Source organism: Periplaneta americana, chromosome 15, assembly GCF_040183065.1.
Source record: "Periplaneta americana isolate PAMFEO1 chromosome 15, P.americana_PAMFEO1_priV1, whole genome shotgun sequence".
Classification (NCBI taxonomy): domain Eukaryota; kingdom Metazoa; phylum Arthropoda; class Insecta; order Blattodea; family Blattidae; genus Periplaneta; species Periplaneta americana.
The window spans coordinates 67,944,596-68,074,973 of record NC_091131.1 but is presented as its reverse complement, the minus strand read 5'-3'; the positions used below and the strand labels follow the sequence as shown (position 1 = coordinate 68,074,973).

General features: G+C 35.1%; 2 protein-coding genes across 2 annotated transcripts; one reads left to right on the top strand and one right to left on the bottom strand.

The window, feature by feature from the left end:
• Positions 1-7,546: 7,546 nt before the first annotated feature.
• On the bottom strand, positions 7,547-18,486 carry LOC138715094 (chymotrypsin-2-like). The gene is made up of 7 exons (XM_069847609.1): positions 18,398-18,486; positions 15,371-15,444; positions 13,057-13,145; positions 12,718-12,859; positions 10,748-10,861; positions 9,756-9,899; positions 7,547-7,823 (listed from the first exon to the last, which is right to left on the bottom strand). Exons 1-7 carry the CDS (start codon positions 18,447-18,449, stop codon positions 7,683-7,685), a joined length of 756 nt encoding a protein of 251 aa, XP_069703710.1. The 5' UTR covers positions 18,450-18,486; the 3' UTR covers positions 7,547-7,682.
• An 18,572-nt stretch (positions 18,487-37,058) lies between these two features.
• On the top strand, positions 37,059-126,041 carry LOC138715093 (G-protein coupled receptor Mth2-like). Its single transcript, XM_069847608.1, has 5 exons — positions 37,059-38,527; positions 89,951-90,029; positions 113,847-114,031; positions 122,524-122,692; positions 125,136-126,041. The coding sequence occupies exons 1-5, from the start codon at positions 37,156-37,158 to the stop codon at positions 125,488-125,490; spliced, it is 2,160 nt and encodes a 719-aa protein (XP_069703709.1). The 5' UTR covers positions 37,059-37,155; the 3' UTR covers positions 125,491-126,041.
• Positions 126,042-130,378: the final 4,337 nt, after the last annotated feature.

The window sequence follows — 130,378 nt, the reverse complement described above, 5'->3', positions numbered from 1 at the left end:
GCAAAAGGGTGAGCAAGGAATAATATTAAATGGGCACTAAGCTCATCAAAGTTCTCCCCATTGATGACGTCATCCCTAAAGAGACCGACATTATTTTAACACTACAAAAAATTATTGTCCACGACAATAGACGCATGCTTATGTATTTAAGATTACGTGGGGAAGGGAGAACTAGCAACAGGACGGTTGCACACTCACAAAATTTGTCAGAAAATTCATAATTCCCAATGCTCGAATTGTTGTCATTTAAACCATCAGCACTATCTTCAACGACTCAAGTAATGCGATGCACAAAAAAGAAGAGCAAGATCAGCCAATCTATTTTCACTGACAGCGTGAGAAACCTATACTTAATCAGGGCTGAAACTTATGGCGCTTTGATTAAACTACGTTCTTCATGGGGGTCGATATTGAAACGAGGAGAGCGATTAGAATGTGTAGTAGCTGTTTAATGCACAATGATTATTTTGTTGAATAAATAACATTAATTTTCTTCTTGTTAAAAGTGCGTGATTTTAGTTTATTTAGTCTAGGAACATGAAAAATAATTTTACTTTCCATTATACCAAGACGTATAAAGAGAAAGTATTGTGATGACTATTACACTTTTACTACGTCACACTATTTTCGACCAATAAAACGGTACGAAAGGACGTCTTTCAACCAATAATGGCCGCTTATCGCACAATTTTATCGCGTCCCTAGCATTTGTTTAATTTTATCGCGTCCCTAGCATTTGTTTATTTTTATCACTACCCTAGCATTTGTTTCTTTGTTTGCCAACATTTCAAACTGCACTGGTCTGGCCGTCAAAAAACAGAAAATTACAAACCACTCCAGTCGATGCACATCACTTTCAAATATGACTCGCATTTTGGCATTCAAGAACAAGAATTAATAAAGATCACTGGTCATATATGAAGAGCACTATTCGGAAATCCTGAATGAGTTGAGGGCTACACCATGTACACCAACGAGTTCACTTCTTTTACGCACACGTCCAATATAACATCAACTGAACCACCAACCACTAAAACATTCAAATTTCAAAATTGTACTTTCAATAATTGTTTCTTTTAAAATCATCCATGTTTATTTTTTATTTCATCATCGTTAATTGAAACGTTTCTTGTTTATTTCATCATCCCTAATTAAAACTTTTCTAACACTTGTTTATATTATTTAGGTTATGTTTGTTATAGCTTCTGCTATATATTATGGATAGTCACGTAACAGAGATTGTTTAATACTAAGATTTATTGAAAATCATCTGTCAAGTGACGTTGATTACTGGGATCCGGATGATTGAAATGGAATGCAAATGTTTTAATAAAAATGAAACTGAATCAACAAAGCCTTCTTGACTAGTAACAGTCCACAGAGTTCAATTTGATGATTCCATAGTTGGCACAACTGATATCGTTAACAAGAAAACATCATCATAAAACACTACTGCCATCTAGCGTAATGTTGAGATGGTACAATAATACATTTGAAGACAGTTGTATTTTCGTAAGCCAATTAATATTTTATTGTAACTTTGTTACTTCTAATCTTTATATAACCTACTTTCTTCTAATCGTATAATAGTCAATTAAATCCCACTCGAGTTTTGATTTTCTCTAGATAAATCTGCTCGTGTTCCACTCGCAGATTTATCGATAAAATCAAAACCTCTAGTGAGATTACTGTTGATAAAAAAATCGAGATTTTCGCGGAAATATGCTCTTCCAGTACAATATCTAATACGGGAAAAGAGTCATCCAAATCGCTTCGTAGGGTAGTGGTAAACGCAGGGCAGGCTTTCACCTAGTAATAATGTTAATAATAAAATTATAGTAAACAAACCACAGCTTTTACGTTAAATTTCTTGTCAAAGAAAACAACATTATCTCAGTTTATAGTAAATCTAAAACTTCATAGACAACATAAGCGTACCTAGCAAACAAGCACATTTTAGTGAAAATTTAACGTTAACAAATGAATACATAAATTTCATACACGCCAACATTTTTTAAAATCAGAACACAAAATAATAAATATATCTTATATACTTACTTACTTACTTACTTACTTACTCACTTCCTTACTTACTTACTTACTTACTTACTTACTTACTTACTTACTTACTTACTTACTTACTTACTTACTTACTTACTTACTTACTTACTTACTTACTTACTTACGGCTTTTAAGGAACCAGGAGGTTCATTGCCGCCCTTATAAATATATATTATTGCCAAAAAAGAAAAACAGATTTACAAAGATCTTAGATTTGTTTTTCTCTTCTCCTTTTTTTATTTTCCTGCAAATTTTCATTATCTTAAAAAATTTGTTAATTCTTTGGGACACAAAAAATACTACTTTAATCATGCAAGTTTTAAACAAGTCAACTGCTTGAAATGATTTTAGAGATTTTCATATTTGCCATAATACAATGTAAGTAGTACAGTAAGTCTTATTTTTCTGCCATATTTGGTGCAGGAAGATCAATATGAAGATCATGCTAATTCCGCAGATTAATAAGTTCTTTTGCCCGATCTAAACCTAGCCTCATGAAACGACAGGTATTGTATTGTATTTATTAACATTCCATGGTATTCATACATTGCTTTACAGCTAGAATATGGAACAAGTCAAAAAACGTAATACTATTATAAAGTCTTAATTTATAGTAACAATCTAGATGAAATATATATAGACGAGGTTTACAATATACAGTAGTCTACTAGTACAACACAAAGTTTTAGTATTAATTTCATGAAGCGTTATTGAATGTCATGAATTCACCTACAGAATAGAAGGCGTGAGAAATTAGGTACTTCTTTAATTTGGCCCTAAATAATCTTATGTTTTGAGTTTCATTTCTTATATCGATAGGGAGGCTATTAAAAATGTTTACTGCCATATAGCGCACTCCTTTTTGATAGCACGATAGACTTGCCGATGGAGTATGAAAGTCATTTCTTTGAGGTGTATTTATGCTATGAATTGTTGAATTAATTACGAAGTTTTCACGATTACTTATGAGGAAGATTATTAATGAAAAAATATACTGACAAGCCATGGGCATAATTTGTAGTTTTTGAAAATAGTCCTAAACGATTCCCTAGATTTGGCACCTACTATTATTCAAATTACTCCTTTTTGTAATAGGAATATACTGCTACTATTTGTGGAATTTCCCCAGAATATTATTCCAAAACTCATTAACTAGTGGAAGTATGCAAAGTATGCAAGTAGCCTAATTATACAATATACTATAATAATAATAATAATAATAATAATAATAATAATAATAATAATAATAATAATAATAATAATAATAATAATAGTAATAATAATAATAATAATAATAATAATAATAATAATAATAATAATAATAATAATAATATCAACCAAATTTAATGTTTCTTTTCATTCGAAATAAAATTAAGTAATTGCCCATGTCACGGAATATTTTACTATTTCGAACGTTCACTGAAGGTAGCTAATATATACAGTATATATATATAGTGTGGGCGGAAAGTAACTAGGTATTATTATTATTATTATTGTTATTATTATTATTATTATTATTATTATTATTATTATTATTATTATTATTATTATTATTATTTGGCTGTAGAGTTTTTAATATCGATGGAATGATAATGAAAATAGTGTGTACATATAGGTAATTAAATAGGAATTAAACTTTCGCTCATCGATAGTACCCTAGCTAGACCATATTATATTATATATGATCTAGGATAGTACAGACGGTGGCCGTGGGAGAAAGTACGCGCAACAGTAGCATAGAGTCCGTGAATACCCAGAGTAGCGCAATCGGCCGCATTGTTACTCCATTTCAACACTCTTGGGATATGAACATTTAAAGTAAAACTCAATTTAAGCCAGTGTTAGTGGCCCTTAAAATTAAAAATATTTTACTCTAATTTAGGCTACGTTAGCTACATTTATAAGCTGTATAGCGCGCGCTGAAATAACAATGGCTGATTTGTCGGCATTTCCGGAGCAAAGGATTGCGGTACTCTGGATATCCACGGATCTGCAATAGCGAAGATGGCCGATCGCCTGTCTTTTCGCGAACGAACGCAGATTGCTGCATGCTACGAAGTGTAGAATTCCATTGTTCTTGTACAGATATGGTGGCATACGGTGAAGGGAAGGATTGCCACAATCCGTCCAGAGACAATAAAGAATTAAGCTAATTACCACAGTTTCGGTTAAGAATGCAGGAAGAACTCCCGTGCCTTCCATCCACGTGTCGGTCGAGGAGAATATGGCGATTGTGCGGGAAATGTTCAATCGTAGTCCGGCTAAATCAACACGTCAGGCAGTTCGCCTGGTACGCGGTACGTCAGGTGTTGTAGAAAGAATTGAATTATCGCCTATGGAAACCCCATTACGTGCAGCAGCTAACACTAGAAAGCTGCGATCGCAGAACGGAGTACGGGGAATTGATGATGGGTTGGCACGAGGATTGGCCTCAACTGTTTCAAAACATTCTCTGGAGTGACGAGGCCGTATTTCATGTGGGAGGTTTCGTCAATCGACACAATTGTCATTGTTGGGCGGCACAAGATCTTGGTATGACCACAGTCTACTATATAGTCACGAAGCTTGAGTTTTGAGGGTGCTAGAAACAATAGACTGTGACGGTTCTATTTTGCATTGTCTGTAATGAGGCGATATTAGCGATCCTAGTGGTGAGCAACTATCTGTTTGCATATTTACTACGTATTGAGCTTCGCGACTGTGTATACTAGACTGTGGTATGACGGTGGAGAAGATGCTGTCTCGTCCAAAAGTGACAGTGTGATGTGGAATTACGGCCATAAATGTAATCGGTCAATATCTCTTGCGTGACGCCATGAACGCGGAACGCTACCATGAGATGCTTGAAGATTATGTTTGGCCTTCGGTATCTGGATGGGAAAACATCAACGACATTATCTTCATGCAGGACGGTTCACCATCTCACTTTGCAAATGTCGTGCGTACGTAGTTGGATGAGAAGTTTCCGGAGCGTTGGTTGGATATTTAACTACAACGTCTTTGGCTGGAGCGATGGGGACCTCACGAATGGCCTGCAAGAAGTTCTGACCTTAAACCCTGTGATTTTTTTATGAGGCTGGACAAAAGATGAGGTGTACCGGACGAAACTTCGCACTCTGGAAGAATTGGACGCACAGATTCGGGGGATTATCACCAATATTCCACGCAACTTTCTCCAGAAGACTAAAGACACTTGAGGAAATTGGTCGCTGCCACAGGTGCCTACGTTGAATTTTGAGGTATGCATCCGTATTCTCATTTAATAATGTACACATAAAATTAATTACAATAAATTAGCGTTGTAAATGTAGCTTTTATACGACTTTCTTAATACCTAGTTACTTCCCGCCCACTCTGTATATTCATCAGTTTTTGCAGAAGCGTAAGTCTAGTTGTTACAAAGCTACTTAAGGTAAAGCCATTATAAAATTACCGTTGTATAAATTTTGCAATTCGATATAGGCCTATAGTCTATATTTTGTTAAGCTACTTTTTAAACGAAGTGCAAGACGGAGAAATTAATTCTACTAATCTAATTCTCTTTTAGATGAGGTATAGTTGCCATGCGTCCACCTCTGCTTCGGCATGTGGGCGTGAGGCCAGCAGCCGGCTGGTCGGTCTAGGCCCTTCACGGGCTGTAGCGCCACGGGTTATTATTATTATTATTATTATTATTATTATTATTATTATTATTATTATTATTATTATAGTTGCCATGGGTTTTTATTTTAAGGACCTGCTAATTCCCACTTTTCACTTCTTTTCTTTTCCTTTTTTTCGATTTAGCCGAGAGGGAATGTAATTTTGTCTTTTCCTAACAGGATTCTGCCACAGCACGAGTCAACTTTTTGATGAAAGGAATTCAAGTGTCATAGTCTGGCCCCTTCGATTCTCGACTTACCCGTCTGTAACATTTATTTCTAGAAAACTTTAAAAGGCAACATATACAAAGCGAATTGGCATAATCTGAACAAAATGGAAAATAACATTTGTCAAAATATCGGCTTCATTTCTTGCGTGAATTTCAGGAATGATGTATAATTCCATAAGCAGATGTCAAGAATACACATGTTCAGCTTCACCGTCCTTTATTAATGTGGTTATGGTATTTCCTGTCCGATAAATATGTGATTTTCATTTATATAGGTGGTTGGATGGGCTCTGATGAAATGAAAAAAAAAAATCTCTGATTTTAAATCTGGCACTGAATCGTCAGAGTCAATAACCGAACTAAAATAATAAATCCAATAACATTTATAGTAACACCTCATAAACTATTAAAGTAATATAATATCTTAAAAATCATGTTCTTTAATTATTAATAATTTTTCATACTTAGTAGTATTAGTAGTTGTAACAGTAATAACAGTAATGGTAATAGCAGCAGAATGTTATAGGAACGATTCTTCCAAGATATTCAGCGCAGAAATTCAACTTGTGCGAGATATGGTAGATAGTAATAGGATTCTTTTACGTGTCATAAATCTACAACACAAGATCCATTATTCTATTTTCCGGAGAAAGCCTAGCTAATGATAAACATTTCTTAATCTTATTAATGAGAACATAACACTTTCATTTTCTTCTATCTTGGACGTAACAGTATTAGGATTTGAATAAAATTCTACAAAACTATATAGCAATGGAATAACGTCAACTAAGCACAAGATTTTAAGCTACTTTCATTTTGGGCACAAACATTGCTTCCAACAGCCACTACGAACGATAAAACCATACCTACGATTATGTAAACAGAGTCCTTAATAATTACTAGTTTTGTTTGACGTTATGGTAGCAGGAAATCATTTCAGTGTTACAGATATGATATAATATGATTTATTGTCACTCAACCGTTTGGTCCTGCTATACTTTCATATTCCTGTATTCGGGCCAGCATTCCCATTCTTACAATACTTACATAAATTTTAAACTTAGTGGACGACTCATTCACATATCTTCCTTTATTCAATGCTGTGCCCATTTTTTTACAATCACTTCATCTGTTTTACACTTTATTCTTCTGACAGTATAGATCATTTATATCGCTCTAAAACCTATCTAAAACTAATTTCCCTATCCCTTCCATTACGTTTACTATTTATTTCAGACCATTTTCACTATACATACTTTTCATTACCGTTTCTATCTCTTACTTGATATAATCATATTACATAAAAAATCTTTTTTCGTGTTCTCTATCCCACCTGATTGTATCATGGTTAATTCATACCCCTCGCTTACTTGGCTATTTACATCACTTCACTAACTAATATTTACTACCTTTACACTATATTCTTACGCTTTCCATAATTTGAACGACTCGTGCACTTACCTTCCATTGTTCTACACTATGTCCTTTTTCTTCTCTTATCACTTCGTCTATTTCGTACTTTACTTGTCCTACACTATTTATCGCTCAAAACATTTTTAAATCTAAATGTTACAGATATGTAACATTTTGTCAGGAAAGAAGAGAAAGCACTCATTTTAATGTAAATAACTTGTTTATTTTTAATGATATTACTGACATTTTTTTAAATATTTGTGAGATATAAAAAGATATAGTTTATTTATTTAAACAGGTTCTTATTAACTTTATGTTGTTGTACGCTAACAGATAATTAGACGGCATTTTGGTTAATCCAGGTTATGTATTCAGACACTCTGGTGTAAACATCAGGCACTCCTGTAGCACATGGTCTGCCCCAAGAGACAATACCGATTTGCTTTCCGTTAGAAGTAAGAGGACCACCAGAGTCACCCTGAAACAAGGACAATAAAATTGCTAAGAGCGAGAGGATTTATGGTGAAAGCTTCCCTACGAATTGTGAAACTCACAATTGAAAATAAAAAGTCCGTTTCAGCTCTTCAGAAGCAGCGAGATGAAAATAAAAAGAAACAAAATAACATTTTTTAAGAAATTGCGCGTTAAATACCATATATGTACCGCAATAACATACATGGCATGAAAATAGAGTTTCAGATAAAATTAATAAATTTCGCATGGTTTGCGATTTTATTAACACAAAAAAAGACAAAGGGCAGACTATCAGATACCGCTACACACACTGAAATACAGTGCGTTCGTAGCTCGGCCGGACCGTTCCGCGGCGGCCTTGGACTGGGTGAAGATTGGCCCGCCTGCCGCCAGAGTAGTGCTGTAGCTACCGCTGACGCTGAGTTGGATCTGTCGTGAGGGAAAGACGTCTGTGCGCGTGTTGTGAGTAAAACTGTGTTGTCTCGTGGTGATAAAGTTTCTATTGATAATGGTTGAGTACACTTTAGAACAACGTATTTTTCTCTATGATGCATATGTGAAATACTCTTCTGCAAGAAGATGTCGAAGAGAATTTGAACATCGGTTTGCAGGTGTTCGAATTCCTAGCAGGTCAACTATTCATGACCTTGTCAATAAAGTCAGACATACAGGATATTTTTGAACAAGAAACGTATTCAACAACACCGTGTACTGACAGAAGAGATGCCCGGTTAGAGCACTCACCCCGCAAATCACTGCGACGTTTAGCACAAGAGGTTAACATTTCCAAGACGTCAGCTTTTGTGGCAATGAAACTTCTGAAACTTAAGCCGTACAGAGTAACTGTAGTTCATGCTTTACAACCACAAGATCCTGTAAGTAGGATTAATTATTGCAATTGGTTTTTGCAGTCCGTTCATAATGGCTACGTGGACCCACTTTTATCGTTCTTCACTGATGAAGCGTGGTTTCATCTTCACGGTCACGTTTCTACTCAGAACAATAGATACTGGGCTACCGAAAATCCCCATATTATTCATGAAGTTCCTCACCACGCTGCAAAGTTTGGGGTTTGGTGTGCAGTGAGTGCGAGTAGAATTATCGGTCCCATATTTTTCGACACACCAGTTGATTGACACGTTTATGTAACTTCAATTTTAAATAATTTTTTTCCACAACTAACAAGAAATGAACGATTGAGTGGCTAGTTTCAGCAGGATTCAGCTACAGCGCACATCGCTGCGAATTCTATGCATGAATTGTGAGGTGTGTTTGGTGACAGAATAATTAGTCGAGGATTGTGGCCACCTCGTTCCCCTGACCTATCTCCATGCGATTTTTATTTATGTGGAACTTTAAAGAATAAAGTTTACTCATCAAATCCGCACACGTCACGGGAATTGAAGGACAACATCACGAGAGAAATACAGGCAATTAGTCAACATGAACTTTTGCGAGTGAACCAGAATTGTTTTCGGAGATATAGGGAATGTGTTCGAGTTGAAGGTCATCACTTTCAACATCTGTTGTGATGCAGGTAAGCCTAATGTTAGTAGAGTAGTTAGTATTCCGTACCCATGACTTGCCGGTCGTTTACGTGTCTCTGGCAACAAGCGCGGAACGGTCCGGCCGAGGTACATACGCATTGTATATGACTATTGATGATGATGATGATGATGATGATGATGATGAAGACGAAGGCGGCGATATGGTGGTGGAAACAGTGGCGTAATGATGAAGATGGCAGCAACATCAGCAGTGGTGATGATGTTGGAAAAAGTTATGCATTGTTCATATTATGACATGCACTACATTGCACATACAGTATTTCAAAACCAAACGCGTTAGTAACATCACACGAAATTGATTAAAGGTATAAATATATTGTTTAAGCAAAGAGAATAGGCCTACTTTAAATCTACGTTAGAGATCTTACATTACAAACTCCTTTGCCTGCTCCGGCACTGGCACAGATACTAGTGGAGAAGATGGTTCCAGTGTGGGAAGCTTGGCAGTCGGCATTGGAAATCACAGACAGTGACACCTTCTGCAGATTGTTAGGCAGTCCCACACCAGGATACTGAAACACAGTATTGCCAAATTGGTGTTGCCATTTTGTATTTGAATATTGTAATTTTCACAGTAAATAATGTTCATGACGCAGTTTTTTTAAATAAATACATTAAAATACATTAATTTGCTTGTATCTCAAATTAAGAAATTATCAACAGATTCTGTTTTTAGTCAAGTACTGCGGGTTTCGAATACTTTTTAACAAAATGTTTTACACAACACTTACTTACTTATAGCTTTTAGGAACCCGGAGGTTCATTGCCGCCCTCACATAAGCCCGTCATCGGTCTCTATCCTGAGCAACATTAATCCAGTCTCTACAATCATGTCCCACCTCCCTCAAATCCATTTTAATATTATCCTCCCATCTACGTCTCGGCTTCCCCAAAGGTCTTTTTCTCTCTGACCTCCCAACTAGCACTCTATATGCACTTCTGGATTCGCCTATATGTGCTACATGCCCTGCCCATCTCAAACGTCTGGATTTAATGTTTCTAATTATGTCAGGTGAAGAATAAAATAGGTGCAGTTCTGTGTTGTGTAACTTTCATCACTCTCCTGTAACTTTATCCCTCTTAGTCCCAAGCACCTTATTCTCAAGCACTTCTGTTCCTCTCTCAAAGTGAGAGTCCAAGTTTCACAACCATACAGAACAACCGGTAATGTAACTGTTTTATAAATTCTAACTTTCAGCTTTTTTTGAGAACAGACTGGATGATAAAAGCTTCTCAATCGAATAATAACTGGCGTTTCCTACATTTATTCTGCATGATTACAAAAACAGCAACCAAGAGGCATTACGATTAATGAATTCGTTTCCTGCATTCACTTCCTGAATGTTTAAACTTCACTTACCGAAGTGTATCCCCAGCCACTAGCAATGCAAGCTGTTCCTGCACCAGCGTTCTCTCCTTGTGCTGGCAGAGTTACAGCAGATTGAAGGGACGTAAAAGCAATTGGCACCGAGAGCTGTAGCAAACAAATTATAAATTATAATACAACCACGGAGATTCCTAATTACAACATAATAAACTAAGTATGCATGTTCAATTATGCTTGAAAATCCTTACGTCCATCAAATTTTATCGAGGTTCGATAACTGTTGAACTTATTGTAATCATCAGGTCTGTTTCCATAATTATAACAGTGGAAATGTTTACTTTTAGGAATAATAATGAGCGATGAGATAGGAATGACGATGTTATACCATAAAATACGGAAATATCCTGAATAGAACATAATCTTTGTCCATTACATATTTCAATGGATTTTTCAGAATTTTAACCGAGTCTCCAGCGTTTTTGTGCATTATAAATTCCAATAGATTTATTTATCATTTTCCATTAAAAATTCCACTGGACTTAGAATTTTAATTCTGGTCTTCACCGTCTTTGTCCATTACAAATCCCAAAGTATAATCGAATTCTAACTGAGGTTAGGTTCAAATATTTAATCTTTGGGAGAAATAACACTAAATGTTTTGAGAGATTCATTGCATATAGTAAATTATTATTCGTACAATCACAGAAATTAATAATAAAAAAAGACCCCATTAGGGATAACTGCTCTTTTAATTTATAGTCACTTGGATTAAATAAATAAATAAATTAATTAATTAATAATAATAATAATAATAATAATAATAGTCATTAATATTCAGAGAGAAAAAAACACTCTTTATTTAAGAAACTAAATTGTATTTTTATTGATTGATCAGTAGGCTGAACCTTTAAAAAAAGGGCAGCTATCCAAGATTTTAGGATCTCCCCCCTAATCATTACAAATTCCGATAGACTTATTAGAATTTTAACCATGATCTTCAGAATTGAAAACTGACAAACGAGCTCTGAAAATGCTTTACATCGAATAACAAGGCAACGCTAAATATTTGTACTAATATTAAAGTCTGCAATTTAATGACATAGAACGTTGTACAAAGTGTATTTCGAATTTATAAGTTTCAAATTTCTGAAGAAATAAAATTTATTTATTTATTTATTTATTTATTTATTTATTTATTTATTTATTCACTCACTCACTCACTCACTCACTCACTCACTCACTCACTCATTTACTCACTCACTCATTCATTCATTCATTCATTCATTCATTCATTCATTCATTCATTCATTTTTGCTTTTTCTTGTATTCTTTAAGTGTGCGATGTTAAAACAGAGGTAACCTGAAAGTGTCTGTTAATGAATTTAGGAGCCCTACAAGATGGCCATGGGAAAGATTTTGAAATTTTTTGGCATGATACTAATCTTGTGCATTACCGTATTTCTGGAAACAACGTTTCTAATGTTACAATTAGTTCTGGTGATAATTATACGTTTGCCTGTTTTTATAAAATAACATTTATGGCTATGAATTAATAATAATTACACGCTTTTAAATGGACAATATAGTGGTAAGCACAAATAAAAACAATAATTAAGGAGTAGAGTACAATGGTTAAAATATATTAAGTAGCAGTGAGATGAAGATCGGAGCCTTTGTGTCGTTCAGTAATATGACTCTTAAATATTTGTAGGTGCAGCGTATAATATCAGTCAGAATAACAAAATGAAAGAATATATGAAAAGAAGAAGAGAGAAAGAAAGAAAGGGTAACAGAAAGAGAGGAGAAAAATATGAAAGAAGGATAATATAACAAAAGAAAGAAAGGCACAAAGGAAACAAGTACGCTAAGAAGTGAAATCCAAGAGACTTAGAGGTACAGAAGCTTGAAGTTTTTACGTAGACTTCCTAATCCACAAACCTACATTAATGATTTAGCACAAATTACAAACTATGGCTATCTAAGGAAAAGAAAATTAAACATACCTTGAGGAGAGCAATATCATTCCTCCAGCTGTTAGCCGCACTGTAGCCGCTGTGAACAGTAATACTTGATACTTCGTGTGATGAGCCGCCCGCATTGAGGGTATTCGTGCCAGTCACTACGGTCACTGAGGAAGGACTTGCACTGTAAGTGGATGAAACAATGTCAAAATACAGATAGCCTATATTGGATTTATGCTATACCACGTAGTCCTTGTATGCTATTTAAATACTTTCAAATAATTATAGTGAGATTCTCCAGCATGAAAACGAATGTTCTAATTATTTGACTAAGAGTGCGCCTAACCTCATATTTGAACTTCACTGATCTTCCACACTCACCCAATAACACAATGTGCAGCAGTAAGAATGTAGTCATTGCTGATTATGGAACCTCCACAGAAATGGCTGTTACTTCTCCTCAGTGAAACCTATATCAGAAATGACAAGTTTTGTGAGGTACATTTAGGATTCATAGTAAATGGCAATGCTATTAAACTACCAGACAAAAAAAAATTGTCATACCTCCGCGATAAAAATAGGTGATTCTTAACGAAAAAGTTGCGCTGATTTTGGAAATCGCCATAGAAATCTCCCATCACGTCAGGTTAAAAAGATGTAAACACATTTACAATCTCACATACGCAGTTTCAGATAAAATATTATGTTAGGTTAATTATTATGATATAATGATATATGATAATAATGCTAGGTTAAGATTAATTCACAAATGTGGTTTTATGTGCGTGCAATAACATTTGGGACATATTTCAAGGGAACCTGCCTGCAAATTTGTTTAAAAGTGTTTGGTAGTAGCTATGTGATTTTCCCATGTACTCTTGCCTGCTCTCCCTCACAAGAAACCAATAGTAATCCCCCATCATTTTTTATTTTAGTAGGTTATTTTACGACGCTTTATCAACATCTTAGGTTATTTAGCGTCTGAATAAGATGGTAATAATGCCGGTGAAATGAATCAGGGGTTCAGCACCGGTAGTTACCCAGCATTTGCTCATATTGGGTTGAGGGAGAACCCCGAAAAAACCTCAACCAAGTAACTTACCCCAACCGGAAATCGAATCCGGGCCACCTGGTTTCGCTGCCAGACGCGCTAACCGTTACTCCACAGGTGTGGACCTTCCCCCATCATTACTGTATCCTTACTATCGTGGTACCCTTCTCCATGATGGAAATATTTTGATGACACCGTTCTCCTTGTTCATCACTAACATCAACCAGATTTTCCGGAAAAAAAAAAGTTTGGATGTGAATGAAGAAAATGGATTTTCAAAGACATTCGACAACCCATGTTTTTGTAGCATTTCAACAAATTTGACACCAAAGTTTTATAGTTTTCTTCTTTTGTATTTCCGAGAAAACCACGCAGAACTCTTTCAAATGATTGCCAAGTTGCTAATTCAACCGTTTGTAAATTTTTCTCAAACATTTCGTCCTCCATGAGTTTTCGGATTTGAGGTTCATAAAAATCCCTCCTTTCAATTTTGCGTAAGTTAATTGTAGAAACTTGCCTTGTAAATATGCAAATCCACTACCGTCCTTGTTGGGTGCCTTAACAAAATTCTTCATCAGCCAAGTTTTATGTCTAAGGGAGGAAGAAGAATCTTATAAGGCTGAACCAGTGGTGTTTCTTCTACATTACTCTCCCCAGGAACATATTCCTGCCGCTTGTCCCACTGTTGTACAACATAATGTTTTTCTGTAGCACGGCTGTCCCATAAACACAAAAAAAAACAACATTTTGTGAAGCCCCCTTGCAAACCAAGCAGCAAACCAATTACTTTAAGGTCACCACATATCTTCCAACAATGAGCCTCATATTTTAAAAATCGCACAATCTTAGCCATACTTTCATAACTTTCTTTATGACCAAAAGAATGGAAAACAGGAACAGATGGAAATTCATCACAATTATGAAATATAAGGGGACGACATTCGATTATTTTGCGAGTTAAATAGGGCGTGGGTAGGGGCATCGTCCCCCTCATGACTGCTACCTTGACGTGGTTGGAGGGCTTGCATGCCCCTTTGATCTTGAATGGCTCAAAGAGACCAGACTAAAGGCAGTCAGATAGGAAAGATAATCGGAGACAGTTGGAAGTTAAAAGAAGAAAGAATTCTTAGAAGATGAAACACAAATATAAGTTAATACAAGCATTAGTATAATTTAGTCTTAAACTAAATGTTGTTGTTGTATTTTTCAAAGATATTATCGTGGTCAGCCACTGCATCCATTTCTTGGTTTGAGTTGCACAATGGGCAGTTAGGGGACTGATATATTCCAATTCTATGCAGGTGTTTGACCAAACAGGCATGGCCTGTTGCCAATCTAAATGCAGCTACAGACGATTTTCCTTAAACTAAATGTATGTCATATGTATTGTTCTATTGTTTTTCAAGTAGGCCTAGTAGATAGTTTACATAGCTATGGAAACAAAGTAATTCGCTAATATTACTTAAGTGTTCTCAAAATCTGCCTAGGACTTGACAATAAGGGACAAATAATCCTATTATTAAAGCAAGAGTGTGATGACAAAATTTGTCTTATGGAGTTAGCCGATATACACCTGTGTCCACGCACTTTTGCTAGTTTATTTCGAATGTAATCTTAAGATACCGTTTCCAATTGCTTACTCACCATGAACGGAAATTCCCCTGTTGCTGCATTACTGCCACCAATGACTCTCGATTCCCAATCGGGGAGACTGCCTCCTGAAAATAAAAAAAGTGTGTTTGTGACGTCATGAAAAATAGTGTAACTTGACAGGTATTAGTTTATTTTAAACGCTGTTTATTACCATGAGGAACTATGAGTACGCTTCACCTTTGACTTATCTTCATTATTAGGCTCTATTTTTGATCTAGTCATATGTTTCACATTCTCAACGTATTCCCTCGGCTCTAAATTTTCTTGAGGAATTATAAACTTGTCTCTCTTTTTCTGAATTTATAATTTTTCACTAACGTTTTATTAAATTAATAAAATTATCTTATAAGAAACCTCCACCACGAGGATAACTAGGCCTGTCAGATTCTTAACGCTGTCAGTTTGCATAATGTGAGGCGATTTCAGTAGGTTATTATAGCTCAAGCTTTCTTCTGTCATGAAAAAATTAAAGATACGCTGATTGCTAAGCTACTGGATGTTTTTTGTTCATGAATAGCAGTTAATAAATGAAGTCTAAAATGGTAATATTAGCCCTAATTTGTGAGAAAGGCCCGTAAGAAAGCGCATCTTCCGTCTCTTCCACTAACGCTATAGCTCTGGTCTAGACTCATGACCTTAACTGCAGAGAGTTTTTGGGCACATTACTATTAGCTATTAAACATTATAGAAATTGCAAGTTGTATATAAATATAAACATGTAATAAACTGAATGTGTTTGCTTATCGACGCTGATTTCTTAATTAGTTCATCCTTAGTTCCTTTCCATAAAGAAATTACTTGTTTCTGCGTTTCTCACAATGAAATAGCTTCGACTATTACACTTTTACTACGTCATATTACTTTTGACCAATAAAACGGTACGAAAGGACGTTTTTCCTCCAATCATGGCTGCTTATCGCACAATTTTATCGCTTCCCTAGCATGTGTTTAATTTTATCGCTTTCCTAGCATTTGTTTGTTTTTATCACTACCCCAGCATTTGTTTCTTTGTTTGCCAACATTTCAAACTGCAAATTCTTTACGGTACTATAAAAGATGCTTTGCTATCGTAATTTGTTTCCTGCATAGATAGTCGACTGAAAATGGCGGCTCCGTCAAACGTTTTGGTGAAGATAACATTAGTGAAATAGAATTTTAGTAAGTCAATTAATATCTATTTTATTGTATTAGAGTACTTTATTTCTTCTAATCTTTATATACTTTCCTCTATTTTTATCACCTATCATTTGTTATTTTGTTTGCTAACATTTCAAACTGCAAATTCTTTACGGTAGGGCCTACTATAAAACATGCTTTGCGATCGTCATTTGTTTACAGCAAAGACAGTTAACTGAAAATGGCGGCTCCGTTCAAACGTTTTGGTGAAGCTAACATTAGTGAAATAGAATTTCAGTAAGTCAATTAATATTTTATTGTATTAGAGTACTTTATTTCTTCTAATCTTTATATACTTTCTTCTAATCGTGTAATAGTCAATTAAATCCCACTTTTCTCTAGATAAATCAAAACCTCTAGTGAGATTCCTGTTGATCAATCTATCAGCAAAGTATACGTATGCTCAGCGTCTTTAAACTGATCTATTTAATTAATAACTGATTAGGTTTAGAGAGATTGAAACAAGCTTTAATGTCAAGTTAGAAGGAAACTGATTAACTACTTTGGAGTTATCATGGATACAATATGTCGTCGATGGCTATATATGCAATATATTTTCTGCTTATCCTATTTAGCGTATGCTCTCTGGCATTTCTTCAAAAGTTCGTATTTTGAAAGCGAGTTTTATTTCTGTTAATTCTTTAGACAAATTTAAAGCGACACCATTAAGATGAAAAACTATTCCTCACAGGGCAATCCAACTTATTTATAAATAATCGTAATCGTCATGTTAGGGATGTATTTAATCGATGTCACGAGTATGTAAGAAATTCCGGTCACCTCTCATTATCCTTTTAATGATCTACAAAAAAAAATTGTGAAATTATGTAAATACATTATAGTTCTTTGCTAATATTATATTACTGCGCAGTTTCATGTACAATTTTATATCTTACGGTATTCATATACAATATCTTACAAATAATGGGCATTCATGTAAGCTTTCTATTATATAAACGACATTCTCTGAAGCTTTATACTGTGATTTAAATTCGAAAGTGAGAGAACGAGGTTATACTAAGTAAACACTAAATTTAATTAATTCTGGTAATGCGAAAGAAGGATTAAATGAAAAGTAAAAATTCCAGTCTATACTACATTCTGTGATTTTATTGTACAAGCAGGATGTACCTGCACACAGATATATTATATACAGAGTGAACTTACGTAATGTAATTAATTTCAGAGCGTTAATCTTTGAGATATTTCAAACGAAACAGTTTAATACAATTTTGCTCGTTTTTTCTTGCTTTTCGAGATGAAAATTGTTTTATGTCAAACATTTCATTGCGTGTTTTGGGAAAGCCATTGATTAAATTGTCAATATGTTCAGTCACTTTAAGAGAGCAGTGTATTATGATAAATGTTTGAAATAATTTTAGTTCTGTCCTTTCAATGTACAGAAATTTGATTCAAACAAATGTAACATTTTAAAATTTCTTTGCAGGACGAAAAGTTACATTTGTTCGGATCAAATTCCTGCACATTTAAAGGAAATAACTAATATTCGTTCAATCATTTATTATCATAATACACTGCTCTCTTAATTGACTGACCATATTTGGAGTTAAATTAATGGTTTTCCCGAAACACACTATGAAATATTTGACATAAAACAATTTTTTTGTCGAAAAAAAAAAGCAAAAAACGAGCAGAATTGTATTAAACTTTTCTGTTTGAAATATCTCAAAGAATAACCCCTTGAAATTAATGACATTATTTACCATTTACCCTGTATATACTTCTTGTTATTTCTTGTGCAAGTACCAAGTAAATTGATTCTATAGAATTTTACAGGCCACTACAGCGGAATAATCGAACATTGTGGTTAGGCCTACTCACCAAAGGCACACGCCACCAGAGCAGCCAATACTACGACTGTGAATTCCTGCATGATCCTACACTGACCATAATAACATCTTTTCCGATATTTATATATGAAACAAACCGATAAAATTTTGGCTATTTTCTTTTTTGTGACTGATAAATGATACAAAGATAAGATATAATTGTGTCGTCAGTATACTGTAAAAAGCCCATTTTCAAATCTGACAATGAGAGATCGTTTATTAAATACAGTTAAGTTTAAACCCTTTGCCAAGTGACAGATAAAATCCCACTTATCCTTAAATGAACTCGAGATTATTGTGTGCAGTTTTTGTCCTTTGTAATAACATTTGAAGTTCAATTTCCTAAGAAATATGATCTTTCGCCAATAATATCAATTTTTGTACGTCACGATGCAGACAGAAAAAAACAGACCTGTTATCATTCACTTCAAAGTGATACAATGAGAAACAAGTGTCAGTTTTTATAGTAATAAGTTATATATTTTAGGACACTTGAAAACCTCGAAAAATCATAGAGAATTCTTCGTTCGATAAATTACATCCTGTTTCAGTTTTTTTCGAAGGTTAAGTACTTCTTCAGAAGTGCGTTCGAAAAATACCATACAGTACAGGGCAGTAGTAATTCAATTTCTAATTCCGGAAAAATTCCACACTCAATCATCCACATTAATAATCGTACTGTGAAGAACTATCTGCTGGTCAAGGATTGTAAGAAATTAAAGCGGTGAGATCAATAACCATTCAAGTCCACTTCTGGTCATTCATTTTTTGCAATTTTAAACTAAAATTTTGGATATTTTCACAAGCGTTACGACTTTAAAAGTTGGTATACTACTTTGTCTTGATCTCTAAAATAACCAGAAATATTACGTGCAAAAAGTAATAATTACGTAAGAAATAAAAAAAAAAGTTTTTTGCATTTTTCTCGAAACTTGTGTAAATGGACTTGAATGGTTATTGATCTCACCGCTTCAATTTTAGTTTTGAATCTGAGAACTCGTACTTTTCCTAAGAGCCGATATTGTATAGTTCTTCCTTGATTAGGCCTATAACACTGAAAAACGACAAAGTTTACTGAAACATTAATTATAATGATTACACTGGTCGATAAGGTTTTTATAACACGGTTGAAAATAGTCATTTTAAGTCAATTTCCATGTGCTATTAACGAATATGTGTGTGAAAATGTTTCATGACCCTTAATTTTTTTAAATAATCATAATATCATCATCATCATCATCATCATCAATAACTTCAAGGTTTAGGCCGATGGTCTGTTCCGCCTCCAGAATTTTATCTGTCAAACTGGTCTCTCCAACGTCTCTTTGGTCTTCCCACTCGTCTTCTTCGTGTGGATCTGTAACACCATGTTCTAAAAGGTATCCTATCGTTGGGCATTCTTGTTATATCGTCGAACCAATTATTTCTATATTTTTCAATTATAGTTATTATACTCTCGATATTCAGTTCTTGACGTATATCTTCGTTTCTCTTATGGTCCTGTAGTCTAAATTCTGCTAGTGGCCTTAAGAGTCTTATCTCAGAGGCCTCAATTCTTCTCTTTTGGGCTCTAGTCAGAATCCACGTTTCTGAACCATATGACAATGTAGGAATTGCCAGTGTCTTGTAAAATTTGAGCACAGTTTGTCTGTCGACTTTATTTAAGAGTGTACGTTTAATTGTACCAGTAAATCTTAAAAATTTATTTAACTTGTTTTCTACGTCTGTGGAGGATATGTAAGAGAGATCACATGCAAGGTAAGTAAAATAATTTACTTGTTCAATCATCTTATTCTCTACTACAATTTTAGTTCTTAATATATTCTTAGGTATGAGCCCAATTCGTGGGGGCTTTAAAATACTGGGACACCCTCTCTCCAGGGGACACAAATATGGAGGGCCCAAGCCCAGGATTAGAGGTGAAAACCTCAACGATGGAGTGGAATTTTCCAAATACAGCGGAAGAGGCAACCTCCCTATAGGGGTTAATACACAGGGGAGCTGGGATGGAAGCTCTGAGATGGCAGCACCCATAACGTGGCCAGGGGACATTAGTTTACTGAGAACCCCCAGAATGATTTTTTTTAAATCATGAACATATATTAAATAGAGGGAAAATTATCAAAAAAATATGGGTTGCTGTATATTGGAGTTCTTCAAAGCATCCATAAAAATATTTTTGCACACAGTTTTACTTATATTTAATTCTTGAAAATCTGAAATAGCTCTGAGTCATTAGCTTAATGCCGTATTTGTAAGTTTGCTAAAATATAGGGTGTATGTTCCTTTCATTACTTTATTACTCTAAGGCTCTAAGCACCACGCCGACAGTCTATTACTAAGAGGGTAGCATTTCAATGGAAGAATTGATATTTTAGTTTCAGTTTAGATTTGGTTTTGCCGGTGATGAGTGGTTGTAAGTGAGTGTGAAGTTCTCTTTTCTTGTAATAGAGAAATTCTGCTACGCGTGTGAATTTCATCAAACAGTTTCTGTTATAATATCTGGGCAGTTTACAGTGAAAAACCACCGTCGATCCTTAACAGAAAAAGTAAAAGAAGCTTATTACAAGTATTTTCAATGCCGAGCAGGTGAAGGAGACAAGCTGTGAGTTCTTCAACAGTTCTTCTGCTGCATAACGTGTTATTCTACCCTTATTCGGTGAAAGTGCGCATTTTCAGTGTCCCTGATACTTAAGAAGAGCATTTTGGCACGCCGTTTGCCCGTTTGTTTGTCTGTCTGTCTGTTTATCAGTCTGTCTGTCTGTCTGTCTGTCTATGTATAGCGATTTCTTTTCATCTATTCCATGGATTTTATTTACATTCAGTTACTACGAGTCAATTTATTCGAGAATGATGCAGATCAAATATCTGATAAGTTTTGATAAAAAATTAACAAATATTTATGTGTTTATTTATTTGCTCACTCACTCAATCACTTATTTATTTATTCATTTATTTATTTATTTATTTACTTATTTGTTTATTTACTTATTTATTTACTTACTTACGTACTTTATTTATTTACTTACGTACTTTATTTATTTATTTATTTATTTATTTATTTATTTATTTATTTATTTATTTATTTATTTATTTATCATCAAAAATACACAATGAGTCCAACTTAAAGAATCACCACACGATTTTTCTTTTTGTAGTACGCAGAGAAACATTTTTCTATGTGATGTGATTTTATTTTGGAAATTTGAAAAATTAATGTTATTAATTTAATTTTTAATTATGTATTTTGCAGACTTGCAGTTACCATGATATGGTGAGAATAAAAAGTGGCATAACTGATTGTTACTTTTTCGTTTAATATGCAATACTTTCATGTCCGACAGTTTATATTAATTTCTTTTACTTTGTATTGTCCACATTAACTAGAATGTTACTTAGGAAATAATGTTTATTCCATATCATATTTTCTTAATTTGTGGTGCAACAGCCATGAAGAGCTAAGGTCGACCAGTCGAATGCTAATCTCATGCCTACATGCCTCAGTAGAGGTAAACGATCATTCAACCAGAACGGAGGTATCGTGCGATGAGCACGATGATCTCTTCGGCCGTTATAGTTGGTTTTCAAAATCGGTTTTCGCTACCTACCTATCGTAGCTACCACAATTCATCACGATGCTGGTTGGCATCTGTATATACACTGACTGAAATTTCATGAGAAAGTTCCTTCTCCACGAGGGCTCGAACCAACGCTCATTCCGTAACGTGAGTCCTAGGCAGGATTCTTAGACCACGATGCTATGGAGCGAGACCGTTATAACATTGAAAGATTCATAGGGCAATCATAATGTAATATTATACGGCCCTCAGAATAGGCTATCTAAAAAAAAAAGTGACTCAGTAAGATAAAACTGATGTGTTATTCGAATTCAGAAGTCATATTACCCCTCAATAACACAATTTCAGGTCTGACAGAGAAATAAAGTTAAAATGTGTAGACTATTATTGCTTCAGAGATAGTTTTCCAACACTTGACATTTTAATGCCTTAAAACACTGTGCTGCTGTGTTATAATACTTCTTACAACAAATACTGGCGATTCTACAATGTTCAATATTGAATTTCTCGACTAGTCAGATCTGAGAATTTGGCCACACCGTACTACCACAGTCTAGTATATACAGTCACGAAGCTCAATACGTAGTAAATATGAATCCATAGATAGTTGCTAACCACTAGGATCGCTACTATTGCCTCATTACAGACAATGCGAATAGTATCTGCATAGTCTATTGCTCCAAGTACCCTCATAAACTCGAGCTTCGTGACTGTATATACTAGACTGTGGTACTACGTGAAGGGAGTTATGAATGCTATAGGTGAGACCACACCGGAAGAAAGAACTACGCGACGGACTGTAGATATTTTGCTTTGCAAGTTGGAAAATACATAGAGGATAACTGAATCGTGCCCTTGGAGTTCTTAACATTCAGTGTTATCGGTAAGCGGGCGTTTGAACTTGGATAAACCACGTTATTCCCGAGGTCAGTGCTTTGTGGATACAGCATAAATTTAGCTTCATTTAAATTCAATATTATCTAAACACTTGACATTGTAATTGACATTAAGTACACTCTGGATTAATTGCGAAATTAACAAAATAGATTTAGCATTTCATGAATTACCATCAATCGATCACTGCTTGCTACTCAGTTTATCTTAATGACGACATAGTCATCGCAAACAACATCTGATTTTTAGATACGCATATCGATGAAGGAAAATGATAATGCGAAATTAGCATTTCGTGAACTACGATCGATCAAAGAGAGCTTCACTGCTTGCTACTCAGATGGCGAGATTTTTAGATACTCATATGCTATCGAAGAAGGAAAATGAAAATGCGAGAACCATACGTAATTGTCCATGATAGGGAGTTATACATTTCACATGCATGCACAGCAAAGCACGAAACAACTACAATATGTCTTATCAGTCAAATCTGGGCGCAACATATCTTGTATTACTTTCATCCATTCCAAAGCTACTTTCATCCATTTCAAATCTCAAGTCTCCGTTGTGCACATTTAAATCTGCTACTCCTTAAGAAAGTTGAAGCAACAATACGCTCAAAAAAATAAACGATTACTCATTACACTGGTTAATGATTAAATTAGTATTTCTGTAAAGAGTGGAAGAAAACTTACTATTTTCGCCTTTAGGCGTGGATTCTTAAAGCCAGAGGAACCAGGATGTTTAGCAATATTTTTCTTTTTTCTTTTTTCGTGAACAGTTTTGTTTACAAGTCACAATTGTTGTTAAATAATTTTTAATGAATTTTTCAGGAACAGAAATTAATTTTTACTACGTCTCCTTCAGGAATATGTAGAATAATTTTATTTATAACAATTAGACACTAATTTCTTCACCAAACATAAGATTTCAAAGTAATTTCATCCGAAATAATAGAAAAATTAACTGCTTGGAGTGGGGGGGGGGAACTGGCAACTTCGTAAAGGATTTTAGTAGCGCAATATTAAATAAGTATAACCGTAAGAAATGACTGTTACTTATCCGATGTTTACAGTCCTAAATTTACCTGCTTATCATTAATTGTAATTGCCATAGTTTGCGTTGTGATTATTGGTCTTTAACAGTTTCCTAGAAGCTTTTAAGTTTTAAAAAATTGCTTAATTTTATAATTTTAACTTACATAAAAAAACACATAGTCACGTAGTAAAATTGGTTTTCATTTAGTTATCGAAGTATTTAAGATGCAATTATCCACATTTGAGCACGAGTATGCATAATTCGGTATGTAACATTTTAGAAATTATTTATTTGTTCTTCACGTTAACAAAAAATAAAATGTTAACAAATTTAATGTAAATAAATGATGTAAAATTGAAGCTTATGTAAAGAATTTTGTAGATTTTTCTCGGATTAGTTGACATATGTGTGAGTAGTTTTATTTACATTTACTCCTGAATTAAAATTATTGATAAAATTCATAGTAAACATAGAGAAATCGTCGACTTCATCAAGACTCATTTCGGAAGGAATGCAGATTTTGTATGTAAACTTCTACATCAGGCATGCCCACCAACTTACACCATCTTAGAGATAGTCAAAATTCTTGAATAAAAGGGGCTAAAATTCTTGGTTAGAAAGGATAAAAATTCTTGAGTGAAAACGAAAATCTCTTGAGTAAACCTGAAATTTTCACCCTGTTTTATTAAATTATTGTGTTGCTTAAGACAATTGACAATTATAATTTATATTCAAAGTTTTACGTTGACAACAATTCTAAGATACTTAACATTATTTAACATTCAAAGTTGTATGCAGACAACAGTTCTAAGTTTGTCATTGTAAGGTTTGTTCTTCTATTTGTTAGCACGAGAACTGTGAAAAAAAACGTTCACAGTCATTCACAGTCAACATTAGTATCTGGAACTCATATAGCTTGGAGTGTTCCATCCACAAAATCACTGTGATCTTCACGTAACAACAGCAAACCTTCTCATACTGAAAGCCCAGGACTATTTTTAACTATGTCCTTCAGTTCACTATATGCATGTACTGCTACATCAGGTGGTAGATTCTTTAAGGTTGGCACCTGATCAAAGAGAGATTCCAAACTCCTTTCAGTTGCATCAGTGCTTAACAAATTCTGTTTGTAAAACAGTTCTGATACCGGTTGAAGAAGTTTACGAGCAGGATCTCCTAGCATTAATTTGTCTAGTTTAATCTCCATTTGACTTCCAGCACTCTTCATTTCAATGACCGCCCTCTCTTTGTGTTGGCTTTTCAGCTTACTTAAGTTCTGATTTAGCACATCAATGAAAGTACCCTCCGAAACCACTGCTAGTCGTTTCTTAAAGTTTTTCAGCTTAGGGTAAACTTCCCCAGCGATTGGCTTAGAGTTTGTCTCAAAATCAGTGAGCATTGGCTTGAGGAGAGAACACAGTGACCAAGAGGACTTATATATACAGTCCTCTTGACAGTGACTTAAAAAAATAGCCTCTGCATGAATGATTTTCCGCTCATCTTCATTCAAGCTATAGATGTGCGCAGAAGCAGCAGTGAAAGATTCCCCTTGTCTGATTGAAGGAATTCGAAGAGAACTTTCCAGTTGTCTGCCAACCATTCTACTGATTCCAGCCAAGAGTACCACCTAGTTGGAACAGGGAGAGGGAATAGATCTGCCTTGGAGTCTTTCAGCTGCAGAAAGTGCTGAAAAGAATGATTCTTCGTTCTTATTAATTGCTGAAAAATTGAGTCTTTTCGCGAATAACGACAGAAAATATGCTAAATTCGCGAGTCATGGGATTTTTGCGATTTTTCGCGATTGTTTCGCGAGTTTAAACGTGTAATTATATGATATTTTTTATGTGAACCATGGTTTAAACTATATTTGAATAATTGATTAAATGGCGATCTTACTCGTGTTAATTATGTAAGCATGTGCGGCTTACAGCTGTTTCGGTGCTACTTGACACCATCCTCAGAGCCTTCTGTGTCTCGGGGCCATCTCAACTTCGCTGCGTGTTGTGTGGGTGCGTTCGTGTGATGAAGAGTTGTGTCAAATAGTGTGTGTGTTTGAAATAAAATAGAAGAGAATAGCATACAGAACAGAAAACACACTACAAAGACATCTCAACACACAAACAACACAAACAAATAAATACAACCACACAGGCGTATACAAACTCACATGCAATAGTTGCGACCGTTTCTACATTGGACAGACAGGCAGATCATTCCAAACTCGATACAAAGAACGCATTAAAGCAATAACCACAGGACACAATACATCTACATATGCCGAACACATAACTAATGCTAACCACATATACAATAACATAAATACAGACATGGAAATCCTACACATACAAGCCAAAAACCAAAAACTCAACACACTAGAACAATATGAAATATACAGACATACTAAAACACATCCTAATCAAATTCTCAACATACAGATCGATTTCAGAACACACACACTATTTGACACAACTCTTCATCACACGAACGCACCCACACAACAGGCAGCGAAGTTGAGATGGCGCCGAGATACAGAAGGCTCTGAGGATGGTGTCAAGTAGCACTGAAACAGCAGTAAGCCGCACATGCTTACGTAATTAACACGAGCAAGATCACCATTTAATCAATTATTTATATTTAAGTGTTAAAAATAGTGTACGAAAGATTCAACATGGAATATTTATTTGGTTTTTAGGTTTTTCGCGATTTCGCGAGTCACGAATTTTGACTGTCTCTAACCATGCTCCATGCCCCAGATGAAGGGTGGGTGTAACAGCTGAAGAGAGAGTAATATCACTGTCGCACAGGCTATGTTTGTTCCAACGTAACAACCGTGGCGCTTCGATTATAACAGTGAACTAAATTAGAATGTGGAGAAATAGAACATTTTATTAACACAATTATTATTACACGATTATATCATATACCACTTAATTTCAATTATTCATTTCCAAACACTTTTTTATGTACCGGTATGTTTTCAGTATGTTTATATTAATTATATTATAAATATGGTACATCACAACATTGCATTTTATTGTGAGCAGTCGGATAACTACGTTTTGATCTCACATTTCTGAAGCTATGTCCTCCACTCCGTATCTAAAATGCAATGGTTGGTGAAGGCTGAATTACAAGTGAAAATGAGACAAATTCACGTGAACTTAGTGCAATCATATGGACACATTATGTTTCCTCCAGAGTTAAATTTGAGGTGTACTATGAATGCCCTGTGAATATGTCCAGTAACAGGGTTATTGTACATGCCATAAATCAATGACACGAACGTCCTAACTTTACTTTCTTTCCGAAGGGAGCCACGCTAGGACTTAATAGCTCTTAAAAATCTATGGTTTCGGTTCCACGAACTTCGGATTCAGTGACAAGTATCGTAACCACTAGACCACCTCGTGTAAAATTGGATAGCTGATCGAAGGATGGAGTTTAATTTTGACGTAGGTGATGAATGACAGGTGAATTTTGCCTGGAGTCTTCTTATTCATGGACACGATTCTCGTCATTGTTTTCCATTGGTAGACTGGTTAATATCGTCCAAATTGACTATCGTAAATTTAAGAAATCCTGGTTATTAACACTCACACTCAGTCACTCCATAGCTCTGTAGTATAAGAATTGTACTGGCTTCGCAAAAATGTCCTTTTTACAGAGTGAGATCGTTAGCTAACCCACAACCTGGAGAACAAGGGAATTTTATCAGGATTGCCCGGATATTTGAAAATGTGAGAAGTTTGTCTTGTCCTGGAAAGCAAATACCAAAATATCGACCTCTCTCTACGGAACGGTTAACGTCATTTACATAAAGTCCAATATCGTGTGACGTGGAAAAAAGCTTTCCATGATATAGCCTATCTTGGCGGAATTTGCTCTAATTGTCCATGTAAAGTAGTGGCAAAAAAACCGGACAGACCCTTGTAGCTGATTTCAGACCTTGTTCACTCCAGAGCACGATAGACTGGTAACTAAGACTTTCGTGGTTCGAATCCTGCCTGGGAAGGAAACTTTTTATTTGTTCCTTATTCAAATTTATTCCCAATACTTTTCGATTGCAGCGTTATTTTACTACTTAATTAACTTATTATTCCCAGAACATGAATTTTACCAGCAATCGAAAAGTATTGGAATAAATTTGAATAAGGAACAAAAAAAGTTTCCTTCCCAGGCAGGATTCGAACCACGAAAGCTTTAATTACCAGTCTATGGTGCTCTGGAGTGAACAAGGCTCTGAAATAGCTACATGGGTCGGTCCGGTTTTTTTGTCACTACTGTACACAATGTAAGTTTGTACTGACTTAGTAGACCTATTTGTGCTGTTACAGAAAACGTAAATTTATCTATTAATGCACATTTACAGACATATTTTTCAGTATTATTATTATTATTATTATTATTATTATTATTATTATTATTATTATTATTATTATTACTACTATTATTATCATTATTATAGATCATATTTGGTGACTTCTAGACACAAATTTCCTGATAATTCCGTTTCTATATTAAGTATATGGAGAGAGATCAAAATATTTCAAGAATTAATTAGTACGATCGTTGTGCACATTAGTGGGAATGCTAGAAAATAAAGTGCCGTCCTTGTGCCAGTTACAGTCTATATTAGTGACTGAGCTCTTAAAACGAGAAGATTATGTGCTATAAAGGAAAACTAAACCCAAGAGCAGAAGGATTAATCGCATTTATAACCGATTGCGATAAGCTTACTACAGGAATGAAAGTTTAATTGATCTTTCCCACCCGTTGAACGCACTGACATCTAAAGATACGAAGCAGAATTAGCAATTGAATGACGTTATCGATATTATTCGATTTCTTATTCGTGTGAAATGTGAATCCTATCACGACAGGCAGGATCAGCTCTCTCATTCCAATGCCATTCACTGTTTACATTGCTTCTTGAATTACATGTTCATCTGCCATCTAGTGTAAGGATTTCGAAACAGATATCAACGTAAGAAGAACCTGTTATTAAATCTACATATTACTCTGTGAAAAGATTTATTAAATCTACATACTTAGACTTCAACAAACAAAATTTGATAACACAATCTCATCATAATCCACAGTTAATTCCCGATTTACCATGAAAATCGTCTGTAGCTGCATTTAGATTGGCAACAGGCCATGATTGTTTGGCGAAACACCTGCATAGAATTGGAATATATCAGTCCCCTAACTGCCCATTGTGCAACTCAAACCAAGAAATGGATTCGGAACACCTCAAAATCTGTGCTTCAGTGACTGACCATGATAATATCTTTGAAAAATATTGGAGTGCAAGAGGTCAAATGGCTTTATTGTCAAACGCCTGGCATTAGAAAACAACAACAACAACAACGTAAGAAGAATTTGTCATAGATGTCATTTTCCTGTTCCGTCTAATTGCTACAGATCACAGATTTAAGCATTAGCGATAAAAGCGACAAATCGCTGATTAAAAGAAAGTTGTTTTTCTTTGCGAATACACGTCTGTATAACAATAGCGAAAATGGTAATATTTTTATCGCGAATTTTCGCGATAGATGTATTTTAGAGCGAAATAAATTATTTCGACGAAAAAAGCGAACTGCATTAAAAATTTCCATTTCATTACATTTCTTTTTACATTTGATGCACCGTTTAAACATCCACTACCTGAGGTGCAGTCTCCATGAACTATAGGTGATCTACGCTTCTTGGTAGGCTACTAGCGACATCTATGAGTCACGCTCGTAGAATCGGGGCGAATAATGGCAAGTTAAGGGCCCTGCCATTGGAAAAAAATCATTTGATGTTCGTACTTCAGTTTTAATTTTGGACGCAGAGCCTTAGTATTTTTAGGTTATTTTAAGACGCTTTATGAACTGCGATGGTTATCTAGCATACGAGTGACATGAAGGTAATAATGTCAGCGAAATGAGTCCAGGGTTCATCGCCGAAAGTTACCCAGCATTTGCTCTTAATGAGTTGAGGGAAAACCCTTGAAAAAATCTCAACTAGGCAACTTGTCCTAGCCAGAATTTAAACCCAGGCCCGCTTGTATCTACGGTCAGACATGCTAAACGTTACTTCACATCGGTGAAATTCAAGATTTTAATCTAATATCTTTTTATTCTATAAATGAGTGCATACATACTGTATCTTTGATTTTAGTTGTATTATAATGTAATACCTAATGCAATCTCGTCCACTGCAACGTTTTACTCTGCTCAGCAATCATTCGTTTGGTTTCGGCTTTCAGCTGAAGGTTTAATTACTCATGATGTACTGCCATATGTCAGTACTGGTGTGGCTATTGCCTTGTGAAATGTCAATTTTAGGTTACAAGCTAATACTGGAAGAGAGACATCGTTTTAACATAATATTATGTAATATACAGTTTTTATCTGATTGTGTGCTTGCCTTTAAATGTCGTAACTTAATTTTTATGGTATTTTAAAGTTATATTCTGCATGTTTGTAACCTTCTAGATTTGGTAAAATTTCAAAATGCATGAAAATCAACGTGACATGTCTTTCATCACTGATCCGTGCCGCACTCCAGTCTTAGCAGGTTCATGTTTTGTTATGAATTTCTCCATGCTGAAGTGATTCTCTGTCGTGTCCGCTAGAGGACACGGTTTCCAGGGCGATATTCTCACGGATAGATGGCAGGCACATCACGAAAGATGATGGTACATGAAGCCTCAGTTATGTACGTACTTTCCTGCTATATGGAAAGAGGGAATCATTATAGCACTGAAGCAGCGAGGGAGATTTGGGGGTAACTTCCCCCAGAGCCCCCAGAAAAAAACGAATCGCTGTTGAATCTCTGCAATATTACAACATTGACTTACTTCCAGTAATACACAATCTGTTCACAATAATGGCAACTCTCCCTGTATCTACTCGTACTTCTGAAAGTTCATTTGAAGGGTTCAGAGCCATAGTGGGCCAAGCGCCATTTATTAAAAACGAAGAAAGCAAGGGTTAAAATTAAGTATATACAATAGTTTAATGAAGATTGACATATCATTTAGTTTTAATGTGTATACTCTATATTACTTGCTATATGTTTCCAATGAATTATGGTAATAACTTCATTTTAACCCTTGTTTTCTACGGTTTTAGTAAATGGCGCTTGGCCCACTATGATTGTGAACCCTTCATTTTCACCACTAAGAAAACGTAGGCCTACCTTAGGAACAACATAGGGGAGGAGCACCTTTTAATGTACTGGTTCTCATGTACATACATACGTGAGAAAATGTCTGTGAATGAAAATGATGTGCTCAAGGAATTAGCTAAGGAACGCAGAAGATTGGAATACACTGTCCGGCTACAAGTATAATAAAATAAAAATGGCCGTCGGTCATTTTGTCGCACTTTAATTTTTTTATTTCAGCACTTAAATATTTTTAATTTCGTCGCATGGTCACACTGTAATGAAAATTTAAATCTGTGCTCCCCTAATCTTGATATCCTATGCCCCCCAAATGCTGTATACGGGATATCTCATTCAAAGTGTATTGTTCATACTGATTCAAGATTAATAATTTCTTGTGTGTTAGTCCATTTCGCTTTTCTTACAGTCCTTTCCATTTCTATTTCTCGCATTTTAGTACGGTACCTCACACGTAGACTATGTTTTTATTTTTAACATCTATGGTTATGAAGACAGGTTGATATGTCTTACAAAATGAATGCTGCAGTCTATTTTGGTAACATTCTGCCACGTATGTATTTCGTACAGTTCCAAATTATGGTTCTTCAACTCATAACGCAGGTGGGAAGGTGATGTTTCAATATAATTTTCCAGAATATAATGAGAAAATTCAAAACATTGACTAACAGGAGTCTCTGATATTATTTCTGCAAAAGCATGTGATACTTCTTATGGGAGTAAATAGGAAAGACCAAGAAATAAAAGTTCTTAACCACTTTCGAATTTCAGATGTTTTGATAAACATGATGTGTGGGTCCGATAAGCAACTTTACATTAATTAAAGTAGAAATGTCCGTCAATTCGCTTATCAATGTTAAAATATTATAATTTACAAAATATTTGAATATTTACATTATTTCAAAGTGTTGAACGTTTTCTTCGATTCACGCCATCATCAGAACAAGTAAACACGCAACAATTAACACATATAGTAGATACTGTGAGTATGCGGTATTGACTAGTGATACAAAGAATTCATATAGATTACAATATTAAAATATTTTAACACAATTCATACATGGGCAATGGACACGTAAAAATATAATCTTGTTACCGAATAAAATTATAAAATCAAAGTTGCATTATTTATGTGTACAGTAGTGGCAAAAAAAACCGGACCGATCCTTGTAGCTGATTTCAGAGCCTTGTTCACAGTGACAGCACGATAGACTGGTAACTAAAGACTTTCGTGGTTCGAATCCTGCCTGGGAAGGAAACTTTTTTTGTTCCTTATTCAAATTTATTCCCAATACTTTTCGATTGCAGCAATATTTTACTACTTAATTAATGTATTATTCCCAGAACATGAATTTTACCAGCTTATTTTCTAATGGCTTTCGAAATGGGCTACGTCAGCAGTCGAAACTACAACAATTTCAATAGATTATTCGCTATCTTGTGAATGCGGGCGTGGTATGCGCAGTGGCTGATTTCGGGGACTTTGATTATTCCGTCGGTCCGTTTTTTTTTTTTTTTTTTTTGCCACTACTGTACATTGTCTTCCTATGGAAGTCAACACACGTTGCAGGAGTCAGATAGTCAAAAAACGTTTTACTAAAAGGAAAACTATTCTATCCAAGAATAAATTTACTACACTAACTCCCGAAAACACACCCTCCAAGAAACCTCTCGTTTTGGAATGACCTATTTCGGCAAAATCTCCAACAAACTAAGTATTTTTTTCAAACAACATAATAGGCCTACATATTGCCTCTCGAACAAATAATAAACTAAACAATATAATACCCAATCGAATAAATAATGATGACACTCACTTAAACGGAAGAATCCATATGCCCAACTGTAAAAATTGCCGTATCTGATTTCAAATATAATAGAAACAAGATCAAATTCGCCACACATTATAAAGAAGAAAGCCATTAACTTAATAATACCAAAGACACATTACAAATAGTTGAAGTCCTAAATAATAATAATAATAATAATAATAATAATAATAATAATAATAATAATAATAATAATAATAATAATAATAATAATATTGTAAATACTGCTGAAGAATATTGTCATAAAAATAAAGGGGCTGACTCCTGAAAATCGTTTAGGTTTTGCCTATCCCTGGTGAAAATGAAATATTTTGTAAATTATAACATTATAACATTGATATGTAAATTGACTGACATTTCTACCCGACCTCAAGCATCTTGCTTTTTCGGGTGTGACCCAGTTACCTTGTATTTATAGGGCCTACAATAATTTGTAATATGTAGACTATTTGACTATGAGATTTGTAATCAATTTCGAATTTTGAAGAATATTCATATACGAGTATTACAGTAGTATTGTGAAATCTTTGTTATTGTATGTAATTTTTGCTTGCAATAAAAATCTTGTAATCTTGTAATTAATTGAGATATTTTGTTTCGGAGCTCATGGACTGATATACTGTTTTCTTTAATTTTCCTAAGCCAACTGTCCCAAGCGAAATTTACCTTCTGAAATATTAATACTGTAAAAATTAATTTTGGCAGTATTGTGTGATGCTATTTCATAATCTAACAAAAGCTTTGAAATGATTAACTACTTTCAACATATTTGGAGATATAATTTCTTCAGAAAGCACCACATGTTGTTATATGTTTGGGTATTAGCATTTGGGGGGGGGGAAACAAGTAATCACGGAAATAATGAAAGCATTAACACACGAATGTATGGTGTACATTTTATAAAATGGTTGGAAGCATAATCAAAAGTACCGTGAGTCAAAACAATGATGCATTCATTATTTATGAGAAAAATTAGATTTGTTTTACAAGTTATTAAGACAATTTTACTATTGCTGTCCACATAAGAAAGTAGCTACGTTTTCGGCAGAAGCATGTTTAAGGCTTCTTCAATGTAAGAGGAACAGGACGAAGCATTTTACAAAGTTTCCTATAAATTGCCCTCCTAAACGCATCAATTTCAGAAATAAAATTATTATTTCTTTTATTTCGGCCCTAATAAACTTTAAATGTTTCCCATATAAATCATCCGTTAGCTTTCCTTACAATGCTGTACAATTTGTTTGTTTTGTTTTTTTTTTAATTTTTTAGATATGATGAAATGTGTTCATGGTCATGATATCCCATTTTATCAAGTTAAGGTTTCTATTTCTCATGGTACGTTTTACTGTAAACTTCCATGTCTTTAAAACTCTAAAACAGAATGTATTTATAAAATATTAAAATGTTAAAATACACACTTAGTTAGATCTCTAAAATATGATTTATGGGCCTATATTGAAGCCACATTAAATCCATAAGCATTGTACAAAAAAAGTAAATGCGTTACCACTAAGACAAAATTTTATTGCATACTAGCCGTACCCGTGCTCTCCGCTGCACCCGTTAGAAATAAATATAAAGTAATTACATAATTAAAATAGGACATTTGATCCAGGGAACATTCGTGTTTGATAGAAGGATAAATCGTTTAATATGTTACTTAATTTAAATTGCATCCAAATAATTAAAATGCGATCATTTTGGTCCAGAGACACTCATTTGATGCAATGACAATTCCTTTAACATGTTTCTTAATTTTTATTACATGCAACCATAGTTTAATGAACATTGACATCATTTATATTTAATGTGTATATTTTATTTTACTTGTTATAGGTTCCATTGAATTATGGTAATAACTTAATTTCAACCCTTGTTTTCTACGTATTCAGTAAATGGCGCTTGGGACATTATGGTTCTGAACCCTTCAAATAACTTAAATTATATTATATAATATTACATATTATATTATATTATATTATATTATATTATATTATATTATATTATATTATATTATATTATATTATATTATATTATATTATATTATATTATATTATATTATATCCCAAGTTACTGTAATAACATTATAGCATTATGTCCATCTAGAGAAACTACACTTTCCAATGGTGAAATAATAATTAATTATACAAATCGGTTAATTTAGCTTCCGATATTACTTCATACAAACACAGAAATATTCTCTGTAGGCTATCTTTCATAGTTTTCGATTGTTGCTGTCCAAGGCCCCTTATAGACGAAGTCATTTGTTTTTTTAATTCATTACACTGCCTTAGATGGCAGTTATTTTAATGTTAAAACTCATTTATCTCATTAAATATCAGTCCTATCAAAATTTTTCAAAGAATGAAACTAATCGCAAATTATTTTTAAAGAAACTTTTGTTATGTAATATTTTTCACAAAAACCAATAATAAGCGAGATATGTCGATTTATTTAATTCAGGCCCCCTTATAATCCCCGTTTAAAATAAGGCTTTTTGAATGCCATATAGCCTAAAATCTAAGTTACAACGAACTTAATTTATATTCCAATTTTCATCAAAATCGGTTCAGCCATTATCGCGTGAAAAGGTAACAAACATACAGACAGACAGACAGACAGACATACAAACAAAAATTTCAAAAAAGCGATTTTCGGTTTTAGGATGGTTAATTATATATGTTAGGACCAATTATTTTTGGAAAATCGAAAATTACCAGAAAAATGTCGGCTACAGATTTATTATTAGTATAGATAAGCTGGCTTTAAATAAATACTTTTTTATTTTTGTTTTTAAATCCAAGTGTTAATTTGTACATGAGTACTATTCGCGTTGTTCACGGACTTATACACATAGGTACACGAATAAATAGATGTAAATACACAGTACTGATGCATCGTGAACTGTTGACTCCCAACTTTCTCTCTTTACCAAGCGAAGCTAGTGTGATCGACGTACAGCTAACTTGTGTTCAAAGTAACCAAACGCAGGACTCTCCACATAAGCTTACACTAATTTCATCTTTTAGGAACCTATTTAATTTTATCTCAAGATATTATTTTAAAAAGAAAAACACCTAAAGAATGGTTTTAGAGTCTAATTTTAAGGCAAGCATCACTATGAATTATTTCTTTTTCAAGTAAAGACTCATTCAATATTTTCTAAAAATGACCTTATTCATAATAAGCATCAATTACGGATGAAATTCTCGTTCATATGGAGTGGAAACAAAATTTATCCCGGAGTTAAGAGAAATCACTGTACACATACATATAGATAGACATCCAACATGTCCTAAACCACTTTTTTGTTATTAGGAACGTTGGAAAATTATATTTTCCTTAAAATCTCGAAATCGATTTTCCGCAGTATCACAATATATTACTATTAGTTTTTTTTTAATTGATTATTCATTGCTGAGTTATTTAGCTTTGATGGAATTGGTGATAGCGAAATGATATTTGGTGAGATGAGACCGAAGATTCGCCACAGATTACCTGAAATTCGCCTTACGGTTGAGAAAAACTTAGGAAAAATCCAACCAGGTAGTTAACCCAAGCGAGAATCGAACCCAGACCCGAGCGCAACTCCAGATCGCCAGGCAAGTGCCTCAGCCGACAGAGCTACGCCGATGGCTGCAATATATTACTTTCATATTTAATATCACGAGAAAGTGATTACATAATTATCTGGAATGAAATCTGTAAAGTAATTTTTGCTCAATAACTCCGTTATGTAAATCATGCACCGAATGACTCAAATTATCTCATATTAATTTTGGAGTAGGTTTGTTTCTGTATTTGAGCCGTTCAGAGCAGAAGTGGCGTAAGTCAAAATTGGGTAATGAGGTTTAAAGTAAAAATTCACAAAAGATGAATGGACAAACAATAATACAGAAAACCTGCATTTTGTCAGTAATTATAAATAACTCGTTTTGTATTATTTTCTTTGCATTTCGTATAACGGGAAAATAAAATCATAGCGGCACCACCATTCGAAAACTTCCACAGAGTCCCACTAAGATTTTTACTGGAATGTCTTATCTGAGGAAGTCTCGGAAACCAATATTTCCTCCCTGTGCAGCAGATTTAACAAATAAATACAACGTGCTGTACCGGCTCGCGAAGAACGCGGTTCTAATTAAGAGCAAGAGATTGTGTCGCTAGTGGGAGAGTCAGCGATAAGAAGATTTCTTGGTGCGTTCGTCAGTGTAGGCTCGGCAGTCGCAGCGAGAGCGATGGAGTGGTACAGTGTGTGCGTTCTGGTCATGTGCGCCGTGACGGGCCCGGTAGCTCGCCTTGCCGAGGGAACAACTGCGTCGGGCAAATCAACTCTCGCGGACAACATCCACGCTGTCTCGACCAACAACATTACGGAAGAAAACGGAATGCAAGGTAGGAAACCAGTGACTGAAGCAGTCGGTGAAAATAATTTAAAGGTGGAGAAACAAGATTCGACAACTCCGGGAATAAATCAAACAGTTCCGACACAAAGTGATACTGCAAGTGCAAGCGAAATTCACGAAGATGAAAAGAAACTAGGATCAGGACTAAGTAATCTTAATAACAAAGATTCGAAACCACATGTTGCGGGATTTATAAACAGTGAGCGAGGACTAAACGACTCAGATAGTAAAGATGTGCAGTTAAGCGATGAGAACAAATTGGGATTAGTATCAGATCCAAACGTCACGAACAGAGAAATGGGGCAAGAAAGTAACGCAAACACTACGAAGGAAAATATGGAAGTTAAGATAATAACTATGACAAGTAGGCCTATCAGCAGCGAAACGGTGACAAACGGAATAGGAGACTTTTATGCTGTAAATGAAGAAGATCTTAATAAAATAAATTCGACAAGGGCATGCAATCCACTGTTGAGTGTTGTCATTCAGAACTGGACTTTGTTTGATAACGGAAGTCTCCTAAGTATGGACGACTCTCCGTTTACGTATCCATCAGGATATTTCTGGAAAGAAGTAAATGAAGATAATATTACAGAAGTCTGGGGTTGTGTTTGTGAGCTACGAAACTGCATAAGAAAATGTTGTCCGGAAGGAATGACGACGTCTGGAGATGAGTGTTATCCGAGCAACTTCTCTCTCCTACATCCTTTTAAACCCGATTTCATAGATGAAAATATGACCCTTGCACGTAACGTAAGCGTGTACACTCTTTACGGGATACCTTGTCCGGACGACAGTTTTCGCCTGGATCCGGTGGAAGACGGCGGCGAACAGTATGAACTCCATGTTTCCGGGGTTCTGCGAGTTCCCGCAGATGGTAACTTCACTGTGGCAGACTACTGCATCGAAGCGTTTGAAGACACCGGAGGGATCCTGCCTCTTCTATGCTTCCCGCCTATGGAGGAGTTCAGCACCGAGGACAATGAGGACTCTGACATCTACCTGCTGTACCCGGTGGGGATGATCATCTCCGTGCCCTTCTTGTTCGCGACATTCTTCGTATACGCCGTGATACCCGAGCTCAGAAACCTGCATGGCAAGAGCCTCATGTGTCACGTCAGCAGCCTCTTCACCGCTTACGTGTTCCTCGCCGTCGTCCAGCTCGGAGGCTCGCAGCTATCCATTGGATTCTGCATCGTCTGCGGTAAGTGTTCCTTTCTTTCTTTCCCGTTGCAGTAACGAGATAATCAACCGAAATACCGAATTTACTCGAAAATAAGACCCTCTATTTTTTTACCAGATTTTTGTCTTTAAATTTGAGAGGGTTTTATATTCGCATTGGATCTTAAAATCGAGTTTATCATGAAAATGCAATTTGAGGACTTAGATTGTAACTAAATAAAGATTATTGTATTGTACTAACACAGACTAATTCTAAGATATTTAAATGTTTAAACTTGCATAACTATTGTCCGTCCCAGGAATTTTTGTAGAGTAGAAAGACGAAATATGACCTCTGCACAAGTGGTATGTGGGAGGGCTAGGGCCAATGACCGCTCTGGGAGGAGGCATTGGTTGAACGAAGCTACCAATCGCTTGCAAGAAGGGGATCATTTCTATCTGAACTCTCTACCAGGAGCATCTAAGCGGTCTCGCGCTGATGCTGCCCGCAATACACTCTGGCACAGATAGACTCCGCCCCCATATCCGCCAAGTCACTCTAGAGATTTCTGGGACGGACCATAGGTATGTAACGGATATTTAATAAAAAAATTTCACTAAGATCTCACGACTTAAAGCCAACACTTTATTTTTCTCGGCAAATTCAAGAACATCCAACTTACATTAAACCGTACAACTTTTCCGAAAAATTAATTTTCTTATACAGTACCTGATTCGCACCAGGCACTTGAATGCACTCAAGCACAAGACTACTGGTAACTTACTGTACCTATACTTGTTTTTTTTAAAGATGGACATGACAGGAGCGTTGCGATCGGAAAGACAACTGAATGTCACATAGCGTGGTAAGTCTGTTGCTATGGTAACAACGGTTGAGTTGCCAAACTTACAGTTCGCACGTGGCGAGTGCTTAATAGCTCTCTTGGCGACATTTATTGTCTTTGATTCTCTGTCGATTTTTGTATTGTTTTCTTAATTTCGCTCAATTGTCAATGAATGTTTTAACGTCAGCCATCTTAACGTCAATTGCTAGCTTCCATCAACTGGCCGCATGGTAGTCCACATTGGCAACGTAGCACTGTAGTTCCAAGCTCGGCCGCTAAACTGTCATGTCCCATCTTTCAAAAAAACAAGTATAGTTACTGATTTTATGAGCTGTAATACTGAAAGGCATGATCAGACAGAAAGGATAAACAGAACGGCCAGCTTCCACACTCCTGCGATCTCATTGTTTTCACTAAAAGCTGCTGAAAGAGGGTGAAATCTGCCCTTCGACTGAATCTAACGATATTTCACGTACCATTCTCTATTGGCTTAGGGATATATTATATAATGTAATATAATCTCTTGACAATGATATTCTGAAAATCTTCAACTTTCTGTTTCAATTAGAATACGGCACTAGAATTCTATTACCAGTATTTTTTATGGATCTAATATTCGCATACAAAATATTTCTATAAAACAATACTTTAAAAAAATTAGGAGTATCTTATAATTATCAGACAGTACATCTCACTTGACAATATGTATCAGAGAAAGAATAATTGTTTGTATACATCTGGAGTCTGATTAGTGTAATATGTTACTAGTCAGCGATGTATGCATTGGAAAGGGAAAGGAACTGTCTACTCTACTCCATTATCTCCTGACCTAGTTGTCTCATGAGTGATGCCTTATTGGTGTCATTTATGAGGTTCCAACCTCTCTTCAGATAATTGACTAAGTAGCGACATTTGCAAAGTGAAGAGCCCGACCAAAATACGTTTTTGGAAGTGATAAATATTTTAATGAATTTTATCATTACTTCTTCCATCTCTTTGCGGGTTAGGTCGCTTTCAATTACTTATCCAAATAAAGCATGTTAATATGAGCAAAATTGTTATCCTAGTTTGTATTGAAACTGAAATCTTGCTACCATGATGTTGATTGCAAGGCATTGAAAAATGTTAATGTACTAAATGTAATTATGAATTAGTGTACGAAACCCGACATTCATTGATAAGTTCACACCTGTGGAGTAACGGTTAGCGCGTCTAGCCGCGAAACCAGGTGGCCCGGGTTCGATTCCCGGTCGGGACAAGTTACCTGGTTGAGGTTTTTCCGGGTTTTCCCTCAACTCAACTTTCGGTGTTGGACACCGGATTCATTTCACCGGCATTATCACCTTCATCTCATTCGTCCACGCCTGTGGAGTTACGGTTAGCACATCTAGCCGCGAAACCAGATGGCCCGGGTTCGATTCCCGGTCGGGGCAAGTTACCTGGTTGAGTTTTTTTCCGGGGTTTTCCCTCAACCTAATATGAGCAAACTGGGTAACTTTCGGTGTTGGATCCCGGACTCATTTCACCGGCATTATCACCTTCATCTCATTCAGACGCTAAATAACCTCAGCTGTTGATAAAGCGTCGTAAAATAACCTACTAAAATAAAAAAAATAAATAAATTCATCTCATTCAGACGTTAAATAACCTAAGATGTTGATAAAGCGTCGTAAAACAACCTACTAAAATAAAAATAAACAAATTCATTGAAATGGACTTTAATACCGAAGATAAACACTCAGAAGAAATTTGGAAAGGAATTGAAATGAAATATTTCAAGTCATAACGCTTCCCTGCAATATTAGTGTTGCAATCTTTGATATTTTTCACCTATATAATATCTTTAGAACTACAAGAATATAAAATTTTAAGAAGAATGATTTGAAGTTTTTCTTGAAGAGGTACGTTTCGCTTCATTTCTGACGGTTGGATTGAAAACAGATTCAGTTTGCTTGATGTTCTGATTGAAAACAGACGCTCGTTTTGTTAAATTTACATCAGTCACTTCAAAAGTGGTATTTAAATATACACATTGACATCAGTGTTCATAAATCTAATTTCACAGCAACAAGACTGATATCTACTGCTCTTTCATTGAGGTCTAAAGGTTAAAAGTAACTATAAATGTAGAACCCTTTTCACGAGAAGAGTACACAGAAAACAATCTCAAAGCGAAAGGTGTCGTAACAGTAGGCCACGCTAACAAGTAAATGCATTGAAGTGCATAATTTTTTTGACAAACATTAAAGCTTACGTTATTTTCAGTGCTCCATCCACTTATCATTGGAGGCACGTTTTCGCATAAGATTACTGTAATGGATTCGAGTTGAGCAAAAAGAGTGGATGTTTCTTACCCTCTCTCTTAGTTATTCGGACGTATTTTAGATTTAAGTCTTCAGACTTGCAGTCAACCGACCACTAATAAGATTAGGAAAAATCATAACTTTATATAATTTTTTGGAAAAACGATATTTTTATGTTCATAAATAGCTTAAAAGGAAAGGATAGTCTACGAACTGAAAATTTAATGCGTATTTTAATAAAGACTAGGCGTAGGTATATTTTTTAAGAGTTTTTATGAACGTGCCGTCATTAGAATTCCTAAATACGAATCAATTGTAACTCTCCTGCTATCAAATATTGTTTTATTTAACGACGCTCGCAACTGCAGAGGTTATATCAGCGTCGCCAGATGTGCAGGATTTTTGTCCCGCAGGAGTTCTTTTACATGCTAGTAAATCTACTGACATGAGCCTGTCGCATTTAAGCACACTTAAATGCCATTGACCTGGCCCGGGATCGAACCCGCAACCTTGGGCATAGGAAGCCAGCGCTATACCAACTCGCCAACCAGGTCGACTCCTGCTATCTGGTAGACTGGTTTTTTGAGGGCCAGACCAGGAATACATGCATGCATACATACATACATACATACATACATACATACATACATACATACATACATACATACATACATACATACATACATACATACATACATACATACATACAAGGGGCAGTCAAATGAAAACGGGTTAGATGTCAAAAATTATAATGGAACATTTATTACCTCAAAAGTAATCTTCAAACATTTTATACATTTATCCACTGCGAGACAAGACGATCAATCCCATTCTTGAAAAAGCTTGTGGGTTGTCTAGCGAACCAGTTCTTTACCCAGCAATCACACACGTGTTAGTCCGATGTAAAATGAAGTTCACGAATGTATTTCTTCAACTCTCCAAAAATACGAAAATCTCATGGGGAGAGATCTGGGTTGTAGGAGGGTTCTTGAAGCGTTTCCCAACCAAATCTCTGAATCGTAATCCTCACGAAGTTGGCAGTATATGGGCGGGCATTATCATGAAGAAGGATATAACGCCGTTCGATAACATTCAAGGGCGTTTTGATTTAATGGCGCGCCATAACGCTGTGGATTGATTGTGGCTCCATGCTCCAGAAATTCAACAAGCAGCGAACCCCTGGAGTCGAAGAAGAATGTCAACATGACTTTACCAGAACTTGTGTGTATTGCTTTGGACTTTTTCGGTGGGGGAGAATCCATGTGTTTCCATTGTTGGCTCTGCTATTTGCTCTCCGGTTAAAAATGGTGACACCACGATTCGTCCCGAGTGACAATACGAGACAGAAATTTATACTCTTCCTCGTGGTATCGTTGCAAGTGACGCAGTGAAACAGTCATTCTTTATGTTTTTTGTTCCTCCGTCAACTGATATGGAATCCATTGCGCGCAGATTTTTCGGTAATGGATGTGCTTGTCGCAATGACGTGTGCGGAACTGTGACTTATTCCAATCAAACGACAAGTTCTTCCACAGTGATCTGTCGATTTCCCAGTATAAGACCAACTGCGGCAATAAAAGCCGGAGTGATGGCACGATGAGCACGTCTTGGGCGAGCATCGTCTTGCAGTGACACGCGTCCCTCTTGGAATCTCTTGTGCCATTCCAGTACATGTGAACATGACATGCTATGTTCGCCGTAAACAGTAGACATCCAACGATGGATTTCTCGTCCTCCTACTCCTTCAGCAGTCAAAATCGCACTAAATCTCGCTGTTCTTCTTTACCTGCCTCCATTAGTGATGTTGAACTAACTAACCTACTGTACGTAACTATAACCTCACTTCCAGCACAACAAAGTGTGTAAGCATTACGCAAAGGTTGTAACTGTACTTCTGCGAGTCGCCACCAGATGTCAGTTCAGCAATCAAATGCCAGTGGCACCAACTTGCCTGCCGTCAGATATAATACGCATGGTGACCAGGACACGTCCAGAACAAAGACGTTATATGGTCCAGAATGAGATTCCGATTCCGAAAGCCGACGTGAGAATTAACCTATGGAGTGCAATGAGAGTGGTCATAGTGATGGTCAACAACGACAGGCGCGCGCAGGGATCAGAGGAGAAAGATGCTTTACCGGAATGAATTTTCTACTCCTGTTTCCGATACAGTTTGAAACGGAGTGCACATGGTGTTTTTTCACTCCTTTTTTTATTGAAACTCGCTGTTTATACGTTTTAAAAGTTGGATGAAGAGACACTAATCAAGGAAGTTTTTCTAAGACCTCAAATTTGGATGAAAAGACTGAACTACTCAAACCGCGATGTAGTTTTTGGTATTTCCACTCGTGCCCTGTGAACTTCGATTATTGCTCCAAGTCCTATTTGTTCCTGATATATGTTCTTCTGAACTGTTTCGAAAAAAAAATACAATGTCAAAATAAGAAAAGATGTGAAGAATTATTTCCATACTTCTGTAGCAATTTTAAATTCCTTTACTAGGATATATCTTGGTGTATTTGTAAAATAGTTTCAATAGTAACATTGAAAGTTGTATTTCTTAAATATCAACACTAACTTGAACTAGAATATGTTGAGTTCACTTGACTATGCCTTATTCAGTATAAAAAAGTGCAGTCTGAGCAAAATTTTCTTAAATTAATAATACTTCTTACGGTGCTCAGTTTTTTTCTAAAATAAAATAAAAGCCTTAATTTCCACTCTAAAATATAAAAAAAAAAACCGTCTTCTGTCATTTTTAACTGTGGGATAAAATGATGATAATCTCCAAATTCATATGTCAACTGATTAATTTCTTAGGCTGCAATATATTCTCTCTGGTATTAATCTTAATTGAACATTTTTTGCACCATTTATTAACCACGCTGCTTCTTCACCAGAAAACTTTATTATTGCGTCTTTCAGTAGCCGCCTCCATCCTGACCACCATCTGCCACCGCCATGCCGAATCAGTTTGCACTCTTTACGTACCCTTACTTTGAAAGAGGAAACTTGCTCCGACAACGTAGTTACTAATTGAACAGCACTGTTTCAACACTTTCTTCACATCATTTAATTACTTTCCCTTTAAAGTCCGTCCAAAATTTTAAAGTACACTTAAAATTCAAATACTAATAATAATAATAATAATAATAATAATAATAATAATAATAATAATAATAATAATAATAATAATAATTAGGCCAAGTAGAAATGATCGGGACGAAATTCAAATACAAACTGCTGAGCCATTCATACCGGAACCCACACTTTCTGAAGTCGAAATTGCGATAGAAAATCTGAAAAAGTACAAGTCTCCAGGTATTGATCAAATTCCAGCAGAATTAATACAAGAGGGTGGAAGCGTATTATCTAGCGAAATTTATAAACTTGTACTTGCAATTTGGGAAAAGGAAATTGTACCAGAACAATGGAAGGAGTCCATAATTGTACCTATTTTTAAGAAGGAGGACAAGACTAGCTGTAGTAACTTTCGAGGAATATCACTTCTGTTGACGTCGTACAAAATTTTGTCGAATATCCTTTTGAGAAGATTAACTCCATATGGTCCACACCTGTGGAGTAACGGTCAGCGCTTCTGGCCGCGAAACCAGGTGGCCCGGGTTCGAATCCCGGTCGGGCAAGTTACCTGGTTGAGGTTTTTTCCGGGGTTTTCCCTCAACCCAATACGAGCAAATGCTGGGTAACTTTCGGTACTGGACCCCGGACTCATTTCACCGGCATTATCACCTTCATATCATTCAGACGCTAAATAACCTAGATGTTGATACAGCGTCGTAAAATAACCCAATAAAAATAACTCCATATGTAGATGAAATTATTAGGGATCATCAGTGTGGTTTCAGGCGTAATAGATCGACTATTGATCAGATTTTTTGTATTCTACAGATATTGGAGAAAAAATGGGAGTATAAGGGTACAGTACATCAGAGAGAAGTTTTATATAATATTCTTATTGAATTTGGTATTCCCAAGAAACTAGCTCTATTAATTAAAATGTGTCTTAGTGAAACTTACAGCAGAGTCCGTATAGGCCAGTTTCTATCTAATGCTTTTCCAATTCACTGCGGGCTAAAGCAGGGAGATGCACTATCACCTTTACTTTTTAACTTCGCTCTAGAATATGCCATTAGGAAAGTTCAGGATAACACAGAGGGTTTGGAATTGAACGGGTTACATCAGCTTCTTGTCTATGCGGATGACGTGAATATGTTAGGAGAAAATCCACAAACGATTAGGGAAAACACGGAAATTTTACTTGAAGCAAGTAAAGAGATAGGGTTGGAAGTAAATCCCGAAAAGACTAAGTATATGATTACGTCTCGTGACCAGAATATTGTACGAAATGAAACTATAAAAGTTGGAGATTTATCCTTCGAAGAGGTGGTAAAATTCAAATATCTTGGAGCAACAGTAACAAATGTAAATGACACTCGGGAGGAAATTAAACGCAGAATAAATATGGAAAATGCCTGTTATTATTCGATTGAGAAGCTTTTGTCATCCAGTCTGCTGTCAAAAAATCTGAAAGTTAGAATTTATAAAACAGTTATATTACCGGTTGTTCTGTATGGCTGTGAAACTTGGACTCTGACTTTGAGAGAGGAACAGAGATTGAGAGTTTTTGAGAATAAGGTTCTTAGGAAAATATTTGGAGCTAAGAGGGATGAAGTTACAGGGGAATGAAGAAAGTTACACAACGCAGAGCTGCACGCATTGTATCCTTCACCTGACATAATTAGGAACATTAAATCCAGTCGTTTGAGATGGGCAGGGCATGTAGCACGTATGGGCGAATCCAGAAATGCATATAGAGTGTTAATTGGGAGGCCAGAGGGGAAAAGGCCTTTGGGGAGGCCGAGACGTAGATGGGAAGATAATATTAAAATGGATTTGAGGGAGGTAGGATATGATGGTAGGGACTGGATTAATCTTGCTCAGGATAGGGACCAATGGCGGGCTTATGTGAGGGCGGCAATGAACCTCCGGGTTCCTTAAAGGCCAGTAAGTAAGTAAGTAAGTAAGTAATAATAATAATAATAATAATAATAATAATAATAATAATATATTACTTAAGATTCTATAGGCTTGCGACGGTAAAATTCTAAGCACAGGATAAGGCTTGCATTTTTTATCTTTCCTGGAAAGTTACGATCATTTATCCAAATTCCGCCAAGGTCACGGATGTTTGTGTCATTGCGATAACGTGCATTATCTCAAGCAGATTTCTGGCGTCGTGCTGACTATATATTAATTGATTCCTAGTGTGTCTCGGTCTAAATGTGTAATCTTGATACTGTTGATACTAAACTTCAGTGAAGGTTAATCCCCGCTGTTGCTGAGTGGTCTAGACCATCAGTCTGTCACGCAGGGTTCCAGTCTTAGTCATGCCTCTTTCGGGATTTATCCTCAGTCCATTTCCTGCGTTTTCTCAGTGTTACATTTACGGGCCGTATACCGACTCCGTGGGATCAACAGAGAGATGCACAACACGACACAAGGATACAAATATTGATCCCTTGGTATGACAAATGTCTCAATTCCAGTGGGAAATGTGTCGAAAAATAGCGCAACAATTGCTGTATCTGTTTCAATAAATCTTTCCATGAAATTGTGTTTTTTTTGTAAACGGTCTCAGGGAAAATGACTTTCTGGACGGCCGAGTGGTCAAAATTTGTATAAGTACTCGTTTTGACATTATTAACATGGTGGAAGAAAAAAAATAACTTTTATATCTGGCCCCATGAGAATGTTTGGTTGTAAGAACAAGAAAAGAGAACTATAATATAAACCATTCAAGGAAAAACAAAACAAAAAGGTAGAACGAGACATCGCCCACATCTTTTATTAATGTTAGAATTGGCTCATGATGACGTAGTACACAAAAAGTAGTGCTAGTTAAAATACTGGTCATTAAGGAATTAAATAAAAGAAGTAGAAGATTATATTTTGAAAATTACTTTTGTAGAAGTTCTAACATCCAGAAATCCGTCTTCACCAATAAAATTTCCAAATCTATTAATAATTGCAAGAGTTGGCGCACTTCCTTTGAACAGTACTCAGCGCACCCAATAAAACTGTGAACAAATTTTGCCTCAATTTGTAGACTAATTACGCTGTTGATTATATTATAGGCCTACATGTCCACAGTGATACAACACAGACCCTACAAAACGAACAAGGAATCGCTATCAGACAGATATGAAGGAACAGATCCACGACACAAGAGCCAAACAAATCGTAGGGCCTAGCATATACTTGCCAACTATAACTGGCTGTTTTATAATGAAACAGATCTGTTTATTTCGAAATAGATATTATTATTTTCATAAATAAAATTATAAACTTATTACGTCCGAAATTGCTTTCTGTAACACGAAAAATGGATTTAAGGTAGGCGCTCACTTACCGGAACGGATCCTTACGGCGCGTTCGGATTTTTATTCTTTGCATTATTTCAAATGGAGCATCGTCCATTGCCTCAGTCCGCATGACCGGATTCCGAACAGAATTCTTGCTAGACGATTCTAAACGGATTTCCGTACAGTCCAAAATCGAAATAGACAATGTCATGGCAAATATATCGATTGCAAGGCCTCCAATCGCGGTAATATTGAAGGTATAATGAAATGGATGACGCAAAGCTTATTTTATTAAATCCAACAGTATGAAGAGCTTTATAATTTATGAAATTAGAATTATAGCAATGTAATATGGAGGAAGAACATATGGGATGAGATTGGGAAAATACTAAATTCACCAGGTATGGTCTTCGTGCTTATTTAAGTTACGGAGCTATTCATTTTATTTCCAGGTTCAGTTCAGAACACTACAATGAAATAATGCGCTCTAGCGGTAAATTAAAGCACTATTTGATGATTCATTCGGAAATGTGGACAAGTGAGCGATACTACTATAAAAATCCGAACGCAACGAACGAATTTTTTCTGGTAAGTAAGCGCGTACCTTAAATCGTAATCTATACGGCTTCACGAGCTATATGATTCTGAATATTGGTAATGCTGTATCTGTTGATCCTTAGTCTCTGTTCTTAACGTAACATACCGTATCATTAACCGGAATATAAGCATGCGCGTGCAAATTCGCGCGCTGTGATAGTAGAGCGAATCGCGTTCAATATTTCAGCGGGGTAATACATTTTGTACTACCATGTTTGTTGACATTAGATTTTTTTGAGTGATTTAGAGTATACGTCACTTAATAATGAGGTTATTCTTCACATTCCTGTTGAGAATCGACTCTACGCACGCTGGACAACAGCTACTGTATTTGGAAATTACATTATGTAAGTGGAGGCCATTGGAGGGGACCACCGGGGCTCCGCCCTTCCTGTGGAAATTATTTAAAACGCTCGTATCGTTTCTGCTTGTCCGACGAGTTTAATTTCATTTACACGAGTTACGATATTTCCACGTATCTCATACTGACGCCTGCTTAGATCGTTAGGCAACACACAATACTAAGGCGGACTTGGTCGAACTCTCAGCTACAACAAACATTGCCACTACTTCCCACCGGTGGCAACTAGAGAAGCACGCCTAACCAGAATCCACTCATATCTGAGCATGGAGTGTTAATCAAACGTTTAAGTTTTTTGGAAGTGAAATGTATTCAGTTCGCTCGATGGATATGAATGGAGTATTAATTCAGACAACAGAGCCGTTTTATTATATTATTATTGTTATTATTATTATTATTATTATTATTATTATTATTATTATTATTATTATTATTATTATTATTTGATTATTTAACGACGCTGTATCAACTACGAGGTTATTTAGCGTCGATGAGATTCGTGATAGTGAGATGATATTTGGCGAGATGAGGCCGAAGATTTGCCATAGATTACCTGACATTTGCCTTACTTGTCATTATAAAATTCTAATGTTCCTAATTTATATTTTGATATTTTATAATTGAGTTCCACAGTAACTGAACTTTAATAAAATGTCAGTGTAACTGGGGTAGAATAAAATTTATCGATGGTTAAGAAGTGATACTTCGTTTCTGTAAATTTTCAGTGAATAAAAGAACTATTTTATAAATTAATTTTTCTCAAAATAGACACAGTTTTTATATATGCTCCTGATTTGCAAGATTTTGTAATCGAGACAAAATATTGGTCAATTCTCAAATTTTGTGAACATAATAATAATGTATTTAATGTAAATACTAATGTAATTAAAAATGATCATTTTTTGTATGTATGATGTATCACTTCTTACCCACTGTTATGTTAATTAATATGATTCCCACACAGAGACAGAAACGTCAGTGTAAACATTATTATATCGAAGCGTGTTGATGAACCCTCAAAAGTATATTTATTTTGACATTTCGGAATATATTTTTGTAGTCGCTACCGTTATGCTAACATATAAGTTAGAACTTTCCACTCTGGGGATCAGAGTTTAAATTCTGGTGAGTTCAAGCAAGATAGGTATTGATAAAGATATTTAGTGATAGGTTTTCTAATGATAATACAAGATTCCTCTGCAACAGAAATTAAATAATTCAATGATAATTTACAAACCCTATCATAGGTGAAAAAAATCTAACAAGCAAACATTCTCATGGGAGAAGGGGGCAGATAAAAAGTTATTTTTTTTTCTTCCACCATGTTAATAATGTCAAAAACAATCGTTTGAAAAAATTTTGGCCATTCGAGCTTAATTACGAAGGCCGTAAAAGTAAGTTTCCGTGGAGCCATATAGCCTACAAAATTTATTCGGAAAAAAATATTGAAACAGACACAGAAATTGTTGAGCTATTTATCAACATATTCCCCACTGGAACTGAGACATCCCTCATACCGTGGGATCGACAGAGAAGTAGATGGCTGTTACACAATGATTCCTATCCCAGGCAGCAGACTTCTACGACACAGAGATGCAAAAGTTGGAATACAAAAGAAATGCAGACATTGAAATAGATTACATTAGTTATATTTTACTTATTGCAATATGTGTGTGTCCAGTGCCCACCCACTTCACTTGCGTGATTCTGGTTCCGCATACTGCAGAACTGTGACCCATTTTCTAGTTGTACACCACTTCGGCGGGTCACACTGTAGATGATGTGTATCTGTGGAGAGTTATGTCGTGTACTAGAGTGAGTGTATGTGTAAGTGTTCGTCTAAGTGTAGTGTCTGGAATGAGTGATGATGAAGATGAGGAAGGGAGAAGGGGAAACCCGATGCCGGCACGTAGCCTACTCCTGTCGAATAGCACCAAGGGGGCCGCCAGGCTTAACGTCCCTATCCGACGGACGAATCACTATCAACAGTGACATATGCCTTCTCTGACCCCGCCGGGAATCGAACCCGGGCCGGCTAGTCTGTGGTCTGCTACCACAGAGCTAACTCGGCGGACACTTATTGCAATATGACAACATATAAACAGCGCACTGTTACCTGGCGAATCAACAAAGTCTTCTGATGTTGACAGGAGCTGTCATTTAAAAAGACTGTGTGTGGACTACAGAAAAAGCTTGTTGCCTAACAATTTAGAAAAAAATATGTAACTCCAGCAATAAATTATGTCTCAATACTATGTATAACAGGAAAACCATCAATAATAAAAAAAAATTGCTTAAATCATGTTTAACAGTGCATATTAGGTTAGTTTTAGTGCATATATGCTGGGTTTAAGTGGATACATGGTTACATATTTTGCCGTTTTTAGTGCATATGAATCCGTCCCCTAAGACCCATAGTCTCCATTTGTAAACAGAAACAAAAATAAATATTCAAACTAACACGACTATAGTTTCATTCTCCAAACTGACTGACATATTCTACATACCTGTGTATCTTTGGTACAGCGCAGAATTCTTTTTCTTATATCAAATCTTTTCTTTGCAGTATCAACTCATGTAAGACATTTCAAGTGGGATTTAGACCTAATGATTTTTAAAATTCCATTGCAAGGTCATTTTGGCCATTGTCAATTTAACGCTATACACATGCACTGTGGAATTTCTGTTACATGGCGACCTCCTATTAAATAATCTCAAGAGTACCACCTTCACAGCAGACTAACATCAATGTAGATGTCACGATATGAATTCGCAGCGTCATATAACGTTTTAATTAACCACACTTTCAACTGCAGAGGCACGGTAGAAGGCCGGAAGGCTCAACTTGGCAACGTCGTCTGCTTTTGTCAGCCATACTGCTGTTATACTTCACCAACAGAACCAAAAAGTTTTAATGTTAATATCAGAAGAAAACTGTTAAAAAGTTAATCATACGTCGTACAAGGAGTAATTACAATACATTACGGATTATGCATATATATACACACACATACACACATTTGCAACAACGTAAAGTAATCCTTTTGTATATTTTTAAAATGTTGAATAATGTCAACTCATAATGCAAGGATTCGTAATGAGTATATCGTGTCTCCGTTATCTTCTCGTTATTTCCCACATGTATATTGTTTATAAACTATTCCATTATATTATGTTCAAAACTAAAATATGTGCAATTCATAGGCGTGTATATTAAACACATTTTGTTACATTGTACTTTATTTAGGTCATAGGCCTACGTTGGTTTTCAGCCAGAATTAATGGATCTACTAAGTTAGGCCAGGCCACTTTTTCAAACTTCAGTAATATTAATTTATAAAAAGTCACTGTAATTAGATATCTTAAAAGGAGTCGTGTCTTTATTATTAGATATTTTTATCTTATTTCCGACATCTATACGGCAGTTCTACATTGCTTATCAAAACACTAATCCATTACATTGCATTCAATACTCAAACAGATACTGTACAATTCTTAGGTCTAAATGACTAGGCCTAGGCTATACACTATATTAAATACATTTTATCTTATTTAGGTCTTCATTTTTCACTTCCTTTTCCAAAATGTCTGCAATTTTCTCTTACCATACGCTGGTTTACTGGCAGCTATGATATCATTTCTTGCCTAAATAATGATTTAACTAAGTTCGTAATGACTGAAAGTATTTTATCAGCAAGTTAACTTATTCCATCGCACATGGACATGCATCGTTTACGAAGCCAGCATCACTACACAAGACTGTTTTTTAGAGTAGCTTCAACAACTTCTTTTGATTTTCACGTTTTAAAAAGTTTTCTTCACTAACACTGTTTGAAAAATCAACGCATTTACAATGTAGTAGGCAATTGCTGCAATGCAAAATCTGACTGAAAATTAAAGTCCTTCTCGATTCAAAGTGTAAAAACAGAATTTAATTGTTGGTTTCTTTCCCTACCAAGTAATCAATACAAAGTGAGCAATGTAACTTTGAGGATACTGTACCTTAAAAAAAAGCATAACCTGATATGTTCAGAAGGCTGGATGTATCGGCTTCAAAGCTAAAAGTATCAGGGTCATGGATATCTGTAAAAAATGGAGCTACTGTTGCATCTACCATTTCGTTCCTTTCTGGATCTGTATCTTCTGCTGCTTCAAAGGTTTCTGAGGACCAATTAGAAATCTATACTTGGCTGATTTTGTCTAAATTTAAAAAGAAAAATTCAGCATAAATTTTAAATACTATTCAATACGCCAACCGTGGCGAAAATGTGATCGTGCGCCGAGCCACTGTGTAACCTGCAACGCGCATAGCACCTATGGAGGGAGGCGAACACCCGAAGGGGAAGTGAAGCAACTGTCTTATTAACGGATTTTCATTTTCCTTACATCGAGCACTTAAATATAATTTTATACAGTACAAGGTTACAAACTAATGTTTAGTACATGTAACGAAGAAAGAAATGTACAATAAAACATAGGACACATTATCACAACCAAAATTAACTGTCTTCAGAATGTCCCTGCGACAGAGTTTCAAAATCAGGAATTATGTCACTTATTGCCAGTAGTAGTTGATCACGAAAGTATTTGTCTGTCAGTCGTGATCTAAATTTGGTTTTACTATTTTCATTGTTGAAAATAAGTTTTCACAAACGTAAGTTGCAGCGAACATGGCTTCAACAGAGCAAGCGAAAGAACGAAGCTTCGGATATTTATTTTTTGGCAAAGATTTGGAAAGTTCAACATTTGTCAAGTCCTTACATCTAGCTTTCATTTAACATCACATTGTAAATCTGTGAGTTTAAATTGAAGATCTAATCGCATTATTCGTACACCTGCTGAAACAGGATCGACATACTGAGATACGACGTTTTAATGTTTAATGAGTAACATGTAGTATAATGCCATTTTATGTTATACAACCGTTTTCCTCGTAATACTTGTGAACAAATCATACATATTTCAACATTCTTATCATATTGGCAGCAAAAAAATGCGTCCTCCCATCCTACTTGAAACTTTCATTTTTGTAGAGATAGGGGAAAGTCGGGTAGTATCGGACATCAGGTAATATCGGACAGTGAGTTTCTTTCATCTACCACACGATGATAGTACCTGATTGACATGGTTACGCTTCTGTGATGTCACATAGAGAAACGTAACCATGTCATTCAGGTACTACCATATGGTGGTAGATGAAAGAAACGCACTGTCCGATACTACCCGATGTCCGATACTACCCGACTCTCCCCTACATGGTTTCGAAAGAGACATTGCGACGATACGCCACTCGCAGGTCAGAGACAAATGTAAATGGAACGGAGTTTGACTCCAGTGAGTGAGAGGGTGGGGTTTAGGAGGAGATAGGAAGCAAGAGAAATGCATAGCTGTCATTGCGAGCCACAATGTGCTCGCGAGTCACATTTTCGCCACGGCTGCAATACGCGAAAGCAAGGATTAAATCGCATATACCACGTGTTTCCTTCAAACGCGCTCGTGAGAAGACTGATGCCTGACTTACATGTTGCCAAGTTTCCGCCTTCCGACCTTCTACTAGTGTCGACCTTGCCAGAGGTATTCTGATTTCAAAGTCGTCCTTTAAATTCCGTTGTCTTAGACAGAATATAAACCCCCGTACCTCGGATCCAACAATTACATAGAATGGTAACCGCTAGACCACCGAGAAAATTCTCTCTTCTCTTAAGACCAATACTTAACAAGAAATCCCTTCATTAATTACTTTAATAAGAGGTATTTTAATTCCAACGTCATCAAATTTACGATTAGGGACATGAATAGCATGAGAAATTAACTTATCAATTACTTTCTTCACACATTCCTCCTCCTTCCTCAATGGCTCTACAGTCCTTAATGGGTTTTGGCCTCCTTCACAATCCTTCTCCATTCATTTTATTGTTGCACCAATTCTTTCCAACCTCTAGTTTTTTTCTCCTTAAATCCTGTTTCTCATCCTGCAGCCATCTTTTTCTCGAACTTCTCTTCTTTCTAACTCTTGTTATAACATTATGTAAAGATGTACCTACACGGTTCAATTTTCCATGCCTTTACGCATGCAATCTGGAAAGAATACTGAAAGAATCAAGTTGAAAACGAACGTTCAATTAAGATGCATGCATATTTTGTGTCTACATGTGTTGAACGTCACCTTTACTACGTTAATAAGTATTAAATATAAATCCAATACTTAGGCCTATTTGATTCGCAAAATTGTGGTTGAACACTCCATAGGCACTTGTATTTGCGATAATCTTCAATAAAGCTAATCGTACTTAATGCCATTTTGAACTTGAAAGATCGCCATCACCAAATAAAAGAATTTTGAGTTTATTCACAGCCACCTAAAACAATCAGCTGCTCGCTACATGCTACTAACGAAATACACACTAGATACCCACCGGCCAAGGGTAGCTTTCAATTGCCGCATGCTCTCACGTTTTCAGTGGAAAAAAGCATGCACAATTGAATGCATTACTTCAGTGATATCAAAGCAAGCGCATTTTTCTGACCTTGACGTCGTGCGCGGGCATTAAGCGCTAGGTATTCTAGGGGGAATAAGCAGCCTGTTGGATTAAGAAAACAGTGGTGCGCAAACTTCAAACGGAACGTAAAATTTTATGTCGTTGCTTTTATATGGCTTCTTTCTGTTTGTTATTTTCTGTATTGTCAATAAAACAAAAGTACTAACATCTGTTTCTTAGCCTAATATTGCAGTTGTGTTTTAAACGTTAATAACATAATAAAGAGTAAAGAAGGAATATTCACACAAATTCCACAATAACTACAACTATAACTGTACTAAGTGAATTAAGCACATCATTCATAAAGAAAGTGTTATCCCAAAGAAAGGCACTGAATATGACATGATAAGTTGAAATTGATATTGATGGTATCTTTAGCCTTATAAAAGTAATCAAAACAATATTATAGTACAAAGCAAAGTTGTCTAGGTATATGTTTTAACTGTAACTAATATTACATAATAAAACTCTTATCGTATTATGCTTTTCGGTGATATTGGTGCGCAACTTTCTGTTATCAGAATATTAAATTATCTCGAAATCTGCTGAAGCTATAGAGCTGACGTTTTACAACATATAGGCACATATCTTTTGTTTGTGATGTAACAGTATTTGCTTTGTTAATTCATTTCCTTACAAACATTTTTCATGCGAATATTTTCAAACATTTTAATACACTATCTTCAGTAATACGTATAATACGATATATTAGATTTACGAAAACATTGTTTTAGTACATGTAAGGCTACTAAAAACATATCTGAAAATTTCACTTTTCTGTAAAAAAGTTGGGAAAATATTCCTTTTGAATAAAAAAGCAAACTAAATACTTGTGAAAAATGAGCATTAAAATTAAAACTTACATTTTTATAATGCACTTATACTTCTCAGACAAATCTAAAAATTAACATGGATACAGTTTTAATAAGTTCTCTTCCCTTTATCCATTGAATCAGTGCTGGCCATCCCTGTATATAGCTCGACCAAGCGGTATATACTACCTGTTTCGTCTGTCTCTTTCCTTTCCGCTGTAAAGCGCTCAGGCTCTCCTGGGCTCTAAAGCGCACGCTTGCTCCTATGGGCAACAGTTGACATCACTGCATTACTTGAATGCTTAAAGTGAAAGAAAAGTTGACCTGTGTAGATGCACCTTAAGTGATATTTTGATGTCCTTTGTTTTTCCAGGATCCTCTCTACATGGCCCAGCCAGCTAATTTTCAAGGATTTGACATGATTTACAATCCTCTCCTTCCAATATTAGATTTATCTCTGAATTCGACCTAATTTTCCACATGCCAGTTTCACATATTGTACCATGCGTCTGATAATCTGTCTTTCAGATATTCGTAAAGCATTTTCTTTGTCCTTATTTAACGTTCCCGATTCAACTGAAAATAATACAACAGGTTTTATTAATGTTTTATATAATTTCAGCTTAGTTGATTTAGTTAATGTTGATTGTAATAAATTAAGATTTGCAAAAATGCTTTATTATTTGATGAAAGAGTAATGGAACAAAGAAAAATTCTCTCCGGCACCGGGATTTGAACCCGGGTTTTCAGCTCTACGTGCTGATGCTTTATCCACTAAGCCACATATATATATATATATATATATATATATATATATATATATATGCTTTATTATTTATTTCTTCGCATATTGTTCTTTTGTTACTTATTTGGACTCCTACATGTAGATATGCAAAATTGGTAACATTTGCAAAAGTATAATTTCAAAAGTATAATTTAGATCTCCTGCAACATATATCTACTTGATTAATTTCCATCTTCATATATTTAGTTTTATCTTCATTGATAGCTAGACCTGCTAGTTTTCCTGACTTTTTATTGTTCTCAACATTTTTAGTAAGCCAGGTAGATTCATCGCTGTCAAAGCTATGTCATCAGTAGACTTGTAATGTTAGGGACCAATAGCATGCGTTGCGGTGGTTTCAAGTTGACTATCCGTTCACCAGTCAATACTCTAGCATGCATAAGCAGTGTACCTGCTGAATACTCCGTTCGCCAGTCACTACTGCAGCATGTGTAAGCAGTGTACCTGCTGAATAATAATGCCGAAGGTTAAAGGTTCTCAGGCACATATTTTTGCAGCGGAATTTGGAGAGTGTTATGAAATGAATAAAGGGAACATTGCATGTAAATTATGTAATACAATCATACAAGGCGAAAAGCGATATTATATGCAGAGACATTGTAGCACAAGAGAATAAAGGAGAAAACTCAAACCCACGAATGATTCTATGATAATTAGTTAAATAATACTGCAGACAGGTCATTTCCTTGTCTTAGTTCATTAGTTAGTTAAAATTCCTCTTACAGTCATTCTTACATCACCACTGTCTAGTGTCACATTGTATTTACAAGTCGTATAAGCTTATTAGATACTATGGGCCATATTCATAGACATTCTTAGAGCGGGCTTCCGATGGATGATCAGCGAACTAACGTTTTTCGTACTCATAAACCAATGCTAGCGATATGATATATGATATGATATGATATGATATGATATGATATGATATGATATGATATGATATGATATGATATGATATGATATATGATATGATATGATATATGATATATGATATATGATATATGATATATATGATATATATGATATATGATATATGATATGATATGATATGATATGATATGATATGATATGATATGATATGATATGATATGATATGATATGATATGATATGATATGATATGATATGATATGATATGATATGATATGATATGATATGATATGATATGATATGATACGATACGATATGATACGATATGATATGATATGATGATATATGATATGATGATATATGATATGATATGATGATATATGATGCGATATATGATATGATATATGATTTGATATGATATATGATGTGATATGATATATGATTTGATATGATATATGATGTGATATATGATATGATATGATATGATATGATATGATATGATATGATATGATATGATATGATATGATATGATATGATATGATATGATATGATATGATATGAATCCTGTACAAGATCAGTCGATAGCCTGGGCTAGTTTAGCACCTCTTAGCGCGGGCTAGCGAAATGACTACGCATAGCACTCTGTGAATTTAAAAGTTGTACTCTAACAACAGTGTCAAATGTTTCCCTGAAGTCGACAAATAATAATACGAAGAGTAAATTTCCTTAATATAAGGTGTCCCAACAAGAACGCCGGATTTAATAATGTAAATAAATGCAACAAAACAGATAACAGAATACATAACAAGACAGTGCCTTGTTACAGTTCAGTTGGCGGCATTGCTATCTGCTTTGTTATATGTTTTCGTTGCATTTATTCGCATTATTAAATCCGGCTTTCTTGCTGGGACACTCTATATCTCGGTTTTACATTAGAACCCCATTATTACAGAACCAAATATAATAATAATAATAATAATAATAATAATAATAATAATAATAATAATAATAATAATAATAATAATTTCAAAAAATGATCACAGGTTTTTCCAGCTGAGAGATAAGAGAAATCGTAACGCAGTTTAAAGGAAACAACTGTAGCCAAGTCCGGTGGAAGACGTAAGACGCACTTAGAAATCTTTATCAACCTCTCTCAGGAAGCAGAACCACGGCATAACTCAAGGCCCATGTTTATGGAACTCGCAATAAACTTTGTTCTGGAGTCCGATGCCCGCTTTGAGTACGTTGTCATTCTTTCGCCACGTCCACCAATAAATCACTTAGTAGACTACACTTCACACATTACATTGTATGAAAGTCAATGTTTTCCTGGAATGCTCTAGCCTGGCTAAAGGAACGAGCGGTAGTAGCGCGTTGAAACTCAAATCTTCACATCACGATCAGTAATATCGTATGAGGGATTGTCAACGTGACGGCGTGTTTGTGATTTATGAGCTCTGTACAAAAAATAAAAGAAAACTTAGATTAATGAATCCTCATATCCTCTGATTGAGGTTTTGGCTGATATGTACATCTATTATCAGGCAGTACACCTGACTTGACGATATGTCAGAGGAAGAACAATTCTTTGTATGCATCTGAAGTCTGATATTAGTGGAAGATGTAGCTAGTCGGCGATATATGCAATGGAGGGGGAAAGGAACTGGTCACACTACCCCATTATCTCCTGGCCTAGTTGCCTTATAAGTGGTGCCTTCTTGGTATCATTTGTGAGGTTCAGACCTGTCTTCGGACAGTTGACTAAACATCATCTTCCAGTGAAATATAAGGTCCAATGACCTGTTACGCTCTCAATGCTGAATTTCAGCCCACCTCTTCTTTGGACGGCTCAACGATCTTTACCATTTGGACGATAATGAATAGGCCCCGGATTTTGATGACCTAAAGAATACTAAAAAATGACCTTAAAATGATGATTTTATGACTTTAAAATCAATCAAAAATGACCTAAAAATAAAAAAGAATGACTTAAAAATTACCTTTATTTGTCGACCTCCTTGCGCAATATGGCAATATCACTTACACTTTATCACTCAGCACTGCATTACAATAACTTACAAACACCTTTTGCAAGTTTTCAAATTTGAAGGACCGTCGATTATCAACTAATAAGGACTTATACATGGAAAAGGTTCTTTCCAAATCGACTGAAGATACAGGAGCATACTTAAAGCAGCAAATATCGCCGGCTTCCAGCTCTTCTTCAACGAATGAATACTTATTGCCTGACAGTACATCAGAAATTTTGCACATTGTGTCATATCCACTGTTCTTGTTCAACACATTTTCCATTTTAGCAAAGGCAAGTTTGCCCACTTCACCTTTCACACGACTTAAATCACTTACAACTGATTTCACCAATTATATTTGAGTTGACATAAATCCAAAATTAGATCTTATGTAGGCCAATTTCCCTTGAATTTCTGAGTGAGAGAGAAGGTCCTGGGATATTTTTATGGATGCTGCACTGTCACTATCAAAAGAATCTATGACTTTTTTCACAATTTCAAAATGTTCACAGTAATAATTACAGGCATCTAACCAAGTTCCCCCATCTAGTGAGTATTGGAGCTGGTGGAAGCGGTATCCCATGGGCTTCACTTTGGAATATATTCACACGAGATAGTAATTTCAGAAATACTTTTTTCACATTTCCGATTAATTTATCCACTTCTGAAAAATTACCCCTTACTTCTTCTGCAACTCTGTGGCAAGCATGCGCCAAGCAGGTTACATGTACCATCTTTTGAATACAGCGCCTTAAGGGAGTTTGAGGCCTTAACCATATATGGCGCTGCGTCCGTAAGAAAGAGAAGCACAGAATCATGTTGAACACCGCTAGGCCACAGATAGTTCATTGATTTGTCAAATAATTTGGCTATGGTGGAGAAGTTTGCTTTCTCCAAGACTTCACAATTTAAAAGGAAAATGGCACCACTGTTTTCTTCATTCATGTCCCCAACAATTACATTTACAACATAGCGACCTATGCAATCTGTAGTCTCATCAATTTAGACTCAGATTTTTTTCCCGTCCAGTTTTGCTCGTATGGCATCAATAGTTTTGTTGTAACATGATCCAATATAATTTTTTCTAATTGTCGACTCATCTGGGATGGATTTTCCAGTGTATTTCTGCAGGAAATCTCGGAAGACATTATTATTGAGTTTTTGGAATGGGATGTTTGCCGAGACAAAAGCCTGACATAGCTTTTCGTAAAACACTGAATTCGCTGAGTTTGCACTAGTGCACTGCCCGAGAAGCATTTGTTGTTTTTTTCTTTCTCCTGCTTGAAGACCGCGTTTATGTTTCTCTCTGTTCACATGTTGGTCCACGGTGAATCTCTTCTCTGCTGAAACCTTCACTTCACAAATTTTACAGTACAATATAGTACCATCACTAGAAAATACAGTGTCGCCATACTCCGATACAAACTGTTTTAATTTCGCGGAATTGCTTGTTTCTAATTTCGGCATGGCAAAATAGAAATATTACTTCAGTATCTCTAAACTACTACCTTCCGCTCTGTGAATGACTGAATTGTAACCAGTACACAAGAACCCGTGACAGTGCGAACCTCAAGCAGGTAATTTCACCCCCACATTCCTTTAGAGGACAAAGTCTGTCTTAAAATAGACATGACCGGTTAGTTGGACGAGTCCAGATGTTTAACAGAACATGAATAGGGCAGGTCACAATGCAACAGATTTCCAAAAATTCATAGATTTCGTGCTTCAGAAACATAATTTTACTAATATTAACAATAATACAATCAAAATCGCTAAAAATGACAAAAACCCGGATTTGTTCTTAAAATATGACTAATAGAAAGTAATAATCCGTAAAAAAATGCCCTATCAGAGAAAGAGTCCAAAAATGCATAAAAATTGACCCATCAAATTGGTTTAATTTCACTGAAGACGATATGAGCTACATTTATCTTCCATAGAGGATTGTCCTAGCATCATCAGAAAAAATATGCAAAGTCATCGAAATCCGGGCCCTAATAATGAAGCATAGTTTTTGACATTCTATATGAATGCATACGTTGTACACGATTTTTCCATTGAAGCTGGTAAATATTTACAAATGTACTATAATCGGTTGTAACTGAAGTTCCTGCACGCGATCTCAATTTCTTTTATGATTCCAGCGAGTATACGGAGTAGTGGCGCGTAGACCGATAGCTTCTCCTATTTTTATGCCATTCTCTACATTGCCTGGTATAGGCTCTAGCTATAGAATATCAGCGGAATAAATTAAACATATCAATGTAGAGGAAATCCTACATGGGTAGGAACCAGGGTTTAAGTTTGCTACTCAACTTCTAAAAATGCAACAAACCTTCAATGTAAATGTGCAAAAATGCGACAACCACATTGGACTTCAGAAACGAAGATGGTAGTAGAGAAAATTAAACTAACCTGAATTTAAATGAAATGCTAATGGCACGGGCAATGTCCAAAAAGGTATTGAGCAATAGATGTTCAGGAATGGATTTAAAAGAGTTGGTGCAATTCCTGTAAGTTAGCAAGTTAAGTGAACATTTTCTTCTATTGATTTATACAATTCAGCGCATACTGTAAATTGTGAGTTAGGATTTAGTTGCATGAATCTTGTAAAAACTGTAATTAGAAACCGTCTTTCAGTAAAGAGTTAGCACTCTACTAACAATAAATTTTGAAGGGCCTACTCGTAAAAAATTTCAATGTTTAGAGTGTCCAAAAAATAGAGTATTTTAATGTGATGTAAATTCAGCAGTAATTGATTCCAAACATACCTACGTAGGCTATAATGATTTACTTTCATAAGCATATCTAGAGTGTGGTACGATAAAATAATAAAACTCCAAGAAACAAATTACGTTAGTTTTTGTTTCTGCAAACCTTATTAATTTTATCTTTCTGTACAATTATTTACAATATTGAACAAATTTTTCGCAGTTTGCACAAATATATATATATATATATTTTTTTTTTTTTTTCATTTATGCATTTCTTGCGAGAATTATTTATTTTATAGCTTAAACCCTGGTAGGAACCCCACCAACTAAATCCCTCTGTGCTGGCAACTCATTGTACTTACATTCTTATATTTCTTTCAAACTCACACAAAGCCTCGGATGAAATGGATGGATTAAAAGCTCAAAAGCTAGATCTGTTAAAATATAAATAATATAAGTGGGATATTTAAAACCATTAAACGACGTGAAAGACGAGAACATCCCTCTCTTTTGCTATTATTATTATTTCCTATCTCTAATAAGTTCCTAAATTTTTTTAAGTATGTCAAAAATGTTATAATAATTGGCAAATAAGAAATGTATCTGAAAACAGAATGTCCTTCGTTGTCGGGCTGGTAGCTACTTTTCTTGCGTTCCTCTTAGACAACGCTGTCCGAAGATTCGTGTTCAAATCCCGCCTCTGACATTGATGGATGTCCTTCGTTAATATCTGTCCTGCGTGTGTATCTGTGAAGGCCCCCACGCTCCGCTGGCTACAGGCAAGCCCACATGTGTATCGGTTTCTAGTATGTGTGTGTACGTCCCAGAGAAATACAGACATTGGTGTATAGGTTCTAAAACAGAAGGAGATTAAACGAAAACTAAAAGAAAAAAAAAATCATATATTTCTTAATATGTTTTTTAAGTAGTGTACTCTGGGAACATAATCTCCTAGATCTAAGTTTTGCATTGAGCAGAATTTCTAATATTTCGTTTATTCGTATTGCTTGTATTATAGCATGTATTTTTTAGGAAATATTGAGAAAATGAAAATGCCTCTTTAGTCATAACCATTATGTTTTTCTTTCTTAAGACTGAATCAGGGCATATTTCCACTTATCTGATGCGTCATCCATCTTATATTTAAAATATGAGACACACGAATTTAGTTATAATTAAAAACTCGTGATTAAAAACACTTGAGCCTCTACTTCGTTTTGGAATTAACAACATGACGTGCTTTGGAAGTATGTGGCGTACATTTTGTTGACAACCAAAGAGCCTTCTTTATATCAAGTAGGCCTACAAGTAGCTCAGAGATGAGCAAGAAGATAGCAAGACACTTGTTATCTCCTTACAACAGGAAACAGGAAAGATGATCCGCAGCAAGATGCTACGTTACTATTCTTACTTCACAGTCTATAAACTTTTACTATTGCAAATGCAAGTTACATGAAATTGTATTTCAGTTTTTAGACTGGCTGACAACACATTCAGAAGGCCATCATTCAATTCTCACCAAATATCTTCTTTCCATAGGCACTGCGTTAAAATTTTTGTCTTGTGTTTATTCTGTGTTTATTGATGGATGGTCTTGCACCATACGTGTCATAGACTATGTTTAGTTAGTCTCTATCCCCGGCCAGGTCGTGATGGAAACTACGGTGGACAAAGTAGACGTTGCAGAGGGTCTTTCTCGTGGTACTCCCGTTTCCCTATATAATTTCAGCATCATTCTCCACCTCCCCCTCATTTCATCTATCATCCGCAATGGTAAAAATAGGATGAGGTGGAGTCTGGGGGTAGTACGAATTTCCGATGCTTATATAGGAAGGGCTTGGGGTCATCAGGCTCACGAATGCCACCCGGGCCACCTGTTGGACTTGGACAATCATCGCAATGGGCCAAAACGTGTCTAAGTGTACGGACCTGTCCAAACCCTCATAAAGCCAGCCAGCCGTTCCCAAGTCAAATGAAGGTCAGAGTTGGGTTCTGGCGTCTTGTCAGCCTATTTGAGTTGTGTGGAGATATAAAGGAAAAAATTGTGACGGTGTCGTGTATAGTTCCTGGGGTAGCTCAATCGGTAGAGCATTCGTGCGCTAAGCGAAGGGTCCTGGGATCGATACCCGGTTTCGGAACAATTTTTACTTGAAATTATTCACGCCTACTTTACAGGGAGCTACTACCTGAAAGCCAGATTTGCATCAAATGAAGGAGTTCTGAATAAATTTCATCGAGACAATCCGCCGTCAGCTAAAGTGAATAATTACCATTTTCGCGTAAATTTTAATAAGTTTGTTATTCATCTATTTATAATGTTTTAATTTTATCCACTCTGATGTATCCGTTAACGTTTCTAAGAAATGTAAATCCCTTTGTCTAATTTTTATTGTCAATATTCATGTTTCTTCCAGCTAAAATTATTTAGTCATAAATCAGTGTTGTCTTGTAGTTATTTATGTTATACTTATTTATTTATAAGAATGTATACAACAGCAAATTTCATTCAGTTTCTGTAAAACCATCAAATATCATGATGACGTACAGTACTTACCAACATTAAACATTTCACAAGAAGCACGATTCCCGATCACGTGGTTCAAGGCTACTGTTTCAGACAATACAAGCACAAGGCAATAATATATCAATATTAGAAATGGAAGGCAGATAATCTATTTTCTTTGCTAGGAATGAAATTGGCTCGACTGTATTTAAGATACAAACACAACTGCTTGAGTCACAGGTAACGACTAAGGTTATTATAATAGGGGAAACAGAAGAGAATCGATCGTAGTCTATTTAAGACAGCAATTCAATAATTGTTTAGAGAGAGTAGATATTTCAAAGCAATCTGTTACCTCAAAACTTCGCTGTTTATTTACGAAAATTCAAACTTCGAAAAAAATAGATGATTATAGAAAATATGAAACCTAATAGTCAGAATAGCACTTGGATCTAGACTTTTTGAAAAAGTATATGCACCTTGAAATACTAGGACATTCGATAAGTAATGGCAACAATGCTGTAAATGCTCCTAGCAGTGACCATTGAAATCTTGTAGTACGTAATACAGTAGCAATTATTTCATAAATATGCAATTTTGAAAGTCTCCAAGTAACCATATTTTGTAAACACAGTAGCTGTTTCTGATTTGTAGCACATAATACAGACCTGACAAATGTTCATTAGGAGCTCCATAAAAATCCAAATTGCAAGAGGGAAAATGCAACTCGGTGCTTTAAGGTATTAAAAGAAGCTTATGGGAGAGAAGTCCTACCACAGTGAACTATTGCGAGATGTGTGGAAGCGAGGCATTCACTTTCAATCAAGAAATGACAACCAAAGTGCTTCAGATCAGTCAGTGAGACATCCAGAAATTATGCTGCAGATAGAGTCCGCCATCTCCCAAGGATTTGGCAACGTATTGTTGACATGGTAGGGGACTATATTTGAAGTATGTAATGCCAAAGGTAACCTAATTAAATTTAGTGTGAAAGAGTAACTATGTTGCCATTACTTTTCGAATGCCGTGGCATACTATTATCATACGTAGTAATTTACTCGATAACAGTAAGTATTCATATTATTGGTATCATTACTTCTTAGAAAGCAATACTGTGGGAAAAACCTTTCACATTATGAATGTGTGCACTGGTACTTTATCAGTCTTACGTCACTACAATCATACGCCTACTCACTAAAATCCGTTACCACCAATATAGTGCATCATAATCATTATCATCTTTATATTATTATAATTTAATTATCGCAATAACTATAGAATATTTGCAGGACAGTAATGTATAATTTTCACTATTATTATTATTATTATTATTATTATTATTATCATCATCCTTCTTTACCCTATATATTTTGATGTACCGAAGTACATATGATATTTCCACGCAGATATTCTGCGTCATCACATGATGAAAGAGAGATGGAACGGAGAAAAATTCTCTCCGGCGCCGGGATTTGAACCCGGGTTTTCAGCTCTACGTGCTGATGCTTTATCCACTAAGCCACGCCGGATACAATCCCGACGCCGTTTAGAATCGTCTCAGATTATCATCTCTTTCATCTTCTTTACCCGTTTTACCTACCCTGTAGTACAGAGTTACAGACCACTCCACTACGGTGAAGGGGAGGATGCGTATTGTCTCTAAATTAACACTACTGTTCGCGAAACTTATCTGGGCAGCTAAAAGAGCGGGGAAGCGGGGTGTAGCGAGGTTGCTTGTAGCGGTAGCGTGGCAGGAGAGGGAAAGAGAGGGGCAGCGAGAGAGCACTAGGGAACCCAAGTGCCTAGATAAGTTGCGCGGACAGTAGACACCACACACTGCTGGTCTCTCTGGGTGTAGGATTGGCAAAATGCTGGACCACCGCAGAGACATCACATAACAATTAAAAGATAAGGGATAACTATAGGAGAAGACGAGAGCGGATTGAGGAAAAAGGGTGGTTAATAGATAACGTTACGACAACACGTGCAATACTTGTACTACTAGTAAGCAGAAACATTATTTCCACTTACTAGTAGTACAAGTATTGCACTATTGTCGTAACATTCTCTGTTAATTACCCTTTTTCATCACTCCGCGCTCGTCTTCTCCTGAGTCACCGACAGTACCTAGTCCCATAGACGGAAAATAAATTTCTTCCATTGCCTACGCCGGGGATCAAATCACAAACCGCTTAGATGGGCAGAGAGTACGCTGCCCCAGAGCCACCACTGCGGGAATAATAATAATAATAATAATAATAATAATAATAATAATATCATAAACATAGATCTAATCATCACCGTAACCATTTTCATCATATTCATCGCAAATAAACATATTCACTGCCACATTAACATGAAAATTATTATTAAACACATTTCATTGACATTTTATAATGATCACCGGTAAAACTAGTCATCATTAAAATCATATAATAATAATAATAATAATAATAATAATAATAATAATAATAATAATAATAATATCATAAACATAGATCTAATCATCACCGTAACCATTTTCATCATATTCATCGCAAATAAACATATTCACTGCCACATTAACATGAAAATTATTATTAAACACATTTCATTGACATTTTATAATGATCACCGGTAAAACTAGTCATCATTAAAATCATATAATAATAATAATAATAATAATAATAATAATAATAATAATAATAATAATAATAATAATAATATCATAAACATAGATCTAATCATCACCGTAACCATTTTCATCATATTCATCGCAAATAAACATATTCACTGCCACATTAACATGAAAATTATTATTAAACACATTTCATTGACATTTTATAATGATCACCGGTAAAACTAGTCACCATTAAGATCATATAATAATAATAATAATAATAATAATAATAATAATAATAATAATATCATAAACATAGATCTAATCATCACCGTAACCATTTTCATCATATTCATCGCAAATAAACATATTCACTGCCACATTAACATGAAAATTATTATTAAACACATTTCATTGACATTTTATAATGATCACCGGTAAAACTAGTCACCATTAAGATCATATAATAATAATAATAATAATAATAATAATAATAATAATAATAATAATATCATAAACATAGATCTAATCATCACCGTAACCATTTTCATCATATTCATCGCAAATAAACATATTCACTGCCACATTAACATGAAAATTATTATTAAACACATTTCATTGACATTTTATAATGATCACCGGTAAAACTAGTCACCATTAAGATCATATAATACTAATAATAATAATAATAATAATAATAATAATAATAATAATAATAATAATAATAATATCATAAACATAGATCTAATCATCACCGTAACCATTTTCATCATATTCATCGCAAATAAACATATTCACTGCCACATTAACATGAAAATTATTATTAAACACATTTCATTAACATTTTATAATGATCACCGGTAAAACTAGTCACCATTAAAATCATATAATAATAATAATAATAATAATAATAATAATAATAATAATAATAATAATAATAATAATAATAATAATAATAATAATAATAATATTCACTACCATAATCATAATAATCTTGTAAAGCAACATCACCATTACTTCATTAACATTATTGCAGTACTTAATCCATAGGCTAAGTTGAGCATTCCAATCCTTAAGCCAGAAAACCATCAACATAATGATTTAAGGTCACTGTCACGCACGTGCTTAATCAGCCTCATTATATTTCACTTCTCGTCAGTGTGTCTGCTGATCGACGGAGCGATAAAGGAATAAGACTTTTACATTTCATTGTAATTACTTTAATAATTTAAATTCAGTATTACATGAACTTAAAGAGCGGAAACCTAAATGTCGCCTAAAGGCTGAATTTGCTTGTCATAACATGAGATCATTGATGCAGTTTCATTGTCTCAACCAATTCGAAGGGTATAATCCGTAATATTAAGTACCGACACTGCTATCTTCATACAATGAGACATCTACCTTGGAAACAGCAGTCCGATGTATTTTATCAAGTGTCTTTGATAAGATAATACGTATGCATGAAGTATGAAGTTGGTATCTTTAAATGCATGTTAATAAAGTGAAATCTTGTACAACGACAATTTGATATCCAGAACCAAGTTTATTACTTAAAAAATATATTTGTGGTCTGAATGAATCGCTAAATGCAGAAAGATGACATGTCCACTTTTTTGCGAAAATTATTTTTGTAGTTAATAGGTATCTTCAGGAGTAAAGCCATCGTTTTATGCAGAAAAGAGCATTCTTTTGCAACTGTTGTGGCAGCTACAGATACAAGAATTATCCATTTGATGCAGAAAGGGGATATATCCTGGACATGTCCATTTTCTTTGCTTTAATTTTGCATTACAAACTTTGTCCTACATTGTTGTATTTCTTAGGCCTATAATATATTATTGCTTTAATTTTGCATTAAAACTTTGCCTTACATTGTTGTATTTGATAGGACTACATTGTTGAAACAAAATAAATTATAACAAAGTTTTTTTTTCTGTACAATGGGCTCTGTAACAATTTTCGTTCAAAGTGAATAACGTTGTGACATGCCCAATAATTTTAACCTCTCGCCTTGTCAACATAGATGAATGCAGAATTCTTTAAATGCTCCTAAATTACTTGTATCATAAATATTCAAACATCAGAGACCTTAAAACTAATAATATTAGTTATGAAATGTGTAAAACAGTTTTTGTGTCTCCTGTGAAATATATAAAAGTGGACATGTCACCTTTCTACATTAAGCGATTCGAATATAATTCGTAATTTTTAAGGACACTTTAACGTAGGTACTCCATTTTATTCCGTTTAATTTATCACCAACAATAGATGAATAATTGTACATTCATAATAAACTTTTTATATCTTTACTTCAGCTGTTGTGTATTACATTTCTTATTTTATTTTATTTATTTTCTTTCTTCTTTATTTCTTTTTATTAACTCCTTTATTTGTCCATATTTCTTATCCTTTTCCTACATTTATTTTTCATTCCATTTTTCCTTTTTCCTTTCTTTCCCTCTTTAGCACTTTAAAGTTGAATCATTCATTCATAAGGTTCTGCCCAAGGTCAGATCATTCACTGCATTCTCATTCTCCCCTATTTTCTGCCTTCTTTTCTTCTCCGAGACATGAAAATCTATGCACATTGTTTGGATAAAGGTGTTCGCAGTGGATATTCTGATAGAAATGAGTTTGTAGAATGCTCCAGTTTCGTAACATAATTTTATCGCATTTCACAGGATGTTCGATCATTATTAAGAAAGTGATTGATTGTCAGAAGTTCCGTCATTCAGATTCAACGTAAAGATAACGACGTCATGTAAGGTATCATAATGTAGATATATTTTTCGGTAGTGAAACATATCCAGCTGACTTAAGCATTCTCGTCACTCATCATCCAGGTTTATTGGCCGCAAACCGATCAACATCCGTTTCATTCTTCGCAGTCCACGGTATGGCGGACAAACACCCACTCATCCCCGGAAGACGCCAGCCCCTGTGGGACAGATTGCCCCTCTCACTCGCTTTAACGAGTGCTCCATTATTACTGTACCACTCGAAGTTTCTGAATAATGTACGTAGGCCTAATGGATAAATAGTACATTATGCAACGAGCCTATAATGGTAGTAATTAACACGCGAGTATGTTTATGAAACGAGCTCAAGCGAGTTGCATAATTTTCATACGAGTGTCTTAATTACCATTATAGCCAAGTTTCATACGACTTTTTATGCTCGACCATAGTTCAAACTTGAAATTATTCATAAGTATTCATATTATTCTTATCTGACTGGGGAGCGGAAGTGACCTTGTGCAATATCTCGTAAATTGTGAGATGTACGCAGACGCAAAAATATTGATTTTTTTCCGAGGAACAAATGTCATTGACCTTGATATAATCTAGAGAGTAAAATGAACATAAATCTTGATATAACCTGGAAATTGATTTAGACATTGAAAAACGAGATGACAAATTGAATTTATTTGAATATTATTTACAATTAACGCTAATTATTATAGTAACAGAACATAACCTTCTGCGACAGTATTGGATTTCCAGCCTCCGTGACGTTTCGCTAGTTGTCTTTCGATTGCATATCCGAGAATAATCGATCCTTGCGCTTTCATATTGCTTTCTGATTGGTGGAAAACCTGAACTTTAATGAATAAGTGTACTTTAATGAGGTCCATTAAAGGGCCAGGTGTATAATTACTACATTTCGGCATGGTCGAGCATAAAAATCATACAATCCAATTACGGTGCTATTTTATACCATTCTGTAAAATGTGTCTTAAAATCCAACAGGGTTTATTAAAGAATGAACAGGCGTAAATAGTGTTCGTGAAGTTTCTTTGCCCTCATATCGCAGTCTAGGCTTCGTTCGATTTCTGTAGTTCCTGTTACCTACGCATAAGAACTATATTTTCTAAATCGGGATGCTTTTATGTGTAGAATTCAAGTCATATCCTTAGTATGTTGACTTACTTACTTACTTACTTACTTACTTACTTACTTACTTACTTACTTACTTACTTACTTACTTACTTACTTACTTACTTACTTACTTACTTACTTACTTACTTACTTACTTACTTACTTACTTACTGGCTTTTAAGGAACCCGGAGGTTCATTGCCGCCCTCACATAAGCCCGCCATTGGTTCCTATCCTGAGCAAGATTAATCCAGTCTCTATCATCATATCCCACCTCCCTCAAATCCATTTTAATATTATCTTCCCATCTACGTCTCGGCCTCCCCAAAGGTCTTCTTCCCTCCGGCCTCCCAACTAACACTCTATATGCATTTCTGGATTCGCCCATACGTGCTACATGCCCTGCCCATCTCAAACGTAGTATAATTATAGGTACTGCAAAGGAAAGCTTAAATACAAAAATAACTATCATTACAAAGAGAGCCTAACTCACAGAAAGCAGATTTCAAAACTATTGTAAAACACGCCTCCGAGTAGCTATTTTTGTCAAGCTGCTGGAACACACGAACTTTACACAGGACTCCGTGATTCTTCCTACTTATCAGCTAGAGCTGCAGATCAAGTACAAATATTCTGCCTTCGACCATCTTTATGCGTTATCAAACGATAGTGGGCCTACAAAACGAAGTTCATGGCAACTGATTAACGATAAATTGTAACTCAAAAATTTCCGCCTCTGTGGCTCAGCACTAGTCTTCTATCCAGGCGGATCACGTTCGATCCCCGGCCTGGTTTTAATGGAATTTATGGTGGACAAAGACGTTGCAGAGGTTTTTATTTGGCTGCTCCCGTTTCCCTTTTTCATTCCACCAATACTCTCCTCCTACCCCTTATTTTACTTATCATCTGCAGTGTTTAAAAATAGGTTAGGATGAAATCTGGAGACTAATACGGGTTTCCGAGGCTGATTAGGAAAGGCTTGGAGCTCTGTGTCCTGGGGTTTATCAGATACTCGGAGCAGTCAGGGCTGAAGCAGGATGACCCTACATCAGCATCGGATTCACGAATGCCACTAGGACCATCTGTTGGTCTGAAACAATCATCGCATATAGGGCACACAATGGTCTAATGTGGGCCTAAGCGCACTCGTTCTCCCCGGAGCCAGCCCCTCAAAGAGCCAGCCGGCCAGATGATTGCACATACAGTAATTCTCCGACACTCATGATACTCCCTCTTTGTCTACATTTCACACTCTCCTTCTCTAACACATTCATAGTAGAACGTGGGTTATTCGTAATCAATTTATACGTAGTTCTGGTTTGTTCGTAATTATGCACAAATCCTACTAAAGTTACATTTAATTACATATAAATTAATTCTGTATTGTACGTAAGTAATTGACTTGTATGTAATTCGCTATTGTAAGTAATATATTTTTTTTAATCGTTTGAACTTTGCGTATTTTTCTTCGCCTTGCTATGTAATAAAGTTTCATGTTAATATCATCAATATGACTTCTCTTATGACTTTGAATACATTTTAATAATTTCCCACAATCCTCAAGGTCAGCTGCGAGATACGGGGAACATATTATAAACCATTTGACAGTGAAGATCGCCGACTCTTTGCATCAGTGATTTCAAGATTAAGGGACTCGTACCGATAAGACAAAAAATCACGTAGCCCAGGTGAATAAAGAGCCGGCATGCTCCGTCTTAATATGCTAACTTATCTTCTTCCTCACGGAACATGTTCCAAACAATTGAAAACAGTTTAAGATTACTCAGCATCTGTCCAGCAATCATATATTTTTGGTAGTAAAAGTAAGAGCTACTCGCTAGAAAACAAAGTTAGATTTGTAAAAGAAATTGAAACAAATCCCAACAAATCATAAATTGAAATTGTAAGAGATTTGTAACAAACATGTAGCCTATACTATAAAAAATTAATAATTAAGATATCTTAAAGTTTGAGTTCATAATCTAAGAAGAAATTCATATTAAATAAACGTAGTGAATTTATATTAAATGTTAAAATTCTAGTCACATTTAAGCAATTTAAAAGAATCCTTAAGTGCTCTCAGCTCTCTAGGTTCGTTAAATAGTTTCCTAATCATTCGAAAATAATTTTTATATTCAGATCTTATTTGTACATAGTTCTTAGTTGTGTATAATTTAAACATTTCACAGTCCACACCTGTGGAGTAAAGGTCAGCGCGTCTGGCCGCGAAACCAGGTGGCCCGGGTTCGAATCCCGGTCGAGGTAAGTTACTTGGTTGAGGTTTTTTCCGGGGTTTTCCCTCAACCCAATACGAGCAAATTCTGGGAAACTTTAGGTGCTGGACCCCGGACTCATTTCACCGGCATTATCACCTTCATTTCATTCAGACGCTAAATAGCCTAGATGTTGATACAGCGTCGTAAAATAACCCAATAAAAAATTTCCCTTCAGTTACGTACAACCCAGGTTTTTCTGCACCGGTATTTGGCTTGGTAGTTAGACAAACGCCTTTCTTTTAAGAAGGGATGTACTTTAGCAGATACCCGTACAGAGATGTTCTTCCTTTTTAGAATCATCTATCTATCTGTCTGTCTGTCTATCTGTCTGTCTATCCACCCATCTATCTATCTATCTATCTATCTATCTATCTATCTATCTATCTATCTATCTATCTATCTATCTATCTATCTATCTATCTATCTATCTATCTATCTATCTATCTATCTATCTATCTATCTATCTATCTATCTATCTATCTATCTATCTATCTATCTATCTATCTATCTATCTATCTATCTATCTATCTATCTATCTATCTATCTATCTATCTATCTATCTATCTATCTATCTATCTATCTATCTATCTATCTATCTATCTATCTATCTATCTATCTATCTATCTATCTATCTATCTATCTATCTATCTATCTATCTATCTATCTATCTATCTATCTATCTATCTATTCTGTCTGTCTGTCTATTTATTTAACCATTCACTCATTTACTCCATTTATTCATTCATTCATTCATTCATTTTTGCGAAAACTATGTATAAAACTGCAAGAATGTAACTAATTTTAAGTAAAAGCGAGCATCCAGCAAGCTATAGTAGAGCTTCTGAAGACAACCAATCACAAATTTTATTAACTGTAATACGATATTCATCGACAACCAGGATGACATTTGTTTTGGACAGGCAATAGTAGCGAGTGGGCTCACAGTGTCTTGTCACCAGCAATAGCACGAGCCATACAATCAATATCACGCTACAGTATTGTGAGTATATTGAATCTGGAGAGTGAATTATCGGATACTGATTGCGAGCAATTTGTTGGAGAGCTGATAGATGAGCGACTGCTTGTAACAAATACATTAGAGCGTAATCTACATCGAGTGCTGCAGAAAGTGCAGTGTTATTGCTGTCTTCAAAGAATGGATTATTAATCTCCCTCTGATTTTTAGACTGGGGACGGAATTGGATATAGACCGATATTCTTACGTCTATTGAATGTACACTCACAACAAGCGGTTTCGTTAAAGTATAATCACACATTATTTTATATTGAAAGCAATTCAAACAATTTCGCATTATATGCCTTGCATTTTATTAATATTTAGAGCAGGGATGAGCATAACTAAGGGGAGGTAAGTAAATGTGATCCAGTTCACTCCTTTCACAATATTTCGGACGTGTTTACATCACATTCTCTTGTGCTTAGGGCTGTACAAAACTAATGCGGCATACCATTATTTTAAACATTTCAAATCAAATCAAATATGTGATAGCCTATAAGCATTCATATGGTCAATATGACTTTGCACTCATTATAATTACGTCGCTGGTTCAGGATCTAGCTGAAGAGGTAGATAGAGCGGAAGAATCGATGCAGTTGTGATTGACTTTTCGAAAGCATTTGATTTGGTGCCACATGACATATTAATAGATAAGTTAAGTAGGCTAGGAATAGATAAAAGAGTGGTGCTATGGATCCAAGAATTCTTAAAAGGTAGAACCCAGAGAGTTAGAGTAGGTCATGAAATATCGGAAATTGGAAATATAAGTTCAGGGGTGCCACAGGGCAGCGTTCTGGGTCCATTACTCTTTATAATATACGTAAATGACCTATGCCAGGATATTACATCAAATGTGAGGCTATTTGCAGACGACTGCATTATCTATAGAAAGATTAGAAATAATTCAGATGTAGATGTTATTCAAACAGACTTGAATAACATTTACAACTGGGCGTTAAAGCATAGGATGAAAATAAATGGTTCTAAAAGTAAATCTATAACATTTTGTAAAACCCGAGAGGAAACTAGTCTTAATTACGAATTCAGTGGTGTTGTAATTCCGCAAGAACAATGTTGTAAATACCTAGGAGTGTATTTAAACTCCAAACTTTCTTGGAGAGAGCATGTTGATAATGTTACAGGCAAAGCATGGAGGGCACTTCACTTTATTATGAGAATCTTGAGAAAGGCTAGCCCCAAATCGAGGGAAATAGCATATCTAACATTAGTGCGACCGTTAATGGAATACGGAACTACATGTTGGGATCCCTATAGAATATATCAGATAAATTCCTTAGAAAGAATCCAGTATAGGGCAGCTAAATTTGTTAAAGGTAAAAGAGAAGATGGGAACGATACGATAAAAGAACTTAAATGGGAAACTTTGGAAAACAGACGTAGGAAAACTAGAATAACATCATTGTATAGAGCACATCTAGGTCAGAAAGCATGGGTAGACATAACGGCTCGGTTAGAAAAGCCAACGTACTATGGTAGGAACGATCATGATTTTAAAATCAAATGTAGGAAACAGAAAACGGATGTAGGTAAATTCTCATTTTTAAATAGAACTATAAATGATTGGAATGACCTACCTGCAGCGGTCTTTGAGGGCTGTCCTTCCTTAAGGAGATTCAAGAATAATTTAAAGAGTTGTGTATAAAGTGAAAATTAAAATTAAGGTGACATTCAACATTTAATTTTTTAAGGTGGCATGTATTTATCTAGCCTGACGAGTTTACTTCCTTGGTTTGAATTGTAAATTATTTAAAACTAGCGTGTAAGAGGGCCTTAGACTAGAAATGTTTAGTTTAAATGTAGTTCTGTTTATAAGTATGCATAAGAATGCAATTATTTGACTTATTTGAACTGTTGTATCAGTGAAGCGAGGTGAGTCAGTGAAGTTATGGTTTTACAGTGCAGTGAACAGTTCCGATCAGTGATAATTTATAGCGTCAATGAAATGTGTTCTATAGTGTCAGTGAAATGTGTTACAGAGTGTCAGTGAAATGTGTGCTAAAGTGTCAGTGAAATGCGTCATAGTGCCACTACAGGGAATGAGATGAGAGTAAAGTGAAAGACTATTGAAAATTATGTAGGACCTATACATAATTATGTAGGTTGTGTTGTAAAATTAGGTGTTTTATTTTATGTTTTATTATTATTGTGTTAAATTGTATTGTGTATTCTTATTGTATTGTGTGTAAAATTGTATATGTGTTGTAAATTTTATTATGTATTGTAAATTTTATTGTGTATTGCTTATCATTTTAACTGTGTATTGTTAATATTGTATATACCACTGCCACCGGGTGCTTGCCCACTTGCAGTGTAAATAAATACATACATACATACATAATCACTTATAAGCTCTAGATCGCCTATACTGTCTATATTAGGATGAATATTATTACTAAAGAACGGATTTTAAAGGGAATCCCTTTTTTATTTCAACACGAAACAGGAAATAATTAATTACGATGTTCAAAACTATTTCCTACCGACCAAATTATGTGGTTTTGACTTCCCTTTTTTGCCTTTTATAGTCCATATTCCCTTTTCCCTCCTTTTTAAAAATATCTCTTATTTTGGTCCTTTTTTGACAGAATATCGCAAACATTTAGATAATTTTCCTATATATTTTTTTTTTCCGATAGACCTATAATTTCCTGAGAAAGCGAAAATAAATACCGTTCTTCTTCTGATTCCAGACATTGAAAACTAATTAAAGTGTGCTGATTTAGAGTTCAGGATATAAAGAAAATTTTCACCTCTGGTTTCAGTTGATGTTGAGCGGTCATTTTCTGTTTATAAAGACATTCTGCGTTCAAAGAGGCAGAATCATATTGAAACATATTGAAATGTTGAATGTGATCAAATACAACACTTTCCTTATGTTGTGAAGCGATAAATATAAGCTTGTGTGTGCTATGTGTATTCATGAATGTGCTGAAGTGTGTTTTCAATTAAAATAGCACCCTTTTGAGGGAACAATATAGTCCTTTTTGAAGTCCTTTTTTGACTATATCAAATAGAACACTTTATTTATGTTGTGAAGAGATAAATGTAAGATTGTGTGTGCCATGTGTATCCATGAATGTGCTGAAGTGTGTTTTAGGGATTGATATAGTCCTTTTTGAAGTCTTTTTTTTTTTGCTATAACTTTCCCTTTTTTGTCCTTTTTTGATGAAAAATTTTTCCCTTTAAAATCCGGTCTCTGATTATTACTACAAAAACGTAACGCAGTTACGAGATGATAGGCTGTTAGACGTGTCCGGGAAATATTTTTCAAAAGGTTCGTTTTAGAAAATAAAAATGTTCGCAGATGTAAGTGGATTCAAAGACTGCCAGCATCTTAGTATGCTCGAACATTTGCTGCACTTGTATGCGTAAAATTAGATATGCGTAATTTGAAGAAAGATGGCTATGACTGACAGTGAGTGAGAATATGTTAAAGTTGTTGATGAAAGCATATTTCTGAAGGACGAGGGCAACCCAACATCCACAGTATCAGCTGCAGAAGAATAGGAGACTGGTGAAGATACCCACTATTTTGAGTACCTAAATTCAATCAGTTTTTATCAGTAAATGGCTTTAGAGCATAACTTATAAAGCACTAATTATAATAGCAGATATCATGATTATTTATAATTTTAATGTTTTATTAGCTAGCCGTAATAAATATAATGAAACCAGACCTATTCTCTTTTGAATTTTTAGTTGAATATAACAAGAGGGATTTTTTTTCTTTTGGAGATGGAAGGATTTTTTATTGTATCATAGAGATTTTCATTCTGAGAGCCTGGTAACATTGTTCGCCACTCTCTACACGGCTGAATTCGAAAAACATCTCTTCCGTATAGCCTACGTTAGAAACAGTGACGTTTAGGGATTTCGTACAAAGACATTACGGTTTATGGTTGACACTGTGATAATTATATATGTTATTATTTCAATAGTTGACATCCGAATATCGCAAACTCACACTTGTGTAACACATCGATGTATTATAATTTGAAAGAACGATATATTTATTTTAAATTGCAATGTTTTATAATTTATCCATTATGTTTTCCGTTTTAGGGAAGTTACTCTCCATTATTTCCATCCTTCGAGTCTGTACAGCTTGTTGTGAAAGAAGATTCAGTTCGATGAATAAGTTATAAGTTGCCATTAAGAATAAGTTCAGATTCCAATGCAATCAGAGAGCATGAATGATCTCATGACGTGCAATATGAATGGACCATCATTGCAAGATTCTGGTCCGGCAGAAGCTGTGCAGCAGCAGTAGTACTTCAGGAGAAAAATCAAAAGACATGTTTATGGTTTCTAGATTATGAGCTGACCTCTGGAACCATAGGAAATTTGTTTTATCCTGCTTTGAAACACGTCTTTTTCTACATAAATAATGAATTATTAACTAACTTAAATCCATCTTGGTTGTTGTCGTTAAAGCTCTATCTAGCTTCCAAGTAGAAATCGAACCATTGTGAGCTCAGTTGTTACAATTTCAACGATACAATTATTAGTGAAGGCAAAATTGTAGAATGACGAAGCTTATGAATAGGAGAGGAAATGGAAAGAGGAGGTTAAAGGAATATGAATAGCCTATATTTCCCTGAAATATTCTTGGAGAGACAAAAGCAGTCAGAATGCGACTTCCTTCCTCGCTTTTCGAGAGGATTGTGAACATACTTGTGCACTAAACATTTCAAAATCAACAGGACATCTTGTACATGTGACCAGTATGACGCAAGTCTATCAGGTTGTACCTACAGTAGGATAAAGATTGGTAATATTGTGATAAGAGTAATATTGTAATAGTTCTATTTGAGAATTTATTACAATTTTACTGAGCGAGAGGAAGATCGGTTTTTTTTGTCAACGTATTAAGGGAATGTTCGTGGACAAATTGCTGCATAAAACCGGTCCTTCTCTCACTCAGTAAAATTGTAATAAATTCTCAAAAAGAATTATCATAATATTACTCATATCACAGTATTACCAAACTTTATCCTATATCCATCACTTAATTCGTAAAGCATTAAATGTTTCGCTCTAGAATAGTGGTTCTCAAAGTGTGGTCCGTGGACCCATGGGTCCCCAAAGCTCATTCTGCAGGTCTGCGAATATTCTGAATAGGGACTTTTTCTTCTTGCAAGAAAAATTTTATAATTTTTATGTGGCAATAACGTCAGAAGTGCACTGGCCTTTGTTGGTACAAGTTATAAATTCGTTTGGTTCTTGTTAACCTAAGAAAGTGAAGAAAGTTGTGTAATCTCAGCCCATAGATGGCCGCAATGTCCGCAGCGCTGATAAATTTGAGAACCACTGCTCTAAAAAAAAAATAATAAGTAATAACATTTTAGAACTTTCTATGTGCGACTACGGGAGACGGATTTGCAATAGAATCGATGTGTTAACCACATCAAATAAAATAAATAATAACAACAACATTAAAGGAGAAACTATAAGTGGTGGTTATAAACTTAAATGATTCGAAAACTTTACTATCAATAGCTGAAGACCTGACCGGTGATGGAGATGATTTCTCTTCGGATACTTTCATTACAATCTTCAAACCAAAACATAACTTAGTATCTACTTTTTTCTTCATTTGAATCTAGAAAAGTTTCAGCTTTCTGTTTCATCACAATTTAATTAAACATAGAGCAGCTCAGAACATATGACCAGAATGCTGATTCTGGATATCTACTGTACAACTCACAAGCTTATTTAGTGAAGAAAAAATAATATTTGTCAAAAAATAAATAAGTCATCTTAAACTAATTACTCTTAGTTGTAACTTAACACATTCAAACAAATAATTAATAATTATACTATAATTCAGTTTCTTAAAATCAAAACTTTAAAGTCAGCGAGATGGTATTTGGGAAGATGAGGTTGAGGATTCGTCATAGATTAACAGTACTTCACATTCGACTTATGGCTGGGGAAAACTTCTGGGAAAAAATCCAACCGGGTAATCAGCCCAAACGGGAATCGAACTCACGTCCGTGCGCAGTCCCTGATCAGTAGGCAAGTGCTTCAGACACCTGAACAACGCCGGTGACTAGAAAAGAAAGTTTGTTCCATGTGGTATGTTCAAGTATATGTGACAAACATTTCCAGTATGGAGTTGATATGATAGGCTTACCGATTATGTGCGGAGAATTAGAGAAATCTTCGCGCACTTAAACCACTTTATGAATCCATTGTGCCAATTTAAAATTTTGACATGGACGAGAAGTTGCCGATAGATTTTGTCTGTAGCCACCAGCATTACTTCATTTCCGAAGAAAGCCATGTTTTTTTAAGTAGGTTATTTTACGATGCTTTATCAACATCTTAGGTTATTTAGCATCTGAATGAGATGGTGATAATGCCGGTCAAATGAGTCCGGGGTCCAGCATCGAAAGTTACCCAGCATTTGCTCATATTGGGTTGAGGGAAAACCCCGGAAAAAACCTCAACGAGATACCTTGCCCCGACGGGGAATCGAACCCGAGCCATCTGGTTTCGCGGCCAGACGCGCTAACCGTTACTCCACAGGTGTGGACCAGAAAGCCATGTTAATAATGTTCATGACCCTTAAAAATTCTTCTCATTCGGCCGAGTGTGAACCCGTGAACATCGAATCTAATGGCAAGCATTGTAACCACAGCCCTCCAAGGACAACCACAACATAGTGTTACTTCCTTTTAATGCTGTACACAATATGTCAAGTGGCTGACATAGACTGAACAAACATCGCTATACCGCGATGTCGGCAATTGTTCTATCTACAGTTGCATAATATAAGAAATTTAAAATTAAAATTTAATACATTTTTGTTCATTCTACGTACTAGAGATGAACAAAACTAACTGCCGCTCTCGCTCGTTGTGTTTCTTGCACTTAATCTTCCAAGTCTCGTCTAGTAACTCTCGTGTGCTTTGAGTCTCGCTCATCATTCCCGAAATAGCATTTGGTCGGCGTGAAAAGATTTCGTAACTTTGAATAATATACATAATTGAAATAAATAAAATTAGAGATGTTTGAGACAAAAAGACAAAACAAAACCGTATCTTAGATATCAAAATGTTTTCTAGTTCTATTATCAAATATTACCTGTGGTTATAATACATAGAAAAAAAGTTCTTAAATAAATTTGCATTTCTAAGAAACATAAAACATATACTATATATTTTTTGTTTGCTGCTTGACGTTCGAGAGTTGATCACTCCCGATGTCTTGAAACACTCGCAAGCAGTCTTTATATCAATGACGCGACGTAGGCAACACTGTTGTGCGGGTTTTCGGCTTTGCGGGCGCTATTAGTTTTGCTTTCTCGATCGTTGTTCAACTCTACTGCGTACACCACTGCCATGTGATTCGGTTGCAACTGCTTCTGTCTTATGTCTTTACGAGAACGACGTACGAAAGCAATGATTCCTTGTGGTAGAATGGTAAAGTTTTACTTTATATGTAAATTTAACGTTAAAGTTAACAAAAGCGATGAATTGGTGGTTTAGTATTTGTAATATTTTTCATATTCAATATAGCCTCAGTTATAAATTTGGCGCCACCTTAAAATCAATATTTTATTCTCATAAAAATTTGTAACGAAAAATGCAAAACGAACAACTAATTTTCAGTCGAACTCTTGAAGAAGCTGAGAGACTCAATAGTGCCGCCTCTGAACACCCATACAACTTCGGTTATTTGCGTAAAAAGAAGTTAAGACGTAATCGTAGAAAATGGAAGAGTTCCGGTCCGTCATTTAATGTGGGAAAGTTTACATAACTTAGATTAGGCTATGAGAGATCTGCACTCGCACTCCAGTCAGTTAGGCTGCTATCACAATAGACTTACTGTACCTTTGTGTAGAGAAGCTGCAAGAAAAACAACGCTTTGTGTTTTTGTGCCAGTTGAGAATGATTATTCACATATTTTAGGACTGAAGCGAGCCTCGACTGAATATTTCATGTCATCGTTGTAATCTCTTCCTGTCTCGTGCGACAGGAAGGGATCGGCCTAGAAAGGAGTCTAATCTTCACCTGATGTAATGTTTCGCAAGAATTTTGCTCGTTTTCTAAGAGAACCCCCAGACGATGACCTCATCTAATGAGATCACGGATACTCCGGGCTCTTAAGTAAGAAAAATACATGGAATAAACATGAAAAACCCCAAATACAAGAAGATAATTAAATTTTAAATGATAAAATCTTAATGCTATTGAACAACACTCGCATTAGGAAGACATGGCCTCAAGAGCCGAGGCAGATATATTTCTGTAGATACTGCTCATTCCCCAATACATTTTAAAATTTGCCACAGTGGAATTTTCCTAAAATATCTTACTAAAGTAATTCCAGATTATTCCAAGAACAAAACACAAACGTCGATTTATTCAGAATCATATTTTGTAGGCCTATTTACTTCTCGAGTTTTCATACATACGGTAAGACAAATTACAGAATAAACATATAGGTTGTAGTTTACCCTCCAAAGGAAAGCCTTTCTCAGGGCAGTAATTGTTTAATTGTAGAAGACTTCAATAGCAGTAGTCTTGAAAGTGATTATCGTGTTAACAGCACTGTCTTACTTAACACGCAATTGGGCCGCCACGTCGGATGAGTTCCAGGTAACGAGTGGGCCTCGTGATCAGGAGTGAATTCGACTTCGGCTTGGGCCGATTATCTAGTTGGGTTTCTTCCGAAGTCTTGTCCAACTGTAAGAGGAATGTCAGATAATACTCGGACTCATCTTCCCAAATACCATTTCGCTATCACTAATTCCACCGACGCTAGATAACCTCGTAGTTGATGCAGTGTAGTTAAAAAATCGATTAAAAAAATCTACGACTACATAGATTTATCATGCTGCATATATTTATGTAGAACTATTTGTGGATGCGATCACATAAGGAGATGACAAGGGGAACAAGGGGACAAGGAGAACAAGGGGAGGACAAGAAGAACAAGGGGAAGAAGAGAAGAACAAGGCGAAGACGAGAAGAACAAGGGTAAGACGAGGAGGGTAAGGGGAATACAAGGACGTCAAGAAGAATAAAAGAAGAAGATGGGAATACAAGGATGACGAGAAGAAGGGAAATGCAAGGACATGAAGGGGAATATAAGAGAAGAAGAGGATTCAAGGACAAGCGTAATACAAGGAGAACAAGGGGACGACAAGGAGAGCAAGGGGAATAAAAGAAGAACGAGAGGAATGCAGAGAGAACAAGGAGAAGGGTTATATTTTTATATGACAATCAATTTCCTAGTTAACTCCATACCTAGCGAGGAAGAGGACATACGTGGTTCTACGTGGAAACACGCAACTCATGCGACATTAGAGTGCGTCCATGTCGTAAGGTTAACTTGGCTAACATTTCATGTTTGTGCGCATTTTTCTATGTTCATTTAAAAATTACGTGTTATCTCCCTTGGTAATGAGAATATGTTTGTTAATTTTTTACAAATGAACTTTTAAATTTACTATTGCGATGTTCATCAACATTTTCAATTTCATGTGTGTGGTAATAGATGAAATCTCGTTTATAACGACAATTTGTATCTTTTCCTTATTTTGAGTTCAATAAATCGTATATTAACAATACAGAATTACCAGAACAAGAAAACCATAACAAAATGACAGAAACCTTGGATCATTAATAGCTCAGCCTGTCAATGTTTTTTCAAGTCACGATCTTTGTCGAATTTTCCTTTGTCGCTCTTTTCGGTAGTCCTAAACTTTACAGTTGGTAAGGTAGGAGTTAAGTCAAATATTGATTTGCGCAGTAGTTCGTGTTGATAACATCTTCTCTGTAGCGGCCGGAGAAAGGGAGGACGTACCTTCCTCTCTGCACGTGTTTTGTAAGATCTGAGCCAAATATTGGTATGCGCAGTAGATCAAGGCGACAGCGTCTCCTTTGTAGCGGCCGGCGAAAGAGAAGATGCGTCTTTCCCTCTGTGCGGTATTTAGCTCAGATCTAATTTTCGATGTTATACTTCTATGTATGCCTATCATGTTACAGAGAATAACAAGTACCGAAATTGATATCATTTTCTTTTTTCATTAAACTCGTATTATACTGTAGAAGTTTATAATATTTTATATTGTAAAATTGTTAATAAGCATTGTTCACAAACAATAGCAATTAACTTCGGTATCTACTCACCATTGATAATTATAGCATTACTAGTGGCTTGTGCAGCAAATGCTGCAAACTAAGTTCATTAGACGATCAAATAAACATTTTTAAGATTTATTTTCAATGAAGAATACCAGACATTCGGAAAGTTATTTGCTTCCATAATAATGAAAGATACTCCCTCTCGAGCCAATACTGAAGAGAACCACGCATATAAATATCTACACCACACAGCCATTAAATATATGAAAAAGACCCAACCTCACTTGATTAATAATTATAAAAATATTTGATTTTTAATAATATTATTATCTTACGTAAGTTTTATAGCTTTCAGTGACATATACTATATAGCCGCCACTCAGTAAAATATATAAATCAAAATCTAATTTAAGTTATTCTCTACATCTACTTATATAACCCCAAACCGTTTCACTTTCATATCATCAATATACCATTAATATGTATAATTAATGAAAAATAGTCACATCATGGCATTAACTACAATAATATTTCATTTCTAATAGTAGACCTAATAATGTCATCAAACCACCTCAAGTTTTGTAGTTTTTAATATCCAATACACAGCTGTACCCAGAAAATTACACACCACAGAATCGAACCTGTAAATTATTTTTAGTAAGTTAAGTTTTTAATAACCAATTTAATTTGAACTCTAAATATGTTAGCATTCTTGCAGATCATGGCCTTCGTGTAATATTGTTGACTGCAGTATGTGTTTTGTTTTATTCTGAAATGCAACTCGGCCGACTTGACGCTCGCTTCGCTTCTCCTCAAAGAGTTTGTAAAGTATTACAAACTCTTTGCTTCTCCTTTACAAAAAAGCGAAGTGAACATCAAGTCGGCCGTGAATGCAATTAATTAGTTCTCAAAACTGACGAAAGATGGATTTTGGAAAAAAGGAAAATGATGTAGGAAAATTGACATTTCACTGGAAACTATTATTTTTCCGAAAAACTTTGGGTTCCAAGCTTCAAAATGAGGGGTCATTTATTAAAATCCGTTCAGCCGTTTTCCCGTAATTTCCATTACCAGTTCAAATTATATATATATATATATAGATCTTATACTGTGTAACTGAAAAATGACTAGGCCTATATTGGATTAATACCCAGATAAAAGGTATAATGATAAAACTTGTACTATTTGTATTATTAATGTTGATGTATAGAGGAACGTCTGTTCTCAAACGCCATTCCAGTGCTGTCATGGACAATTTTTTCCGCAGCCTCCGGCGGAAGCTTCAGCACCACAGAAAATGTTATTGCGATAAAAGTTGTGAACGACGTTTTACGTATGAATCAGTTTCAGAAAATGTGAGCAAGATAACAACTTATAGTTCTGCGAAACGTATCGGTGGTGGTCAGCCAGTGTGGCAAAAGTATCCATAGAAACTGCAGTAACTGGCTTCAAGCTCTTTCCTGTATCCGACTAGCAGTTCGATGGATTCCCATTAGACATTTATCACATGGAATGCATTTAATTCACGGATATAATGGCTATACGTTTTCCTAAGCACGCATACAATTGTTACATCTTATTTCTACTAACATAATATAGATGTTATTCAGTTAATAGTCGGCCTGGGTGGCGCAGTTGGTATAGTGCTGACCTTCTGTGCCCGAGGTTGTGGATTCTATCCCGGCCCAGGTCGATGGCATTTAAGTGTGCTTAAATGCGACAGGCTTATGTCAGTAGATTTACTGGCATGTAAAAGAACTCCTGCGGAACAAAATTTCGGCACACCAGCGACGGTGATATAACCTCGGCAGTTGCGAGCGTCGTTAAATAAAATATATTTTTTTAATTCTTTAGTTGATAATGATGATGCGAAGGAGGGAAAACTAACTAAAAGGTACGCGAACGCTCGTCCTCGCGAGGGGATTTGGCTGAAACTTCCGATGAGAAGCTATATGAGCTCCAAGCTGGTAGGTTTCACTGTATATGCCACTGTTCCACTAAAGAAACCTAGAAAATTTTTAAAGAGGAAAGGCTAAAAATTGACATAATCTATAAAGTACCACTTTAAATTAAAATCGGGGGAATGGGGGGGTCGCACAGGATAGCGAATTTGGCAGCAGTAGGACAACCTGTGGTGGTGGTGGTGGTGGTGGTGGTGGTGGTGGTGGTGGTGTAAAAAATGGTTACACATGTCTACCACCTGCCGTACCGCACATTCACCGTGCCGTTACTTTCCTAAAGGTGCTGTTAACTATCGATCAACTGCAGTCCACGATGCCGTGTCGTGCGCACAGCGGGCGCGATAAAGAAACATGATGTCTATAACCTACCTAAAATACATAACTAGTTCTAATCAAGTAAACGATTTTGAAAATATAAATAAAAGTCGTACAAACATCTGCTTGACCACTATCCACACAGTGACGAGGGGAACTTTCCACAATTCAGACACCTGTGACAAGTACCAGCTAACAGTAGATAAACTTAATGGAGTTATTAATTGTCAGTGGATGACATGATATCATTTCTCGTACAAGAGTAATCAGTACACAGCAGATGGCTTTTTTATACGCTGTGGCTTTTTTGTGATAAAATAGGTAATTCATGATATTTAATGCTTCAGAAGCGATCTTGGTATCTTATCTCCAAAACGACTAGAAAAACAAATTCAGAGAGGTAACGTTTCGGGCAGCTGTCAACAGCTTTCAGTGTAAACATGCCCTAGAATTCTCTCCCATCCTTAATCTGTTTGGAGATGAAATTGTTGTTCAGAAATTAAGCTCTTACTATGTACCAAGGTCAGAGGTAAGAAATTCGTAACAAAACTGTTTAGTTGTGTGTGCTTGGATCCACCCGAATGAACAGTAGTAACGCAGCTCTCACCGTGAACAAACCAGTAAAACAAACGTGTATAGTCGGGTGGTAAGCAAACTTGTCTGTGTGCCTTAGAATAAGAAACAAAATAGACAAGTAATAATATTGTATAAAGAAAACATTTGACAATTAGAATCTTCGTAATATTCCATTTAAATTTCCTGCCCATACGTATAATAATGACAAACACAATACATAATTATATGTATCTAGCCTTGTTACAATTCATAATAATAATAATAATGTACATTTTCAGTTTATCAAAAGAGATGCTCTTCTATATTCTGAAAAAAAAAATTGTACCCTAAAAATGTTCCTTCTACATCACAAGAAGTAACTGGAGAAAACCTGATATATGTATTTATACAGTACCCCTTACTGTATCAGCAAGTGTGCAAACACAGCTTTGTGAATCTTACAGTGCATTTCGTATATGACACATCACATTAAAACCCACAATTCTCTTCAAGAACACTTTACATTTTTGCTTTAATGACTACTGGGACTTTCCGGATATTTGAACAGTAATTATTATTCTTCCACATCTCGCGGTGTCAGTCATTTCTATATTTCTAGAATGTAGCGGAGTGATTGCTGCAGGAAAGGATATTGAAACATATCAACATTATACATATGTCGAGAAAGAATACAATGTCTACTTGAGTCAGATTTTTAAGTAGAATGTTTCTCTTTTACTTCTTGTATTTATCACGCAAAGAAAGGTATTCCATACCATGTATGTATGTAATGTATGTAATGTATGTAATGTATGTAATGTATGTATGTATGTATGTATGTATATATTGCTGAAGGTATTTTTGTGGCAGTGTATTGTATCTTCCAATGGTCGAAGTAAGAGTATTTCCTGATGGATTTTCCTCCAAAACCATACATAGAAACGTTAGAAGCATGATAAGTTTTTTGATGTTAGTATCTAAATTCTTGACAAACTGGAACTATCTCAATTCACTACATGTTTCCCTTTCACTTCAGAAATGTTTCAAGTCGCAACAGGTCTTCTATAACACTGTGTCCAGTAATGCCGAGGAAATACTGCATTATATCAAACTTTGGTATAGTAATTTCTTACTCGACAAAATAAATATTGTTTTCGACATTAGAGATGAAAATCATTGCTACCTTTCAATCCTTAATTAAAGCCGAACATATAAATATAAAGAAAGATATTTTTTGTGAGAGAACCTAATATTTTACAGTATCTTGTATAAAATTCAGATGGCACCTGAATAGCCCATTTTCAATGTAAAAGTATACTCAAGTCAGAAATGTTAAATCCAAACGGAAATTTGCATTAATAAAATCGAAGTCTCCGGTTTCGAACCTAAGGATCGATTGTCCTGAGATTATTCTTGGCCTTTCCGTTTCTTGCCTACATAGTATCGGTATCTTATGTTCTCCGTTATGGTAAGGTCATATTATCTCCGGTTACAAATCCTGCTGACCCAGTTTCAATTCTCTACAAAATATAAATTTACCTCTCTTTTTTAAGAACTAGTTGTATATCCCTTGACTTGTGCTTATCTTTATTATATTAAACGCTGATCTAATGTTATGCTAACGACATTACAAGAATGCCTCGCTACTTTTGAATATCTAAAGGCAGTTTTGTTTCAAAATCTTCAGAAGGGTGAGAACAAAAAGAGACAATATGTCTGTTGTTGAATATTGACGATGGTGACGACGACTTTAAAATGAATATTACATTTAGCTTTTTTAAAACTTATTTTTAATAATCTGTATTAGGTTAGTTTAACAATAATAATAGTCTAATGAAGTAGTAGAAAGCGTACTACATTTATAATATAAACACACTTAAATAAGTTATCAAACAGTATTGTAAATTTAGATTATTATTTAACATTTTATTTTAGATTCAAATTATATCGAAAATCTTATAATATCCTCTCTTGTTTGTTGCAGCTTTTATCATCTTCTTCGCTTTTCACGCCAATTTCTTCTGGTTGAATGTTATGTGCTTCGATATTTGGTGGACTTTCAGGTAAGTTTACATCGATTATATTGATGAAATTGTGCATTCATATAGTGGCGAAATTTAAATTAAATGAGCCCCCGCCTTTATTTTCCATGTACAGTTCCAGAAAAAAATGGCCCAGCTATTTCTATCAAGTTACACATACAATGCATTGCGCATGTGCAGCAAACAAGAGCGCCTGTACATAAACTACTTGTGGACAGCCGTGCGAAATATTTTGCCTACATACATGTGGAATCCCACAAGACTTGGACCATTTTTTTCTGAAACTGTACATAGCGTACAGCCTTATAAAGTATCTGTGCTATAAAACTTTTTTCTAAGACTGTATATCACTACTTCAAGTCAACTAAATATTAATCGAGTGGCATATTACGTATAACAATATGGGTTGTACCTGAATTTTTATGGCTACTCCATAAAATCTGCATGATTTGTTATTCAATAGTTATGGAACTAACTTAATATGTTGATTCTGCAAAACAGTCATAAATTTTAAATATCTGCGTTCAATGTTGATGCTTATTAGCAAAATGCATTTTTTTTCAATATTGTTTAACTTTCCATTACAAATAAACATTTGCGTCATTTCGTAACAAATTGTAGAAGTCCTGTTAATAGATGCAGGTATAAAATGTATCCCCTATGAAATAATTTATAGCAAATTGGTAAAAGTTATTTAAAAGCCGATATACACAAAACTGTTTTCATGTAAAATCTACGGTACATAAATTTAAATTTAAAAAAATATACACTTATATGCCACGGCATTTGTTATATAAATTTTCCAGACATGTTTCGTTGAGAGATGAATTACAAAATGTGGGCAGAAAAATGTCAGGATCTGTGTAAGTTGATACAGTCACAATGTTTTCATGTAGAATAGGCTACTTCTGAGAGGTTCTCTGAGATTACTACTACTACTACTACTACTACTACTACTACTACTACTACTACTACTACTACTACTACTACTACTACTACTACTACTTCTACTTCTACTTCTACTTCTACTTCTACTTCTACTTCTACTTCTTCTTTCGAATTTTATTTTTCCTCTCAACTTTTTACATCCTCCTCTTCTAATTTTTAAGAACTGGATCCTTTGCTCGTTCCTTCCCACTAGTTAGCAATAACACATGAATACTCATAACAGCCAAATAGCGCACAAAATAGATTGTTATCTTTTAGAAAAGTAAATGCACTTTTGCTTACAGGGAAATGAACTTGGCCATCGGGTTGAAATAATGCGATGTGTTTCGAGTAATAAAGAATGATTAGCTCACATGATTGCTATACCAACAAAAAATATTACAAGAAAATTTCGTGTGAAGTTGAATTATGGTTCTCTGTCTATCTTGCCATTGTTAAGCATTGTATAGACGAAAGGCGGAGATTTTACGTTTAAGACAGTAATGGAAGAACAATGAGTGGATTTTCAGAGAGGATTTCTACAACCGTAAATTCTATCAAATAAGTTCCGAGAATAATATCTCAGGATTTAATTAGTAGCAATAAGTCGTATCAACTGACCTTACGGTCAAATAAACGGAAGGAAATGGCCACCGGAGGCAGCTTTATCATTTTACTTTACTTACAATGTTGCATGAGCGCCCATAACGTGCGAATTATTCTCGGTTATCTAGACTGCAAGTATGTCAGGGTTATATACATCGTCTGTATTACATGAGATACTTAATATAATCATCCGTCGAACTGTGAATTTGATACATTTTTGTATGAAAGTGCAACAAGTGAGATTTCTTACGTGGCTTGCAAGATACGCACTGAAAATCATACATTTGATACCATAAATTTACTTATACTGGGTGAGAAAATTATCTCTCGGTCATAAAACGGCACCTTTGTCTATCAGTGGACGCGTTCTCATATGCTGGTTTCTGAGACAGTGCGGTATCGGTGAATCGACAAGCCAATATTAATACAATATTTTATTAAATATTAGTGAAAATGTCACTTATTCACCCAAAGAGATACTGACAAGTTATCGGAGAGAGTTAACTACTATCAGTAGAAATGTGTGGCAGTCTTTGTTCCTCAACCTAACTGCAAGTGATTTTTATCTGTAGGAACTTCAAAAGCTAGTATAGCCTACAGGATGTAACTGTATGACTTTTTCAAAATTTGGGGGAATGTAGAGGGTGATATGGTGAAGATTTTTCACCAGAAACCCATGACCGGAAATGAAAATTGTAGTATCTACAGCACTATGAGATGTTGCTTTTCTTGTTCTTGTGATGGCGAACTTTCTACGCATTCGGTAGGCTAAACAAAACATCAGAATAATTTGAAGAACTTTATTGATTTTCACATTTACAATAAATGTTCAAAGTAACGAATGCCAACTTCGTTACATAGAGTGCAACGACGAACGTCTTATTCTCTGGAAGATTCCACGCTCCCCCTTTATGGTATCGAACACTGTAAAGACTAGCTCAGTAAGGTCATTTACTGTTTCTACTGGTGTTGTGTACACAATAGCCTTCAAGTACCCTATAGGAAAAAGTCAGGAGGGGTGAGGTCAGGGGAACGTGCAGGCCAAGGGACTGGGCATCCCCTTCCACGCTGGTGATTATACTGAAGGGATGTAAATATATTTTCCATGTAGGTTCAATAATATGTTCGTACTGTCTAAAAATTTAAACTATGGTTTATTTAACGACACTCGCAACTGCCAAGGTTATATCAGCGTCGCTGGTATGCCGGAATTTTGTCCCGCAGGAGTTCTTTTACATGCCAGTAAATCTACTGACATTAGCCTGTCGCATTTAAGCACACTTAAATGCCATCGACCTGGGCCAGGATCGAACCCGCAACCTAGAGCACAGAAGGCCAGTGCTGTACCGAATACGCTACCCAGGCCGACTCGTACTGTCTATGTTGCTATTAATTTATTTACAACCCTCGTATGTTTATTTATTTATTTATATTTATTTATTTAGTTATTTATTTAGTTATTTATTTATTTATTTATTTATTTACTTACTTACTTACTTAGTTACTTAGTTACTTATTTACTTATTTACTTATTTTTTATTTATTTATTTATTTATTTTATTTATTTCACAAGGAGGGCATTCATTTGAATGACTTGGTGGCCGGAACTCCACAGTATATAATTATGCACTGTTGGGCGAATAATCTATGTAAAGATTAATTTTTTGTTCCTACAGAATTACTGATTACAGTAACTATATCAGATAATTCTGCACGAGCAAAAAATTAATCTTTACGTAGATTATTCGCCCAACAGTATATATATATATATATATATATATATATATATATATATATATATATATATATATATATATATATATATATGTATATTGTAGAGTCCCGGCCACTAAGTCACTCAAATGAGTGCGCTCCTTGTGTGATGAATGATGACTTTTATAATATACTGCAGCTATATATGTGTCAATATTATATGTCGAACATGGATTAAGGCCATTAAGAGAAAGTGCCAAAGGAGAAAGATTCGATCCGGTGCTGTAGGTTGAGCCCCGGCGTAACCTAGTGGTTAGAGCGCCCAGTGCGTAGAACTGGGGATCCCTGGTTCGATCCCCGGCGTCGAAGCGAATTTTTCTCCATTAGTAACCAATAATAACCATAACAGATAATTCTATAGGAACAAAAAAATTAATCTTTAAGTAGGATTTTAATTTGGCATTACCGGTAATTATAATACGAATATGTATGATAGCTATTTCAATACAGTTTTAAATTAAGAGTGAATTAAATTGGTAAAAATACTGACCACAGTTCTGTGGGCACTATTTTATCGTACTCGTATTACACCATTCGTATAAACTCTCGCTAATTTATAATACTCCTACGGTGTGTCTTTCATACATTTGATTCTGTGAGGTTCTAAATAATAGCGCGGCGTTAATGAAATGAAAAGGACAACACTTTATCACTCCATATAATGATAGTGATCATATATCATAGGCCACTGCTAGGCAGCGAGACGGATTTATTTTTCTTTGAACTGCGACTTGAGTGTCCATTTCAAAGACTTTGCAGAACAAAGATTCCAGCCTTAAGTGCAGGGACGAAAATCATTGTCTTTTGCTAGTAACAATATACCCGTCGAAGTAATAATTAAAGATGTGAACATATTATTCAATATATTTTTTTAGGCTGAATGAAGTGACTACCTTTCGTGGTTTTCGTCTCTGTAAATATGACAAAGGCATTAAAATTTCCGAAGACATATGTCCGATTTTTTTTTCTTAGTAGGTTATTTTACGACGCTGTATCAACATCTCAAGTTATTTAGCGTCTGAACGAGATGAAGGTGATAATGCCGGTGAAATGAGTCCGGGATCCAACACCGATAGTTACCCAGAATTGTCTCATTATTAAGGGAAAACCCCGGAAAAACCTCAAGCAGGTAAATTTTCCCCACTGGGATTCGAACCCGGCCCACCTAGTTTCGTGGCCAGACGCGCTAACCGTTACTACACATGTGTGGACCCGAATTTTTTATGTTAATTGATGAGTATATAAATATTTGATAATAATATTTAGCGTCATATCACTGATCATTAATTCAGGCGGCGTCCTTGTCGTCAACAGCACCGTGTATACGAAAATAACAGAGCGTTCCGGTACATGAAAACGTCCATTTAGAGCCCTGAACAGAGTCATTCAGTTATAAATTCAATAACAGTAATGAGTTATTGCTGTCAATTTTACTCTTTATGTAAATAAATAGTAAGAAATTATTCTCCAATTACACCGAATTTTGAAACTTCTATCATTTCAGTATTTGAAAACTCTGCAAAAAATTACCAGAATCTCGGTAACTTGATTCATAATAATTTTTATGCTCGACCATGCCGAAATGTAGTAGGCCTAATTATACACCTGGTAGTAGCCCTTTAATGCACCTCATTAAAGAACACCTATTCATTATATTTCAGTTGTTCAGCCAATGAGAAATCACCATTGTAGCATTATAAAACCGCAAGTATCGATTATTCTCGGATATGCAATCGAAAGACAACTAGCGAAACGTCACGGAGGCTGGAAATCCAATACTGTCGCAAAAGGTTATGTTCTGTTACTATAATAATTAGCGTTAATTGTAAATAATATTCAAATAAATTCAATTTGTCATCTCGTTTTTCAATTCTAAATCAATTTCCGGGTTATATCAAGATTAATGTTCATGTTATTCTCTAGATTATATCAAGGTCAATGACATTCGTTCCTCGGAAAAAATCAATACTTTCGCGTCAGCGCACATCTCACAATTTAGAAGGTCAGTTCCGCTCCTCACTTAGATAACCATAACATGAATATTTATGAATAATTTCAAGTTAGAAATATGGTCGAGCATAAAAAGTCGTATGAAACTTGCCTATAATGGTAATTAAGACGCTCGTAAGAAAATTATGAAACTCGCTTGCTCTCGTTTCATAAACAAACATACTTGCGTCTTAATTACTACTATTATAGGCTCGTTGCATAATGTACTAATAATATAGTATTCCGCTAACACTTACGAAGAAAATTATTCTGTGAAATATTTTAAAATTGGATTTTATTAAATTTATAAAGACACACAAAAGTCTCCGCGTAGAGATATGCAAACTTGCACATTGCAATGATTATCGTGTGCTGTTCTCGACACAGCTGCATCGCTGTGAGTTTTTATCGGACACATCAGCTGTATACAAAAAGAGGAACGTGCCTCAGGCCTAGTGTGAAGCTTTGTGAGAAAATGAGACGACGCTTCACTGACTCAACTTGAAGTGTCATAACTCGACTCGAACCTTGGTCTGCCTTGAATAGAAAGAAACTATAACCATGATTGACTAAGAATATATAAACAAGATAATGTCGCTTGCATAAGCCTGATTCACACGGGGATAGCTTACAGAGTCAAGTGCTTGAAGCCTCTAAACTTGACGCTATATTTGCGATCACAAGGAGACACTAAACTTGAGTTCCACACGTAAAAAACGCGCGCTGAATGTTGTATGCTTAAAGGTACACTGTTCTAAGATATTTTTTTTTTACTTTTTTGCGAACCACTTCTACATTAATGTTTTGGACTCCTTGTTCCTTAAGTTTCGTAACAAGTTTCTAAAATACTTGCCTCTTGTTTAATTTGAATGTTTATTATTATTGAAGTTTTCTCGTGCCGTGTATACCACGGAAGTTCGTACATCTCATGCAATTCTAAAAATAGGGTCTATGTATTTATTTTTATTTATTGTTTATGACTTACAGGAAAGTATGTACCTACACAGACTAGATGCCCATCAAAGCACTTTCTTCACGTAAATGTAATTTATAATTATTGATAATCATTCACATAGACAGCAGTTATAAAATGGGTACTAATATAGCAATAGAAATAAAAGAAATGAAAACATGAAAGAGATGTTACTTATGATTCAAAAATCAGAAATTTAATAAATCAATATCGGTAATAAGTTTCAGGGCCAAAACAAGAAAAAAGTTTCGATATCTGTCTCGATCTAGAGATATTAAACACCAAATTTCTTCTATATATATTTGGAGGGATATAAAATGGAATTAGTTTGAGTATTTAGACGGAATCAGTATTATTTTCATTCCTATTTTTCTGAGAAATATCATCGAGTAAGTCGTTTTTGTGCCATTGAGCGTATGGAAACCAAAAATTCATCTCAATAATCTAGTTGGAAACTGGAATGGACAAGGTATTTTGAATATCTTATAATATAGGAACCTAAGGAATTTATTCTGTATTCCATAGAATGAACGTTGCTTTTGCAACGAGAATTTCAAATAATTATACTTGTAGTAGCATATTCCACTTGCATCTAACCAGGTGTAGGCCTAACCTAAAAATGGGTGGTTGCTTGAATAATTTCGAATTACAAATCCAAGTGATTTGTAAGCAGAATTAGTAATTGTTAAAATATGGGGTTTGAAAGTTAAATTAATCTGAAATTCGATACCTAAATTAATTAGCTATTAATTTAAACAAACCATATACGCACACCATCCACAATATCTGCTTGCAAGTTGCTACAAGTTAGCATTCACACGAAGAAAGTGGTGGAGTCAAGTTGACCACGTGATGGGAAAGTGGATACAAAAGTTGACTAGTCGTCAACTCAAATTCTGCTTGACCGCCAAGTCACAACTTGACTGCCCGACCATATCACACGGGGAAAGTCGAGTTGCTTCAAACTCTTAACTCCTGTAAACTATCCCCGTGTGAATTGGCCTTTACAGATGCCACTAACAAATAAGTGTTGTCAGATTACAGCAATTATTCAATCTATAGGAGACTGAATGTTTCCTGAAACTGTTCTGGAAGTCGAAGACTCTTGCGTTCAGTTGGTAAAGGGCTTTCAGTGCACCGTCCGTCCTCAAAGCAAATGTTTAGAATTGTCCTCTCTGACGCTTATTTGATATTTTCTCAGTTATATGCCCAGTAAACAATTTGGGATATCATCCAAATCTCATTCTCGTCACATGATTTTGCCCTACTTATAGTTAATGTTGCTGACAACTTAAGTATCTAGTTTTGGTCACATCTGACATGTTGGATCCTTCGGTAACCACCAAAGTATGTTTTATTCCGTTACGAAATCCGTTACTGAGAAGTTTCTAGATTTATGTTGACAATGTTTTCATCTTTAGCATTATGTTAGAATAACCCTTTCTTTTGCCCTTGTGGAAGATACTAGAACAACCCATTTTCTTTTTATTAATTACACTGAAGCTGAGTACTGTTATTTTGTATCTGTATTTGTTGTATCATTCCTTAATATATTAGTCTGATTTGTACTATTTTGAATTTCTACTTGTATGAGCAGTTGCTTTTTATATTTTCATTTTGTCACACGTTAATTAATTTGCACGATGATGATCTACACTTTTTCTTGTAGTTTTATTGCATTCCTGATGGTATGGATGACAGGCCTGATGGCCTTAAGAGAACTAGGTAGTGATGAGGGGTCAAAATCCGATTTTTTATTTTGTGTTTTTAAAGTACAAATTTGCTCTTTAAAACAATATAAATATTGTGGGAGGTATTTCTGCAGATAAGCCCTTTAAATGCCCCCTTTAAATTTGGCGGTGCATGTAATACATTGGCTACATTCTTTATTTTAAATGCAGTTTTCCATAAGTTAACATTTTTCAAACTTAGGTGCATTTTTCTCTGAAACTACTGAATCAATTTACATGAGATATTTATAGTGTTTTCTGTAGCCTGTGTTCTACAGTAGACCTGCGGGTTTAAGAATATCACACACATAGCACAAGGAAAAATATATAAAGTATATGCATTGGAAAAAAAATTGCAATAAAATGTTAAACAAAGTTCAATATTTTTTTTTCACTAGGGGTGAAATATTTAACGAAATTTTGCTTTAGAATTTACAATATACTTACTATATAACTTAAAAAAATACAAGGTATATGAGTGAAGATTGTAACAAGTAATGTGCACCTGAAGAATGAGGTACACTTAGCAAAGTGGGAAAACAGGTTATCAGTTAGGGCCTTTGCCTTTCCTTTTTTCTTTTGTACTTTGATACGAAACTAATTAGTTGTCTTTTATACCAATGAATTCAGAGTGACTGATTGTATAAGCATGGAAATTTTTATTTCATTCTGAACACTAAAAGTTTAGAAATATTTAACTAAACTTTGGTACTGAAATTTTTTAATCGCACAGGCAACACTACCTACTCCCCTTAACTCCACCAGAATAAATAAATAAACGAATAAATGAATAGAACAGAATAAATCAATAAATGAATACAATATAATATTTTATTACTCAGTCGATGACAAATCAATGTAAAATAATGACTTATTTTATAGTCATTAAGTTTATATACATGAATTACAAAATTGCGAACGTTTTCGCCTATTCAGGCATCCTCAGGCAGAGTTATACAATATCTCAATGTCATATACGTAGCTATTGGTGGTGAGTACTATTTGAATTAATGATGTACAAGCCATCTCCATTATTAAAATGTAATATTACAGGTAGTAAACTTAAATAATGTTAAAAATGTTAAAACCATTTAGTAATTAAACTTCATAATATGTGGAACTCTTGTTCAGTCCAATGAGTGGTGAATATATCTGAAATGTATAAAAAATATAATAGAAATGGGAATATCAAATGTAAATTGTAATCGGATTGGATATTTAAAAGTACTCACGTCGTTTAAAATGTGACAACTGCATAGTTAGCAACTGTATGGATTACTATAGACATCCTGTGTTTAATGTAAATTATCTGTAATGAAATAATAATTAATATCAATTTTAGTAGAATTTGAAAAATTAATTGGAGGGCTAAATTATGAAAATTATAGAAATTATAGAAATATAAATTATAGAAATTGACAATCTGAATATTCCATCCTGCTTTCTAAGAATAAATCAAGTAAATACATACATTTTTTTAAAGTTTCTTAACTTCTTTCAACATTAACCATCTAAATGTTTTTCATCATATTTCATAGTAACTGAAAATATGTGACGACTGATTACAATTTTACATGATTTTGTAATTCGGTAATTGCTGTTTCTAAGAAGATACACGTGACATACGCCTATTAAGTTGATAAGCGCCGCTTCTAGTCTGCGAATCTATCAATCAGGTCGAGTAGTGTGGACGACAGCATTGATTCATATCAGGCGCTGTCTCCTCGGAAGTGAAACATGATATCGTCTCACTCATCACTCTTGCTTGCTGGAAATGATTTCATACTTCCTTCTCGTCGCATTTTTTACAGATATGTTGCTGAATCAGTGCGGTTAAGAATTTAATGGCTGTCCATAGTAACAACAGAAATTAAATATCACCGAGTCGTTACGAGCTTATAAGTCAAGTAGTGACTCTTAAGTGTCAGAAAACGGGCTTATCATTCGTGAACTTTGATTTTATCTCCGGTGTTGAATGATGTGATAATTGTGGTGGAAAAGACAGGAGGATGAGGGTTTTCTCGGGACACTCTCGTTTTCCTTAACGTTACAAATTTCATTTCACAAACATTCTCATTCTCCATTTCACCTTACTCTACTCTTTATTTCATATCAATAACAAAGATAGTTTAAAGATAAGATGTAAGAACTTCTGTGATGCCGTGTGGCGATAACCAGCCAATTCATTTCTATGTGTAATGTTCACAACTGTATATTGGTGTCAGACGGAAACGTTCTATGGGCGATATCCTATAGCAGTGCTGACCAACTCAGCTGTTCTTACGAGCACTGTGTGCACACACGAGCAGAAAAAAAAGCAACGTTAGCATTGCAAGCATTGACATAACGGACTGAAACGCTCTATGGGCATTATCCTGTAGCAGTGCTGACCAATTCAGCTGCTCTTACGAGGCACTGTGTGCACACACGTGCACTCACGGGCAAAAAAAAGAGCAACGTTAGCATTGCAAACATTGGCATAACGGAAGATGTGCTCTCGCATAGGCCTACTGCTCATGAAGAGTGCTCATACTCAAAGAGCGCGAGTTGGTCACCACCAGTGCCCTATATATACCCTAAAGCATACAGCATACGAAAATAATTCCCAATGTTGTCCACCGTTGTGGCTGAGAGATTAGCGAATCTAACTCCGAACCCAGCGGTCCCGGGTTCGATTTCCGGTCAGGACGAGTTGCCTGGGTGAGGTTTTTTCGAGGTTTTTCTCTCACTCCTGTGGATAAATATCAGGTAACTTTATCAGGCGACTGGAACCCACTCATCTTCGCCACTTCCTTTCCTCCCCCATCATTCTTTCCTCATCATCCCGTTTCTGGTTTTTCAGATCACTCTATAGGCGGTCTCCCGAAGCTGCTGACTTTTTCGACCGGCCTCCGTGGAATGTAGTTCAGCGTTGTTGGATGGCTTCTGCAACGAGCACCCGAGGCGGACCTACTCGGGGGAGGAGTTTCGTCTTGGACCGACAGGGGGGCGTTGGGGGGATTTGCCGAAGCAGGAATGGTATATGATTCTGCCGGCTGGAGTCATGTGGTTAGGGCGGTGCGCGTAGGGGATCTGTGGCATGCAACTCATTACATATCGAGAGTTTGCGCAATAGATCTCAATAGGTCGCAGTGCTGGGCCATTCGTGCCCCCCTCAGTTAAATTCCATTCCATTCCAATTCCCGATGTTGTACGAGGAACGTCTTGCGGCGACCCATGCTTACACTCGAAAGATATTCAAGTCAGTCGAAGGCCTCGCACGCATGTGGCATCCCGCTAGCTCTCGGGAATGATCTGTGTTACCAAGTCTATAAAGGCTACTCGTACGAGTATTTGGCATGTGACTCTGTTCTTATTTATTAAAAAGTATTATAATAATGAGATTATATCGCATATTGCTACAAGGCATAAAGAGTACAACTAAAATGTATGTCAAAACTCTAGACAGATATATTCCTCTTATATAGAGAATGGCAAAAATATTATATGGGCATTGATCCGAAAACGTTTTATTTCCTTGCCACAGTCCTTTTCCTACAAGTCTGCTTATATCGCATGATGCGGTATATTATAAAATAAAAATAGAAATAGCATATCACATGGAAATCCGTCTAACAGGAAATGCTCAAAATGGCCTCCGTTAGCACGGATACATGCATCAACTCGCCGTTGCATTGAATCCAGGATGTCCGAAGTATCCCTGGAGTAGACTATGTCGCACTGTTTCGCAGCCTTTCAAAATAAGGGCTCGAAGACTTTCTTCATCTTGCAGTGGGAGTCCATACACAAGCTCTCTTAAAAAGCCCCAAAATGAGAGGTTAGTGGGTTTAGGTCCGAAGAACGCGGAGGTCAAGGAACTGGTCTACTTCTACCTAACCATCTGTCACGGATAAAATGTACGCAGATTTGATACACATATTCGTGCTAACGAGGGACATTTTGAGCACTTCCTGTAAGACAGATTTCCATGCTACTTTTATTTTATAATATATCGCATCATAAAATGGAAGCAGAGTTGTAGAAAAAAGGATTGTGACGAGGAAATAAAGCGTTTCCGAACCAATGTTCATATAACATTTTTATTCTCTCCATTTGAGAGGAATATGCCCCTAAAGTTTTTACATGCATTTTAGTTACACCGTGAATACAGGTCATATTTACATAACAGAAAACATAAATATACCTTATTTTATTACGTAGATTCCATCTTCAAACGATACACTTTTTTCTACGAGGGTTGTTAGCTATCCCAGGAAAAATGATATAGCGATTTAAAAATATGCTCCTTACAAGGGGATATACCTTATTTATACACACCCTTATATTACTCATAAAAATATGGGGTTTATTGCATTCAGTTTAAATGTTGAATATGTACGCCATTTTGTTCTTTAACAAGCAACAATCTTTCTTCTATATTGTGTATAGCATTTACTAATAGATCTGGTGGAATATCTTCAATTTGTTGCGAAATTGCACATTTTAGTTCGTTGGTAGTCGTAGGATTAGTTTAAAAAACTCGATCTTTTAAATAACCCCACAGCCAAAAATCTGCTGGATTGATACCAGGGGAACGCGCTGGCCAGGTGTTAGCAAAATGTGTGCTTATTATGCGATCACAATCGTTTAACTGATATATAAATATGGGGAGTTAAAGTCAAAACCATTTTAAAACACAGTCAATGTTAGTCATTTAAAAATTAGATAAGAAGTAAATTTACTTTTGGCATGTTATAAACAAAATCTGTTACCATGTTAACCAAACAAATGAGTGTGATAAATGAACAAATACCATTGTTCGATACATACAAATGTGTTACCGGTACCATTTTGTGTATACGTTTTTTTTTTTTTTTTTTTTTAATATTATATCTATTTCAACATTAACTTACTTTTGAATAGCCCTGTATATTACCCTCGTTACTGTTGAAAATCCGCCTAAACTTCACATATCGGATATATCGATATAGCCTACTGTACTTCGGAAATGACGATTTTCACCTTACGCAATACTAACCAACAAAACAGTACGTAGGGCATAAAACCATTATACATGGTATAGACGTTAGAAATACGATGTATTCAGTTTAGGGCTACTCGTTTTTTATTACAGGCCATGAGGAAAGGAAAGTAGGCCTACTATATGTAGAAACGTATTCGCATACAAATGTTTTCATAGGACTCCTAATTTATTGTCTTACCGTCTTTTCATACATTGTTAGACGCAAACAGATCATTTGGTAAGAATTTATATTTCGACAAATTGGAAATGAATTTTGGGTGAACAAAGACAGCGTCTGGCAAGGCTACATCGAAATATTCCTTTTTTTTTTCTCTCTCTCCAAATACTGCTCAGCTGTTTTCTTGATGTAAAACAAGCTTTAGATAAAGTTTGGTATGATGGTCTTCTATATGAAAACAAATTGTTGCTTCCTCATCCCTTTTATCTTCTACTTAAATCTTATCTCAGTGACCGCTACTTCCAAGTAAAGTATAAAGATGAAGTTTCAACCCTTCATCTCATTAGCTCAGGTATTCCTCATGGCAGTGTACTAGGGCCTATTCTCTATGTATTCTCTCTACATACGATCTGTCAGTAACACAAAACACCACTATTGCAAATTTTGTGTGTGCGCGTGCGCGCGCCACATTATCATACTCTTTATACACCTCTTTACTATACAGAGCGGCGTTGAACACGAAATTATTAAGTTACCATTTAATCAGACAACTTATAGCAGCAAAAGTCGATTTTGATGGCCAGTATAGTATTTCCCGTGGTAATGAGGTTTGAAGTCAGCTGTCGTCCAAGATATGAGTCATAGATGAGGTTAGACATGCGGTCGGCGGTCAAGAAACGTCACAAAACATTGTAACTTGAAAACACACGCAGTGTCAGACACCACTGTGAAATATGAAAGTAGTTATTCTCTCATTATTTGAAATACGGAGAAACAACGTATTTTTAGTAAAAGTATATTTGTGTAGCACTCATAAAACAAGTCTTTCTACGGGAAACGGAAGCTGAAACAACTTCGAGGTTTTGTAAAGTTTTAGCAGTCGCTATATTATATGAGCGACGAATAGAAGGAACTGAAATTATTATTATTATTTTAAATGTTAGATGCTATAATTAAACTTCACTTACACGACTCTGTTTATGAAACTTCCAGTAATGTTTACTACTATACATTCTCAACGATTGCCATATGACAGAAATACGAACACTGACTACATCGTTAATCAGGGAGTAAATTGATATTTGACATGTGATACAAGTGCTCTGTTTCATGCGCGGCTGGGGTGGTTCCCTTATCTGAAATGCAGGTATAAAAAATACGTCTTGAATGGCTTATCTGTTCGCTCTCGATCCCTTCATGTTTCAGTGATATTCGATATGTCTAAATATATAAATGGGTGTCCTTGCGTTTGCCGTAAAGATGGCTTTTCTATGCTCAAGTTAAACAAACATTTGTCAACAATTTATAACATAGCCATACACGAGTGCGTGCTATTTCAACTCTACCGCTATGTTTATATAAAGCGAACCAAAACTGCAACGGCTGTGCTAGCTCAGGTGGTATAGAAGTCTCCTACAGCGAAAACAGAAGTAGTATATGACGGGCGACCCAAGTTTATAGTGATTATTTCGGGCAAGTGACAAACGAAAGAAAGAAAGAGAGGGAAACTATTTTTGTAGTAGTAGTAGTAGTAGTAGTAGTAGTAGTAATTCAACGACGCTTTCAATTACAAGGTTATTTAGCCCCGAATTTTAATGTGGGCGAGAAATTGTCAACAGATTTTACCTGGAACCATCCATTAGGCCCGTAATCTACGACATTGGCCTCACAACACTTTACTTCATGAAGTAAATCATACTCAAGATTTCATTGCCTTCAGCAAGGTTTCAACGCCTAAACCTTGGATCCATCACAGAGGAGAAGAAATAAGATAGAGAGAAATTTAAAAAATGAAGTAAAAAGAGAAGTTAGTAAGAGTGGAGGCAAACAAGAGAAGGAGAAATCAAAAATAAATCCATAAAAAAAAGTAAAAAAAATGAGAAAAGAAAGAGGAGGAAGATGAAAGAAGAATAAACGTTGAGTTATGAAACCACCAAACTGCCAAACCACAGATATAATATTCAAGAGATCCGGGACTTTATTCAACATTTATTACTCTCAACAACGGAAAATCCTACACTAGTGCGTCGGTAAAGTTGTAACAAAAGATAACTCGAAAAGTTTGAAGGCACTTTTCGCTCCACAATAACAAGACCTTCAAGACAATCTGGCATTTAAAAGAGGCAAGACCTGTGGCTATATTACCAATGTGTATGGAGGGGAAAGATAGGTTTTAGTTTGAGATGAACTTCCGTATCGGTAGGTTTGCATATTAACCATCATGGAACAAACATTCTTTCTATTAGTTTCATACCTTCCCCTATCGCACAGCTCACATGCCAGGTCTCGCCTCATTCGTATGTAGACCTACACTCACGTGAACAAAAGATAATTCTTTAAGTCCCGTGTCATGATGTCAATTGTTATACATAGATAGGCACGTGTTCGATCCGCTAACCGGCTAATCACTTGTTCCGAAGGTCGTGAAAAGACGAAGCTCCATCTCAGGTGTGGTGCAGACTAGATTAACAGTCTGATCAGTAAATATTTCCTTTTTCGGGTGTGATAAGTTGGGAAGAAGCTGATTGGTGAGATAGTAAGTTACTGCACACAAAATTCAATAAATACATAAAATAGAATAACGCAAACATTGACACAATCTTTACATAAGCAGATAAATTTAGAGTCTGAACTTGTTAGGCAAATTATTAATAATACATTTATTATTGTTGTTGACCTATTTATTATTATTATTATTATTATTACTACTGTTATTATCATTATTATTATTATTATTATTATTATTATTATTATTATTATTATTATTATAAGCCGCCATATTTAACTGTATTACGACTACTGAGACGACAAAGATAACATTTCCAATATTGATTCATTAAAATGCTATAAAATGAGAAAGAAGATGATGACGATTATGGTTGTAATTATGAATAGAACACGATGGTAATGACAACGATTACTGTTTTTTTTTTTATTTAATAGCATGAATCATGATTGAACCACCGCTAAGGAATCAGGGTTCATTCCTCCAGCAGACTGAGTCGTAAGTTCACTGAACCAAGTTGATGAACATCTCTCGTGAATTGATTGGTTGATTTTTATTGAGTTTATATTTGTTGCTTGATATATTTACATATTTTGTCCAGATATTATTCAATGTCAGATTATTCGAGGATAGATAATTGTTATTGGATCGTAAGGTTCGTAGGTAGGGCCTACATCACAGTGACAGTACGATTTTGAGGATGTAGCCTATATCATTTTACGAATAAATGTGAATGAGAAATTTGTAGAATCGTGACACAGAAAGGGGAATTGAACTGAATAGAACTGAATTTGAAGGAGGGGCACTACGACTCTGCACTGAGATCTTATTAGATCTATTGCGCTGACCCTCAACCTAGGCGCATTCCCAAACCACACCGGCTGCGTACCCAGGTTTCGAGCAGGCAACCCAACTCATCCCTAGGCCAGCCCCCTCCGTGCGTCGCCAGCCGGAGTTCGGGGACTGCTATGGAATGATGAAGTGGAGAAATGTTGACGGAATGACGCAGATGCCTAATAGGCCTATGGGGAAACGGGAGAACTCGAGAAAAACCCCAACAGCGATCTTGTCCGTCACAAGTGTCACTGAATTTTTCAGTGAAAAATCCCAGGCCTGACCTGTAATCGAGCCTGTTCCGCCTGCATGCAGAGGACTCAAAGAAATAGGTCCTTCAGAAATAAAAATTGGCATGATTAATACACACTATCTCTACATCATTAGGCAATTTTAATGTTTCTGAAAACCTCAGTTATTTATTTTTTTTTTTAATTTGTGGGGTATTTTGTTCAGCTGTCAGGTCAATTTTTAAAAAATTAGTATGAAATCAATATTATTTTTAATGATCACTACATTCTACAGTACATTAAAGATTTTAGAGAATATTGTTCACATGGGAGAACTACTGTATATACATGCAAAGCTTCATTAAAACATCTTACGTACTTTTTGAGTTATCTGGTAAACGCTGTCCGGCTGAACAAAATACTCCAAAATCTGCATAATTAAAAAAATTATACTATTAGGTTTTCAAAAGCATTAAAATTGCTTAGTAATGTATAGATAGTGTATATGAAGCATTCCAATTTTATTTCCAGTGGACCTATATATTCTGAGCAAAAATATGTTGAAATATAGTAAAACTATAGTATAAAGCAGTGTTCGGCAAATGTAGTACGTTACATGTAGAACTCGTAGAACGTAACTTCTCATTCCCCATCCTCCAGTTCATTTGTACCGGCAAGGTTTGTTATTATCTGAACATTTCGAACTGGCGGCTCAAGTTCAAGCAAGGACTGCATTTTTCATGTGTGCTTACCCCAATTCTGGACCATTCTCCTCAACTAAAGTCAGCTGGAACAGCCAGAATTACTAGTGCTTCAGTTCACAGTTTTCAGTTCAGTGACTCGTGTGTGGTTTGTACTTTTATACGTTTCTACGTAACCTTTATCCACCAGTTCCAAATGCATAGATAATATTGTAATTTGCTTTAGGAAGGGGAGAACAGATTAGATTAGATTAGATTAGATTAGATTAGATTAGATTAGATTAGATTAGATTAGATTAGATTAGATTAGACTTTTTGTGTCAGAAAGTGTTAGTCTACTAGCTTACTAAAATAAGAAATATGCAGCGGAATTATGAAAATATATATTGTGCGCGTAACCGTATCAAAGGCTGTGTTAAATTTTTAAGTTTGAATTATTAATTAAAATTCAATTTTTTCTGAAATATTAAGTTTTTTTTATTTCAATTATAAATGAATTAATAAATAATATATTATATATACACGTGTATATATTTCGCATCTGTGCAAACTAATTTCGACATAAAATTCATCATCACGATAATATAGACGTACGTAAGTTACTATAAGTAATTTACACACTTTATTCCTTGGCAAGTGTTGACCATGCTAAACAACTAGTAGAGCTAAAAGCTAGTTTTATGGTAGAAATATATTAAAAATAAACCAGATACGAATACAACAACCGGGCCGGAATTCATGAGAAAACATTCTTGAAGTGAGATATGAAGTTGCAGAGGAAATTTTATTGCTAAAAAAAACCTGTACGGACAGAGAATTTATTTACAAGTGCCTCATTAAAGTAGCACAACGTGTATGCCCCGAGAAAATACGAACTTTGAAAAGGTCATCATCATGGTGATAGATGATATGTTAAAGTTTCTGGTGAGCTCATTATTAAAAATTACTTTTCGTTTGCATTAATACCAGTTTTTAATTCCCATTGATTGTAATAAATTACTTATGTTTTCGTTAGGAATAGCAATGAGTTTGTACTGTTGTATATACGAGCCGCCACTGAGCAGTAGCAAGGAGGGTTTGAGACAATCTAGCGCATGAGGTGCATGAGCTACAGTTGATAAGTTTGCTACGATCATTGTAAAATAAAATAAGTTACTCACATATTTTCTAACGTAACCTAAATAAAAGAAGTAAATATATGTATTCTATTTATTCGGTTATTGTAAATACAGCAGCCTACAAGATGAACTAGTCGGCCTGGGTAGCGCAGTCGGTATAGCGTTGGCCTTCTGTGCTCGAGGTTCGATCCTGGCCCAAGTCGATGGCATTTAAGTGTGCTTATATGGCGACAGGCTCATGTCAGTAGATTTACTGGTATGTAAAAGAACTCCTGCAGGACAAAATTCCGACACACCGGCGACGCTGATATAACCTCGGCAGTTGCGAGCGCGTTAAATAAACCATAATTTATTTTTTTTAACATGAACTAATATATTATATCTATTTACTGTATAAGCAACATAAAGCGTTTATATTTGAAGCAATGCTTAGTTATAGTACCTAGTTAGATTTACTTATATTACTCCGCTAAGAAGACGCCTATTTTCTAAGCTCCGAAAGCTCTATAGCGAAAGGTAGGCCTACCTCCCCTCTTAAGACTCAACTTTGGCCCTGAATTTAGGGCATCCATGCCTGGTGTCGTGCTGATTACACCTCACGCAAACTCAACTTCTTTATTAGTTATTTAACGACGGTGTATCAATTACTAGGTTATTCAGCGTCAATGGGACTGATGATAGTGAGATGGTATTTGGCGAGATAAGGCTTAGATTATCCATGGGATTGCCTAACATTCGCCTTAGAGTTGCGGAAAACCTCGTAAAAAACCAAATCATGTAATGAACCCAAGCAGGAATCGAACCTACGCCCAAGCATAGTCTCGGATCAGCAGGCAAAGCTCTACTGCCTGAGTTACGCCTGTGGCTCCCTCCACTGCGTTTCAGTCTAGCGTGAAAACATGCTCTAACATGGATTTTGAGCCATGAATGAAATATATTCATCCGTGTTCACCATCTTTAAATTTAATATTAGGTTAACAATCTGTGCGTTCAAGTGTTCAACTCTTGGCTAGTTTGAACTATGGATAGAAACAGTGGAATGCGCCGCGTATACATATTTCACCTCGCGCTTAAGTTACACAATCGCACAGGACGGCAAGCACCAACAGCTCGTTCTGGGACTCATAGTTGCTGCTAACTTTGGAATGGCAGGTTGGCTTAGGAATGTAACGTTATTTAAATGTATGCATATGCTACTTATACAGTATATTTTCAATAAAATTACTGTTAAAATATAAACTATTTCAAAGTGCCTCTCATGCTTCCGACATGTTTTTTTTTTCATTTCATTTATTTTATTGTATTCTATATATCTTACATTAGCATTGAAGCTTCAAGATGTGGAACAAGTCAAAATTATACAAGATTACAATTTTTTTTGGCAAGATTAATTGTTTTTAAGTGTACACATAAAACTAAATTCCATAAATGTATTTTAGTACGGTATGATTATATCTGTAACAGTATTGCAGCTCTTCATTTCTACTTTTTCGTTACAACAAATGTAATGGGAAAATATTATAATGCTACAGAAAATCGACTTCAAGATTTTCGCGGAAATGTTTTAAGTATTCCGATGCCGTATTAATTAAAGAATTGTCTGTTACTAGTCGTAAACTCCCTTTTCTTTCTGAAAGGATTGCCGATCGCTAGTTCTAAACATGTTTTTGTAAAAGTGAGTGACAGACGCTAGATAACCGTAGCAGTTGATAAAGCTTGTAAAGTAACCAATTAAAAATAAGTGAGTGAACTTTTACAGAAGCAGAAGTTTCAAATCAATGGGACTGAATGTTGCATAGGCCTAGTCTGCGTTGTTACGAGCAACTAATATGGAATAAATACTCCTTTAATTTTCCTGCTTTTCCTTTGTATGTTATATTGATACAATCCACAAAAAACTTAACTTTTTATGAAAGTAAGATTAAATTTCTTTGTGAGTTCACAAAATTCATGAGAAATTCCTGTAATAACACATTTGATGAAAAACCGTGTAATGCATGCGATTTAAATACTGAAGCAGGACTGAATTCAGTTTTCATTTTGTAATATAGAAATTTATATTCAGTGCATAACGCAAGCATATCAATTACTTAAAATCAGTATACCGCTATTAACGTGATTGTTAATTTCGTATTTTGGTATTATCTGCGAGATTAGACTTCAGGGAAAGTGTCATGACGTAAGAAGGACGTCATGTCACGTCACTGTCATACAGTAGGGTTTTCCTGTCCGTATACAACTTAGAAATGGGAAATGCACCAGAAATCGTGCACACTACTTCCTATTATTTACCACAATAAGCATGTATAAGCAAGAAAATGCAATAGGTGAGGAGGATACCACAGCATTTATCCTTCAATTACTTCCTATAACAGAATCAAACGCCCAATGCCTTTTGCGGACTTCAGACATCCGCATTGACTAAAAACCAGTTATTACTCATTTTCTTGAAATATGAAGAATGGAAAAGCAAATACCACGCGTGTTTGTAACGTTTTATAAATATCTAACTTCAAAACCACCAACGAAAGAAGCATATTGGGAGCGCATTTCGAGGAAAAAATTCTTTGGTCGGCGGGAAAAGGCACGTAAGTCAAAACAAATAATTTTTCAGGAGAGACTTTCTTTTTAATCTATTCTTAATTTAATATAAGTATAATAATGAAATTCATGTATGTTGGTTAAAGTAAGACCCTTTTCAATTTAAAATACAAGAAATTTTATTATTTCAAAAATTAGAAAAAAATACTAGACTCATGTGATTAGGTACAACAGTAAAATCGAATTTTTTTACTTATGTGAATTTTCCCGCCGAACAAAGAATTGTAATTATATGAATAGATAGTTACGTATGTCATATAATAATAAATAAATAATATAGAATTTCTAAGTTATCGTCCGCTACAAAGCAAAGGACGATAAAACAATAAAAGACAAAAAACATGATTAAGTCATCAGTTGTTAGTTGGTTATTTTACGACGCTTTACCAACATCTTAGGTTATTTAGCGTCTGAATGAGATGAAGGTGATAATGCCGGTGAAATGAGTCCGGGGTCCAGCACCGACAGTTACCCAGCATTTGCTCATATTAGGTTGAGGGAAAACCCCGGAAAAACCTCAACCAGTTAACTTGCCCCGACCGGAATAGAAACCGGGCCACCTGGTTTCGCAGCTAGACGCGCTAACCGTTACTCCACAGGTGTGGACGTCATCAGTTGTAAAGGCTGGACGGTTCACACCTTGAATATTATTATTTTATATCGTAATGTAATCACCATTCGACAACGTGTTACCCTGTAAGTGAACCAGTAAAGGAATAGACGTGGCTTGTATGGAACTGAGCAGTGACTAAGTCTACTCGTTTCTTGATTTACATGTAGATAGATATGCAGCCTCTCACGATTGGAGACATGACTAGATAGTGGAAGATTTTAACATATCCAGAAATAAAATTTAATAAAATTATATATACTAATGCATTTACGATTGCTGATAATCTGACAGCATGAATTGATCAGACCATGAACTCCAAACTTTCGTTCACGAACTTCGCTGTGGCAACGAAATTTTAGAATATCAACATCGAAGTCAAACACAATAGAGTTAAGAGGAAAATATCTTGTAACAAAAATTATCTACACAAAAATCATAAACCCTTTCTCTTATCCGGAATGTGATTTCACGTAAGCTATGAATATAGTTATACTATATAAAGACAACAAATGTAGGTATTACTCGGCCAAGGCGAGTGGAGCTGCGGGCGTAATATGAACTATCGCGAAGCGGTGTTACGAACGCAGGAGCAGTAGCGCCACGGCTCCAGGATGCAGGACTCCACTGGCCTTGGTCGAGTAATATGTAATTATGCACAACATAAAGCAAAAACATTTGAAGGGCAAAGCAAAAATCAGTCATACGAAGTCAGTATGTCAGTAAAATTTTGGTTGTTAATAAAAATACAAAGATTACTAATGACAGCAGAAATTCATTTTCTAAAACTATTAAGTGCCGTTCCAGACATGATACATTTCGTGAACACTAAAGTAAGAAACAATATTGTTATAAATATAAACCAATGATAAAGAAAATAAAGAAAGGTAGCTTCTTACAGAGAATAAATAATAAAATTTTTTCAATACTGGCAGGATGGTAGAATGGAAGAGAAGGTCTTATGGCCTTAATCCTGTCAGATTAAATAAATAAAATACAACCTCAATTATACGAAATGTGTGATATTTAATAGTAAATGTTGGACCGAGAAAGAGTATAGCTGTACCAATTGATTGTTCTGAAGCTCTTAATAACATGGTTTTCTGTGCTCTTGAGACAACTCTGCTTCCACTGGCTGAATTTATTAATTTTTACATTGAATACTTCAATATAACCTAATCTACAAAATTCAAGTAAAATAAAAATCCGCTCATTATTAATAGCATTCATCTTTGATTTTTTTATTTTTTATTTTATTTTATTTTATTGGGTTATTTTACTACGCTGTATCAACATCTAGGATATTTAGCGTCTGAATGATATGAAGGTGATAATGCCGGTGAAATGAGTCCGGGGTCCAGCACCGAAAGTTCATCTTTGAAATTGATCATTTAAGTAAGAAATATTATAAAACGGATTTACATTGATTTACTATTCATCTGATATTTCATTTGTGGTCGTTTCAAAGTGACACATTAATTGTGGATTTCTCAGATGGGTGACATACAAACTCTGTGTAAAATTACTCAATTTAAAAATGTCACATTTATGATTTTCTGAGATGGGCTACACAGAAAATCAATGTAAAATTACGTAATTTTATAAAAGACGCTATGCCATTTTAAGAAAAGTTTAATTATTCAATTTTTAAACATACAATCACATTAATACTTACAGAAAAGATTAAGTTTTTTTTTTTCACGTTACGAAATAATTATGGTCCAACGTTCGATTCTAAAATTATTACTGTAAAGCAACAAATAGAAAAATTCGAAAAATTTCGTAAAACAATAGGTAATACAAGCCTCGAGATTGAGATCATATTGTGCATTATGCAGTATATTATTTTGATATAACTGTTCATTGAAAATAGTACATCTTTCTCTTCCTCTAACTCCTCCTCCAACTTTTCTGTCTTATTCGATCTCTGCATAGTTTTGAGAATTGTGGTCTCAAAATGGCCTATGTCTACCTATGTATGTTTCTCCTCTCCAGTGTCATTCCAACATTCCTCTGCATCACATTATTCTGATTAGTAATGCATGTTCTTATCGTTCCAGTGGTCTGCGGCCATTACGAGGCTCGGTGAAGGAGCGTGAACGTAAGAAGTTTCTCATGTACTCTGTATACGCTTGGGGATCTCCTCTCATAATGTTGATAGTGTGTCTATTGATGGATCTACTCCCAGGGATACCAGACACTTACATAAAGCCCGAATTTGGCGTCAAGAAATGTTGGTTCAGAAGTAAGTGTAGTACATTAATATAAATCTGTAATATGCAATACATTTATTTTTTCAATACCTACAATACAAGTTGGCCATTATTAGAGAGCCAATGTTTGGTCACTGACACAGTGGAAACGTGTTAACTGTATACGGAGTTATAGCTCAACAGCCCACTTTAGAGTTGGTACATTCAGCTTCTAATTAATATAGGCCCTGTTTCTTCAATCTTTGTTAAAATGCACCTAACATAGCGTTAATTAACTGTAAGTTAAAAGTATGAATTGCTATTAAAAATATTGCGTTTCTTCAACTTTACATTCGACATTTTAACATTCTGTTTGTTAACTCTCTGTTAGGACCAGAGATTCTAGAGTTTAACCATAACCTATGACCAAGTATAGGCTCGATTCTGTTTTCTGAACTCTGACAATTGCGATTCTCGCTTGTTTCCGTTGTTTGATTCAGAGAGAATAGAAGTCTTTCTATTCTCTCAGGTTTGATTTCTGCTTCTTTCCTCGTCTGTATCACAATTGCGTGAAGCGGCGTATTGGTATTGCTGTTATGAAATGGAAAACACTGGAACAAAAGTAAATCTTGGGACTAATTTCTCTTCGTTCGAAAGAAACCTTCTGCTGGAAATTATTTCGCAGTATAAACCAATTAATGAGAATAAACAAACAAACGGATCTAAGTTGAAAGCGAAAAGTGAGGCTTAGCAGAAAATAGTCTAAACCTTTGTATGAACTTCTGGTCTGTCAAATCACAGAAATCATCCGCTCTGTTTATATATTCATGGATATCATTTTCTAAATAATCAAGATATAGAAGTTCAGCATCTTACGCACCAGCCATATTGAATACTTCTATGCTAACAGAGAGTTAAATGATTTAACTGCATGAAATTGTGCATTAAAATTAACAGGGGTTTTAACAGCCTGTTAGTACTAACAGTAGTTGAAGAAATGCTTCAACTGTTAAGTTTACAGTTAAAATGGAATAACACACTGTTATAATTTAACAAAGATTGAAGAAACCGGGCCATAGTGAAGTATCAGAGAACCGTTCGTAGCCTACTTGCGTCCTCAGTGTATTTATTTTATGCTAACCAATTTTTGGACAAGTACATCAAAGATCTGTCTACAACTATTAAAATTCTCGAACCGTCAAAGAAAACACTACCGATAATTAACATTCCCCAATAAAATAGTGGGACGCTTTCAGCAAAAAAATAAAAAAATAAATAAAAAATAATAAAAAAATAAATAATAATAATAATAATAATAATAATAATAATAATAATAATAATAATAATGAAGCGCAAGCAGTGTCTACTACTGAAATGTTAAGGCCAAATGGTCCAGTGTTCTAAGAAAAATCCAGAAATAATTTAACATTTTTTTCTGCCATAGCAGACTACCTAAATGGTAAAGAATACTATACAAAATTTAAATTTCTTCATATAATGATATTCTGTAATTCGTGGCATAAGAAATATTTTGATAGACGACAGACAGAAAAGTTGTGACAATGTAGACATCTCTGACATTCCAAATTTTCATTTTACACCAGTTACTACTTATAAGATTGAGAGAAATTTTTTCCTGCACATACACATTGTCTAATAGAGAGAAGAAGAAATGTTTCATTTGAAAAACTAAAAATGTACACGTAGTTATTCATTATAATAATATTAACAATGTTAACTTCAATGTAAACGCTTCGAAAACATTCAATTTCTCTTCAAAACTGTAGGCCTTCAATCAGAAAGTTATTTAGCTTTAGATGCTTGTTTGCTTGCTTACTTACATAGGCAATAAATACATGTTTATTAGCCATCTACTACTTGTACGTTTTGCATTTGTGCCTGTCGTTTTTCTGTATTTGTATTTGTTTTATATTTACATTTGTATTTGTTATATTATTTATTTTCTCTCCATTTATTTTTTGTATTTGTATTCTTAGTGTGGAAGAGAAGGCCTGATAACAGTAACTTCACTGGAATGAATAAATACATCAATAATAATAATAATAATAATAATAAATAAATAAATAAATAAATAAATAAATAAATAAATGTATGATTTGGATTTCACGTAATTTAAATTTACATAGTTTCCTGATTCTTCTGTATTTAATTTTAAGATTTGGATTTGTTATATCATTCTCTTGTAGCATTTTATTCGTTGTAATCTGTCCTTTATAAGTAGTATATACAGTATATGTATAAAGATTGAAAGTATTGTTTACAATTGTATACAATTATTATAACAACCGACTGCACCCGTTTATATATACACAAAAGACACAGACACGGAAGCACGTAAATGCACTGTCAGCATAGTCACTGTTTACCAACTGTATCAAATGTGACCTAACACTGGGATTTAGTCATTATTAACAAATTTTTGTTAGAGTAAGATAAACTTACAATCCAATCGCTGTTTTTAAAGTAACAGGACTGCAATATTTAAAATTAGTATTTTCCGAGTCATTAGCAACTTAACCTAACAACCAAAAAGTTATATGCTAGTTGATAAGCTAAACAACAGAATTTTTCCATAAAATCATCATGTAGAAATTAGATTTTGACTACTTTTACTTTTCTTTAATTTTTTCAGCTATTGAAAAAAGTAGCCTAATTCACTAACCGCGCACTAAAAGTGACTTTTCAGATCTCGAACGCTTAGAAAACCTCAATTTACCAAACAGCATTCTCGACCTGAAAAGTGTCACTTACAGTCCATGGTACGTAATATACCATTTCTTCCTTTTCAGGTGTTTTAGACGCTTAATATTTCTAGCTCAGATCTACTACTTCCGTGAATGTTTACGTCTCTGAAGAAACTTTTAATCAAGGACAGTTGCTTCTAATTATGTTTTCTGTTTCATAATTCGGCCATCAAAAATATCTGTACTTCACAGGTCTGCAGATAGGCTACATCAATCCATAAACAGCAAACTTCATGAATGAGGAACTCTAGTTAATTGTTGGCCTCTCATTCCGGAACATATCGCAGGTCGTTTACGTGTAGCAAATCTACAACACCGTACTCCAAGATTTACTTATCTTCTGAAGAAAGCCAGGCTGAACATTTTATCGCCCTTAATAATCCACTTCATTTATGGTGTGTGAACCCACTAAATTTGAATTTAACAACTGGAAACAACTCGACCGAGTAATCAGAATAGAATTACGTGATTCTGTTGGAATACGACATTAAAATCATTATAAAATTTGTTTCAAAACATAGAAGCAGAAAAATATAGTAAATATAAAACATTTCAATGTTACGAAATCAATATATTTTAAAACTGATATAGCATATAAAAATGTACAAGATTTCGAAAGAAGGGGGCCACGGACATTGCGAATCTGGAGATTTGAGTTTATGCTCTGCACGGTATCTAAAGATCCCCTGGGATGGCTGTTCACTGAGAGGTTTATCATAATCTTCGTGACATCGAAATGAGGAGAAATTTCGGAATAATATCGGAGCAAATCTTGCCCCATCAACCATTCGGATTTTATTCTCATTTTACACGATAGCGTACTCCTGCAAACCGCTAACATTATGAGGACCGAGTACGCTACTGTTAAGAAGTACATACGACATCGTGTAAACTCTGACAATAATTTGGTAGTTGTTACGTGCATGTTACAACACATTGTAGCTTGCGTGTGTCTTTTTTCAAAGAGTGGAATACGAAAATTCCCGATTTAAAAGTGTATTAATTAACAAGAAAGATGTATCTGATGCGCTACCAACTTTGTGAACTTCCGAATATTATTATCATTATGACACTAACGTTTAATTAAGAAGTGGGTGTAATATGTAGAAATAACATTCGTATGACTCGAGAAAAGCCCTACGGACACTCATTTCCGGTTCGTGGCTTTAGAATCTACAATTCTGAAAAAAATATATTACAGGAAATTTCATCTACTTCCGGAAGTTTAACGCCCTTCGGTTAGCGTAGGCCTACATGGATAATTCTCAGCAAACATTAATAAAAATTCCCAATACTTCTTACTCTGTTAAAAAATTGCTTCCTAATCTAGTACTGTTATTAACATCACAAAACCCAATTATCTGTTTTAAGACGAAGCACAGCAATTGATAATAGCAGACAGCAAATACAAGTACATAGTTTGTTATTTAGAGTATTCAGACTTAGCGCGTAATTGACTCAGATTAATAGAGAAGTTTTCTAAATTTTCAGTAACACAACCCTAAGATGGAACCAATAAATAATTTCGAAACCATATATATAATAAAATTGAACTCACGATTGGGAAATCAGAAAAGTCAGTACAACAGGGAACAAATTCTCTCTACAGAACATATAGGCCTAATACATTTGAGATTCAATACAAAACTTGGTTCTTTGTACAGTTCATAATCTCAAAAGTTTGTATCGTCCCCATGTATTACATAATTCAATCATAGTGTTCTGCCCAAGGACAAGTCTTTCACTACAAACCAGCATTCTCCAATCGTTTCTATTTTTTGTCTTCCTCTTAGTCTATAATATTTTATGCTGTATCAATAAATATAATTAAAGATTTAAGAAATGCCCAGTCCTTTGCTTTCCTTGTAGTTCCGACTACGAATTTCTGCCAGCTGAAGCAGTTTTCCTGTTCCATGAAGGATGCTACCAGTACTATAAAATAATCTATTCGCAGTAGATTAATGAATTGAATCTTTTTGAACTCAACAACCATCGCATTGATTTTGAATACAATAATGAACAATTGTACAGTTGTACAATTAACAATACAACCAGACAGCAACAGCTCTAGTTGACTGTTCTGGACAGAACAGAATAATTGTGTGCGAAGACATCACATCCATTTTCAGACTCCTCGCGGAGAAGTAAAATTCACTACTTTTGTTATGAATAATTATTTCCATTAAAATGTGTCCTTCATTCCTCATCAAGGGCAATAGAATCTGTTTGAGTACAAGAAATCCTGGACAAAATATATGAAAAGAAAAATCGTTGTAATGTATTGAGAACTTATCGGCTAAAGTGAGAGACGTTAAAAATACTCTGCAATACAAAGCGAAAAACTAATTTCGAAGAGCTCCACTTTATCTCTACTAACTTTTTTGTCTCAAGAGCTGTCATGTGACGAGGCCCTGTAATTCCATTTCACCATGCTCCGGAAATGACTGACTGAAAGGAAGTGGTCAAAGTATCCATGGAACCGTAAACGCAATTGTCTACAAACGTTTTTTTTTTATTATTTGGTGCACGTTCCAAAGAATTGCATCAAACTGCATAAATCATGCACTTGGTTAACTTTAAATGTCAATTCTGTAGACTGCAATTCTTTTATTGTGACATATAATAGCTATCTCCAAGCTATTATTTTAACAAATGCCCACTAATCCTTCACTGTATGCAATCTCCGTGACTAGGGAACTGCAGTAAATGACAACACATAGGCCAAACGATGCATCAATCAGCTAATGAGTTCGCTCTACACGGAATGGGATTCGAATCAGTAAAATTCTTTGCTATTTTCGGCGCACAAATTGGCTATGGTGCAAATTCTCTTAGCGTTCTTTTCTTGCCATTAATAATATTGCCTCTGTAATTTTAATACCATGAGGCTAAAATCGTCATTAAATGAAGACCCAGTAACAAAAATTTAAAGACTATGTTGAAGTTCAAAGTTTATCTTTTGAATTATTTTGCTTGTTACACAATAATGAACGTACAGTAGTCCTAATGTTAGTTCTTATAATCTCGAAGTGTACATTAAATTGAAACTTACGTACATACATCTCGTCGTTCGTGACCCAGAAAGGAATTGAGTGATATTATGTAGTTTTCCCATTCCTGTGCTGTCCTTCACAACTTTCTTATACAAGGTGACTATAAGCACGTACTCATATTTATGAATGATTCTGGCCATCATGACTTTTTTAACTAAATACTAGCGTGATGTGTTTGCCTTCAGCTTGTATAACTATTTATGTTGAACCGGTTATTCAACTTTGCAAAACGTCAATTCTTTTCCGAGAGCACTCGGTTAACATTTACTACAGAAATATTCATTTGTATAGCCACTTTTTTAATCCGTACGCTTGCCTAAATACTTGCACATCCTCAGCCACCCGCGCTCTTTCAAACCACAAAAAAAATTAACAACTTGGAAGGAAATGGCTATTGATATTTATAATGCTAATGCAATAGCAGTTATAACTTCGTAATAAATATGTTTATTAGGCTAAATGTTTAATGTTATTAAATCTCATCATCATCATCATCATCATCATCATGAGCCTTCATGTATTAGACCCCAGTGGATTTGTTACGGTCTCGTGTCAGCCTTTTTAGGTCGTCCTCTTGGAACATAAGATTTGTTTAATGTGGAGAGTAAATAGTCATTAAAATCTATTATAACAGACAACCTTAAGATATGAAGAGTCCACTGCAAGAATGATGGATGTCACTTTCTTGTCGAAAATGAATCAAGACTGCCAACGCATAGTTTAAGACATATAGAATGTACATACAGAGTTATATGGCATTAACACTGATAGTAATTGTCCAGTAAATCGGAAAATCACAGTTAAGCTTTGAGCGCTAAGCACTTCAAACTTTCAATTGCTTCTCCTGCAAAATGACATCCATCATTCTTGCAGTGGACTCTTCATATATGGATCATATAAGAAGACTAAGAGGGAGGCAGAAAATAGGAAAGATTGGAGAATGCTGGGTTTGCAGTGAAAGACCTGCAATTTGCATAACTATGTATGTATATATAATCTATTGCACTCTCTTTGGACACTATTGAATCACAAAAGAAAGGAAGAAATTAGACACACATTTAATGTAGAGAATATTTGCAACAAAATAATAATGTACACAACAAATTGATTTCAACATGTAGATAAAAAGCCCCCCCACACAGAATCACAAAGTAAATGCTTAATTACAAGCCAACATAGGACGATCCAAAGGACGTTCCAAGATGCGTTGAAGGACCAACGTAACTTATGCTTCAAATTCCTGGAGATGGAACAGGCCAATAGGTCTGATCCATGAAGAAATTGATGATGACGATGATGATGATGATGATGATGATGATGATAGAAGGAGGAAGGCGACATTGATGACGATGATTTATTGCAATCGATTTACAACTAACCAAGGGTACTAGTATTCGACCTTTGCAGATTATCTTATATATTTCGTTTTCGAAGTAACAGCAGAATAGATTTTCCTCCAAGTATTTCTATTTCTCTAACAATCTTAAACCATAATTTTTCACATTACCGTGGCAATGCTATCAAATATGCTGTAAACAGTGTAAACAAAACTTTAAATTTCAATTAAATAAAAAGCCAACTTATGCAATGAAAACTGAGAGTAACATCTTGTACAAATTTTTATTAAATCATACTTACATTAGGCCTATAAATCTTATCTTTCCTCTATCGTTATCAACTCATCTCCGAAAATTCGAAGAGTAATTAAATTGCTTCTCGAGAAAAATTCAAATCTTCTAATGCTTGAAGCACTGTAGCATAACGCGAATAATCATAAGACGGTCTGCACTTTTGTTATATTCGATAGGGCGAAATCTCCTTATTTCCGTTGAAATATTTAATGTACCAGTAACTAATTTTAGACAGTGTTCTGTTTTTAATATAAATTATTGAGTGGAAATATCTCCATCAACAAATGGTCTTTCTCAACTCCTATGCAGTTTTTCCTTTCACAAAATAATCACAATTAATTTTTGTGCAGTAATAGCCTAATGCAATTTCTTCGATATTTATCCACCTTTGTATTTAAATTACATACCTTTTAACCTTTCTCATATTTCTATATTTTTAGCATTCTCACTTAACTTACAACCTTCTTAACAAATACTTATTGTCCGCAATGATCTCGTGGTTACCGTGCTGGCCGTTGGATCAGAGGTTCGCGTGTTTAAACCTAGTCGAGGGCGATGAATTTTAGAAAGCGAAAAAACTCATAGAATGACATCCTCTGGGAGAGAAGTAAAGCTGTAGTTCCCGTGTCGTAGATTTACGTCACATAAAACAAGCGTGAATAATCCCTGCAACTGAAAGCTTCATTAAATAAACTACTACTACTTACTTACTTCTTACTACTACTTACTACTACTTACTAATTCTTCTCTTATCCCGTTACTCAAGATGGTTAATCTGTTAGATATAATAATATTATAAATAGAACAAATTTGTAAAATATTGCCATTGTGCCTTCTCTAGCTTCGCTTCTGAAAGTTCTCACGATACTACGTAGTCTTTGTAATTTAGATATTTCAGTTAATAATTTCTTTTATAATGTCCTATTAAGATGTAGTATAAAGTTTAGTCTTTTCTGGATTTTGTTTATTCAGCAAAGTTCTTACTCATTATACTCATTATTTAATAACTAAAAGGGAAAAGCAAATTTAAGAATAGTATATTAGAAGAGTCAAATAAAATTTCTCTATGTTTTAAGTCGTAAACTTTTCGTTTCAGCCGATACTGCTATACTTGCATACTTCTTTGGGCCAATTGGAGTTCTAGTCTTATGTAACATCGTACTATTCATTACAACTGCCATCAAGATTGTTAAATTAAAGAGAGAAACAAGAATGCTTAAAGGCAGTGAAAGCAAGAGGCATGATGATGAAGCAAATAGACAACGGTAAGTATTGAAAAATGGAAAAAATATTTATTTTTCAGAACATATCTGTCATATTATTACACATTAATGCTATTTTAAAATTAACAAACTCATTGTATTATTATTATTATTATTATTATTATTATTATTATTATTATTATTACAGCAGTCTCGATTATCCGGACTTCGATTATCTGGCCTTCCCGAGTTGTCCAGATCGCCTTTCTTTTTTTTTTTTTTTTTAATTACAGTAATGTACGTATATCCTACAGTACTGAACAATAACAAAGTTTTTTTAAAGTCAATTACATAGCTATGCTGTATCATAAATAAAAATTCGTTTATTATGTATATGTGAGTAATGTCTTTCTGCATTACTGGGTCCGATCTTTGTTCCTTTAAGATTACAGGATCAAAAACCACGTAGCCCTCTCACTCTCCATATTATCCGAATTTCTTCTTATCCGGATTGCCTTCGGCCCGTCTAGTCCGGATAATCAGGACAATCTTATTGTTATTATTATTATTATTATTATCATCATCATCATCATCATCATCATCATCATCATCATCATCATCACTGAATATCGCAACACACGAGTGCCTGTGGAGTTTACCACACACACGCACATACATATACGCACGTAGTGAAGACAATGTCAACATGACGCATCATCTAGACACAAAATCTGCATGTGCCATAAACTGCATCTACACGATTCGACTATTCATGCGCGAACGTATGCAATCTGGGGAGGATTTTAAAGGTGCAAATTGAAAATGCACGTTCAATTAAGACGCATGCAGATTTTATGTCTACTTGATGTGCCGTATTGAACGTCATCTTAACTACGTAAATACATATAAAGTAATATAATTAATAAATAATGAATATCAATCCAAAGCTTAGGCCTATTTGATTCTCAAAATTGTGGTTGAGCACTCCATAGTCACTCGTGCTTGCGATAATCAATCAAGCTAATCGTATTCACCATTTTCTGCTTACAAGATCCAACATCACCAACAAAATAACGTCCAGTTTACTCACGGCGACCTTAGAACAATCAACTACTCGCTACATGCTACTGTTGAGCGAAATAACGCACAGGATAGGCCTACCCACCGGCAATGGGTAGCTTTCAATTTCTGCATGCGCTATCATTTTTAGTGGAAAAAAATATGCAATATTGAATGAGATTGAATGCATTTCTAGCATGCGTAAAGTTGAAAGAAAAATTGAACCATGTAGATGCATCTTTAATTGAACGTGTGTTTTCAACTTGCATCTTTCAATATTCTCCCCAGATTGCATGCATATGCATATGGATAGTCGAACCGTGTATATGAAACTTCTGAAACGGAAATTCCATATCATCTAGAGAATGGAAAACTGAGATTTAGAAATAGGGAACTGGTATAACCGACTGCTCTGGGGGGGGGGGGAGAGAGAGAGAGAGAGAGAGAGAGAGAGAGAGAGAGAGAGAGAGAGAGAGAGAAACTTCTGAAGGAGAACAAGTTTGAGGACAACAAAATCTATCAGTTCCAATATATCTGCAAGCAATTTATTTTTGTACAAAATATCAGAAGAAAATTTGTATAGTACCGTAAGAATCTATGAATCTTTTAATTGTAATCATTGCTTTATTTCTGGCGGAACGTGCCAGAACAGCATTCCGGCACTTTTCTTTTGTATTTTTCATTGTGGAACCAAGAAATATGTTCATAATTATATTTTAACATTAATTTTTCTTTGAACTCCGCTTAGGACTTGAAAGTCTTGAAGTTGTACGAAAAGAAGGTCAAAGACGACAAAATTCCCATGCACTGGGTAGTAATCATATCTCCACCCGCTCTACTATGTTATACACAAGAATTCCATCACCTTTTTCTCCAGAAGAAAACCACTGATTGTAAGAGATAATAAAGTAGCACTAAAAGAATTAAGAATAACTGGACTAGCTTTTCTATACTAACATGAATTTTACTGTGTGGGTACAAGTGTCTTGTTCTATCCTATTCACTCATTGAATAAATCGTTGTTACCATCAAATATGCTATGCTATCTTGAGCAAGCAATGTGCACAATAATGTCTCTCTCTCTCTCTCTCTCTCCTTCCCTTTCTTTTCTCTGTTAGTCTTTCCATCACACTCTTTCACTTTATTTCTCCTCTCCCTTATGCAGTCACTCATGACAGTACTAAATAAATATATCTATTTCAGAATTATTATTAAATCGAAGAACAAGCACAACAATTTACTTAACAATTAACCAATTTTAAGAAAATCTTTACTTTTGGAAATTTCAACTAACTGTCTCGAATTGTTGGCCTTTCCAAAATAACTACTATTGAAATACCGTTAGTTGGTACGAATATTTGCTGGTTGAGTGCAAGATAGTTGATAACTTTTACTTTCTATGCAGGGAAAAATAAATTCATGGCTTAAAGTATTTTTATTCTTTCAGATTCAATCTGTACCTGAAGCTATTTGTTGTCATGGGAGTCAACTGGATAATGGAAGTCATATCATGGGCAACTGGTGGTCCAAACTACTTGTGGTACATCACTGATTTTGGAAACACACTTCAAGGTTTACTCATCTTCATTATCTTCGTGTGCAAACAGAAAGTTGGTCGCCTCCTGGTCAAAAGATTCTGTCCAAAATTGGCTGGTCCAGCTGCATTTGACAACAGTACAAGGTTTCGCCCTACTCCTTCACGCACCTCATCTTACAATTATACGCAAAGGACATCGGTTTCTATTAATGATCAAGTTGACATGAGACCAATTGGAACATATCGTACTTCCGTTATTCCCTGACCAATTAGAATCTGTGATACCATCAATGACAGTAAGTATTAAAACATAAGGGATGGACAAATGATGGGATGTAGAGAAGAGAAGTGTAATGAACTTCCTTTGAGAGAGAGAAAAAAAAAGGTTTCGAAACAAAAGTTAAGATATTTTATGGAAGCATTTCATGACAGAAAATCTTATATGAACTAGATTATGTGCAATATTAAAGAATTTCAGACAGTGAATATTGAAGACCAATTTTAATTTCCTGTTTTAATTCAAGTGCAGATGTATGAAGTTATCGATACTATGTAAATAATAGAATTAATGCGATCTTTTAGTAGTTTGACAGGAGAAACCAAATAACTTTGCTTCATATCGTATTTTTCTACATAATTTTCCCGCAATTCTATATAAGGATAGTGAAAATTGTATCATTGTTTCGTCAAGAGACTGAAGAATTTTGTAACATAGTAGATATTAGAATCTCCTAAATCCATTTACCTAGTCAAATAACTCATCTTTCATCAAAGTTTGCCAAAAGCTAATAATTATTTAATTTTTGTGTTAATACATAATACTGATAAATAGGACTATGTAATGTGTACTTAATGTGTGCTTTTAAGTTTTAATGTGATTCTTTACCTTCAGTGCCAAATGTTTTTCGTGAATTTCAACGATTTTTATATCTGTATATATAATAAAGAACGAAATATTTTATCACTTACAAAGTGCTAACAGTGTACAAAAAAAAAAAAAAAATAGTAATAAGAACTCGAGAATAATTTTGTTCTTCCCATTTCTTAAAACTCAACTTTACCATCTTGTGTACAGTGATTTTTAATTACAGTTGTAAATAAAAGCTTCATGGCTCATTCAACAAATTTATGTCTATAAGCTGAACAATTGGATTTGTGTGTGATCTGATGTGTAATCTGTCTTTGCTTTGCAATAAATAAAAGTCCGGAACATGAAAATGGCAATGCAGCGCAAGACATTGGGTTTAATATTAATCACCACATTCACCACAGTTATTTTTACTTCTGTACATAACTGAAATTAGTCTTAATGTAATCTTTTACGAACAAACATTGCTTGAAAAGGTATGATCTGCAACATGTGTTTAAGTGTAAAATGTGATTTGTAAACTATAATTTTACCAATGTTGTACTTTTAAATTTCAAGATCATTCAGCAAATTGCTGGTGTCAAGTTATAAAATTGTAAATACATTTATAGAGTTTGTAAAATTATAATAAATGAGAGTAATTTATTCTTATTACAGAAAAATGTTTCTATATACGGTATTATATATTTGAAATCGGGATTGCGTTATTGATAAAAAGTCGTTATATGAATATTTGAAACTCTTGAAGACTTTATCTTAATAGATCAATACTTCAAACTCCAAAACACACATACAAAATTTTATAATGTGTGCTTACTTAAAGTGCAAATGAAGCATAACATTATTTCTATGGTGCCCGGGTAAAGGGGTATGTCTTAATTTAACTTTTGAGAAAATGCAAAAACAAAGTTTGCAACAAATCTGTAAATCCCAGTGTGTTTCTTTTTACAATATACTCTGGTTATTTTGTCCTTCGCTTAATGCTTTTGAAGTTCTATTACAAACATTTACTTATTTTTAATATTTTGATAATATTTTTTGTATTATAGTAAGTTTGGACAACTTATCCCCCTTTACATAAACTTACATATAACTTATCTCCTTTTACCCCAAAATATCTCTTACAGAATAAACATACGAAGCTCATATTATGAAACATAATGAATATTAAAAATTACAAAAATGTTCCAAAATGGCTGAACAGCTGCATTAAAAAAATTAAGCAAAGTTTAAGAAGAAAGTAAATTTTACTGTTCATAACACCAATAGTATTAGATGTTTCAATGTCAATAAAATGTTATTTTCAAAATAGTATCTGCCTCAGTATCCTAAGGAATGATAAGATAACATTTTCAAACTATAGACAATGAGAATTAATAAGCACTTTCTTTAACATTATCAAAATTACTAATCTTCGTCGAATTCTTCGATTGTGTCAGGATGGATGTCTCGTACTGTTGAAAGTATCTGAAAAAGTTCCTAATATATTTTTAAAATTAACTCACATTTTTGTTGCCAGTCTCTAAAAGTAACTCATTAGGAGTCCCCTTTATTGTATTAAATTTAATGTAGAAGAGACCAACTATGATGCGACTCTAAGCAGATCCCGTTTCTGAAATTAAAAACATTGAAACAAAATATGCATAACTATGTAATTGGAGTCTTCCTGTATGGTCTGCGCAATGTCACATAACTCGAGAGAATTTATGTATCAAATATGAATGAGGTCTCGCCCACCTCATTATATTTTGCTCGACTAGTATGACTAGTCAGTTTGTTTTTATACCATTAAGTACGAGAAAAATTCGTACCGGCACCGGGAATCGAACCCAGGACCTCTCAGCTGTGCGCGCTGAGTGCTCTCTAACCAACTGAGCTATGCCGGGACCCAATTCACGACGCCGGCCGAATTCCTCTCGTAGTATGACGTGTATCGTCTCAAGTGCAGGCAGTAAGGCCGTAACACGATACTACGAGAGGAGTTCGGCCGGCGTCGTGAATCGGGTCCCGGCATAGCTCAGTTGGTTAGAGAGCACTCAGCACGCACAGCTGAGAGGTCCTGGGTTCGATTCCCGGTGCCGGTACGAATTTTTCTCGTACTTAATGGTATAAAAAATCGAGAGAATTTATTTCGTAAAATAGCTAGATGAAACATATGTAGGCCTACATATGTGACACACCATCTCGATATAATGAAATGTAATCTTGTTCATTTATGTCCACCTCATTCAACGAAAATCGATCACAAATAGTTTCATTACAAAAAATTATGTTAATGTCTGTTTGTACGAAGTTATATCACAGACTAGTATATAAAGTATGTGATATAGTCACGAAGCTCAATACATAGGGCATATGCATCCATAGATAGTTGCTAACCACTAGGATCGCTACTATGGCCTCATCACAAAGTGAAATAGTACCAGCACAGTCTATTGTTTCTAGTACTCTCATCACCTCAAGTTTCGTGAGTGTATATACTAGACTGTGGTTATTATAATTTGTTTTCCAAATAGGTTTTCTCAACAGATATAAATACTCTCTTCTTATTGGCTAATGGCACTGCCGTGTGACAGCAACACATGTATAAAATGTATGAGAATAATACAATAACCAAGCAAAATATCATCCCATTCTAACTAATCTATTTATCTATGAGATCATCATTACCTTCGCAAAAGTTTTCAGTGTATATTGCAACTTACATAGAAAATGACATTTTGAAAAAAAAAATAACTGAACTAAAAAACGTTTTTCTGTATGTTTCGAAAAAAACAATATCACCTAGCACTACAGAGAATACTATAATTATTAAACAAAAACTTTTAGCTTTTGGATACGTAATACAACACGTTATTCAAATAGCGGTTTCGAAATCCTGCACGTTTTCTACCAAACAAATGGTGGCTTTCTGCTGCTTCAATTTGGGAACATATTTCTCACTTCTCCGCTACGGTATGGGTGTGGTTCACAGACAATACGAAATAGTACCGGTACAGTCTATTGTTCCTAGTAGGTACTCTCAGTTGCTAACTGCTTGGAGTGCTATATCGCAAGAAATAAAAAATCACTTCAAGCTTCGTGACTATGATATTAGACTGTGATGGAAGTTTAGGCACTAATTGACAGATCGAGCGGCAGCCAGTGAGCTCTATACTAAATACGAGGCACAACTCAATGCTTTAAAAGCGTGACGCAAATGCTGAGCACCTGAGCTTATTGCTATTTCTTTCTAATATAGTGTTGTCCTTGTTTCTCTCGCAGTGAATGCTATCGTACACAATAAATCCAGACGTTTGAGATGGACAGGGCAGGGCATGTAGCACATATGGGCAAATACAGAAATGCATATAGAGTGTTAGTTGGGAGACAGGTGGGAAAGACCTTTGGGGAGGCCGAGACATAGATGGGAGGATAATATTAAAATGGATTTGAGGGAGGTGGGATATGATGATAGAGTGTGGATTAATCTTGCACAGGATAAGGACCAATGGCAGACTTATGTGAGGGCAGCAGTGAACCTGCAGGTTTCTTAAAAGCCATTTGTAAGTAAGCAAGTAAATATTTAGGTGTAAATTTCTCGCAAATTCTTAGGTGATACAAAACAGATGAACTTTATTTTTTTCTAAACAGAAACGAAAATTAATTTTAGCACTGCTACCTTACACAGAAAATAAAAAAAATAAATAAATAAAAAAAAACACTGAATAGAGTGTAGTGAAAATATTTTTTTTATAGCATTTGCGACATGTAAAAGATCCCTTGAGGCACGATAAAAATAATGTTCAATTGTTGCCCAAAGTTTGAAATTTGAAAGTTTAATTTTGATCCTACATAACCTAAAAAAGCATATCTAAATAAGACAATACCAAATACCATGGATTCTATCATATATTGACTATTCTTATGTTTCACAGTGATGAATTATTGTACATTACCAGGAGAAAGTCTGATGATAGTTGTTATAAAAATAAATTGTGTATGCATACATATGGTTGAACATTATTATATTTATTCTACATATGGGTTCCTATTAAACGCTATACTATATATACCGATTGCATAAGTTTATTTTCTCAAATATAAATGTTCTAATAAAATTACTTATTTCAAATAAATTTACTTCAGTCACATTAAAGTCTATAACTATTGAGAGAATGAATTTGATTTCTGTTATATCCATGCTTGATATCTGTAATTTGTAATCTGCCTATGCACAGTAATTGTTTTGCACTGGAGAGCTGGCAGTAGTAATTGTTGACCAAGAGCCACTCTCCACTGCTCC

Excerpts from the sequence above, each read along its gene's own strand:
- LOC138715093 (XM_069847608.1), top strand. The coding sequence starts at position 37,156 with ATGGAGTGGTACAGTGTGTGCGTTCTGGTCATGTGCGCCGTGACGGGC. Across the intron at positions 38,528-89,950 it reads TGGATTCTGCATCGTCTGCG|CTTTTATCATCTTCTTCGCT; the intron begins GTAAGTGTTCCT and ends TGTTTGTTGCAG. Across the intron at positions 90,030-113,846 it reads GATATTTGGTGGACTTTCAG|TGGTCTGCGGCCATTACGAG; the intron begins GTAAGTTTACAT and ends TTATCGTTCCAG.
- LOC138715094 (XM_069847609.1), bottom strand. The coding sequence starts at position 18,449 with ATGCAGGAATTCACAGTCGTAGTATTGGCTGCTCTGGTGGCGTGTGCC. Across the intron at positions 12,860-13,056 it reads GCTGCACATTGTGTTATTGG|TGCAAGTCCTTCCTCAGTGA; the intron begins GTGAGTGTGGAA and ends ATCCACTTACAG. Across the intron at positions 9,900-10,747 it reads GTGGCTGGGGATACACTTCG|TATCCTGGTGTGGGACTGCC; the intron begins GTAAGTGAAGTT and ends ACTGTGTTTCAG.